Genomic DNA, 136144 nt, shown 5'->3' on the forward strand with positions numbered 1-136144 from the left:
GGCTCCCGATAGAACTTGTTTGTGACCTTTCTAGATTGCGACCGTTTGAAAAATTTAAATCTAGAGTGGTAACCATGGTAACAGGAAGAATTTTTTGTTTTTGCTACCTGTTCTCTATACACTCTAAGAAAATGGGGTGTGCTTTAACACCTTTAAAAGTAGTTTATATGGGTCCAAATTTGACACCGTTACAGGTGTTCATTTACACCCCTGAAAGGGTTTAATAACACTTATTTGAACAATTGGTGGCAAAGATAAGTATAAAATTTTTGCAACGGAGGTGCAGTTTAACACCTTTTTAGCTCTTATATCGCACAGAAAGTGAATTTTTACTCTCATATTAGTTTTGTGCAACTCCTTAAAGGGTGTGGCATTGCAACTTTCAGAGTGTCACTTCACACCTTTAAGAGTGTCGCTTCACACCTTTAAGAGTGTCGCTTAACACCTTTAAGAGTGTCGCTTAACACCTTTAAGAGTGTCGCTTAACACCTTTAAGAGTGTCGCTTAACACCTTTAAGAGTGTCGCGTAACACCATTAAGAGTGTCGCTTTACACCTTTAAGAGTTTCGCTTCACACCTTTAAGAGTGTCGCTTCACACCTTTAAGAGTGTCGCGTAACACTATTAAGAGTGTCACGTAACACTATTAAGAGTGTCGCGTAACACTATTAAGAGTGTCGCGTAACACTATTAAGAGTGTCGCGTAACACCATTAAGAGTGTCGCGTAACACCATTAAGAGTGTAGCGTAACACCATTAAGAGTGTAGCGTAACACCATTAAGAGTGTAGCGTAACACCATTAAGAGTGTAGCGTAACACCATTAAGAGTGTAGCGTAACACCATTAAGAGTGTCGCGTAACACCTTTAAGAGTGTCGCGTAACACCTTTAAGAGTGTCGCGTAACACCTTTAAGAGTGTCGCGTAACACCTTTAAGAGTGTCGCGTAACAACTTTAAGAGTAGGAGATTTTTTGGTAGGATAGTATTTGAAATTCTAGAACTTTTCCTAGACTTAGGAGCAGAACCGATGACGTAAAAAAACACTATAGTAGCTACATTTTGACCACTCATGAGGCATAACTCAAATATCGAGTATGGTTTTCCTGTTTAGTTAGATTTTGATTATCCACCATTCCGCAGTATTATTAGCAATTAATGCTATATTCAAAACAGGGTTCCATCTTGAAAGAACTTCATCACCTACAGGGAGGAAAGTTCTCACATGCAGAACTATACCTCTTTTAGCGAGAATTGTTGCATATAAAGTCATTTTTACGCGTTTATAAACTTCTGAAAAAGATAGAAAGTTTTTAATTTGTACAAATGCATAGGGTATTAAATTAGTTTTGGAGGCTATAATATTCAAGCAGTAGATATAGACGTTCTTGTTAAATTTAATAATCTCTTTTCACTGAGAGTTTTTCGAGCACCAGAAACGCGTTTAATCTAATTTGCACTACAGATTTTACAAAAAAAAAATCCATTTAGTACAATAATTTTTCTCAAAATAATGATAAAACATGTCACAAAAGCAAGTGCCCCACTTTGGCTTCTCAAGCTGGCCCTACTGTGAGGCCAGTACCTAACCTAGTCTCGTTTTTTAAGGGTATCGCTTAACACCTGTAAGAGTGTCGCCTGACACGTTTAGCATAGCTATATGAAGGTACAACGACAGCAGATGACCAATTTCTTTGTTAATTTTATTTAAAGAATAAAACTGTTTTCTTTCATGAATATCATCTTTAAAAAAGGTTTAGCAATTACGTTTTTCAATAATTTTTTACTATTAGTATTGACTTTAATATTAAAACATTAATGAAAATGAAAGACCTTATTTAAGAAACCCGCAGTATTATAATTTTCATGTTTAATTTCGAACGGTGTTTTAATAGTGTTATTTTACACCGAATTTACACTTTAAATTGGCCCCTAAAAACTCAAGGTAATAAAACTCTCTTTTGGGTTTTTTACGGTTTTTACACCGTTTTAACACGTTTTTTACACTTCCGTTTCTTAGAGTGTATGCTTACCAATAAATGCTGTATTTTATAAGACCCTTGAACAATAAATGTTATATTTATTAAGGTCCTTTTCTATTATATTGATTTTATTACAGATTAGCTTAACTTCGGTTAGGTTACAATAGAGACTTGCTAGTAAACTTGTGATTTGACCATCGCAGTGTCATTATTTATATTGGAAAGTGTATTGATAGACTTAAGCATTAGAACAAGGGTGTTTAATAAATCCAAAAGAAAAAATCCTTAATTCCGTTTGTATAAACGGCATTAAAATATATCGTTAAATAGCACTAAAAGTTTTAAGATCATAAATACACCACATTTTGGCTATATCCGGTTCAACGGGATTCGGTTGAATGAGACATACGGTCCAATGCGATTCGGCCAAATGGGCCTGGAGCTGCTTTTCCACCAATTAAACTTTACTGTGTAAACGCAATTTTAGTTAAAAACTGTATTTATCACATATTTCAGAAAAAAGTTGGATGAAAGTATCAGATGACCAATAAGAGACACAGCAAGAAAGTACTTTTAAAATTAGTTTTATCCCTTAATACTAACCTGTTTGTTTGGTAAAAGAAGACCAAAATAATTAAATGTCGCGCCCATCAAGTAAGAACAACATTTGAAAAATGGCAAATGGCTGGGAATCACCCCAAGGGTTTTCGAGTAATCTGCCCCTCTGCACGTTTACAAATATTAGAAAATTAGATCCGAAGATATACTCTGTCATGGGCCTGAACCCATCATTTTGACTTTGGAAAATAACTTTTTATAAAAAAATGCTATCAACTCTAGAAGCTTTAATCCTATTAAGTGTAATAAAACACGCGTCTCGTTAAAACATCAGGTCATTTCGATCAATAGGACCAAGGATCTGACAAAAAAATCTACGTCTTCCCTTAGAACTTAGCTTTTTTTTTATTTTTTCAAAAGTCTCGCTTATACTTGTGAATAGAATTCTTTAAACGGGCTTCTATAGCGCGAGCAGCTTGCGTCGTCGAGTGCGTGATCGAGTGGGCTATTGTCAAATCAAATACACTGAACAATACTTTTAATGAATTAAACTGGGCCCAGTGGCATTTATACTCTACCGTTTACAAAAATATCTCATTGAAAAGATGAACACACGAAAAAAAATAATGAATATCAAAGAATTCATTGCGGAATTGAGTGAATTCGTATGCATTCTTAAAGAATTCGAGCTCATTTTTCTGAATTCAAATGAATGCATGCTAATTTTCGGGAATACAATTGAATTCATTAAAAAATTTAGGAATACGCTGGAATTCATAACAATTCACCAAATTATTTCGGAGGATTCAGTAAATTTGCCAAAGATTTTTAAGAATTCATAAAGTTTGATCAGGAATTCCGCTTGAATTCATGAAATTTCTTGGGAATTCACTTGAATTCAAAGGGCTATTCTTGATTCATTGGAATTCACTTGAATACATGGAATACTTCGTGGAATTCAGAAGTTTGTTTTTGGAATTCACATTGAATTCAGCCAGTGATGTACACCGAATTCGCGAGTTAGAAGCCCCTCGGGCGCACGTGATCATTAATTCCACAAAACTTTCAATCCTGTGCTATTTAGCATCACTATAAGATCAAGCTCGCTTCCTGTAATAAAGATATGAATACGAATTCATATCTCTATTACATAAAGTGAACTTGAGCTTACAGACTTGTACAAGGCGTATTTTCGCTCTTTACTTAATCTGTCTCTTATCTACACGTGTTAAAGGCTTGTAATTTTAGTCTAGGTTTATTTCGGTCTTCCGTTGTTTGATTATGCAATGACACTTGTTTTTGCGAGTTTTTCGGACGACTATCATAACCATGGAGCCGTGTTTGCAGTGGCAGTGCCAGGGGTAGGCCACACAGGCTATAGCCTATTTTTCGTTTCTTTTTGGGGTCCATAAACGCTGTTAGAGGCACAATACGGCCCTGAAAGGGCCTGCTTATGTTAAATATTTTGGGCCCTTGCGCTAGACCGCTTACCTTCAGAAGGGAAATTATTAAAGCATATTGTTTCTACAGACAAAATGGATGTGAAAAATTACCCGTTAAAATAAATATGTCTAAGGGATCGTAAATTAACTACACGCTTAAAACTCATGGGTTCAATGAGTTGGGCTATTTGAATTTTAACTACAATTTGGTTAAAAAATAGCTCAGTAGTAGTTGAATAAACATTCCCTGGTAGTTTGGGATGGGGTTGTATCAAACCCAAAAATATGGTTATTGCAGTAACCCAAATTGGGTCATTTGCAATTTTAGGCAAACCAAGCACACAAATACACGATATTGTAAATTATTTGTTTAGAAAACTTTGCAATACCAGTTATTTAAGTAATATGTAAATTACTCTTTCTATATTAATTTTGAGTTGATAAACAAGATTAATAATCTGGGAATTTCAATTGATAAACTGTTTAATAGGAACTGAGATAATACATGTTTGTTACTCCGAGTCTAGGCGCGAACTGTCTTGTCACAGACAACTTCCTGGATCCAAGTATGGATGGGTAGCCTTGTTATTTTCCCAAGAATAGATATCGAGATCAGAATGACTAAGTGTTTTCATTTTGTAATTTTAGTTGTCGGGAAATTTAAATGCTGTAGTTAATCTCGGACATATTATAATTAGACATAACATTATTAATTAAACATAACATAAGAACATTATTAATTAATAAACATAACAAGTAGGGACACTGCGTCGTTGCAATGTAAGTGACATAGCTTGGTGGATATCTGCCTCAAATAAATCATAAGACTCCCAGCCCGCTATGGCACGGCTTTCCATTTCTCTAGAGAAGGTTTCAAGACTCGCCTCATCATCAAGCTTCGAAAAAAAATTAGGGTTGGAACCAGTGTTGGCCCGTGGTAAAGGGGGTGGAAAGTGGGTACCGATTAACTCCATGGTGATAAGATTGTGATCACTATCAATATTGAGGCGCCCTGAAACGTCAATTTTCAAACAAGATATACGCTCCACAAGAACGTCGCAGCATAACGCAAAATCAATCGTGGAAACTAAACACGGGCCTTGCCAAGTAGAAATTCCCTCACAGATGGGGAGACAGTTGCAAATGTGGAGTGCATTTCTTTCAACAAATTTGTTTAGGAGTTTCCCGTTAACATCCTCCGTTCCAAACTCGGCAATATGCCCGTTATAGTCACGCATTATACAAATGAAGTTTCCTTTCGCTTTTTCATCCAGGACATGTTCTTGGAGACAATCAAAGATACGCGAGTTCCACTCCTGAATAGATTTAGCTGTACCCGTTGCACAGTATACAACCGCGAAGCTTATACCAGGGTAATCCTAGCATTGCAACCACATATGCTCCTGACAGCATTTAGTTAGTACCACCGAACTCGTCTTGCGATAGATAACGCCCAGGCCGCCACCCATTTTTGCTTTCAGGACTCTATTCAAACCAATCCATTGAAACCCCTCAGGTAAAGAGGATTCCTCACCATTTCTTAGGTGAGTTTCAGCTACAACCAGAATCGTCTTCTGTGATCAACAATTTCCCAAGTTCCGCCCATTTCTGTTCGAACCGACCTCCCCGAATATTCAGGAAACCAAAACGAAAGGTTTTCTTGGTCCTTTGACTACGCCGTTTCCCCCTCTTGTTTGTCATTCGTTTTTGGCGCCTTTTGTGTACTTGGACGTGAGATACAGATATACCCTGACGTAAATCATCTGGTGCCGCAACCACAGCTCCAGAAACAGCTTCGACCAGAGGCCTGAATTGCACTGGTGTTAAGGGCGCACTTTGGGCCAAAGAGGGCAAAAAATCATGCAATACCACGGAATAAACTGGTTTATATTTATATACACTATTTACACTATATACACAGTCTAAAACAGCGCCTGCTGCCCTAGAAACAGGCATCATTGCGATTTTTTTAACTGGCCTTCCCCTGGCGGGTTAGCCACATTCTGGTCACCATTGCCCGGACGCTTACGCTGTGTAGCACCAACGTTGCGTGAGAGGTACCAAGACCGCATTCGCTCCTGGATAGACCTATCTGGCTTCAACACTATTTGACGGGTCAACTCGTCATCATTCTTCTTTAATAACTTTGCCTGCTTTAGTACATGGGTTTTCATTTGGGTGGAGGCACAGGTGATTTTAATTGGTCTCTTGCTGAGTTCTTTGTTTCGTCCAAAACGTTCAGAGCTGAGCACTTGCACAGGAGAGTCCTCTCCCAGCTCTAAATGTTTACGGAGCCAATCTTCCGCCCGTTTAGGACATTCCAATTCAGCAGTGCTGCAGCCAAAAGCGATAATATTGGTATTCGGAGGTCCGGCTGCACGAGGCATTGCCCCCTCAGCAGCTTCAACCTGGTCTTTCATAGACTGCATGTCAGTTTGTAAGGCAGCTAACGGTTCCTGAAGAGTCTCAGTGACACTTGCCTGGATGGCACTCGCCTCCCTCAGCTCCTCCAACTAAACTGAGACAAATTCCTCCCTAGCATCCAGGCGTTTGTTTAGACGCATTTCTAGTTTTTCAAATCCAGTATCCAGCTTAGAGTCTAACGCTTTATTATACATCACTAAGCTGTCTATTTTTGCCATCACGTTATCCTGGTAATCGCTCAATTTCAGCTCCAGGGAATTCAATAAAGAGTCTAAAGTGAAACCTTCCCTATTGTTGGCAGCAGACGAGCTTAAAACAATTTGGGGATTTCCAATATTGACGAAAGCCCCTTTCATGACAGTAGAGGGGGTGGCAGTAATACCACCCGTAACTTTTGACAGCGCTATGGCGTTATTACAGGTGCGAGCCATAGCACATGAGGGACACCTCCAAGCCGTTCGGGCTAAGCGTGCGACACTTGCAGGCCTGATATTAAGGCATTCTGCATGGAACCACTGAGAACAGTCATGACACTGGATCCAGGTATTCGCTTTGCCCGAGCAGAGTTCAATAGGGGTATCTTCGGCACCACACTTTCCGCATACATCAGCCGTAGTCAAACCAAAAGCTAATACAACGAACAATAAACCAAAAAGTCAGTTCATGGATTAACCACAAAGAACCCCGTAGCACTCGGTTGACCAGAGCCAACTCGATTATGGGCTTACGGCTGCAAGCAAGCTGGTGTCACTGGTGTGTGGAGTTCGCCATTTTGTCTTGGACTTCTCCACTGGACGCTGGTTTGTTCTATATTTTTTTCATTCTAATTGAGTTATTTTAATTTATTTTCAGAGTTTGTTACTAAAGAAACTAAAATACCTGAATTTCTTGACAATTCAGATTTCAGTGACTCTATGGATGGTCTACAAAAGGTAAACATTACAATGCCAAAACTTCTTGGACCCAGTGACAAGCTAGGTACCAAGAACAACAAGGATGGTCTAGCAAAGCTAACCACTCCGATAAAAAAATTGGACCCAGTGACAAGCTGGGTACCAAGAACAACAAGGATGGTTTAACAAAGCCAACCACTCCGATACAAAAAATTGAACCCAGTGACAAGCTGGGTACCTAAAACACCATGGATGGCCTAGCAAAGCTAACCACTACAGAAAACGTTGAGCCATCAGTCTCAAAAGCTCAAAGACCCATTGAGAAAAAGGGTATCTCTAATAATAACAAAACACTAGACATGGACGAAAGCTTGGGAGAAGCAAGTGATTCTGGATCTTCATCAGATGAATAAATATCAAACTCTCACTGTACCTCTAAGGCTATAACTAGAACTTTTGAGAAAGGTCATTTGCGTTGCAATACTACGAAGCGTTTACTTCATAATAATAATTTCAAATACAATGTCGAAAGAGAGAGAAAAATATCAGATGATCCGTATTGCAATTTAATTGAACTAGCAAACGGATCATTTCATGGAATGATATTGAAAATAGGTTACAGTACTTTTCGCGTAATTTTGACCATTCCAGAAATGTTAGAGCTCTCGCTTGTTAAGAGCATCAGCTGATGATCCAAACTTGGAACAGGTGATGTCCTATGACACAACTTTTGAAGTGGGAAATTTTTATGTTTCCTTTTTAGCAATGAAAAACACCGAAACTGTTGGAAACCCTTTAATTCCTGTCTTTGCTATGGTACATGATCGCAAATTCATGGCAACGCCAGTCATTTTTTCCAAATCTTTGTAGCTCCTTCATTGGAGCTAAATCAATATGGTCAAAATGTTCCTATTATTTGTGACAGAGAAGCTGGGTTGATACAAGCCATTTCAGGAAGTTGTGAAATTGGCCGAAAAAAACCTTCTCTTCTGCCATAACCATACAAAGAGAAATATTACCGATTGGCCGGCTAATACGAATGCCAGTGCTGAAGATAAAAAGGTGTACTCAGAGTTTCTAAATGGCTTGATAAATTGTGAGACAGTAGAAGAATTCGATGAATTATATGACACATATAAAGTAACTTGGAGTAAAGAATTTGAGAAATACGCCGACAAAGACATTAAAACAGCTTTGCGCAAAGGATGCATAAAAGCTGTAACAAAGAGATTTGCAGCTTTCTGGAATTGTGTTCCAACAAATAATGTCAGTGAAATCCTCAACGCAAACTTCAAAGCATATATTGATAATAAATAATTAAGTGTAAATGAGGTTGTAGTTGCCATAGTGAACTATCAATTATCAAAACTGAAAGAAATAAACCGAGCATATTCAAGTATAGGTTCGTATTTTTTAAAAACAAATCTAAGAAATCCAGAACTTGAAGGCAACCAAAACCCGGCTTTAAAAATATTGCCACAAAAAGTCACTGAACCGTCAAAGATGTAATTGATCAATTAAGATCCTGCTCAGATAATGATACTAAAGGCTCGTTTACACAAGCGCGAGAATATGAAGCTTAAAGATGAGAGATGAAGCTGACCCGTGTTTCTGTTTCTCGCGTGACCGTTCAAATGCCCGCGAGAATATCACTTGAACGAGCTTTTGCCTAGAGATGAAGCTGATTTTCCGAATAAGCTCGCGATCTGCCCTGGCAGATTTTCTCGCACGAGTTCAGCTTAATCGGAATATCATGTGACTTTTGCTATCCAATGACAAGCATTTGTTTAGTCGGCGCATGGTCGGTGGTTATTTTGTCTTTGTCTGCTAGTCATTCACGCTTGATTTTGAGAGTAAAATTTTACAGAATAGAAAGAACGATGTCTTTGAAGAAAAAACGAACATGAAAATATTTTAAAAGCCAAAAATAGAAAAAAGGACAAGAAAGAAAGTTACATTTAATAAATATAATTCGGGATTAGTAGGAGATTTGGGACAAGTCCAACATTAATTATCGAGACAGGGACTTGCAAAACTTAAAATCGGAAGCCATTGCCAGGGAAATTAAAATGACAGGCAATTAATATTATATTAAATGATAAGGTCGTTTCTAGTCCCGCCGCCATTTTGCATGTTTACGTTCTCGGCTTCTCGCAAAAGCACGCTAACTTGAAGCGCCTATGTGAACGATAGGCCTCGCGTAGAGAACAAGCTTACGCCGAAACCAATTTTTTGCGCGAGATACGACATCATACTTCGGAACCTACTTTCCGCTTCAGCTAGAGAACCTCGCACTTGTGTAAACGAGCCTTAAGAAAAGGAAATCATCTTAAACAACCAATATTGGAAATAAAGCTTTAGGATCCTTGTGCATAGAAAAACAGTTAATAACGTATGAACCAAAACCAATGTCACATTGTTGGAAACCCTAACGACAAGGTTTTTCACGCTGTCGAATTAACCAAAGATTCTTGCACTTGGGTTGTTTCCATACATTTGCAGTAAAGCGATTACTTGGAGAAGTGGGAAAACAAGCGATCAATTCTACGACGCTGTTAAAACCAAAAATTTCGAGTGGTCGCAAGAGGCCAAGAAGAGAAGATTATGACTATTCATTTAGTGCAGCTCCCGATTCTACTTATGTCGTGGAAAATACTGGTAATGACCTGGAAGGTTTGAAAACAATTGATTTTTCTATAACACACGCTGAAAAGGATCAATTGCTTCACGACGAAATGGAGCTAGATAGCCATGATGAACAGCTGATTAATGATGAATTTTTGAGCATTATTATATTATTAAAATAATATTAATCAAATAGTCACTTAAGTGAGCAGTTCAGTCGCCCAATTACCAAATGAAAGTTCAAACTTAACCGAAGCGAAGAGCATTATATATTTGTGTTGCGTAGAGTCCAAAAACGAAGCAAGCGAAATAACTGATGATAAAACGTATGAAACCTTTCCAGAAACTGAAGAAAATTTTCTACTTCAATTGGAATGTCATGCAACCATAGAGACTCCAAATGAAAGTTTAATAGAAATGCCTGTGTTAGAGCAACCGACGATTTTTGGGTCTGGAAATGTTTACCTTTATAACCTTATAGACAAGCTTAAGAAGTCTAATGTTCGAGAAGCTGACACACAAATCATATCAAACAGTTCCTCAGATTTGGCAAGTTCCGGCTGTTCCTCGAAATGCGAAAAATCCCCTGTACTTGAAAAACGAAAATGTTGAAAAGTTAGTAAAAGAAAAAGAGCCAATCATTGACCACGGGCAAGCTTTCCTTCATAACATTATTGACTCAGAAATCATATCAAGCATTTCCTCAGATTTGGTAAGTTCCGGCTCTTCCTTGAAATGCGCTAACTATGACGGTAGTGAAATACCTTTAGATTACGAAAATGCTGCCAAGTTCGTTAGATGTGAAGATTTTTATGAAAACGAGCAAAAAAACTCTGAAGCTGAACGAACCAGTTATTGGTTTCCCAATACATAATTGTATGGCTAATTTGGTGAAAGCCCATCATGCTGAAAATCAGGTATTGGTTATTGAAAGTGGAATGTTTGTAACTTTGCACAAAGCCCTACATGGCTTGGTGTCAAAAATTAGCACCAGTCAAGGTTACTATAAGTCAGCATTCCAATATTTAGAGCATAATGAAGCCGCCAATAAAGATGTTCTGGCTGTTCTGTTTCCCTTAGATGTTACAAATACGTCGGGAAGGCCCTGGTTTTTAGGGCTTATTAATTCACGAGAAAAGAAAATTTGTGTCTTAGATGGCCTGCACACAGATCCAAACGAGCTTATTAAACACATGAAAAGGCTATTAACCTTTGTTATTCTTACATTACACATGGCTAAATTAAGTTTCAATCGTGGGTTTTTAAATTAGCGTGGATGGTCCTACTCAACAGGCAAGTACCAACGACTATGGTGTCTACGTTTTGTATTATTTCTTTTCTTTTTTGAAAACTCAAAAAACTGAAGCGCCGTCATTCTCTTTGATTGGCAAAAAATGGGCCTTTCATGTTAACTCGTTAAAGTTTCATGATATTAAAGAAATTCCTAGAAATAAGGCGAAAGAGGGCATTTCAATTCCACAAACGACATCGACATGGCTACGGCTATGGAATAAATTAAAATGCAATCAAGCCAAAACCGAAAATGAAGTGAGTACGTGGCTTCTAAAGTACCATAAAAAGGGCGTCATCAAATGTGATGCCGATTTTTGTCCTGGGTTTGGTAAAACAAGTCATTACGTCATGTGCGTTAGTTGCAGAAGATGGCTATATGACCAAAGTGAAAATTTTTCAAGCTACAAAAATGAAACCTACTATCTCTGTTCCACATGCAAAGAATAGAAATATATGTTTATTTTCATATCTTCAAAGTTGACAGACGCAAATTTGTAAAAAAATTGTAAATCTTTTATTTCTTTTACAGACCAAAAAATAGACCTTAAATTTTAATTTTCATTTTTGGAATAACGTCCATTTATAGCAAATTTTGAGACCTTCGGCATAAGCATCCTCACTAATATTTCTACAAACAGATTTCACCTTCGCAGACACAGGAACCAATTAAAACTCGTCCAAGGCGAAATATTTGAACCAACTAGAGTTGCACCGATATATCGGCATATCTTTTTTCATATCGGTATCGGCCAATATCACCGATATTTTCGGGAAAAACTTTACAAGTTATATGGTCCTCAATGAATACTAATTGAAGTACATCACACAAATTTATTCCCACAATTTAACATTTCCCTTTAATAATTCCAGGTTTTCCACAATCTCAGTTTTATTCCGTTGTACACAACTATGAGAAAGTAATTTCCCTAGTTTCCAAAACTGCCACAAACAATCTAAGTCGACACTGACGCTCTCTAATGCGTTTGGTGTCACTAATGTACACTTTGAACTTTTCACTTGTGGTCCACAAGTTTTCTTATAACGCTACCTCTTGTTGAAAAAAGAAAGGAGCTGCATTTTTGCTAAAACCCAAGGAACTTAGACCACACCATTTTTTAAGAAAGGGGGTTAAGGCTAAAATATGTATCGGTACCACATTAAACGAAAGAGAATTGACACATGTCGCTAATAAAACTGAGTAAAAACGTAAATGGTCCTAGAAATGTTGATTCTATTCTTGATAACGATATTCAGGGAGAAATATTTTTGTATGGGCCGATAATATCGGCCGATATATCGGCTACGAATTTCCGATATATCGGCTGTACCCATATCGGTGCATCCCTAGAATCAACAGGCGGCAACTTTTACTAACCTACATGCCTATAAACCAAGTGTACCGACCGCAATTAAAACCAACCTTACCTGGAATGGAATATTCAAAGTTGCGTGTAACAAGCTGCCTTTTCTTTAAAAGGAACTTGTACATATATATCTACCTTGAGAGAAAAATACACGTGGACATTAATGATCATGTCCCAATAAATTTTGTCAAATAGTAACATAAAATGCCGAATAACAAATTTTTACCTCTCCGAGTGACGTATGTCACGGAGAGGTTCTGTAACGATCGTGTGTGTCTGTTGTTACACCCACGTGACCGCGTTCGCAGTTTCCGAACTGCTTTCACAGTCACGGATATGGCTCCTCTACGAGAGTTCTCACACCACCATCTTCTGGTCTTTGTCCATCCCACACGGACACCAGTCTGTTCTTTTCCTCATTGACTGATTTCCATGTGTCCAAGATTTATCCTTATTTGATGTAAAATGTCGTCTGCTTTACTGTATATTCGCAATGCTTGGAATACTGCTTCAATAATTCGTAAATTTTTACTTCAAAAAAGAGAAATAATTCCATATCTAGGGAAATAAGCTTGTAGTAGTAGACCTCTTGACTCGGAGAGGTAAAACTTTGGTTTTCCCAACTTGTTATATTTAGTACGAATTTTTAACACTTCACTCAGCCACACGGAACGCAAAAACCTTTAAAAAAATTTTAAAATCAATTTGGGGGGGGGGGAAATGGCATCATGGTTTTTAAGTGTACTTTAATATTGTAAAGTTTTTTAAAAAAAATCCGTTTTCATATTAATTTTTACACTAATCCGTGACTGGCTTTAAAATCTTATCTCATTAACTTGCGTCAATGACTTCATTATGCTAAGCAACTTTGTTGAAAAACGTGTAAAAGAGAAATAGCGTGAAAGTAAGCAGTACAATAGGGCTAAACTTTACTTTAGCTCGCGCATTCAAATTACAGAGTTTTTCCCAATAGGGCTAAACTTTACTTTAGCTCGCGCATTCAAATTACAGTTTTTTCAATAAATATCTTTTCTGGGAGGTTAATTATACGATAATTAGTTAAATTTAAGGTGCGGAAACTAACTTACATCAATATTTTCCATGTTTTTTGTAATTTATTCCCTCTTATTCCCTTCCATGAGCGGCTAATGTGCGCCTGTTTTTGTTATTGCCAACGCTTATCAACTGCATAAATATCACCTTTTCCAAAATATTACTAAATATTGTCAACTCCAAGAAATGTTAGGTTTGCGGAAACTATTATAATCAATATTAGGTTTGGTTAGGTTAGGTTAGGTTAGGTTAGGTTAGGTTAGGTTAGGTTAGGTTAGGTTAGGTTAGGTTTGGTTAGGTTTGGTTAGGTTTGGTTTGGTTAGGTTTGGTTAGGTTTGGTTTGGTTAGGTTAGGTTTGGTTAGGTTAGGTTCGTGAAAATATTGATTAAAATAGTTTCCGCGACTTAAATGTATTTAATTATCATATGATTAACCTCCAAGAAATGATATTTATTGGAAAAACTGTATTTTGAATGCGCGAGCTAAAGTAAAGTTTTTCCTAAAATAGAGCTATCGCGCTAAAACCCTATGAAGCATTCCTTCTTCAGGAGGACTGTTCCCATCTGGAACTCCCTTCCTACTGAAGTAGTTGCCCAGCCCACTCTTCCCCTATTTAAATTCAAACTACGTAAGTTTCTAAAAATTTAACTCGAATGGAGGGAAAGTAATCCACCAATCCCTGTCTATTACTTTATTATCAGCGTATATTTTTTATTAATTTATGTTCGTTAGATTGGAGCTGTAGGGCGTCATAGCCCTAGATCGTCAATTATCTTGAGAATGGGCTTCCTCGTACTGAATCTCAGCTGAACGTTTTTAGGGAAATTGAAGTGGTAGAAGTTTCATCAGCAAATAATCACAAAACTAGGTAAGTATTTTGATCTATTGAATTTAAATTGTTAGCGTTTCAAAATTTCAAGGACTTGGGAAAATAAGCATCAAACATTTTTTATAAACGATAATATATATTTTCCACAAATTTCACATTCATGCATGTTCTGTTTTCGCTATGAACACTGTAGTGTACATTTCTAAATTAGAAGAGACTACATTTATATGATTAATCCACCATACTCAAGTTCCAGGTTAAAAACCACATGCAATACATTTCTTTTAAGTTTCATCTGCAAAACGCAATTTCACATAATTTTTCCACTATTTTATATAAAAATGACACTATCGTGTTCAGAGAAATGTTGTATAGGATGGAACATGTTTTGTTCTTGGCTTTTCCCTGGTCCCATAAATACCGATATTATATCCCATGATTAATTGCTTATAATTATAATATTTTGGGCACATCTTCTACCAATGATGTATGTTGTGCATGCAACACAGAAACGAATGCATGCTCGTTGATCGGAAAAATCGCGATAAATTATAAAATTCCAAAACTCCGAAGACGTATTGAAAAATTGATCAAGAAAGCAAATCCTGTTGTTTCTCTCCAAGCGAATAGGTCAAAAATAATCAATGTTTTGTACGAAGACATGAACAAATACTGATTTAGGAAAGTTGTAAGTTTTTGCATGTGTCAAGTGAAAAAACTTTATGCGGAACTGTTACAGTACTAACGTTTTCCCAGAATGCAAAGCCATAAATGGTTTTATTAAATTTATATTTATGTATATCGAAGGTAACCTAGTCATGTCGATTATGTAAGAGTCAGCGAATCTCACGTGAAAACTAATCAATTCCTTTGCGATAAAGATAAAAAGGAGCGGGCTATGTAAAGTATAATTTTCTGCTTTAAAGTGTTAGTGACATAATTTTCGTCACCCACAAACTTAAAATGCTAAAAAAATCCTTGAAAAATCTATTTTATTATGATATGTTTACTTTTGTATTTGGTTTCGTAGAAATTTGTAAAATTGCAATCAAAGTTTAGTGTTTGGAAAAGGCCTAGTTAAAATTTTGTTTCGCTTGATGGCGTAGTAAGGAGAAATTTTCTCTCTAGATGTCACTCACGTGCCGCCTTTTAGTGTCTCCGCACCGCGTTAAGCCTATTTTATTCAGATTCGCGCGCATTAGTAGACTCTAGACTCGGGCGCGCGCGCGCTTGGCTTTTCCGCGAGATGCCGTGAGTGACGTAGCAAGGAGAAAACCCGCCAAAAATCTTCTTCGCAAATTTGCTTTTGCCCCCCCAAATTTCAAGTTTTCAAAGTGTTTTTTCTGTGTTTTCCTTCATATTTAAATATTAATCAAGCATATTTTTGGAATCAGAAGAGTTTAAACTCTCAAAAAAGTAAGGTTTTCTTTAGATTTGAGATCATTTTTAAATCACGTCGCTATTCCTTTAAGTAGGAGTAATTATGAACTTGTGCAGATGGTTAACGGTAATGAAGCCTTTGGCGAATATCACCAACACGCAGATCTTTTTATCCTTTTCCGAGTGAAATACTTACTCCTTGTTGGCGCAATTATGATAATTATTTATTACATGCATGGAAAGTCTGACATAGTCGTAAATGTGAAATTATGGCAAGCATATTTACTGTCTCACTCTCTGAATATGAATGTTTGAGCATGCGAAGAAATTTTTGTTACTACTTTTCCATTGCTTTGTAACGGTTTTCTCTTCAATCAGAAATATATGAGAGCTATTGCGTTGTAGAAAAATGTTTCACTAAAATAAGACCCATTCAACCGAATACCATTGGAACGAATCCCATTCGTCCGAAAATTTCTAGCCAGTATTTTAAAATCTAGCCCAATGGCGGTTTTCCATTAAACAGGGAATATTTTCCCATTCAACCGAATCCCATTGGAACGAATTCCCTTCAGCCGAAAGTTCCAAGCTAGTATATTAGTATATTAGTTTATTTGATGTCGAAGTGGTCTGCGTAGCACCAAGGTCTAGTAGTAAAGCGTCGGATCTTCACGCAGAAAATCTTCGTTCGAATCTCAATCAGGAAGGTGAGTTTACTAAAATCGAATTATAAGTATAATTCTGAATAATCGATAATAATCGAATTTAATTTCCTTGCAGGTGCTGAATTTAGAAGGCGAATTTATAATTCAGCAGTATTAAGGATTTCACAACGAGAAATATAGCTTTGTTAGGTTTAGAGCTCGGCATTTTCGATCAATTATCCACAAATTGGTGGATAACCGATTATTTATAAACAAATTTGTGGATTATAATACGATTTAACATGTAAGTTCTGTGGATAATTTTCGGGTATGGATAAAGATAAAATAAAGTGGATAATTGATCGAAAATGCCGAGCTCTAGTTAGGTTCAATTACATATTAGATGTTATAGCTGGGGTATTTCATTTTGGTTTTTTAGGTTAGGTTTGGTTAAGTTAGGTTAGTAATATTTTATGAATCATTTAACAATGTCAAGCCTTTTCCAAAATATTGATGTTAAGCTTCATTGACTTCTCAAATAATATTTTATAAATCATTTGACAATGTTACGCCTTTTCCAAAATATTTATTCATTGACTTCTCAAATAATATGTCTTTTCGAAATCATTACTGATAGGTTAGGTTAGGTTTCGTTAAGTTAGTTTAGTAATATTTTATAAATCATTTAACAATGTTACACCTTTTCCAAAATATTGATGTTTAGCATCATTGACTTATCAAATAATATGCCTTTTCCAAAACATTACTGTTGACCATTATTTTATTATAAGTCAAAGAAATTGTTTACTTGCAAAGAAGCAATCTTTGCGCTCCCGGGAATTAAATTCATTTTAGTTCCATCGGGTGTATGCATGCATTCTTGTCCCAATGGACCGAATCCGAAACCCGGAGAAGTGCGGGTTTTCGCTCCAATGGGACTGTCCTATTGGACCGAATCCGCCCAAAGTGCGGGTTTTTCGGTTGATTGGGACTGTTTTCGGCCGAATGCGATTCGGTCCAATGGGGCAGAGCCGGCATAAGCAGATCTTCCAAATTAATGAAATTATTAAGATCAATGGAAATTGTCTTATGTCAGATTTTTCCAATGATATTATGTCTTTTGCAATAACTAATTTTTCCCCCAATTTGAAGGCCTCATGGTTACAGGCATTGAAATGTAAATTTAAGAGAGAACGTCAGCCTTTGACAAACTATGAAAAGGTTATGGAAACCAAAAACAAATACGGACATGACATGAATAAACGACCAGCTGCTGTTGTCAAAAATAATAAAATATATTAACTAAAGAGGTATTTAATTACTTATTTCACACATTGTTTCTCAAAGGTGTGGCAGCCCAAGATCAATTTATTTATTGCAACATTCCTAGAGTTTTTCTGTAATGTTCTTCAATGGAACTGAATCGTACAGATTGTATAGCTACTCCGTAACGTTACTCAAGAAACTAGTTAAATTTGTTGTGTAGATGAAAAATGGCGTTACGGTCATAGCGACACGGCGCGACGGTATTCAAGCGGGAAACCGCATACCTACACGACCTTTCAACACGCGCTAATGTGTTGGCTTAAGTATTTTATGTGTAAGTTGCGAAACCTGCACGGCGGGTGTAGACCAACCATAACAAACATTTTAGAATTATAAATATTAACCTAGCTATTGCTAACTTTATGTAGCGCACAAAATCCCGAACATTTAATATACCCAACTTTTCAATTTGGTTTACGTTTTATGAGCTGCAACAGATAGAGTACAATTTTAATTTTTGCACGTCTCACACAATATGAAACTTTATATGTTTACTTTGTAAAAAACTTAACATTTTAGGCCATCAACGATGCGCAATGTGAAGAAGAAACAAGCGTAATTTCACATATTATAATTTTGAATACATGGACACAATCGACGAAAAAATTCAAAGAACAGTGCAATATCGACTGAAACAGGCCTTTTAATGCGTCAAGCTACTTTCATTTCTTGAAGACTTTCCAACATTAGGAAGAGGTAGCAATGGTGTTTATGTAAGCGAGTACTTGGAATGTACGATATTTATTTGGGAGATTTTATTTGAAACCGCACTTACTAACAACTTTCAAATCATTACTTAGCGCATTTTATTGTTTTGAATGACAATTCTAAATAATAAATTGCCCATATTTAGTAAGATTAAAATTCTAAAAACTTGAAGAAAACGTGTCTTTAAATGTCGTATCGCACTCTGCCTAAAGATATTGGGATCGGTTCAAGTATTGGCTTATGTGACCATGGTCTGTAAGTATCTTTACTGACCAGCATTGGTAATGATCAATCTGCTTCCTTTTATGATCAAACCGTCCTGAATCGTGATTTCATTTCTGAATGGGAAAGAATCCCTGAAATTGTCCGGAACTCGCTTCTTGTCTGGCCATTCGTGATCAAGATATCTCCGCAAAGTCTGAAAGGACTCGTCTTCATTTTGTGCCCGAAGAATTTCTGCTAGCTTTGCATCCGTGATCGGAAGGTTGCTCATTACCAATTGTATGTGAGCGGAGATCTCTTCTTGAAGTTCATTTTCGTCTGTCTCGTTTAGTGGTGCTCTTGACAGTGTGTCCGCTGGGATTAAGGATTTTCCTGGCGTGTAGATGTTTTTATAGGAATACCGCATCATTCGTAGGCGTAATCTCTGGAGTCTTGGCGACAGATCGTCAAGTTGTTTTGTCTATAATATGGCTACCAGAGGCTGATGATGAGTTTCCAACGTGAAAGTTATTCCTAGGTTAACGCGTAAGCTTCTTTTTCGATTTGCGCGTATCTCGTTTCAGTTGGTGATAAGGTCTTAGACCCATAGGCAATGATTTTCTGAGTTTCATCTGGTAATTCTTGTCGCAATAGCGCTCCAATTCCGTAGCTTGATGCGTCAGCAGACACTGTTGTCGGTCTCTTGGGGTCGTAGATCCCCAGAACTGGTTTGTTGGTTAACGTAGTTTTGACAGAGCACAAATATTGTGTTAAAACGTTTAATGAAAACAATGGGTTAGCGGTACATATAAAACAAAATGACGACCATCAAATTGACTGGGATTCAGTAGAAATTTTATGTCAGGAGACGAATTGGTATAAACGTTGTTTCAAGGAAGCGGTTTATATTAAGGATAGAGCCAATTTAAATTTAGACCAAGGATCAATAAATATAAATGGGTGGGGAGGTTTTCACTTACAAAAAAGAATATACAAAAAAAATTAAGAGTAAGACAATATGGGGTAGTATTGCTTAAAAAACATATGTAAAAAACTGTAAAAAACTGTTAAAAATTAGTTCTCATTCGGATAGTTTTATCACATTATTGTCAAAGTTGCAGCTGAAGAGGGACCGCGGTCCGAAAGCTCCTGCGTATATTTAAATTAATAAATAATTTTAAAATCTCCATGAAGTATCAGACTCATTTTATTTAAATTTTAAATAGTTTTGATAAATTCGAAAGCTTTATCCTGGCTACGTCCCCAGACCCACGCGTTATTCGTGCTTAAGAGAATGTTAAGCGGTTGTAGTTTCTCGGCCATTCGTGGAACGAACTTTCCCAGGTAGTTAATCATCCCAAGTAGACGTCGTAGTTCTGAAACATCCTTTGGCGCTTTCATGTCCGTGATTGCTCGAACTTTGTCCTCATCCGGTCTAATAACCGTACCTTCTATGATATTGTCTAGGAATTTTATACTGCTTACTCCAAATTGCACTTCCTTTTGTTGAGTGTAATTCCGTTTTTGGCAAGTATTTCAAGTACGGTCTTTAGATATTTGTCATGTACCGCGACGTCTTTTCCCCAGACTAGGATGTCGTCCTGGTGGCATACGGTGTTGGTGATTCCTTCAATGTACGATGCCATTTGGCTTTGATAATGTTCGGAAGCTGAAGTTAGTCCAAATGGGAGGCAGTTGCAACAGTATCGTCCAAATGGAGATCATTGATGTCACCCTTGCCACAGACAATATCAGTCTGTCGGTATCTAACTGGCATGTGTCTAATGAACCGTCTTTCTCAGACCATAGGCACATCTGCTTCTCGGTCGCGGTCAAGTCAAGTTCGGTAGACGGAACTGCGTAACCCCGGTCGGACCGATTGGTCCGGCTACAGGAAGGAACTTTGCCTTCTACTCAGAGGTAATGCTCCTTAGCTTACCTCGGTGTTGGAATTTGATTTGGCTGTTTATCTTATGCAACAAGCCATTATCAATTCCTACCACCATAACTGTACAGCGAAACCTGCCAGCCGGCCAACGCTCGTTCCTTGGTGGAATACGGAACTTGGCAAGCTTCGCATGCTCACTCGTAAACTCTTTAACAGAGCCAAGAAGACTGGAGACTGGACTATTTATAGACAGACCCTTAACAAGAACTATATGTAAAAATATGACTCAAAGTTGTTTTACATTACATGGTTATTACTTCTTTAATACGCTATGGGCACCTTTATCACTTTCGTTTTATTTTCAGCCTTTTGTTTCTTCATGGGCGTTTCTTCAATATCGATAACACCTTCTGGAATCTTTTTATCTTCATAGTCTGCGTACTTTCTTATCACCATAAAAATATGACTATAAGTGCTTTCACATTATATTTTATTACTTCATTAATAAACTTTGATAACCACTATCAAGGTTGGTTTTGTTTTCAGTGTTTTGTTTCTTCTTGTGTGTTTCTTTAATATCGTTAACGCTGTTCCAAGAAGATTCCGTTTTTTTTCGTTAATTTAAAATAGGGCTCTAAAATTAATCCTGTTTTACAGATAACATAGTTTGCTTAGTAACCTTTGTGTAGTGATTGCCACAACGTAAAGACCACCAAGTTTACTATGTTATGTTAAAAATGTCACTTAGATTACCACCGCGGGCAATGTGACCTTATAAGGTTCAGTCGAAGCGGCACAAATACGGAAGATACGAGTCATAGCGAAAATGAGAACTAAAGACATTGGGGGCAATTCTATAACTTTTTAAAGAAGTGGGAACTATCGTCTAAAGGGTTGGTGTCAACCTAGTACCATCTATGAGAGCGTGATATCTAAATAGGTGATTAGTCTTAGGTGTCATCAAACTTTGAACGAAAATCGGCGATGTCTTGCGAATTCCCCTCGTACTAATAAAAAACAAGTTGGTGAAGTTCAACTTTTACTTTTTTAATTTTCACGAGAGTGATAACTTATCGAAAGCGTTAAGCAGGTCGATAAGTTATCGCTGCTTTATAACTATAGACGGTAGAAGGTAAAGTTTTACCTTAACCACCTTGTTTTCTAGTTGCATGAGGGGAATTCGCGAGACATCCGCCGATTTTCGTTCAAGGTTGGATGACACCTATGCCTAATAGCCTATTTAGATATCGTGCACTCATAGAAAGCACAAGGTTGACATCAACCCTTTAGATGATTGCTATCACTCGCGATAACTAGCTTAAAAAGTTAAAGAATTGGCACCATTTTGTGTTTTTTCTTGCTGTTAATCTAATAGATAGATGGTGGGGAGAGCGTCTCGGTCATTTCTTGGTATATAAAAGGCAAAAAGTCGTTTCCAAATAGAAAGATAGTGCTGGAAAATGTAATAAAGACATCGTACCTATTTGCTCTAGAAGATTTATCAACATCAACAAGGGTAGAAGTTTCTACCGACGCGGACGGCTTTCCGATAGAAATGGGCATGTCTCCATCATGACCCTTACTACGGTTCTTGTCACCGAACACCTTTGCCAAAAGAAACGGGTTGATTTTCCTAGCATCCATTATAGGTGCTCTGACTACAAGAAAATTGAAGCAATAAATGATGAAAAACGTCTTTAGCGAAATCTTTTTACTCACAAATTTACATTCTGAAACCAAAGAGAACAAAGCGAACGCTTGGAAAGACGTCTATATACTAATAGGTAGGCATCGTAAAACAGGGTGTACACAAGAAAATGTTTATTATATATGTATGCATATAATAAGGATTGTGATCATTATTTTTATAAAATAAACTCGAAACAGGAAACAATGAAATTTGAAAAAGCAAGGCATATTTAATGCTTTCTAGAAACAATATGTACAAATTGAGAAATGAAACGTTTATCATTTTAGTTTGGTCAATTTACTTTCCAACTTCCGTAGTTCTTTTTACCTCTCCGAATGACGTATGTCACGGAGAGGTTCTAAAATCGACAGGCATGTCTGTGTGTGTGTGTGGGGGGGTGTGTGTGTGTGTGTCAGGCTGTTGTTATTGACTTACACCCCAGGGGACCGTGTTCGCAGTTTGCAAATCGGAGCAAACGTGTGCTCAATTTCCGGAAATTTCGAAAATTGTATTACACTTACAGGCTATTACTCCAATGCCTGTCTAACACCAGTCTGTACACACTGGATTCTAATCACCACCATCTTCTGGTCATTGTCCATCCCACATGGACACCAGTCTGTACATACTGGCTTCTAATCACCACCATCTTCTGGTCATTGTCCATCCCACATGGACACCAGTCTGTACATACTGGCTTCTAATCACCACCATCTTCTGGTCATTGTCCATCCCACATGGACACCAGTCTGTACATACTGGCTTCTAATCACCACCATCTTCTGGTCTTTGTTTACGTCCATCCCACATCGACACCAGTCTGTACACCTGGCTTCTACTCCATCGTCATCGTTTGGTTTAAGACATTCGCGGCGATCAGCTAGGGTTACGAGAAACGTCTAGCCTCCCTAGGGTAGGGTGTCTACCAAAGGTTTTCGCAATTGCGGTTGTTCTTGCTTATAACTGTATTTCGACATCCTTATACAGGGTGTTTCTGAAAAGTCCATCACAAATTAAGGGGCGTGTTTATGGGACCAAACTGAGCGGAAAGTACCAAAGAACATGGGGTGTACAACATTTTGTTACGGAGATATGGCCTTCCAAACATTCGCCCCTAAAACAAGGAAATATCCAAAAATGAGGAGTAACACTTAAGACCGACTAACCAGCTTGTTTAAAATTACTAGACAATTTCAATAGCCTTTAATCGAACAATTGATTTCTACCTTTACTAATCAGAAGCGTATAAATGAGTAGAAGTATGCCTACGGTGGTAATGTAAAATTAATCCCAAGTGACATGATGTTTCAAGATCTTCCCAGCACCAAGTAAAATGGTTCTGATTGAAGGGACTTTTATTAGCACAGCGTAAACAACGTTATTTTCAGGAATTAGTCCAAATGTCCACGGGCGGCATTACAAAAACGAGGCAGTCTTTCGAATGATACTTGGACATGTTGGAAGATCCCTGGCTTGTTCCTGTTATCTCAAACCGTAAAAAGCTACGCAAATCTTCATCATCACGGACAACACTCTTGTACGTTAGGTATGACCTTGAGAAAACCTAAAAGGACATCTCGAATGTATTTGAAAAACCCATCTCCAATTAAGGGGCGTGTTGTTTGTTTCCAACAGAGTAAACTCGCCCAGAGAACAATTACAATGCAGAGCCACGTTTCGGCGTTAATGGCCCACAAAGGTGGTCCCAAACAAAAGAACAAACTTTAATTTGTTTCGTTCAGTAAGTGTTTCATGTGTCATAGATAAAACGCCATGATTAATGCACAAAGAAAATGTTATTGACAAGTTTTCGGACCGCGATGCTGAAATGTGGTGGTGCACCATCGTGCATGAACCACATTCTGTTTATTAAATCTAAGGGTACGTCTTCGAGTAGTTCTGGTAAATCGTCCCGTAAGAACTACAAGTAAGCCACACCGTTTAACCTGGGCTCTAGGAAATATGGCCCAATTAAATTGTCACCCACAATACTACACCACACGTTTAAGCTGAATTGTACTTTGTGAATTCTAACGCAAGTTGCGTGTGGTTTTTTCTTAATCAGCAAACCAATTGGCGGCTGCTTGTTTTTGGATCGTCCTCGAAAATAGTGAGAACTTCGCCTATTCTTAAAAAACAGAGCACTAAAACAGAGCACTATGTTTTTTAAGAAAGGAATAAAAGAGGTTTCACGTACATGTGTTTGTTTTATTAAACTCATAATTCAACGAAGTCTGTTACAATGCCTTTCTTCACAAATGCCGAATATGCGGATATGCACCTAATGTATGGACTAGCCGAGGGGAATGCCGCTGCAGCTGTACGCGTATTATATTCTAATAGTCATCTTTAAATGTTAATACCGAGCTTGCCAGGACTCGAACCTGGAATCTTCTGCTCCGTAGGCAGACGCGTTATCCATTGCCCCACAAGACCGTTGGAGGTTAATCCAAATGCTATTGAAGCATTGCAATATTATAAATTTCACTTCCGTTACATTCCAATAATCATCTTTAAATGTTAATACCGAGCTTCCCAGAACTCGAACCTGGAATCTTCTGCTTCGAAGGCAGACGCGTTATCCATTACGCCACAAGCCCTTGCTTCGTTCTATCAAAAACTTTTCCAAACATTGTAGTTATGCATTTTTATAATGCATAAAAGATCCTTAATTAAAATAAACACCGAGCTTGCCAGGACTCGAACCTAGAATCTTTAGCTCCGTAGGCAGACGCGTTATCCATTGCGCCACAAGCCCGTTGGAGGTTTATCTAAATGCTATTGAAGCATTTTAATATTTTAAATTTCCCTTCCGTTATATTCTGATAGTCATCTTTAAATGTAAATACCGAGCTTGCCAGGACTCTAAACTGGAATCTTCTGCTCCGTAGGCAGACGCGTTATCCATTGCGCCACAAGCCCGTTGGAGGCTTATTTAAATGCTATTGAAGCATTGCAATATTATTAATTTTCCTTCCGTTATATTCTAAAAATCATCTTTAAATGTTAATACCGAGCTTCCCAGAACTCGAACCTGGAATCTTCTGCTTCGAAGGCAGACGCGTTATCCATTACGCCACAAGCCCTTGCTTCGTTCTATCAAAAACTTTTCGAAACATTGTATTTATGCATTTTTATGACGCATAAAAGATTTTTAAATAAAATAAACACCGAGCTTGCCATGACTCGAACCTAGAATCTTTTGCTCTATGGGCAGACGCGTTATCCATTGCGCCACAAGCCCGATGGAGTTTTATCTAAATGCTATTGAAGCATTGCAATATTTTAAATTTCCCTTCCGTTATATTCTAATACTCATCTTTAAATGTTAATACCGAGCTTGTCAGGACTCGAACCTGGAATCTTCTGCTCCGTAGGCAGACGCGTTATCCATTGCGCCACAAGCCCGTTGGAGGTTAATCTAAATGCTATTGAATCATTGCAATATTATAAATTTCCCTTCCGTTACATTCCAATAATCATCTTTAAATGTTAATACCGACCTTGCCAGGAATCGAACCTGGAATCTTCTGCTCCGTAGGCAGACGCGTTATCCATTGCGCCACAAGCCCGTTGGAGGTTTATCTAAATGCTATTGAAGCATTGCAATATTTTAAATTTCCCTTCCGTTATATTCTAATAATCATCTTTAAATGTTAATACCGAGCTTGCCTGGACTCAAACCTTAAATCTTCTGCTCCGTAGGCAGACGCGTTATCCATTGCGCCACAAGCCCGTTGGAGGTTAATCTAAATGCTATTGAATCATTGCAATATTATAAATTTCCCTTCCGTTACATTCCAATAATCATCTTTAAATGTTAGTACCGAGCTTGCCAGGACTCGAACCTGGAATCTTCTGCTCCGTAGGCAGACGCATTATCCATTGCGCCACAAGCCCGATGGAGTTTTATCTAAATGCTATTGAAGCATTGCAATATTTTAAATTTCCCTTCCGTTATATTCTAATACTCATCTTTAAATGTTAATACCGAGCTTGTCAGGACTCGAACCTGGAATCTTCTGCTCCGTAGGCAGACGCGTTATCCATTGCGCCACAAGCCCGTTGGAGGTTAATCTAAATGCTATTGAATCATTGCAATATTATAAATTTCCCTTCCGTTACATTCCAATAATCATCTTTAAATGTTAATACCGACCTTGCCAGGAATCGAACCTGGAATCTTCTGCTCCGTAGGCAGACGCGTTATCCATTGCGCCACAAGCCCGTTGGAGGTTTATCTAAATGCTATTGAAGCATTGCAATATTTTAAATTTCCCTTCCGTTATATTCTAATAATCATCTTTAAATGTTAATACCGAGCTTGCCTGGACTCAAACCTTAAATCTTCTGCTCCGTAGGCAGACGCGTTATCCATTGCGCCACAAGCCCGTTGGAGGTTAATCTAAATGCTATTGAATCATTGCAATATTATAAATTTCCCTTCCGTTACATTCCAATAATCATCTTTAAATGTTAGTACCGAGCTTGCCAGGACTCGAACCTGGAATCTTCTGCTCCGTAGGCAGACGCATTATCCATTTCGCCACAAGCCCGTTGGAAGTTAATCTAAGTGCTATTGAAGCATTGCAATATTATAAATTTCCCTTCCGTTATATTCTAATAATCATCTTTAAATGTTAATACCGAGCTTGCCAGGACTCGAACCTGGAATCTTCTGCTTCGAAGGCAGACGCGTTATCCATTACGCCACAAGCCCTTGCTTCGGTCTATAGAAAACTTTTCCAAACATTGTATTAATGCATTTTTATGACGCATAAAAGATCTTTAATTAAAATAAACACCGAGCTTGCCATGACTCGAACCTAGAATCTTTTGCTCTGTAGGCAGACGCGTTATCCATTGCACCACAAGCCCGTTGGACGTTTATTTAAATGCTATTGAAGCATTGCAATATTATAAATTTTCCTTCCGATAAGTCCTGTCCAGACTGACACATCTTGCGAGTTCGCATCTTCGCTTTGATGTTTGCAAGATCGCGCTACTGTCCACATTTTGTTTTCGCTACTTTGCGTCCTCACCTCGCGAAGATACAAATTTCTTGCGACTAGGCCAAGAATTTTGCGCCTTCGCGAGAAAAGCACCAATCACAGGCGAGAGGAAGGCTGGGGCGATTAGTTTCGTTTTTCTCTTTGGACAACGTCGATGGAGAGGGCAGATGGCGCAATGATTGCTCAAACTTTATTGGCTCTCAGAATGGGAATAGCAACATTTTTGCGTGTATCAGAACACAAGTGCAAATGTTTTTCGTGATCTGTTGCGAAGATGCGAATAGACGAAGGCGCGAACACGCGAGCGCGAGTTCAATGTGGACAAATCTTTATATTCTAAAAATCATCTTTAAATGTTAATACCGAGCTTGCCGGGACTCGAACCTGGAATCTTTTGCTTCGAAGGCAGACGCGTTATCCATTACGCCACAAGCCCTTGCTTCGTTCTATCAAAAACTTTTTCAAACATTGTATTTATGCATTTTTATGACGCATAAAAGATCTTTAATTAAAATAAACACCGAGCTTGCCATGACTCGAACCTAGAATCTTTTGCTCCGTAGGCAGACGCGTTATCCATTGCGCCACAAGCCCGTTGGAGGTTAATCTAAATGCTATTGAAGCATTGCAATATTATAAATTTCCCTTCAGTTACATTCCAATAATCATCTTTAAATGATAATACCGAGCCTGTCAGGACTCGAACCTTTAATCTTCTGCTCTGTAGGCAGACGCGTTATCAATTGCGCCACAAGCCCGTTGGAAGCTTATCTAAATGCTATTGAAGCATTGCAATATTTTAAATTTCCCTTCCGTTATATTCTAATGATCATCTTTAAATGTTAAAACCGAGCTTGCCAGGGCTCGAACCTGGAATCTTCTGCTTCGAAGGCAGACGCGTTATCCACTACGCCACAAGCCCTTGCTTCGGTCTATCAAAAACTTTTCCAAACATTGTATTTATGCATTTTTATGACGCATAAAAGATCTTTAATTAAAATAAACACCGAGCTTGCCAGGACTCGAACCTAGAATCTTTTGCTCCGTAGGCAGACGCGTTATCCATTGCACCACAAGCCCGTTGGAAGTTAATCTAAATGCTATTGAAGCATTGCAATATTATAAATTTCCCTTCTGTTATATTCTGATAATCATCTTTAAATGTTAATACCGAGCTTGCCATGACTCGAACCTGGAATCTTCTGATTCGAAGGCAGACGCGTTATCCATTACGCCACAAGCCCTTGCTTCGTTCTATCAAAAACTTTTCCAAACATTGTATTTATGCATTTTTATGACGCATAAAAGATCTTTAATTAAAATAAACACCGAGCTTGCCAGGACACGAACCTAGAATCTTTTGCTCCGTAGGCAGACGCGTTATCCATTGCGCCACAAGCCCGTTGGAGGTTTATTTAAATGCTATTGAAGCATTGCAATATTATAAATTTTCCTTCCGATAAGTCCTGTCCAGACTGACACATCTTGCGAGTTCGCATCTTCGCTTTGATGTTTGCAAGATCGCGCTACTGTCCACATTTTGTTTTCGCTACTTTGCGTCCTCACCTCGCGAAGATACAAATTTCTTGCGACTAGGCCAAGAATTTTGCGCCTTCGCGAGAAAAGCACCAATCACAGGCGAGAGGAAGGCTGGGGCGATTAGTTTCGTTTTTCTCTTTGGACAACGTCGATGGAGAGGGCAGATGGCGCAATGATTGCTCAAACTTTATTGGCTCTCAGAATGGGAATAGCAACATTTTTGCGTGTATCAGAACACAAGTGCAAATGTTTTTCGTGATCTGTTGCGAAGATGCGAATAGACGAAGGCGCGAACACGCGAGCGCGAGTTCAATGTGGACAAATCTTTATATTCTAAAAATCATCTTTAAATGTTAATACCGAGCTTGCCGGGACTCGAACCTGGAATCTTTTGCTTCGAAGGCAGACGCGTTATCCATTACGCCACAAGCCCTTGCTTCGTTCTATCAAAAACTTTTTCAAACATTGTATTTATGCATTTTTATGACGCATAAAAGATCTTTAATTAAAATAAACACCGAGCTTGCCAGGACTCGAACCTAGAATCTTTAGCTCCGTAGGCAGACGCGTTATCCATTGCGCCACAAGCCCGTTGGAGGTTTATCTAAATGCTATTGAAGCATTTTAATATTTTAAATTTCCCTTCCGTTATATTCTAATAGTCATCTTTAAATGTTAATACCGAGCTTGCCAGGACTCTAAACTGGAATCTTCTGCTCCGTAGGCAGACGCGTTATCCATTGCGCCACAAGCCCGTTGAAGGTTAATCCAAATGCTATTGAAGCATTGCAATATTATAAATTTCCCTTCCGTTACATTCCAATAATCATCTTTAAATGTTAATACCGAGCTTCCCAGAACTCGAACCTTAAATCTTCTGCTCCGTAGGCAGACGCGTTATCCATTGCGCCACAAGCCCGTTGCAGGTTAATCTAAATGCTATTGAAGCATTGCAATATTATAAATTTCCCTTCCGTTACATTCAAATAATCATCTTTAAATGTTAATACCGAGCTTGCCAGGGCTCGAACCTGGAATCTTCTGCTTCGAAGGCAGACGCGTTATCCATTACGCCACAAGCCCTTGCTTCGGTCTATCAAAAACTTTTCCAAACATTGTATTTATGCATTTTTATGACGCATAAAAGATCTTTAATTAAAATAAACACCGAGCTTGCCAGGACTCGAACCTAGAATCTTTTGCTCCGTAGGCAGACGCGTTATCCATTGCGCGACAAGCCCGTTGGAAGTTTATCTAAAGGCTATTGAAGCATTGCAATATTTTAAATTTCCCTTCCGTTATATTCTAATAATCATCTTTAATTGTTAATACCGAGCTTGGCAAGACTCGAACCTGGAATCTTCTGCTCCGTAGGCAGACGCGTTATCCATTGCGCCACAAGCCCGTTGGAGGTTAATCTAAATGCTATTGAATCATTGCAATATTATAAATTTCCCTTCCGTTACATTCCAAAAATCATCTTTAAATATTAATACCGACCTTGCCAGGAATCGAACCTGGAATCTTCTGCTCCGTAGGCAGACGTGTTATCCATTGCGCCACAAGCCCGTTGGAGGTTTATCTAAATGCTATTGAAGCATTGCAATATTTTAAATTTCCCTTCCGTTATATTCTAATGATCATCTTTAAATGTTAAAACCGAGCTTGCCAGGACTCGAACCTGGAATCTTCTGCTTCGAAGGCAGACGCGTTATCCATTACGCTACAAGCCCTAGCTTCGTTCTATCAAAAACTTTTCCAAACATTGTATTTATGCATTTTTATGACGCATAAAAGATCATTAATTTAAATAAACACCGAGCTTGCCAGGACTCGAACCTAGAGTCTTTTGCTCCGTAGGCAGACGCGTTATCCATTGCGCGACAAGCCCGTTGGAAGTTTATCTAAAGGCTATTGAAGCATTGCAATATTTTAAATTTCCCTTCCGTTATATTCTAATAATCATCTTTAATTGTTAATACCGAGCTTGGCAAGACTCGAACCTGGAATCTTCTGCTCCGTAGGCAGACGCGTTATCCATTGCGCCACAAGCCCGTTGGAGGTTAATCTAAATGCTATTGAATCATTGCAATATTATAAATTTCCCTTCCGTTACATTCCAAAAATCATCTTTAAATATTAATACCGACCTTGCCAGGAATCGAACCTGGAATCTTCTGCTCCGTAGGCAGACGTGTTATCCATTGCGCCACAAGCCCGTTGGAGGTTTATCTAAATGCTATTGAAGCATTGCAATATTTTAAATTTCCCTTCCGTTATATTCTAATGATCATCTTTAAATGTTAAAACCGAGCTTGCCAGGACTCGAACCTGGAATCTTCTGCTTCGAAGGCAGACGCGTTATCCATTACGCTACAAGCCCTAGCTTCGTTCTATCAAAAACTTTTCCAAACATTGTATTTATGCATTTTTATGACGCATAAAAGATCATTAATTTAAATAAACACCGAGCTTGCCAGGACTCGAACCTAGAATCTTTTGCTCCGTAGGCAGACGCGTTATCCATTGCGCCCAAGCCCGTTGGAAGTTTATCTAAAGGCTATTGAAGCATTGCAATATTTTAAATTTCCCTTCCGTTATATTCTAATAATCATCTTTAATTGTTAATACCGAACTTGGCAAGACTCGAACCTGGAATCTTCTGCTCCGTAGGCAGACGCGTTATCCATTGCGCCACAAGCCCGTTGGAGGTTAATCTAAATGCTATTGAATCATTGCAATATTATAAATTTCCCTTCCGTTACATTCCAAAAATCATCTTTAAATATTAATACCGACCTTGCCAGGAATCGAACCTGGAATCTTCTGCTCCGTAGGCAGACGTGTTATCCATTGCGCCACAAGCCCGTTGGAGGTTTATCTAAATGCTATTGAAGCATTGCAATATTTTAAATTTCCCTTCCGTTATATTCTAATAATCATCTTTAAATGTTAATACCGAGCTTGCCTGGACTCAAACCTTAAATCTTCTGCTCCGTAGGCAGACGCGTTATCCATTGCGCCACAAGCCCGTTGGAGGTTAATCTAAATGCTATTGAATCATTGCAATATTATAAATTTCCCTTCCGTTACATTCCAATAATCATCTTTAAATGTTAATACCGAGCTTGCCAGGGCTCGAACCTGGAATATTCTGCTTCGAAGGCAGACGCGTTATCCATTGCGCCACAAGCCCGTTGCAGGTTAATCTAAATGCTATTGAAGCATTGCAATATTATAAATTTCCCTTCTGTTATATTCTGATAATCATCTTTAAATGTTAATACCGAGCTTGCCATGACTCGAACCTGGAATCTTCTGATTCGAAGGCAGACGCGTTATCCATTACGCCACAAGCCCTTGCTTCGGTCTATAGAAAACTTTTCCAAACATTGTATTTATGCATTTTTATGACGCATAAAAGATCTTTAATTAAAATAAACACTGAGCTTGCCAGGACTCGAACCTAGAATCTTTTGCTCCGTAGGCAGACGAGTTATCCATTGCGCCACAAGCCCGTTGGAAGTTAATCTAAATGCTATTGAAGCATTGCAATATTATAAATTTCCCTTCCGTTATATTCTAATAATCATCTTTAAATGTTAATACCGAGCTTACCAGGACTCGAACCTGGAATCTTCTGCTCCGCAGGCAGACGCGTTATCCATTGCGCCACAAGCCCGTTGCAGGTTAATCTAAATGCTATTGAAGCATTGCAATATTAGAAATTTCCCTTCTGTTATATTCTGATAATCATCTTTAAATGTTAATACCGAGCTTGCCATGACTCGAACCTGGAATCTTCTGATTCGAAGGCAGACGCGTTATCCATTACGCCACGAGCCCTTGCTTCGTTCTATCAAAAACTTTTCCAAACATTGTATTTATGCATTTTTATGACGCATAAAAGATCTTTAATTAAATAAACACCGAGCTTGCCAGGACCCGAACCTAGAATCTTTTGCTCCGTAGGCAGACGCGTTATCCATTGCGCCACAAGCCCGTTGGAGGTTTATTTAAATGCTATTGAAGCATTGCAATATTATAAATTTTCCTTCCGATAAGTCCTGTCCAGACTGACACATCTTGCGAGTTCGCATCTTCGCTTTGATGTTTGCAAGATCGCGCTACTGTCCACATTTTGTTTTCGCTACTTTGCGTCCTCACCTCGCGAAGATACAAATTTCTTGCGACTAGGCCAAGAATTTTGCGCCTTCGCGAGAAAAGCACCAATCGCAGGCGAGAGGAAGGCTGGGGCGATTAGTTTCGTTTTTCTATTTGGACAACGTCGATGGAGAGGGCAGATGGCGCAATGATTGCTCAAACTTTATTGGCTCTCAGAATGGGAATAGCAACATTTTTGCGTGTATCAGAACACAAGTGCAAATGTTTTTCGTGATCTGTTGCGAAGATGCGAATAGACGAAGGCGCGAACACGCGAGCGCGAGTTCAATGTGGACAAATCTTTATATTCTAAAAATCATCTTTAAATGTTAATACCGAGCATGCCGGGACTCGAACCTGGAATCTTTTGCTTCGAAGGCAGACGCGTTATCCATTACGCCACAAGCCCTTGCTTCGTTCTATCAAAAACTTTTTCAAACATTGTATTTATGCATTTTTATGACGCATAAAAGATCTTTAATTAAAATAAACACCGAGCTTGCCATGACTCGAACCTAGAATCTTTTGCTCCGTAGGCAGACGCGTTATCCATTGCGCCACAAGCCCGTTGGAAGTTAATCTAAATGCTATTGAAGCATTGCAATATTATAAATTTCCCTTCCGTTATATTCTAATAATCATCTTTAAATGTTAATATCGAGCTTACCAGGACTCGAACCTGGAATCTTCTGCTCCGTAGGCAGACGCGTTATCCATTGCGCCACAAGCCCGTTGCAGGTTAACCTAAATGCTATTGAAGCATTGCAATATTATAAATTTCCCTTCCGTTACATTCAAATAATCATCTTTAAATGTTAATACCGAGCTTGCCAGGGCTCGAACCTGGAATCTTCTGCTTCGAAGGCAGACGCGTTATCCATTACGCCACAAGCCCTTGCTTCGGTCTATCAAAAACTTTTCCAAACATTGTATTTATGCATTTTTATGACGCATAAAAGATCTTTAATTAAAATAAACACCGAGCTTGCCAGGACTCGAACCTAGAATCTTTTGCTCCGTAGGCAGACGCGTTATCCATTGCACCACAAGCCCGTTGGAAGTTAATCTAAATGCTATTGAAGCATTGCAATATTATAAATTTCCCTTCTGTTATATTCTGATAATCATCTTTAAATGTTAATACCGAGCTTGCCATGACTCGAACCTGGAATCTTCTGATTCGAAGGCAGACGCGTTATCCATTACGCCACAAGCCCTTGCTTCGTTCTATCAAAAACTTTTCCAAACATTGTATTTATGCATTTTTATGACGCATAAAAGATCTTTAATTAAAATAAACACCGAGCTTGCCAGGACACGAACCTAGAATCTTTTGCTCCGTAGGCAGACGCGTTATCCATTGCGCCACAAGCCCGTTGGAGGTTTATTTAAATGCTATTGAAGCATTGCAATATTATAAATTTTCCTTCCGATAAGTCCTGTCCAGACTGACACATCTTGCGAGTTCGCATCTTCGCTTTGATGTTTGCAAGATCGCGCTACTGTCCACATTTTGTTTTCGCTACTTTGCGTCCTCACCTCGCGAAGATACAAATTTCTTGCGACTAGGCCAAGAATTTTGCGCCTTCGCGAGAAAAGCACCAATCACAGGCGAGAGAAAGGCTGGGGCGATCAGTTTCGTTTTTCTCTTTGGACAACGTCGATGGAGAGGGCAGATGGCGCAATGATTGCTCAAACTTTATTGGCTCTCAGAATGGGAATAGCAACATTTTTGCGTGTATCAGAACACAAGTGCAAATGTTTTTCGTGATCTGTTGCGAAGATGCGAATAGACGAAGGCGCGAACACGCGAGCGCGAGTTCAATGTGGACAAATCTTTATATTCTAAAAATCATCTTTAAATGTTAATACCGAGCTTGCCGGGACTCGAACCTGGAATCTTTTGCTTCGAAGGCAGACGCGTTATCCATTACGCCACAAGCCCTTGCTTCGTTCTATCAAAAACTTTTTCAAACATTGTATTTATGCATTTTTATGACGCATAAAAGATATTTAATTAAAATAAACACCGAGCTTGCCAGGACTCGAACCTAGAATCTTTAGCTCCGTAGGCAGACGCGTTATCCATTGCGCCACAAGCCCGTTGGAGGTTTATCTAAATGCTATTGAAGCATTTTAATATTTTAAATTTCCCTTCCGTTATATTCTAATAGTCATCTTTAAATGTTAATACCGAGCTTGCCAGGACTCTAAACTGGAATCTTCTGCTCCGTAGGCAGACGCGTTATCCATTGCGCCACAAGCCCGTTGAAGGTTAATCCAAATGCTATTGAAGCATTGCAATATTATAAATTTCCCTTCCGTTACATTCCAATAATCATCTTTAAATGTTAATACCGAGCTTCCCAGAACTCGAACCTTAAATCTTCTGCTCCGTAGGCAGACGCGTTATCCATTGCGCCACAAGCCCGTTGCAGGTTAATCTAAATGCTATTGAAGCATTGCAATATTATAAATTTCCCTTCCGTTACATTCAAATAATCATCTTTTAATGTTAATACCGAGCTTGCCAGGGCTCGAACCTGGAATCTTCTGCTTCGAAGGCAGACGCGTTATCCATTACGCCACAAGCCCTTGCTTCGGTCTATCAAAAACTTTTCCAAACATTGTATTTATGCATTTTTATGACGCATAAAATATCTTTAATTAAAATAAACACCGAGCTTGCCAGGACTCGAACCTAGAATCTTTTGCTCCGCAGGCAGACGCGTTATCCATTGCGCCACAAACCCGTTTGAGGTTAATCCAAATGCTATTTAAGCATTGCAATATTATAAATTTCCCGTCCGTTACATTCCAATAATCATCTTTAAATGTTAATACCGAGCTTGCCAGGACTCGAACCTAGAATCTTTTGCTCCGTAGGCAGACGCGTTATCCATTGCGCCACAAGCCCGTTGGAGGCTTATTTAAATGCTATTGAAGCATTGCAATATTATTAATTTTCCTTTCGTTATATTCTAAAAATCATCTTTAAATGTTAATACCGAGCTTGCCGGGACTCGAATCTGGAATCTTTTGCTTCGAAGGCAGACGCGTTATCCATTACGCCACAAGCCTTTGCTTCGTTCTATCAAAAACGTTTCCAAACATTGTATTTATGCATTTTTATGACGCATAAAAGATCTTTAATTAAAATAAACACCGAGCTTGCCATGACTCGAACCTAGAATCTTTTGCTCCGTAGGCAGACGCGTTATCCAATGCGCCACAAGCCCGTTGGAGGTTTATCTAAATGCTATTGAAGCATTTTAATATTTTAAATTTCCCTTCCGTTATATTCTAATAATCATCTTTAAATGTTAATTCCGAGCTTGCCAGGACTCGAACCTGGAATCTTCTGCTTCGAAGGCAGACGCGTTATCCATTGCGCCACAAGCCCGTTGCAGGTTAATCTAAATGCTATTAAAGCATTGCAATATTATAAATTTCCCTGCCGTTATATTCTAATAATCATCTTTGAATGTTGATACCGAGCTTTGCCAGGACTCTAACCTGGAACCTTCTGCTCCGTAGGCAGACGCGTTATCCATTGCGCCACAAGCCCGTTGGAGGTTAATCCAAATGCTATTTAAGCATTGCAATATTATAAATTTCCCTTCCGTTACATTCTAATAATCATCTTTAAATGTTAATACCGAGCTTGCCAGGACTCGAACCTTAAATCTTCTGCTCCGCAGGCAGACGCGTTATCCATTGCGCCACAAGCCCGTTGGAGGTTTATCTAAATGCTATTGAAGCATTTTAATATTTTAAATTTCCCTTCCGTTATATTCTAATAGTCATCTTTAAATGTTAATACCGAGCTTGCCAGGACTCTAAACTGGAATCTTCTGCTCCGTAGGCAGACGCGTTATCCATTGCGCCACAAGCCCGTTGGAGGTTAATCCAAATGGTATTGAAGCATTGCAATATTATAAATTTCCCTTCCGTTACATTCTAATAATCATCTTTAAATGTTAATACCGAGCTTCCCAGAACTCGAACCTTAAATATTCTGCTCCGTAGGCAGACGCGTTATCCATTGCGCCACAAGCCCGTTGGAGGTTAATCTAAATGCTATTGAAGCATTGCAATATTATAAATTTCCCTTCCGTTATATTCTAATAATCATCATTAAATGTTAATACCGAGCTTGCCAGGACTCGAACCTGGAATCTTCTGCTTCGAAGGCAGACGCGTTATCCATTGCGCCACAAGACCGTTGGAGGTTAATCTAAATGCTATTGAAGCATTGCAATATTATAAATTTCCCTTCCGTGATATTCTAATAGTCATCTTTAAATGTTAATACCGAGCTTGCCAGTACTCGAACCTTAAATCTTCTGCTCCGTAGGCAGACGCGTTATCCATTGCGCCACAAGACCGTTGGAGGTTAATCTAAATGCTATTGAAGCATTGCAATATTATAAATTTCCCTTCCGTTATATTCTAATAGTCATCTTTAAATGTTAATACCGAGCTTGCCAGGACTCTAAACTGGAATCTTCTGCTTCGAAGGCAGACGCGTTATGCATTACGCCACAAGCCCTTGCTTCGTTCTATCAAAAACTTTTCCAAACATTGTATTTATGCATTTTTATGACGCATAAAAGATCTTTAATTAAAATAAACACCGAGCTTGCCATGACTCGAACCTAGAATCTTTTGCTCCGTAGGCAGACGCGTTATCCATTGCGCCACCAGCCCGTTGGAGGTTTATCTAAATGCTATTGAAGCATTGCTATATTTTAAATTTCCCTTCCGTGATATTCTAATAGTCATCTTTAAATGTTAATACCGAGCTTGCCAGGACTTTAACCTTAAATCTTCTGCTCCGTAGGCAGACGCGTTATCCATTGCGCCACAAGACCGTTGGAGGTTAATCTAAATGCTATTGAAGCATTGCAATATTATAAATTTCCCTTCCGTTATATTCTAATAGTCATCTTTAAATGTAAATACCGAGCTTGCCAGGACTCTAAACTGGAATCTTCTGCTCCGTAGGCAGACGCGTTATCCATTGCGCCACAAGCCCGTTGGAGGTTAATCCAAATGGTATTGAAGCATTGCAATATTATAAATTTCCCTTCCGTTACATTCTAATAATCATCTTTAAATGTTAATACCGAGCTTCCCAGAACTCGAACCTTAAATATTCTGCTCCGTAGGCAGACGCGTTATCCATTGCGCCACAAGCCCGTTGGAGGTTAATCTAAATGCTATTGAAGCATTGCAATATTATAAATTTCCCTTCCGTTATATTCTAATAATCATCATTAAATGTTAATACCGAGCTTGCCAGGACTCGAACCTGGAATCTTCTGCTTCGAAGGCAGACGCGTTATCCATTGCGCCACAAGACCGTTGGAGGTTAATCTAAATGCTATTGAAGCATTGCAATATTATAAATTTCCCTTCCGTGATATTCTAATAGTCATCTTTAAATGTTAATACCGAGCTTGCCAGTACTCGAACCTTAAATCTTCTGCTCCGTAGGCAGACGCGTTATCCATTGCGCCACAAGACCGTTGGAGGTTAATCTAAATGCTATTGAAGCATTGCAATATTATAAATTTCCCTTCCGTTATATTCTAATAGTCATCTTTAAATGTTAATACCGAGCTTGCCAGGACTCTAAACTGGAATCTTCTGCTTCGAAGGCAGACGCGTTATGCATTACGCCACAAGCCCTTGCTTCGTTCTATCAAAAACTTTTCCAAACATTGTATTTATGCATTTTTATGACGCATAAAAGATCTTTAATTAAAATAAACCCCGAGCTTGCCATGACTCGAACCTAGAATCTTTTGCTCCGTAGGCAGACGCGTTATCCATTGCGCCACCAGCCCGTTGGAGGTTTATCTAAATGCTATTGAAGCATTGCTATATTTTAAATTTCCCTTCCGTGATATTCTAATAGTCATCTTTAAATGTTAATACCGAGCTTGCCAGGACTTTAACCTTAAATCTTCTGCTCCGTAGGCAGACGCGTTATCCATTGCGCCACAAGACCGTTGGAGGTTAATCTAAATGCTATTGAAGCATTGCAATATTATAAATTTCCCTTCCGTTATATTCTAATAGTCATCTTTAAATGTTAATACCGAGCTTGCCAGGACTCTAAACTGGAATCTTCTGCTCCGTAGGCAGACGCGTTATCCATTGCGCCACAAGCCCGTTGGAGGTTAATCCAAATGCTATTTAAGCATTGCAATATTATAAATTTCCCTTCCGTTACATTCCAATAATCATCTTTAAATGTAAATACCGAGCTTGCCATGACTCGAACCTAGAATCTTTTGCTCCGCAGGCAGACGCGTTATCCATTGCGCCACAAGCCCGTTGGAGGTTAATCTAAATGCTATTGAAGCATTGCAATATTATAAATTTCCCTTCTGTTATATTCTAATAATCATCTTTAAATGTTAATACCGAGCTTGCCAGGACTCGAACCTGGAATCTTTTGCTCCGTAGGCAGACGCGTTATCCATTGCGCCACAAGCCAGTAGGACGTTTATCTATATGCTATTGAAGCTTTGCAATATTATAAATTTCCCTTCCGTTATATTCTAATAATCATCTTTAAATGTTAATACCAAGCTTGCCAGGACTCGAACCTGGAATCTTCTGCTTCGAAGGCAGACGCGTTATCCATTACGCCACAAGCCCATGCTTCGTTGTATCAAAAACTTTTCCAAACATTGTATTTATGTATTTTTATGACGCATAAAAGATCTTTAATTAAAATAAACACCGAGCTTGCCATGACTCGAACCTAGAATCTTTTACTCTGTAGGCAGACGCGTTATCCATTGCACCACAAGCACGGTGGAGGTTTATCTAAATGCCTTTGAAGCATTGCAATATTATAAATTTCTCTTCCGTTATATTCTAATAATCATCTTTAAATGTTAATACCGAGCTTGCCAGGATCGAACCTGGAATCTTCTGCTCCGTAGGCAGACGCGTTATCCATTTCGCCACAAGCCCGTTGGAGTTTAATCTAAACGCTATTGAAGCATTGCAATATTATAAACCTCCCTTCCGTTTTATACTAATAATCATCTTTAAATGTTTATACCGAGCTTGGCAGGACTCGAACCTAGAATCTTCTGCTTCGAAGGCAGACGCGTTATCCATTACGCCACAACCCCTTGCTTCGTTTTATCAAAAACTTTTCCAAACATTGTATTTTTGCATTTTTATGACGCATAAAAGATCTTTAATTAAAATAAACACCGAGCTTGCCAGGACTCGAACCTAGAATCTTTTGCTCCGTAGGCAGACGCGTTATCCATTGCACCACAAGCCCGTTGGAAGTTAATCTAAATGCTATTGAAGCATTGCAATATTATAAATTTCCCTTCTGTTATATTCTGATAATCATCTTTAAATGTTAATACCGAGCTTGCCATGACTCGAACCTGGAATCTTCTGATTCGAAGGCAGACGCGTTATCCATTACGCCACAAGCCCTTGCTTCGTTCTATCAAAAACTTTTCCAAACATTGTATTTATGCATTTTTATGACGCATAAAAGATCTTTAATTAAAATAAACACCGAGCTTGCCAGGACTCGAACCTAGAATCTTTTGCTCCGTAGGCAGACGCGTTATCCATTGCGCCACAAGCCCGTTGGAGGTTTATTTAAATGCTATTGAAGCATTGCAATATTATAAATTTTCCTTCCGATAAGTCCTGTCCAGACTGACACATCTTGCGAGTTCGCATCTTCGCTTTGATGTTTGCAAGATCGCGCTACTGTCCACATTTTGTTTTCGCTACTTTGCGTCCTCACCTCGCGAAGATACAAATTTCTTGCGACTAGGCCAAGAATTTTGCGCCTTCGCGAGAAAAGCACCAATCACAGGCGAGAGGAAGGCTGGGGCGATTAGTTTCGTTTTTCTCTTTGGACAACGTCGATGGAGAGGGCAGATGGCGCAATGATTGCTCAAACTTTATTGGCTCTCAGAATGGGAATAGCAACATTTTTGCGTGTATCAGAACACAAGTGCAAATGTTTTTCGTGATCTGTTGCGAAGATGCGAATAGACGAAGGCGCGAACACGCGAGCGCGAGTTCAATGTGGACAAATCTTTATATTCTAAAAATCATCTTTAAATGTTAATACCGAGCTTGCCGGGACTCGAACCTGGAATCTTTTGCTTCGAAGGCAGACGCGTTATTCATTACGCCACAAGCCCTTGCTTCGTTCTATCAAAAACTTTTTCAAACATTGTATTTATGCATTTTTATGACGCATAAAAGATCTTTAATTAAAATAAACACCGAGCTTGCCAGGACCCGAACCTAGAATCTTTAGCTCCGTAGGCAGACGCGTTATCCATTGCGCCACAAGCCCGTTGGAGGTTTATCTAAATGCTATTGAAGCATTTTAATATTTTAAATTTCCCTTCCGTTATATTCTAATAGTCATCTTTAAATGTTAATACCGAGCTTGCCAGGACTCTAAACTGGAATCTTCTGCTCCGTAGGCAGACGCGTTATCCATTGCGCCACAAGCCCGTTGAAGGTTAATCCAAATGCTATTGAAGCATTGCAATATTATAAATTTCCCTTCCGTTACATTCCAATAATCATCTTTAAATGTTAATACCGAGCTTCCCAGAACTCGAACCTTAAATCTTCTGCTCCGTAGGCAGACGCGTTATCCATTGCGCCACAAGCACGTTGGAGGTTAATCTAAATGCTATTGAAGCATTGCAATATTATAAATTTCCCTTCCGTGATATTCTAATAGTCATCTTTAAATGTTTATACCGAGCTTGCCAGTACTCGAACCTTAAATCTTCTGCTCCGTAGGCAGACGCGTTATCCATTTCGCCACAAGCCCGTTGGAGTTTAATCTAAACGCTATTGAAGCATTGCAATATTATAAACCTCCCTTCCGTTTTATACTAATAATCATCTTTAAATGTTTATACCGAGCTTGGCAGGACTCGAACCTAGAATCTTCTGCTTCGAAGGCAGACGCGTTATCCATTACGCCACAATTCCTTGCTTCGTTTTATCAAAAACTTTTCCAAACATTGTATTTTTGCATTTTTATGACGCATAAAAGATCTTTAATTAAAATAAACACCGAGCTTGCCAGGACTCGAACCTAGAATCTTTTGCTCCGTAGGCAGACGCGTTATCCATTGCACCACAAGCCCGTTGGAAGTTAATCTAAATGCTATTGAAGCATTGCAATATTATAAATTTCCCTTCTGTTATATTCTGATAATCATCTTTAAATGTTAATACCGAGCTTGCCATGACTCGAACCTGGAATCTTCTGATTCGAAGGCAGACGCGTTATCCATTACGCCACAAGCCCTTGCTTCGTTCTATCAAAAACTTTTCCAAACATTGTATTTATGCATTTTTATGACGCATAAAAGATCTTTAATTAAAATAAACACCGAGCTTGCCAGGACTCGAACCTAGAATCTTTTGCTCCGTAGGCAGACGCGTTATCCATTGCGCCACAAGCCCGTTGGAGGTTTATTTAAATGCTATTGAAGCATTGCAATATTATAAATTTTCCTTCCGATAAGTCCTGTCCAGACTGACACATCTTGCGAGTTCGCATCTTCGCTTTGATGTTTGCAAGATCGCGCTACTGTCCACATTTTGTTTTCGCTACTTTGCGTCCTCACCTCGCGAAGATACAAATTTCTTGCGACTAGGCCAAGAATTTTGCGCCTTCGCGAGAAAAGCACCAATCACAGGCGAGAGGAAGGCTGGGGCGATTAGTTTCGTTTTTCTCTTTGGACAACGTCGATGGAGAGGGCAGATGGCGCAATGATTGCTCAAACTTTATTGGCTCTCAGAATGGGAATAGCAACATTTTTGCGTGTATCAGAACACAAGTGCAAATGTTTTTCGTGATCTGTTGCGAAGATGCGAATAGACGAAGGCGCGAACACGCGAGCGCGAGTTCAATGTGGACAAATCTTTATATTCTAAAAATCATCTTTAAATGTTAATACCGAGCTTGCCGGGACTCGAACCTGGAATCTTTTGCTTCGAAGGCAGACGCGTTATTCATTACGCCACAAGCCCTTGCTTCGTTCTATCAAAAACTTTTTCAAACATTGTATTTATGCATTTTTATGACGCATAAAAGATCTTTAATTAAAATAAACACCGAGCTTGCCAGGACCCGAACCTAGAATCTTTAGCTCCGTAGGCAGACGCGTTATCCATTGCGCCACAAGCCCGTTGGAGGTTTATCTAAATGCTATTGAAGCATTTTAATATTTTAAATTTCCCTTCCGTTATATTCTAATAGTCATCTTTAAATGTTAATACCGAGCTTGCCAGGACTCTAAACTGGAATCTTCTGCTCCGTAGGCAGACGCGTTATCCATTGCGCCACAAGCCCGTTGAAGGTTAATCCAAATGCTATTGAAGCATTGCAATATTATAAATTTCCCTTCCGTTACATTCCAATAATCATCTTTAAATGTTAATACCGAGCTTCCCAGAACTCGAACCTTAAATCTTCTGCTCCGTAGGCAGACGCGTTATCCATTGCGCCACAAGCACGTTGGAGGTTAATCTAAATGCTATTGAAGCATTGCAATATTATAAATTTCCCTTCCGTTATATTCTAATAATCATCTTTAAATGTTAATACCGAGCTTCCCAGAACTCGAACCTGGAATCTTCTGCTTCGAAGGCAGACGCGTTATCCATTACGCCACAAGCCCTTGCTTCGTTCTATCAAAAACTTTTCCAAACATTGTATTTATGCAGTTTTATGACGCATAAAAGATCTTTAATTAAAATAAACACCGAGCTTGCCATGACTCGAACCTAGAATCTTTTGCTCCGCAGGCAGACGCGTTATCTATTGCGCCACAAACCCGTTTGAGGTTAATCCAAATGCTATTTAAGCATTGCAATATTATAAATTTCCCTTCCGTTACATTCCAATAATCATCTTTAAATGTTAATACCGAGCTTGCCAGGACTCGAACCTAGAATCTTTTGCTCCGTAGGCAGACGCGTTATCCATTGCGCTACAAGCCCGTTGGAGGCTTATTTAAATGCTATTGAAGCATTGCAATATTATTAATTTTCCTTCCGTTATATTCTAAAAATCATCTTTAAATGTTAATACCGAGCTTGCCGGGACTCGAATCTGGAATCTTTTGCTTCGAAGGCAGACGCGTTATCCATTACGCCACAAGCCCTTGCTTCGTTCTATCTAAAACGTTTCCAAACATTGTATTTATGCATTTTTATGACGCATAAAAGATCTTTAATTAAAATAAACACCGAGCTTGCCATGACTCGAACCTAGAATCTTTTGCTCCGTAGGCAGACGCGTTATCCAATGCGCCACAAGCCCGTTGTAGGTTTATCTAAATGCTATTGAAGCATTTTAATATTTTAAATTTCCCTTCCGTTATATTCTAATTGTCATCTTTAAATGTTAATTCCGAGCTTGCCAGGACTCGAACCTGGAATCTTCTGCTCCGTAGGCAGACGCGTTATCCATTGCGCCAGAAGCCCGTTTGAGGTTAATCTAAATGCTATTGAAGCATTGCAATATTATAAATTTCCCTACCGTTACATTCCAATAATCATCTTTAAATGTTAATACCGAGCTTGCCAGGACTCGAACCTAGAATCTTTTGCTCCGTAGGCAGACGCGTTATCCATTGCGCCACAAGCCCGTTGGAGGCTTATTTAAATGCTATTGAAGCATTGCAATATTATTAATTTTCCTTCCGTTATATTCTAAAAATCATCTTTAAATGTTAATACCGAGCTTGCCGGGACTCGAATCTGGAATCTTTTGCTTCGAAGGCAGACGCGTTATCCATTACGCCACAAGCCCTTGCTTCGTTCTATCTAAAACGTTTCCAAACATTGTATTTATGCATTTTTATGACGCATAAAAGATCTTTAATTAAAATAAACACCGAGCTTGCCATGACTCGAACCTAGAATCTTTTGCTCCGTAGGCAGACGCGTTATCCAATGCGCCACAAGCCCGTTGTAGGTTTATCTAAATGCTATTGAAGCATTTTAATATTTTAAATTTCCCTTCCGTTATATTCTAATTGTCATCTTTAAATGTTAATTCCGAGCTTGCCAGGACTCGAACCTGGAATCTTCTGCTCCGTAGGCAGACGCGTTATCCATTGCGCCAGAAGCCCGTTTGAGGTTAATCTAAATGCTATTGAAGCATTGCAATATTATAAATTTCCCTACCGTTACATTCCAATAATCATCTTTAAATGTTAATACCGAGCTTGCCAGGACTCGAACCTAGAATCTTTTGCTCCGTAGGCAGACGCGTTATCCATTGCGCCACAAGCCCGTTGGAGGCTTATTTAAATGCTATTGAAGCATTGCAATATTATTAATTTTCCTTCCGTTATATTCTAAAAATCATCTTTAAATGTTAATACCGAGCTTGCCGGGACTCGAATCTGGAATCTTTTGCTTCGAAGGCAGACGCGTTATCCATTACGCCACAAGCCCTTGCTTCGTTCTATCAAAAACTTTTCCAAACATTGTATTTATGCATTTTTATGACGCATAAAAGATCGTTAATTAAAATAAACACCGAGCTTGCCATGACTCGAACCTAGAATCTTTTGCTCCGCAGGCAGACGCGTTATCCATTGCGCCACAAACCCGTTTGAGGTTAATCCAAATGCTATTTAAGCATTGCAATATTATAAATTTCCCTTCCGTTACATTCCAATAATCATCTTTAAATGTTAATACCGAGCTTGCCAGGACTCGAACCTAGAATCTTTTGCTCCGTAGGCAGACGCGTTATCCATTGCGCCACAAGCCCGTTGGAGGCTTATTTAAATGCTATTGAATTATTGCAATATTATAAATTTCCCTTCCGTTATATTCTAATAATCATCTTTAAATGTTAATACCGAGCTTCCCAGAACTCGAACCTGGAATCTTCTGCTTCGAAGGCAGACGCGTTATCCATTACGCCACAAGCCCTTGCTTCGTTCTATCAAAAACTTTTCCAAACATTGTATTTATGCAGTTTTATGACGCATAAAAGATCTTTAATTAAAATAAACACCGAGCTTGCCATGACTCGAACCTAGAATCTTTTGCTCCGCAGGCAGACGCGTTATCCATTGCGCCACAAACCCGTTTGAGGTTAATCCAAATGCTATTTAAGCATTGCAATATTATAAATTTCCCTTCCGTTACATTCCAATAATCATCTTTAAATGTTAATACCGAGCTTGCCAGGACTCGAACCTAGAATCTTTTGCTCCGTAGGCAGACGCGTTATCCATTGCGCCACAAGCCCGTTGGAGGCTTATTTAAATGCTATTGAAGCATTGCAATATTATTAATTTTCCTTCCGTTATATTCTAAAAATCATCTTTAAATGTTAATACCGAGCTTGCCGGGACTCGAATCTGGAATCTTTTGCTTCGAAGGCAGACGCGTTATCCATTACGCCACAAGCCCTTGCTTCGTTCTATCAAAAACGTTTCCAAACATTGTATTTATGCATTTTTATGACGCATAAAAGATCTTTAATTAAAATAAACACCGAGCTTGCCATGACTCGATCCTAGAATCTTTTGCTCCGTAGGCAGACGCGTTATCCATTGCGCCACAAACCCGTTTGAGGTTAATCCAAATGCTATTTAAGCATTGCAATATTATAAATTTCCCTTCCGTTACATTCCAATAATCATCTTTAAATGTTAATACCGAGCTTGCCAGGACTCGAACCTAGAATCTTTTGCTCCGTAGGCAGACGCGTTATCCATTGCGCCACAAGCCCGTTGGAGGCTTATTTAAATGCTATTGAAGCATTGCAATATTATTAATTTTCCTTCCGTTATATTCTAAAAATCATCTTTAAATGTTAATACCGAGCTTGCCGGGACTCGAATCTGGAATCTTTTGCTTCGAAGGCAGACGCGTTATCCATTACGCCACAAGCCCTTGCTTCGTTCTATCAAAAACGTTTCCAAACATTGTATTTATGCATTTTTATGACGCATAAAAGATCTTTAATTAAAATAAACACCGAGCTTGCCATGACTCGAACCTAGAATCTTTTGCTCCATAGGCAGACGCGTTATCCATTGCGCCACAAGCCCGTTGGAGGCTTATTTAAATGCTATTGAAGCATTGCAATATTATTAATTTTCCTTCCGTTATATTCTAAAAATCATCTTTAAATGTTAATACCGAGCTTGCCGGGACTCGAATCTGGAATCTTTTGCTTCGAAGGCAGACGCGTTATCCATTACGCCACAAGCCCTTGCTTCGTTCTATCAAAAACGTTTCCAAACATTGTATTTATGCATTTTTATGACGCATAAAAGATCTTTAATTAAAATAAACACCGAGCTTGCCATGACTCGAACCTAGAATCTTTTGCTCCGCAGGCAGACGCGTTATCCATTGCGCCACAAACCCGTTTGAGGTTAATCCAAATGCTATTTAAGCATTGCAATATTATAAATTTCCCTTCCGTTACATTCCAATAATCATCTTTAAATGTTAATACCGAGCTTGCCAGGACTCGAACCTAGAATCTTTTGCTCCGTAGGCAGACGCGTTATCCATTGCGCCACAAGCCCGTTGGAGGCTTATTTAAATGCTATTAAAGCATTGCAATATTATAAATTTCCCTTCCGTTATATTCTAATAATCATCTTTAAATGTTAATACCGAGCTTCCCAGAACTCGAACCTGGAATCTTCTGCTTCGAAGGCAGACGCGTTATCCATTACGCCACAAGCCCTTGCTTCGTTCTATCAAAAACGTTTCCAAACATTGTATTTATGCATTTTTATGACGCATAAAAGATCTTTAATTAAAATAAACACCGAGCTTGCCATGACTCGAACCTAGAATCTTTTGCTCCATAGGCAGACGCGTTATCCATTGCGCCACAAGCCCGTTGGAGGCTTATTTAAATGCTATTGAAGCATTGCAATATTATTAATTTTCCTTCCGTTATATTCTAAAAATCATCTTTAAATGTTAATACCGAGCTTGCCGGGACTCGAATCTGGAATCTTTTGCTTCGAAGGCAGACGCGTTATCCATTACGCCACAAGCCCTTGCTTCGTTCTATCAAAAACGTTTCCAAACATTGTATTTATGCATTTTTATGACGCATAAAAGATCTTTAATTAAAATAAACACCGAGCTTGCCATGACTCGAACCTAGAATCTTTTGCTCCGCAGGCAGACGCGTTATCCATTGCGCCACAAACCCGTTTGAGGTTAATCCAAATGCTATTTAAGCATTGCAATATTATAAATTTCCCTTCCGTTACATTCCAATAATCATCTTTAAATGTTAATACCGAGCTTGCCAGGACTCGAACCTAGAATCTTTTGCTCCGTAGGCAGACGCGTTATCCATTGCGCCACAAGCCCGTTGGAGGCTTATTTAAATGCTATTAAAGCATTGCAATATTATAAATTTCCCTTCCGTTATATTCTAATAATCATCTTTAAATGTTAATACCGAGCTTCCCAGAACTCGAACCTGGAATCTTCTGCTTCGAAGGCAGACGCGTTATCCATTACGCCACAAGCCCTTGCTTCGTTCTATCAAAAACGTTTCCAAACATTGTATTTATGCATTTTTATGACGCATAAAAGATCTTTAATTAAAATAAACACCGAGCTTGCCATGACTCGATCCTAGAATCTTTTGCTCCGTAGGCAGACGCGTTATCCATTGCGCCACAAGCCCGTTGGAGGCTTATTTAAATGCTATTGAAGCATTGCAATATTATTAATTTTCCTTCCGTTATATTCTAAAAATCATCTTTAAATGTTAATACCGAGCTTGCCGGGACTCGAATCTGGAATCTTTTGCTTCGAAGGCAGACGCGTTATCCATTACGCCACAAGCCCTTGCTTCGTTCTATCAAAAACGTTTCCAAACATTGTATTTATGCATTTTTATGACGCATAAAAGATCTTTAATTAAAATAAACACCGAGCTTGCCATGACTCGAACCTAGAATCTTTTGCTCCATAGGCAGACGCGTTATCCATTGCGCCACAAGCCCGTTGGAGGCTTATTTAAATGCTATTGAAGCATTGCAATATTATTAATTTTCCTTCCGTTATATTCTAAAAATCATCTTTAAATGTTAATACCGAGCTTGCCGGGACTCGAATCTGGAATCTTTTGCTTCGAAGGCAGACGCGTTATCCATTACGCCACAAGCCCTTGCTTCGTTCTATCAAAAACGTTTCCAAACATTGTATTTATGCATTTTTATGACGCATAAAAGATCTTTAATTAAAATAAACACCGAGCTTGCCATGACTCGAACCTAGAATCTTTTGCTCCGCAGGCAGACGCGTTATCCATTGCGCCACAAACCCGTTTGAGGTTAATCCAAATGCTATTTAAGCATTGCAATATTATAAATTTCCCTTCCGTTACATTCCAATAATCATCTTTAAATGTTAATACCGAGCTTGCCAGGACTCGAACCTAGAATCTTTTGCTCCGTAGGCAGACGCGTTATCCATTGCGCCACAAGCCCGTTGGAGGCTTATTTAAATGCTATTAAAGCATTGCAATATTATAAATTTCCCTTCCGTTATATTCTAATAATCATCTTTAAATGTTAATACCGAGCTTCCCAGAACTCGAACCTGGAATCTTCTGCTTCGAAGGCAGACGCGTTATCCATTACGCCACAAGCCCTTGCTTCGTTCTATCAAAAACGTTTCCAAACATTGTATTTATGCATTTTTATGACGCATAAAAGATCTTTAATTAAAATAAACACCGAGCTTGCCATGACTCGATCCTAGAATCTTTTGCTCCGTAGGCAGACGCGTTATCCATTGCGCCACAAACCCGTTTGAGGTTAATCCAAATGCTATTTAAGCATTGCAATATTATAAATTTCCCTTCCGTTACATTCCAATAATCATCTTTAAATGTTAATACCGAGCTTGCCAGGACTCGAACCTAGAATCTTTTGCTCCGTAGGCAGACGCGTTATCCATTGCGCCACAAGCCCGTTGGAGGCTTATTTAAATGCTATTGAAGCATTGCAATATTATTAATTTTCCTTCCGTTATATTCTAAAAATCATCTTTAAATGTTAATACCGAGCTTGCCGGGACTCGAATCTGGAATCTTTTGCTTCGAAGGCAGACGCGTTATCCATTACGCCACAAGCCCTTGCTTCGTTCTATCAAAAACGTTTCCAAACATTGTATTTATGCATTTTTATGACGCATAAAAGATCTTTAATTAAAATAAACACCGAGCTTGCCATGACTCGAACCTAGAATCTTTTGCTCCATAGGCAGACGCGTTATCCATTGCGCCACAAGCCCGTTGGAGGCTTATTTAAATGCTATTGAAGCATTGCAATATTATTAATTTTCCTTCCGTTATATTCTAAAAATCATCTTTAAATGTTAATACCGAGCTTGCCGGGACTCGAATCTGGAATCTTTTGCTTCGAAGGCAGACGCGTTATCCATTACGCCACAAGCCCTTGCTTCGTTCTATCAAAAACGTTTCCAAACATTGTATTTATGCATTTTTATGACGCATAAAAGATCTTTAATTAAAATAAACACCGAGCTTGCCATGACTCGAACCTAGAATCTTTTGCTCCGCAGGCAGACGCGTTATCCATTGCGCCACAAACCCGTTTGAGGTTAATCCAAATGCTATTTAAGCATTGCAATATTATAAATTTCCCTTCCGTTACATTCCAATAATCATCTTTAAATGTTAATACCGAGCTTGCCAGGACTCGAACCTAGAATCTTTTGCTCCGTAGGCAGACGCGTTATCCATTGCGCCACAAGCCCGTTGGAGGCTTATTTAAATGCTATTAAAGCATTGCAATATTATAAATTTCCCTTCCGTTATATTCTAATAATCATCTTTAAATGTTAATACCGAGCTTCCCAGAACTCGAACCTGGAATCTTCTGCTTCGAAGGCAGACGCGTTATCCATTACGCCACAAGCCCTTGCTTCGTTCTATCAAAAACGTTTCCAAACATTGTATTTATGCATTTTTATGACGCATAAAAGATCTTTAATTAAAATAAACACCGAGCTTGCCATGACTCGATCCTAGAATCTTTTGCTCCGTAGGCAGACGCGTTATCCATTGCGCCACAAACCCGTTTGAGGTTAATCCAAATGCTATTTAAGCATTGCAATATTATAAATTTCCCTTCCGTTACATTCCAATAATCATCTTTAAATGTTAATACCGAGCTTGCCAGGACTCGAACCTAGAATCTTTTGCTCCGTAGGCAGACGCGTTATCCATTGCGCCACAAGCCCGTTGGAGGCTTATTTAAATGCTATTGAAGCATTGCAATATTATTAATTTTCCTTCCGTTATATTCTAAAAATCATCTTTAAATGTTAATACCGAGCTTGCCGGGACTCGAATCTGGAATCTTTTGCTTCGAAGGCAGACGCGTTATCCATTACGCCACAAGCCCTTGCTTCGTTCTATCAAAAACGTTTCCAAACATTGTATTTATGCATTTTTATGACGCATAAAAGATCTTTAATTAAAATAAACACCGAGCTTGCCATGACTCGAACCTAGAATCTTTTGCTCCATAGGCAGACGCGTTATCCATTGCGCCACAAGCCCGTTGGAGGCTTATTTAAATGCTATTGAAGCATTGCAATATTATTAATTTTCCTTCCGTTATATTCTAAAAATCATCTTTAAATGTTAATACCGAGCTTGCCGGGACTCGAATCTGGAATCTTTTGCTTCGAAGGCAGACGCGTTATCCATTACGCCACAAGCCCTTGCTTCGTTCTATCAAAAACGTTTCCAAACATTGTATTTATGCATTTTTATGACGCATAAAAGATCTTTAATTAAAATAAACACCGAGCTTGCCATGACTCGAACCTAGAATCTTTTGCTCCGCAGGCAGACGCGTTATCCATTGCGCCACAAACCCGTTTGAGGTTAATCCAAATGCTATTTAAGCATTGCAATATTATAAATTTCCCTTCCGTTACATTCCAATAATCATCTTTAAATGTTAATACCGAGCTTGCCAGGACTCGAACCTAGAATCTTTTGCTCCGTAGGCAGACGCGTTATCCATTGCGCCACAAGCCCGTTGGAGGCTTATTTAAATGCTATTAAAGCATTGCAATATTATAAATTTCCCTTCCGTTATATTCTAATAATCATCTTTAAATGTTAATACCGAGCTTCCCAGAACTCGAACCTGGAATCTTCTGCTTCGAAGGCAGACGCGTTATCCATTACGCCACAAGCCCTTGCTTCGTTCTATCAAAAACTTTTCCAAACATTGTATTTATGCAGTTTTATGACGCATAAAAGATCTTTAATTAAAATAAACACCGGGCTTGCCATGACTCGAACCTAGAATCTTTTGCTCCGCAGGCAGACGCGTTATCCATTGCGCCACAAACCCGTTTGAGGTTAATCCAAATGCTATTTAAGCATTGCAATATTATAAATTTCCCTTCCGTTACATTCCAATAATCATCTTTAAATGTTAATACCGAGCTTGCCAGGACTCGAACCTAGAATCTTTTGCTCCGTAGGCAGACGCGTTATCCATTGCGCCACAAGCCCGTTGGAGGCTTATTTAAATGCTATTGAAGCATTGCAATATTATTAATTTTCCTTCCGTTATATTCTAAAAATCATCTTTAAATGTTAATACCGAGCTTGCCGGGACTCGAATCTGGAATCTTTTGCTTCGAAGGCAGACGCGTTATCCATTACGCCACAAGCCCTTGCTTCGTTCTATCAAAAACGTTTCCAAACATTGTATTTATGCATTTTTATGACGCATAAAAGATCTTTAATTAAAATAAACACCGAGCTTGCCATGACTCGATCCTAGAATCTTTTGCTCCGTAGGCAGACGCGTTATCCAATGCGCCACAAGCCCGTTGGAGGTTTATCTAAATGCTATTGAAGCATTTTAATATTTTAAATTTCCCTTCCGTTATATTCTAATTGTCATCTTTAAATGTTAATTCCGAGCTTGCCAGGACTCGAACCTGGAATCTTCTGCTCCGTAGGCAGACGCGTTATCCATTGTGCCACAAGCCCGTTTGAGGTTAATCTAAATGCTATTGAAGCATTGCAATATTATAAATTTCCCTACCGTTACATTCCAATAATCATCTTTAAATGTTAATACCTAGCTTGCCAGGACTCGAACCTAGAATCTTTTGCTCCGTAGGCAGACGCGTTATCCATTGCGCCACAAGCCCGTTGGAGGCTTATTTAAATGCTATTGAAGCATTGCAATATTATTAATTTTCCTTCCGTTATATTCTAAAAATCATCTTTAAATGTTAATACCGAGCTTGCCGGGACTCGAATCTGGAATCTTTTGCTTCGAAGGCAGACGCGTTATCCATTACGCCACAAGCCCTTGCTTCGTTCTATCAAAAACTTTTCCAAACATTGTATTTATGCATTTTTATGACGCATAAAAGATCTTTAATTAAAATAAACACCGAGCTTGCCATGACTCGAACCTTGAATCTTTTGCTCCGCAGGCAGACGCGTTATCCATTGCGCCACAAACCCGTTTGAGGTTAATCCAAATGCTATTTAAGCATTGCAATATTATAAATTTCCCTTCCGTTACATTCCAATAATCATCTTTAAATGTTAATACCGAGCTTGCCAGGACTCGAACCTAGAATCTTTTGCTCCGTAGGCAGACGCGTTATCCATTGCGCCACAAGCCCGTTGGAGGCTTATTTAAATGCTATTGAAGCATTGCAATATTATTAATTTTCCTTCCGTTATATTCTAAAAATCATCTTTAAATGTTAATACCGAGCTTGCCGGGACTCGAATCTGGAATCTTTTGCTTCGAAGGCAGACGCGTTATCCATTACGCCAAAAGCCCTTGCTTCGTTCTATCAAAAACGTTTCCAAACATTGTATTTATGCATTTTTATGACGCATAAAAGATCTTTAATTAAAATAAACACCGAGCTTGCCATGACTCGATCCTAGAATCTTTTGCTCCGTAGGCAGACGCGTTATCCAATGCGCCACAAGCCCGTTGGAGGTTTATCTAAATGCTATTGAAGCATTTTAATATTTTAAATTTCCCTTCCGTTATATTCTAATTGTCATCTTTAAATGTTAATTCCGAGCTTGCCAGGACTCGAACCTGGAATCTTCTGCTCCGTAGGCAGACGCGTTATCCATTGCGCCACAAGCCCGTTTGAGGTTAATCTAAATGCTATTGAAGCATTGCAATATTATAAATTTCCCTACCGTTACATTCCAATAATCATCTTTAAATGTTAATACCGAGCTTGCCAGGACTCGAACCTAGAATCTTTTGCTCCGTAGGCAGACGCGTTATCCATTGCGCCACAAGCCCGTTGGAGGCTTATTTAAATGCTATTGAAGCATTGCAATATTATTAATTTTCCTTCCGTTATATTCTAAAAATCATCTTTAAATGTTAATACCGAGCTTGCCGGGACTCGAATCTGGAATCTTTTGCTTCGAAGGCAGACGCGTTATCCATTACGCCACAAGCCCTTGCTTCGTTCTATCAAAAACTTTTCCAAACATTGTATTTATGCATTTTTATGACGCATAAAAGATCTTTAATTAAAATAAACACCGAGCTTGCCATGACTCGAACCTTGAATCTTTTGCTCCGCAGGCAGACGCGTTATCCATTGCGCCACAAACCCGTTTGAGGTTAATCCAAATGCTATTTAAGCATTGCAATATTATAAATTTCCCTTCCGTTACATTCCAATAATCATCTTTAAATGTTAATACCGAGCTTGCCAGGACTCGAACCTAGAATCTTTTGCTCCGTAGGCAGACGCGTTATCCATTGCGCCACAAGCCCGTTGGAGGCTTATTTAAATGCTATTGAAGCATTGCAATATTATTAATTTTCCTTCCGTTATATTCTAAAAATCATCTTTAAATGTTAATACCGAGCTTGCCGGGACTCGAATCTGGAATCTTTTGCTTCGAAGGCAGACGCGTTATCCATTACGCCAAAAGCCCTTGCTTCGTTCTATCAAAAACGTTTCCAAACATTGTATTTATGCATTTTTATGACGCATAAAAGATCTTTAATTAAAATAAACACCGAGCTTGCCATGACTCGAACCTAGAATCTTTTGCTCCATAGGCAGACGCGTTATCCATTGCGCCACAAGCCCGTTGGAGGCTTATTTAAATGCTATTGAAGCATTGCAATATTATTAATTTTCCTTCCGTTATATTCTAAAAATCATCTTTAAATGTTAATACCGAGCTTGCCGGGACTCGAATCTGGAATCTTTTGCTTCGAAGGCAGACGCGTTATCCATTACGCCACAAGCCCTTGCTTCGTTCTATCAAAAACGTTTCCAAACATTGTATTTATGCATTTTTATGACGCATAAAAGATCTTTAATTAAAATAAACACCGAGCTTGCCAGGACTCGAACCTGGAATCTTCTGCTCCGTAGGCAGACGCGTTATCCATTGCGCCACAAGCCCGTTTGAGGTTAATCTAAATGCTATTGAAGCATTGCAATATTATAAATTTCCCTACCGTTACATTCCAATAATCATCTTTAAATGTTAATACCGAGCTTGCCAGGACTCGAACCTAGAATCTTTTGCTCCGTAGGCAGACGCGTTATCCATTGCGCCACAAGCCCGTTGGAGGCTTATTTAAATGCTATTGAAGCATTGCAATATTATTAATTTTCCTTCCGTTATATTCTAAAAATCATCTTTAAATGTTAATACCGAGCTTGCCGGGACTCGAATCTGGAATCTTTTGCTTCGAAGGCAGACGCGTTATCCATTACGCCAAAAGCCCTTGCTTCGTTCTATCAAAAACGTTTCCAAACATTGTATTTATGCATTTTTATGACGCATAAAAGATCTTTAATTAAAATAAACACCGAGCTTGCCATGACTCGAACCTAGAATCTTTTGCTCCATAGGCAGACGCGTTATCCATTGCGCCACAAGCCCGTTGGAGGCTTATTTAAATGCTATTGAAGCATTGCAATATTATTAATTTTCCTTCCGTTATATTCTAAAAATCATCTTTAAATGTTAATACCGAGCTTGCCGGGACTCGAATCTGGAATCTTTTGCTTCGAAGGCAGACGCGTTATCCATTACGCCACAAGCCCTTGCTTCGTTCTATCAAAAACGTTTCCAAACATTGTATTTATGCATTTTTATGACGCATAAAAGATCTTTAATTAAAATAAACACCGAGCTTGCCAGGACTCGAACCTGGAATCTTCTGCTCCGTAGGCAGACGCGTTATCCATTGCGCCACAAGCCCGTTTGAGGTTAATCTAAATGCTATTGAAGCATTGCAATATTATAAATTTCCCTACCGTTACATTCCAATAATCATCTTTAAATGTTAATACCGAGCTTGCCAGGACTCGAACCTAGAATCTTTTGCTCCGTAGGCAGACGCGTTATCCATTGCGCCACAAGCCCGTTGGAGGCTTATTTAAATGCTATTGAAGCATTGCAATATTATTAATTTTCCTTCCGTTATATTCTAAAAATCATCTTTAAATGTTAATACCGAGCTTGCCGGGACTCGAATCTGGAATCTTTTGCTTCGAAGGCAGACGCGTTATCCATTACGCCACAAGCCCTTGCTTCGTTCTATCAAAAACTTTTCCAAACATTGTATTTATGCATTTTTATGACGCATAAAAGATCTTTAATTAAAATAAACACCGAGCTTGCCATGACTCGAACCTAGAATCTTTTGCTCCGCAGGCAGACGCGTTATCCATTGCGCCACAAACCCGTTTGAGGTTAATCCAAATGCTATTTAAGCATTGCAATATTATAAATTTCCCTTCCGTTACATTCCAATAATCATCTTTAAATGTTAATACCGAGCTTGCCAGGACTCGAACCTAGAATCTTTTGCTCCGTAGGCAGACGCGTTATCCATTGCGCCACAAGCCCGTTGGAGGCTTATTTAAATGCTATTGAAGCATTGCAATATTATTAATTTTCCTTCCGTTATATTCTAAAAATCATCTTTAAATGTTAATACCGAGCTTGCCGGGACTCGGATCTGGAATCTTTTGCTTCGAAGGCAGACGCGTTATCCATTACGCCACAAGCCCTTGCTTCGTTCTATCAAAAACGTTTCCAAACATTGTATTTATGCATTTTTATGACGCATAAAAGATCTTTAATTAAAATAAACACCGAGCTTGCCATGACTCGAACCTAGAATCTTTTGCTCCATAGGCAGACGCGTTATCCAATGCGCCACAAGCCCGTTGGAGGTTTATCTAAATGCTATTGAAGTATTTTAATATTTTAAATTTCCCTTCCGTTATATCCTAATAATCATCTTTGAATGTTGATACCGAGCTTTGCCAGGACTCGAACCTGGAACCTTCTGCTTCGAAGGCAGACGCGTTATCCATTGCGCCACAAGCCCGTTGGAGGCTTATTTAAATGCTATTGAAGGATTGCAATATTATTAATTTTCCTTCCGTTATATTCTAAAAATCATCTTTAAATGTTAATACCGAGCTTGCCGGGACTCGGATCTGGAATCTTTTGCTTCGAAGGCAGACGCGTTATCCATTACGCCACAAGCCCTTGCTTCGTTCTATCAAAAACGTTTCCAAACATTGTATTTATGCATTTTTATGACGCATAAAAGATCTTTAATTAAAATAAACACCGAGCTTGCCATGACTCGAACCTAGAATCTTTTGCTCCATAGGCAGACGCGTTATCCAATGCGCCACAAGCCCGTTGGAGGTTTATCTAAATGCTATTGAAGTATTTTAATATTTTAAATTTCCCTTCCGTTATATCCTAATAATCATCTTTGAATGTTGATACCGAGCTTTGCCAGGACTCGAACCTGGAACCTTCTGCTTCGAAGGCAGACGCGTTATCCATTGCGCCACAAGCCCGTTGGAGGCTTATTTAAATGCTATTGAAGGATTGCAATATTATTAATTTTCCTTCCGTTATATTCTAAAAATCATCTTTAAATGTTAATACCGAGCTTGCCGGGACTCGAATCTGGAATCTTTTGCTTCGAAGGCAGACGCGTTATCCATTACGCCACAAGCCCTTGCTTCGTTCTATCAAAAACGTTTCCAAACATTGTATTTATGCATTTTTATGACGCATAAAAGATCTTTAATTAAAATAAACACCGAGCTTGCCATGACTCGAACCTAGAATCTTTTGCTCCGTAGGCAGACGCGTTATCCAATGCGCCACAAGCCCGTTGGAGGTTTATCTAAATGCTATTGAAGCATTTTAATATTTTAAATTTCCCTTCCGTTATATTCTAATAATCATCTTTAAATGTTAATTCCGAGCTTGCCAGGACTCGAACCTGGAATCTTCTGCTTCGAAGGCAGACGCGTTATCCATTGCGCCACAAGCCCGTTGCAGGTTAATCTAAATGCTATTGAAGCATTGCAATATTATAAATTTCCCTACCGTTACATTCCAATAATCATCTTTAAATGTTAATACCGAGCTTGCCAGGACTCGAACCTAGAATCTTTTGCTCCGTAGGCAGACGCGTTATCCATTGCGCCACAAGCCCGTTGGAGGCTTATTTAAATGCTATTGAAGCATTGCAATATTATTAATTTTCCTTCCGTTATATTCTAAAAATCATCTTTAAATGTTAATACCGAGCTTGCCGGGACTCGAATCTGGAATCTTTTGCTTCGAAGGCAGACGCGTTATCCATTACGCCACAAGCCCTTGCTTCGTTCTATCAAAAAATTTTCCAAACATTGTATTTATGCATTTTTATGACGCATAAAAGATCTTTAATTAAAATAAACACCGAGCTTGCCATGACTCGAACCTAGAATCTTTTGCTCCGCAGGCAGACGCGTTATCCATTGCGCCACAAACCCGTTTGAGGTTAATCCAAATGCTATTTAAGCATTGCAATATTATAAATTTCCCTTCCGTTACATTCCAATAATCATCTTTAAATGTTAATACCGAGCTTGCCAGGACTCGAACCTAGAATCTTTTGCTCCGTAGGCAGACGCGTTATCCATTGCGCCACAAGCCCGTTGGAGGCTTATTTAAATGCTATTGAAGCATTGCAATATTATTAATTTTCCTTCCGTTATATTCTAAAAATCATCTTTAAATGTTAATACCGAGCTTGCCGGGACTCGGATCTGGAATCTTTTGCTTCGAAGGCAGACGCGTTATCCATTACGCCACAAGCCCTTGCTTCGTTCTATCAAAAACGTTTCCAAACATTGTATTTATGCATTTTTATGACGCATAAAAGATCTTTAATTAAAATAAACACCGAGCTTGCCATGACTCGAACCTAGAATCTTTTGCTCCATAGGCAGACGCGTTATCCAATGCGCCACAAGCCCGTTGGAGGTTTATCTAAATGCTATTGAAGTATTTTAATATTTTAAATTTCCCTTCCGTTATATCCTAATAATCATCTTTGAATGTTGATACCGAGCTTTGCCAGGACTCGAACCTGGAACCTTCTGCTTCGAAGGCAGACGCGTTATCCATTGCGCCACAAGCCCGTTGGAGGCTTATTTAAATGCTATTGAAGGATTGCAATATTATTAATTTTCCTTCCGTTATATTCTAAAAATCATCTTTAAATGTTAATACCGAGCTTGCCGGGACTCGAATCTGGAATCTTTTGCTTCGAAGGCAGACGCGTTATCCATTACGCCACAAGCCCTTGCTTCGTTCTATCAAAAACGTTTCCAAACATTGTATTTATGCATTTTTATGACGCATAAAAGATCTTTAATTAAAATAAACACCGAGCTTGCCATGACTCGAACCTAGAATCTTTTGCTCCGTAGGCAGACGCGTTATCCAATGCGCCACAAGCCCGTTGGAGGTTTATCTAAATGCTATTGAAGCATTTTAATATTTTAAATTTCCCTTCCGTTATATTCTAATAATCATCTTTAAATGTTAATTCCGAGCTTGCCAGGACTCGAACCTGGAATCTTCTGCTTCGAAGGCAGACGCGTTATCCATTGCGCCACAAGCCCGTTGCAGGTTAATCTAAATGCTATTGAAGCATTGCAATATTATAAATTTCCCTACCGTTACATTCCAATAATCATCTTTAAATGTTAATACCGAGCTTGCCAGGACTCGAACCTAGAATCTTTTGCTCCGTAGGCAGACGCGTTATCCATTGCGCCACAAGCCCGTTGGAGGCTTATTTAAATGCTATTGAAGCATTGCAATATTATTAATTTTCCTTCCGTTATATTCTAAAAATCATCTTTAAATGTTAATACCGAGCTTGCCGGGACTCGAATCTGGAATCTTTTGCTTCGAAGGCAGACGCGTTATCCATTACGCCACAAGCCCTTGCTTCGTTCTATCAAAAACTTTTCCAAACATTGTATTTATGCATTTTTATGACGCATAAAAGATCTTTAATTAAAATAAACACCGAGCTTGCCATGACTCGAACCTAGAATCTTTTGCTCCGCAGGCAGACGCGTTATCCATTGCGCCACAAACCCGTTTGAGGTTAATCCAAATGCTATTTAAGCATTGCAATATTATAAATTTCCCTTCCGTTACATTCCAATAATCATCTTTAAATGTTAATACCGAGCTTGCCAGGACTCGAACCTAGAATCTTTTGCTCCGTAGGCAGACGCGTTATCCATTGCGCCACAAGCCCGTTGGAGGCTTATTTAAATGCTATTGAAGCATTGCAATATTATTAATTTTCCTTCCGTTATATTCTAAAAATCATCTTTAAATGTTAATACCGAGCTTGCCGGGACTCGGATCTGGAATCTTTTGCTTCGAAGGCAGACGCGTTATCCATTACGCCACAAGCCCTTGCTTCGTTCTATCAAAAACGTTTCCAAACATTGTATTTATGCATTTTTATGACGCATAAAAGATCTTTAATTAAAATAAACACCGAGCTTGCCATGACTCGAACCTAGAATCTTTTGCTCCATAGGCAGACGCGTTATCCAATGCGCCACAAGCCCGTTGGAGGTTTATCTAAATGCTATTGAAGTATTTTAATATTTTAAATTTCCCTTCCGTTATATCCTAATAATCATCTTTGAATGTTGATACCGAGCTTTGCCAGGACTCGAACCTGGAACCTTCTGCTTCGAAGGCAGACGCGTTATCCATTGCGCCACAAGCCCGTTGGAGGCTTATTTAAATGCTATTGAAGGATTGCAATATTATTAATTTTCCTTCCGTTATATTCTAAAAATCATCTTTAAATGTTAATACCGAGCTTGCCGGGACTCGAATCTGGAATCTTTTGCTTCGAAGGCAGACGCGTTATCCATTACGCCACAAGCCCTTGCTTCGTTCTATCAAAAACGTTTCCAAACATTGTATTTATGCATTTTTATGACGCATAAAAGATCTTTAATTAAATAAACACCGAGCTTGCCAGGACCCGAACCTAGAATCTTTTGCTCCGTAGGCAGACGCGTTATCCATTGCGCCACAAGCCCGTTGGAGGTTTATTTAAATGCTATTGAAGCATTGCAATATTATAAATTTTCCTTCCGATAAGTCCTGTCCAGACTGACACATCTTGCGAGTTCGCATCTTCGCTTTGATGTTTGCAAGATCGCGCTACTGTCCACATTTTGTTTTCGCTACTTTGCGTCCTCACCTCGCGAAGATACAAATTTCTTGCGACTAGGCCAAGAATTTTGCGCCTTCGCGAGAAAAGCACCAATCGCAGGCGAGAGGAAGGCTGGGGCGATTAGTTTCGTTTTTCTATTTGGACAACGTCGATGGAGAGGGCAGATGGCGCAATGATTGCTCAAACTTTATTGGCTCTCAGAATGGGAATAGCAACATTTTTGCGTGTATCAGAACACAAGTGCAAATGTTTTTCGTGATCTGTTGCGAAGATGCGAATAGACGAAGGCGCGAACACGCGAGCGCGAGTTCAATGTGGACAAATCTTTATATTCTAAAAATCATCTTTAAATGTTAATACCGAGCATGCCGGGACTCGAACCTGGAATCTTTTGCTTCGAAGGCAGACGCGTTATCCATTACGCCACAAGCCCTTGCTTCGTTCTATCAAAAACTTTTTCAAACATTGTATTTATGCATTTTTATGACGCATAAAAGATCTTTAATTAAAATAAACACCGAGCTTGCCATGACTCGAACCTAGAATCTTTTGCTCCGTAGGCAGACGCGTTATCCATTGCGCCACAAGCCCGTTGGAAGTTAATCTAAATGCTATTGAAGCATTGCAATATTATAAATTTCCCTTCCGTTATATTCTAATAATCATCTTTAAATGTTAATATCGAGCTTACCAGGACTCGAACCTGGAATCTTCTGCTCCGTAGGCAGACGCGTTATCCATTGCGCCACAAGCCCGTTGCAGGTTAATCTAAATGCTATTGAAGCATTGCAATATTATAAATTTCCCTTCCGTTACATTCAAATAATCATCTTTAAATGTTAATACCGAGCTTGCCAGGGCTCGAACCTGGAATCTTCTGCTTCGAAGGCAGACGCGTTATCCATTACGCCACAAGCCCTTGCTTCGGTCTATCAAAAACTTTTCCAAACATTGTATTTATGCATTTTTATGACGCATAAAAGATCTTTAATTAAAATAAACACCGAGCTTGCCAGGACTCGAACCTAGAATCTTTTGCTCCGTAGGCAGACGCGTTATCCATTGCACCACAAGCCCGTTGGAAGTTAATCTAAATGCTATTGAAGCATTGCAATATTATAAATTTCCCTTCTGTTATATTCTGATAATCATCTTTAAATGTTAATACCGAGCTTGCCATGACTCGAACCTGGAATCTTCTGATTCGAAGGCAGACGCGTTATCCATTACGCCACAAGCCCTTGCTTCGTTCTATCAAAAACTTTTCCAAACATTGTATTTATGCATTTTTATGACGCATAAAAGATCTTTAATTAAAATAAACACCGAGCTTGCCAGGACACGAACCTAGAATCTTTTGCTCCGTAGGCAGACGCGTTATCCATTGCGCCACAAGCCCGTTGGAGGTTTATTTAAATGCTATTGAAGCATTGCAATATTATAAATTTTCCTTCCGATAAGTCCTGTCCAGACTGACACATCTTGCGAGTTCGCATCTTCGCTTTGATGTTTGCAAGATCGCGCTACTGTCCACATTTTGTTTTCGCTACTTTGCGTCCTCACCTCGCGAAGATACAAATTTCTTGCGACTAGGCCAAGAATTTTGCGCCTTCGCGAGAAAAGCACCAATCACAGGCGAGAGAAAGGCTGGGGCGATCAGTTTCGTTTTTCTCTTTGGACAACGTCGATGGAGAGGGCAGATGGCGCAATGATTGCTCAAACTTTATTGGCTCTCAGAATGGGAATAGCAACATTTTTGCGTGTATCAGAACACAAGTGCAAATGTTTTTCGTGATCTGTTGCGAAGATGCGAATAGACGAAGGCGCGAACACGCGAGCGCGAGTTCAATGTGGACAAATCTTTATATTCTAAAAATCATCTTTAAATGTTAATACCGAGCTTGCCGGGACTCGAACCTGGAATCTTTTGCTTCGAAGGCAGACGCGTTATCCATTACGCCACAAGCCCTTGCTTCGTTCTATCAAAAACTTTTCCAAACATTGTATTTATGCATTTTTATGACGCATAAAAGATCTTTAATTAAAATAAACACCGAGCTTGCCATGACTCGAACCTAGAATCTTTTGCTCCGCAGGCAGACGCGTTATCCATTGCGCCACAAACCCGTTTGAGGTTAATCCAAATGCTATTTAAGCATTGCAATATTATAAATTTCCCTTCCGTTACATTCCAATAATCATCTTTAAATGTTAATACCGAGCTTGCCAGGACTCGAACCTAGAATCTTTTGCTCCGCAGGCAGACGCGTTATCCATTGCGCCACAAACCCGTTTGAGGTTAATCCAAATGCTATTTAAGCATTGCAATATTATAAATTTCCCTTCCGTTACATTCCAATAATCATCTTTAAATGTTAATACCGAGCTTGCCAGGACTCGAACCTAGAATCTTTTGCTCCGTAGGCAGACGCGTTATCCATTGCGCCACAAGCCCGTTGGAGGCTTATTTAAATGCTATTGAAGCATTGCAATATTATTAATTTTCCTTCCGTTATATTCTAAAAATCATCTTTAAATGTTAATACCGAGCTTGCCGGGACTCGAATCTGGAATCTTTTGCTTCGAAGGCAGACGCGTTATCCATTACGCCAAAAGCCCTTGCTTCGTTCTATCAAAAACGTTTCCAAACATTGTATTTATGCATTTTTATGACGCATAAAAGATCTTTAATTAAAATAAACACCGAGCTTGCCATGACTCGAACCTAGAATCTTTTGCTCCATAGGCAGACGCGTTATCCATTGCGCCACAAGCCCGTTGGAGGCTTATTTAAATGCTATTGAAGCATTGCAATATTATTAATTTTCCTTCCGTTATATTCTAAAAATCATCTTTAAATGTTAATACCGAGCTTGCCGGGACTCGAATCTGGAATCTTTTGCTTCGAAGGCAGACGCGTTATCCATTACGCCACAAGCCCTTGCTTCGTTCTATCAAAAACGTTTCCAAACATTGTATTTATGCATTTTTATGACGCATAAAAGATCTTTAATTAAAATAAACACCGAGCTTGCCAGGACTCGAACCTGGAATCTTCTGCTCCGTAGGCAGACGCGTTATCCATTGCGCCACAAGCCCGTTTGAGGTTAATCTAAATGCTATTGAAGCATTGCAATATTATAAATTTCCCTACCGTTACATTCCAATAATCATCTTTAAATGTTAATACCGAGCTTGCCAGGACTCGAACCTAGAATCTTTTGCTCCGTAGGCAGACGCGTTATCCATTGCGCCACAAGCCCGTTGGAGGCTTATTTAAATGCTATTGAAGCATTGCAATATTATTAATTTTCCTTCCGTTATATTCTAAAAATCATCTTTAAATGTTAATACCGAGCTTGCCGGGACTCGAATCTGGAATCTTTTGCTTCGAAGGCAGACGCGTTATCCATTACGCCAAAAGCCCTTGCTTCGTTCTATCAAAAACGTTTCCAAACATTGTATTTATGCATTTTTATGACGCATAAAAGATCTTTAATTAAAATAAACACCGAGCTTGCCATGACTCGAACCTAGAATCTTTTGCTCCGTAGGCAGACGCGTTATCCAATGCGCCACAAGCCCGTTGGAGGTTTATCTAAATGCTATTGAAGCATTTTAATATTTTAAATTTCCCTTCCGTTATATTCTAATAATCATCTTTAAATGTTAATTCCGAGCTTGCCAGGACTCGAACCTGGAATCTTCTGCTTCGAAGGCAGACGCGTTATCCATTGCGCCACAAGCCCGTTGCAGGTTAATCTAAATGCTATTGAAGCATTGCAATATTATAAATTTCCCTACCGTTACATTCCAATAATCATCTTTAAATGTTAATACCGAGCTTGCCAGGACTCGAACCTAGAATCTTTTGCTCCGTAGGCAGACGCGTTATCCATTGCGCCACAAGCCCGTTGGAGGCTTATTTAAATGCTATTGAAGCATTGCAATATTATTAATTTTCCTTCCGTTATATTCTAAAAATCATCTTTAAATGTTAATACCGAGCTTGCCGGGACTCGAATCTGGAATCTTTTGCTTCGAAGGCAGACGCGTTATCCATTACGCCACAAGCCCTTGCTTCGTTCTATCAAAAACTTTTCCAAACTTTGTATTTATGCATTTTTATGACGCATAAAAGATCTTTAATTAAAATAAACACCGAGCTTGCCATGACTCGAACCTAGAATCTTTTGCTCCGCAGGCAGACGCGTTATCCATTGCGCCACAAACCCGTTTGAGGTTAATCCAAATGCTATTTAAGCATTGCAATATTATAAATTTCCCTTCCGTTACATTCCAATAATCATCTTTAAATGTTAATACCGAGCTTGCCAGGACTCGAACCTAGAATCTTTTGCTCCGTAGGCAGACGCGTTATCCATTGCGCCACAAGCCCGTTGGAGGCTTATTTAAATGCTATTGAAGCATTGCAATATTATTAATTTTCCTTCCGTTATATTCTAAAAATCATCTTTAAATGTTAATACCGAGCTTGCCGGGACTCGAATCTGGAATCTTTTGCTTCGAAGGCAGACGCGTTATCCATTACGCCACAAGCCCTTGCTTCGTTCTATCAAAAACTTTTCCAAACATTGTATTTATGCATTTTTATGACGCATAAAAGATCTTTAATTAAAATAAACACCGAGCTTGCCATGACTCGAACCTAGAATCTTTTGCTCCGCAGGCAGACGCGTTATCCATTGCGCCACAAACCCGTTTGAGGTTAATCCAAATGCTATTTAAGCATTGCAATATTATAAATTTCCCTTCCGTTACATTCCAATAATCATCTTTAAATGTTAATACCGAGCTTGCCAGGACTCGAACCTAGAATCTTTTGCTCCGTAGGCAGACGCGTTATCCATTGCGCCACAAGCCCGTTGGAGGCTTATTTAAATGCTATTGAAGCATTGCAATATTATTAATTTTCCTTCCGTTATATTCTAAAAATCATCTTTAAATGTTAATACCGAGCTTGCCGGGACTCGAATCTGGAATCTTTTGCTTCGAAGGCAGACGCGTTATCCATTACGCCACAAGCCCTTGCTTCGTTCTATCAAAAACGTTTCCAAACATTGTATTTATGCATTTTTATGACGCATAAAAGATCTTTAATTAAAATAAACACCGAGCTTGCCATGACTCGAACCTAGAATCTTTTGCTCCATAGGCAGACGCGTTATCCAATGCGCCACAAGCCCGTTGGAGGTTTATCTAAATGCTATTGAAGCATTTTAATATTTTAAATTTCCCTTCCGTTATATTCTAATAATCATCTTTGAATGTTGATACCGAGCTTTGCCAGGACTCGAACCTGGAACCTTCTGCTTCGAAGGCAGACGCGTTATCCATTGCGCCACAAGCCCGTTGGAGGCTTATTTAAATGCTATTGAAGCATTGCAATATTATTAATTTTCCTTCCGTTATATTCTAAAAATCATCTTTAAATGTTAATACTGAGCTTGCCGGGACTCGAATCTGGAATCTTTTGCTTCGAAGGCGGACGCGTTATCCATTACGCCACAAGCCCTTGCTTCGTTCTATCAAAAACGTTTCCAAACATTGTATTTATGCATTTTTATGACGCATAAAAGATCTTTAATTAAAATAAACACCGAGCTTGCCATGACTCGAACCTAGAATCTTTTGCTCCGTAGGCAGACGCGTTATCCAATGCGCCACAAGCCCGTTGGAGGTTTATCTAAATGCTATTGAAGCATTTTAATATTTTAAATTTCCCTTCCGTTATATTCTAATAATCATCTTTAAATGTTAATTCCGAGCTTGCCAGGACTCGAACCTGGAATCTTCTGCTTCGAAGGCAGACGCGTTATCCATTGCGCCACAAGCCCGTTGCAGGTTAATCTAAATGCTATTGAAGCATTGCAATATTATAAATTTCCCTGCCGTTATATTCTAATAATCATCTTTGAATGTTGATACCGAGCTTTGCCAGGACTCGAACCTGGAACCTTCTGCTCCGTAGGCAGACGCGTTATCCATTGCGCCACAAGCCCGTTGGAGGGTAACCCAAATGCTATTTAAGCATTGCAATATTATAAATTTCCCTTCCGTTACATTCTAATAATCATCTTTAAATGTTAATACCGAGCTTGCCAGGACTCGAACCTTAAATCTTCTGCTCCGTAGGCAGACGCGTTATCCATTGCGCCACAAGCCCGTTGGAGGTTAATCTAAATGCTATTGAATCATTGCAATATTAAAAATTTCCCTTCCGCAACATTCCAATAATCATCTTTAAATGTTAATACCGAGCTTGCCAGGACTCGAACCTTAAATCTTCTGCTCCGTAGGCAGACGCGTTATCCATTGCGCCACAAGCCCGTTGGAGGTTTATCTAAATGCTATTGAAGCATTGTAATATTATAAACCTCCCTTCTGTTATATTCTAATAATCATCTTTAAATGTTAATGCTGAGCTTGTACGGACTCGAACCTGGAATCTTCCGCTCCGTAGGCAGACGCGTTATCCAGTGCGCCACAAGCCCGTTGGAGGTTAATCTAAATGCTATTGAAGCATTGCAATATTATAAATTTCCCTTCTGTTATATTCTGATAATCATCTTTAAATGTTAATACCGAGCTTGCCATGACTCGAACCTGGAATCTTCTGATTCGAAGGCAAACGCGTTATCCATTGCGCCACAAGCCCGTTGGAGGTTAATCTAAATGCTATTGAAGCATTGCAATATTATAAACCTTTCTTCTGTTATATTCTAATAATCATCTTTAAATGTTAATACTGAGCTTGTACGGAATCGAACCTGGAATCTTCCGCTCCGTAGGCAAACGCGTTATCCATTGCGCCACAAGCCCGTTGGAGGTTAACCTAAATGCTGTTGAAGCATTGCAATATTATAAATTTCCCTTCTGTTATATTCTGATAATCATCTTTAAATGTTAATACTGAGCTTGTACGGACTCGAACCTGGAATCTTCCGCTCCGTAGGCAGACGCGTTATCCAGTGCGCCACAAGCCCGTTGGAGGTTAATCTAAATGCTATTGAAGCATTGCAATATTATAAACCTTTCTTCTGTTATATTCTAATAATCATCTTTAAATGTTAATACTGAGCTTGTACGGACTCGAACCTGGAATCTTCTGCTCCGTAGGCAAACGCGTTATCCATTGCGCCACAAGCCCGTTGGAGGTTAATCTAAATGCTATTGAAGCATTGTAATATTATAAACCTCCCTTCTGTTATATTCTAATAATCATCTTTAAATGTTAATACTGAGCTTGTACGGACTCGAACCTGGAATCTTCCGCTCCGTAGGCAGACGCGTTATCCAGTGCGCCACAAGCCCGTTGGAGGTTAATCTAAATGCTATTGAAGCATTGCAATATTATAAATTTCCCTTCTGTTATATTCTAATAATCATCTTTAAATGTTAATACTGAGCTTGTACGGAATCGAACCTGGAATCTTCCGCTCCGTAGGCAAACGCGTTATCCATTGCGCCACAAGCCCGTTGGAGGTTAACCTAAATGCTGTTGAAGCATTGCAATATTATAAATTTCCCTTCTGTTATATTCTGATAATCATCTTTAAATGTTAATACCGAGCTTGCCAGGACTCGAACCTGGAATCTTCTGATTCGAAGGCAAACGCGTTATCCATTGCGCCACAAGCCCGTTGGAGGTTATTCTCAAGCGCTGTTGGCATAGGCATACAGTGTCCGCATAGGCAGAACTGTTGCCCCGGCGCGGGGGGTGAGGAAGGAGGAGGACATTCCTTCAATCTATCGCTTCTTTGTGGTGCGTCTCCGAGGCCAGGGTGGTCGTTTTCACGCAAAACTATTTCATTAAAACATTGAATATTATCAACCATTCATATTTTAGGCTTTGCAACTAAAATTGCATGAAAAACATAGAAGTTTGAAACTGATTTTAGTAGAAATGTGTGCGTGTTACTTAGGGTTGGTCAAAGAGCGTTTACCCTTGGTTCGGGAACCTTATTCAAAGCAAGGAGGGTATAACGAAGAGGTGTAGAAGGCTGAGGTTGAGAGTTCTCGCTTTGTGCATTTTTCAGCATGCGGGCCTATCTTTCACTGCCCTCACATTGGTTGAATTATAGTTACCGGGGAATTTTAAACTCTCTCCTCAAACTTCTGTTCATTCAGCGCGCCATCGCTTTCGCATCTCTCTTTCTCTTCAAATCGGCCACTGTCTTCCCCTCTTAAATTTACCTTTAGCTTCTCTCTCTCCAAATCGTGCGCGCGTCCAGGAAAGGCCAGACGCTTGGACCTTCTCTTAAATTTGACCGTAATTATAATTCCATAATTCCGTGTAAAATTAAAAACGAAAAGCGAGAACTCTAAAAATGCTTTGTCAAAGCCGTTAGCTTCTACTTCTCTTCTTTCTATCCTCTTCGTTTAAAGTATAGGCTCCTTGCCTGTGACGTCATTTCATTCCCCCTTTCTTGTCCCCTTGCTGTTTACAGGAGTATGTCCTTTCGACGCCATATTCACTAACCCTTTAACCGGCTTTTAACCCCTACTTCTTATCCCATTTTTTTCACGCAAAGACCGTATACATAGTCGTGTTCAGTCAGAATGTTATATAGCATAGAAAGTAGGACTACTGAAGTCCAACTGAACACAGCTATAAATGTCTATGGAAAGAGACTTGGAAAGTCTCGGTTATTAGACAATTAGAAAATGTCTTACTTTCACCTAAAATGGCTTCCGTTTCCGGAATCATCCTGGCCAATCTTCGGAGAAGTCTATCTTTAGTGGTGATATCTAGACCGTCGATAACTTCCTACAAAAATGTCGTTTACCTTTGAATTTAATTCAAAAAATATATATATATATATATATACACGTACATCAACGGCTCTAGATATATTTTCACTAATAGACGGCCCTGCCTCGGCAGGCACTACCAATATCGAAAATGCCCCCCTCATCGCCGGGTCTTGCGCTTGTCGCACCCTTTTTTGAGCCGGTTGGCGTCTTACCTGGGCACCGCGACTCCTACGTTTTTAGGAGCAGGGGTGGGCTATAGAATTTATATTTTGTCCTTTACATCATATGAAAACTAAAAAAATCGGGTTGTCATTCAAATCATGCGTGCATGCAATATTTATCCTCCGATTCTTTATAAACTTATGTTAAAATGGTCTTTAAAGAAATCTGGCCAATTAACCAAGAATGACTTAGGCTAATTTCACGCTATGCCGCGCTTGATGCGGCGATCGCAACACTGATGTCCCTGACCGTCAAACTGGCCTTATTTTATATTAATTTTAAAAAGTCAAAACCTAATCTCCAGCTCGGGAAGTTCTTCTGAGGAAGTATCTTCCTTGGGATCCTCATCTTGAGAATTCGAAACCTCGCTTCCTCTTTCCAATTTTTCGATGATGTCCCGATATGGCTCCCCTGCTCTTCCCACAATTATTTGGGGGTCTGGGGCGCGGGAGGTGCAAGGAATTTGCTGGTTTGTGCAAACTAGCACCTTTTTGCCCACAAACCCGCAGCTACATCGATCGGTGCTTTCGACACCGTTTGCCCTACATGGGCACTCTAGGCGCCCATGGGCTCGAGTACACAATGACCGACACGAACAACAATTAGAAAAGGGGTCGGCTGAACCCGATTTCATTGCAATTGGGAAGTCTTCCATTTTTTTAACCTTTGTAACGTTGCCCGGATATGTACGTTACAAGTCTCTCTACGAGCGCTATTTTAAGTAGCGAATGTAGATGTTAAAAAGTGACTCTTCGTTTTGAGGGTTGAAATTGAACTGATATTTTATTATTCGGAACAACAGAATCCCCCAAGTCAACCCTGTCATAAAACCATTCGGAGAGAGTTTCTTAACATCTCTCCGCCAAATCATCAAGTCATAAATTTAGGTAGATTATTGGAAACTCCAATTAGTGCCTAATGGCATCCTAGTCCGGGAGGTCAGGGTCACGAGGACCACCCCAGCTAAGATGACAATAGGACACCCTAAAGGCATAGAGGGTTGGAGAGTATGGAGACGCGCAGCTTTTAGCGCCTATACGGCGAGTGAAGTAGCCGGCCGTTACACCTTCTACTCTCAAGAACACAATTTTTAAAATGAAATAAAATGGTAGAGTGTTGGTTATGCCTGATTCGGCCAACGGAAAAAGTGAAGCGAGCAATTTTAGCATGTTGGCGTTAAAATCAAAGGGGGCGATCACTATTGCTTTCGTGCCTAATAACCAATGGATAAGGAAAAAGTAATCGTTGTAGACGCTGTACCTTTTACTACAATATAAGGATTGTGCTTAACCTTTAAAGGGAGGGTGAAGTAGAAAATGAAGTGATTTTTTATCGATTCTTCTACTAATTAAAAGACCAGTCTGTATGGTGTAACATTCGGAAAATACTCCCGAGTGATTTTAAAATTAAAATTAGTTTCAGATTTTAATAATAATTTTAAATAAGGACGTCCGACCAATCGCGTAACGCCCTACCTTTTTGTTAAGCAAATTCTCGTGTCACACGCCATGTCTCGCGCCACGATTGTCACGTCGCGCGCAAATTTTATCAAATCTCGTGATAAATTTCAATCGACACGGAACGTGTCACGAGAATTTTGTTAACAGAAAGGCAGGGCGTTACGCGATTGGACGGACGTCCTTATTTAAAATTATCCTTAAAATCTGAACCTAATTTTAATTTTAAAATTTTTCCTGTGTATTTCCTAAATGTTTCACTATGCAGACTGGTCTTATAATTTGTACAAGAATCAATAAAAAAATCACTTGATTTTCTACTTCACCCTCCCTTTTTAAGTGGAGTGCACTTGATAGCGCTAACATCCTTACATATAATACCTTTGAAAACGAAATCTGATAGCGATTAGCCCCTCGATATAATTATAGTCAAGCTTATCAGCTCCTCTTGTTGGTTGCCCCAAGTTTTTATTGTTGTGCTAAAAGCATTCACTTAGTTATTTTGTATACGAGAAGCTATGGGAAACTTTTACTTTTAGAAGGACAGGATGGTTGCAATTTAGGAGGGGGGAGGACCAATAAACTTATTGACTCAAGGGACAGACAAGGACATTGGTTAAAGAATTTTTAGCTTTCCGATGCTTTTGAAATGAAAGCAATGTCTTTTTACTGTTTTCCTACTACAAATTTGTCATAGCGTTGGTGTTGGGTAAAAAACTGAAGTACAGTCAAAACAAAACTGGAGACTTCAGTTACGGTTTTAATATCCATTAAAAGCACTCAAAACCTTTTAAAACCCATGATTATTAAAATTATATTAAACATCTAATGATATTAATAACTTCGAAGACATAACACTGAAAAGAAAATCCTACAACGAAAGCTTAGATTTATTGTAGTGTGTGTAGAGTGTAGAAAGAAATTCAGGTGTGCAATTATTTTGGGAGTGTCCATCACCTTGTTATTTGTCTCTGAACGAGTGCTTATGTGGTTGACAAATGCACGCGATTACATGGTTATTGCAATCGTAAAGGGGACTGGTAAAAGAGACCGTTTTGATAGTTCAAAAATCGTGGCACGAGGACGGTTTTGAAGTTAAATATAAAGCTCGGGTTCTAAAAGTAGTTGCGAAACGTATCTTTTACTAGTTTGCACAAGTGTACAATGATTTTTAAACTCGTCTTAGAAATGAATAATTTCGCATTTTTTGATAGTCCCGCATATGAGTATATATTGTCCCTGACTTCCACTAGAAGCAGTTTTTGTATGCATATACATGTATAGAAAGCCTTCTATCACTGAGGGGTGATTCGATACGGTGGGGTTCCTTTCTAAATTACATAGACATCAGGTACACGTTCAATAGTCCCGTAAGTTGATGGATTTAGTTTTTTTTTGGCGAAGAAAAACTGAAATTGGTTACTGCGAGGGTTTATTTCTGATTGTGTTGATTTTCTACGATTTACGAAAAGAGAAAAACTGTAAGCTAAACTAGAAATGGCACCTTATAGTGTCGTGGTCACTGTATTTTGCGTGTATTGAATGGGGCATGGATTTCTCAAGTTTATGTGGTACTCTTCGTAACTGTATAGTGTATGCGAGCCAATGTATAGAGTAGAGAGAGGATTAGACGGTGTATCCTCCCTCTAGGCGCGCTTTTGTAAGAGGGGATACAGTACGTGCCTGGTAGGGCGATGATACTGAGCTACGAGATAGAAGGGTATGACGTTTGCATACGTAGAACTGACATTACTCTATGAGTAATGGCACTAAGTATGCAAACGTCACACCCTTTTATCTCTTAGCTCAGTGTAATCCCCCTACTGGGCGCGCAAAGTAGTCCCTCATACTAGAGCGCGACCAGAGGGAGGGACACACCGTCTACACCCCCTCTACTGCTAGTCCGTTACTAGTCTATAGCCTTAGATCGTTGTTGGGTGATGTACAATCTTAGCACATTGGAAAGCACACGGACTAATGCAAAATGATTTTTGCCTTGTTTGAGAATGATAAAATAAAGGGGCTAGATAAAATTCATCCCCTCTCACCTTTAGAGAAAACGATGTATAGACATGGAGACCGGGGAGTTCTCGCTAGCGAGCATATATCATTATTATTAAATTGGGCATGAAATTGTTTTTCACCATCAGCTATCAGCTTCATTTTTTGAAGCCAGCTGTTGATGTTTTCTGGGAGAGGACGCAAAAAGAAACTTTCGAAGAATTGTCGGGAAAAGAACTTGTAGTAGCTGGAGATGGAAGGATGGACAGTCCAGGGCATTCCGCCATGTTTTGCACTTACTTTTTGGCAGATACTGAATCAAAGAAAATCATAGCTATATCCAACAAAGACGTTCGACACGCTGTAGGGAAAAGCCCGAACATGGAGCTCATGGCTTTTAAAGGTGCTTCCAAAGAGGTTCTGGAGCTTGGCGGCCAACACAATGTTAAAGTGCTGGAAGTCGTCACAGATGCTCATTCGGAAATTTCAGCTGAGCTAAGTTAGTTTCAAGCACGACATTAACGTTTGGCGATTTTAGAATGCATGGTATATTAATGAAAAAAAATTTATTTGCGACTATTCGTAGGGAAGGAGGATTCTTGTTTGTCAGGTGTAAAACACTCGTGGGACACGTGGCATGGTGGCAAAATAATTTTTAAGAGATTGAACGAAGTAAATATGTTTCCATTTTTAAATCTCTTGTCTCACCCTTTATCAAGTGAATGAAACAGAACGTGTTTCATGTAGATTGCACTGAAATCTAAAGAACATAGAGATTTATGTCACTGGGCTCCTCTACTACATAATCATTTCTGGTGGTGCTCCAAAAATTGTCAAGGACAGGTCTTCACTTTGAAGGTATTGTGCTATGATTATCTTGAATTAATCTTGAAGAACAGGTGGTCAATTGAAATCCAAATATTTATAGAGTTTGTGGTTGACTTGTCTCCACCATGTTATCAACGAGCATGAGTGGCACTTGGAGATAGGCATGTTCAATCATTGCGACCATGAACCTTTAACTGAAGAGCAGCTGGAAAAACACCCCTGGTTACAAGCCAACTCTCCCACTTTCTTAAAATTAAGAAGCGAAGTTATGAGGAAGTACCTCTTGAAAAATATGGGATACTTCACAAACTTTAGGTATGCGTGAGTACCTAGAGATGAACTGTACCACCATTCATCACGCGCAAATCTTGTTTGTTACAGGCACACAGGATTTCTCGAAAGTTACCACAGTCTAATTCTAATGTATGCCCCAAAAAGAATCGCTTTTGGGTATGTCTAACTTTGTTTCCATCGTTTACCATGTTAACATAGTAATTTTTGTCTGTGATGTAGCTACTGGGGCTACCAAATAAGGATTAAATTAGCCGCCATAGACCACAACAAGCACTGTGGAAGGCCTCGGGCTTGTAGACAAGATGGACAGCCAAAGTAAAATTTCATTAATATACTTATTATAGCCTATGTGTTTCTGAAATAAGCATAACGGTCATAAATGTGTGGATTCCAGAGATACACGTGCCTACAGTAAACGAACGAAGGCGTGGTACATTGTGCCAATATATGAGAAGAAAAAATATTCTTATATTCCGGAATTAATGCGGATCATTTTTGGACAGAGGGAAAACTTCAAGGTAAAAATAAAATCTGTTCTTTTTCAGCTATAAATTTATTATGATTTCTAGGGGTCATTGAAACAAAAAGTACCACTGGATGCTGATCACCCGTTAAGGATTGCCAAAACCAGAGGAATGGTAGAAGCCCCTTCAAAGGAGGAATTAAGAGAGAAACAGATATCTCGATTTTAAATAATAACTAAATTTCTTGGGAAATGACCGCAAAGCGACCCCCCACCACCCTAATCACTAGTAAGTCATAGGAAGGGAAATTTGCGGTCATCGTGCACTGTCAGTCCTTGAAGGGAAATGAAATCACTTTTCTAATGTTAAAAATAAACTTCAGCAATCCACGAAATAAGAGGTTTCGACAGTTGGAATGCTGAGGAATCGACGCTTATTTGGCTTGGGATCCTAGACATAAGAGACCCAACAAAGGCTTGGGATCCTAGACATAAGAGACCCAACAACGGCTTGGGATCCTAGACATAAGAGACCCAAGAAAGGCTTGGGATCCTACACATAAGACACCTGACAAATCCATCACCACCCTCTTCTTTGGACCAACGATAGTCGTCCCCATCACCAACGGATAGGTAAGATGGTGCCTACATGACAGAATCACTGCTATTTAGTATCAGCTCTGGCTTGATATTGATGGCCTGAAACTGACGAAACAGTTTGTTGATGGTCCTTGCAGGTCTTGAGCTAGGGACCTTGTAATGGATGCAGCGAGATGGTGTCATTTGGCATTGGTGACCTTTCATCCCGCATATACCCGCTTAGTCGGTAAACGTTAGGGGCGGCATGGTTTGGGCTGACTTGGCGGTATACCGGTGTCTCCTTGGTCACTTAGATGGACAACACATCCCCATACGATAAAGGACTTCAACCGTTGAAATAAAAGAGAACCAAAGCACGTAACGTATTATTACTTATTAGACTCTAAACTTGGCCTTAATACATCAGTTCATATTTCTTGTTTTATAACCCTCATACTTTATGACATCGGAGGAGAGGTTCCTCAGTATCACCACCATGAAGGGGCCGGATACCTTCCCGCAATTGGAAGCGCCTGAGGAGTTACCCACATCGGAGGCATCAGCGCGGAAGGACCTGCATACCAATGTACCGTTACCATATCTAGATGAGGAATGTACCGAACGCCCTGGAAGCGGAGTCAACGAAGGAAACATGATGCGCCAGTGTCGAACGAGAAGCCTAAATTCCTGTGCCACAAGCAACCAAGAAAGAACCCGAGTCGTTTTGTATCTCAAGCGATACAGGCTCGAGAAGAGACGCTGTAAAGGAGTTTTCCTCCGCGGTCTAAGCCGGTTTCTCCTTTCCATTAGTTAGTATGCTGTGGCATAGGGGCTAGCCACCACCCCTCTATGCAATGTAAAGGGACCCACCTGTAAACTAGCCACAGGCTTAATGTAGAAATCCCTTCATAGACAAAGCCTAGTTATTATTATTAGTCCATCTATATCTATAGAAATCAAAGTCCTGACTGACTGACAGACTGATAATCAACGCCCAGCCCAAACCGCTTGCCCTAGAAAGCTGAAACTTTGCAGGAACGTTACTTAAAAGTAGAAGGCGCGTACTAAGAAAGATTTTTTCCAATTCGCCGCCATCTTAAAAAATGGCGCCCACAAATGTAAACTCTTCTCCATGCAACAAAGCCCGCGCGTTTCAACCGATTTCACAAATATTTAGTACACTGGCAACCTATAGACGGGCTGAATGGTCTTTTGGGTTCGATTTGTTGCCATCTTTTTAAATGGCGGCCAAAAACTTAAAAACCCTTCTTTATGGAATAATGACCGCGTGAATAGTAATAAAAAATGTCCCGACGGGCTAGCGGGCAACGCTGAGTGCCTTTGCTCCTACGGTGTTACAAAAATATTATTTATCTGTTAAATCTAACCATTCTTTGTATCATTTTGATGGAAGTTCTTATTACACGCGAGCGACGCCGCGGTCAACAGCTAGTCAGAACATATATATCAACCAATTTTTAAATTTAAATTAAATACAAAATTTTACTTCCTAATTTTTACCTACTACTATTTTGTTTAATAATTATATATTTGTTATGCCTAATAGGATTATCGATTGTAACATTTTATATTTCTGTATAATTATCATATTTGAATGTGTTTGGGGAACAAGTAACGGACGCCGCCACGAGGCGTCGTTTTCCGTTTGTGACCTTTGATCCCGAATATACGCGCTTAGTCACTTTTCATTTAGGTGCGGCATGGTTTGGGCTTGTTGGCGGTATACGGGTGTCTCTCACTTAGATGGAAAACTGTTGGAATAAAAGAACTAAATGACGTAACGTATTATTTATTTATTAATTAATGGACTCTATAGTAGTAAGATGTTTTCTCTGGCCCGCTAACTAGCTTTAATGTACGGATTGTACGATTTGGTCTGTTACAGCCTTACTGGGCTCAGCAGATGGGATATTAGGCTTAATAGACACCTGCATTAGATACTGATTCTTTCTCTCCTCTTTGCTGCAGCTACAGTGAGGGTGCACAATATGCATTTGGCATCAGTGGTGGGACGTGACTCCTCCCACAATTATAATGACTATAATTAAATGGTTACACATCCACAAGTCGCTTGGTACGGATGAAATGACACTACCTAGCTTAAACTGCACTAGGTGAAAGTAGCGCCATTGTCGCGGAGCAAGATTTTTCCAGTGGAAAGTATATGAAAAGGAATTGCTGACCGACTTCAAAATATATTTCCATTGCATATTTTGAGTTTCTATTTTAGAATCAGATACCGCGGTGAACTTCTTGCAAGGTTTTACAATAATAATAATAATATTGGCTTTTTATTGGAACAATCATTAAGGTGGAGTCCTAATTTACAATGATGTCCAGAGTTAATTTAATAAATAAAAGTAATGGATAATAACTTAGATTAAAAGTATAGAGCCTGTATACAGATAATCCCAGCCTCATTGCCTTAATTTCTGTGCCACGTGATTGCTCATGGCATCTTTAAAAAGCATTATTGATGTTATTATTTTGTGGTGATTTTCTAGTTCATTCCAACATTTTATGCCTTGAAATTTTACATTCTTGTCTCTAACGCGCGAGTTACAACTTTCAGGGTAGAAGTTATATTTGTCTCCACGTGTTCTTATATTATTATTTCCCTTTGGGAACCAGTTTATTACATATTCTGGGAAGAGACCATTTCTCACTTTAAACATGAAAAACAGGTCAAAGTAGTAGTTGTAGTCCGTGGTATTTATATTTGCGACTTCCGTCGCGGAGGAGTATTTTCGAGTATTGGATATAAATGTATGTATATTTTTGAAAGTAATTGGTTTATTTGTTCACTTTGTTTATATATTGCAGGGCTCCCACCAGGTCCCTAAAAGTCCCTAAAGTCCCTATTTTCCTACATGGTCCTTAATCTACCCTAAAATTGGTATTCGGTCCTTAAATCACCCTATTTTTATAAAACTCAGAAAAAGTATAAGGGTGACCTGAAAATGCCTTGTCTGTGATTTGACCAGAGCCCCAAATTTGCGGCGCTCGCTTCGCTCGCTCCGGTTATTTATGATTTACTTAATGTTAAATTTGAACGAATTAATTGGCTAATTTTTATAACAATAACAACTTGTGCAAAAATTATTCGACTGAATTTAGACTGGTTTTCATATATGTTCGCCATGTACGTTATTGCAAACGGTCAGAGAAATTTGTTCAAGTTAGTCAGGGAAAACCTGGAAAAGTCAGGGAATTTCATTCCAAACATTTTGTACGAACCCTGTAAAGGCCCAAATTCTCGTTCAGTGGATTTTTTAAAAAACATTAAACATGATACATGAAATAGTTACTTCTAGTCAAAAAAAACCTTTCCTTATACATTAGAGCCAGTATCAAGTCTTACCTACCGCTCCCTTAGAATAAGAATATAAACAAAAAAGTCAGAAATAATATCCTATTTTGTCGAAAAAATAGGAAAGAGTAATAGGTTCCTAACTGTTTGTGATATGTTCATAGAATAGATATCATTTTGTTTTACCAGTGGTCCCTTTTTGGTTCCTACTTTTAGAATTTAGGTCCCTATTTTACCCTATTTTTATCGTGAAAAGTCCCTTTTTCCCCTGTTTATTTTTGAGATTTTTGTGGGAGCCCTGATATTGGAAACAGTAAGTTGTCCCTTTGATTACGTGTGGCAGAATTGGGCTCAAACATGTTTATTTGCTATTACAATTATGAAACTAAATTAGTCAAACGCAAAGGTGAATCTATTTCTTTTCAACGTCAATAAAGGATCAATGTATTGTACTTGTGGTTTATCATTATAATAAGCACACAGTAAGACCAAGTGTAAGTCACTGAACTAAATTAAATACTTACTAAAATAGGTCGAATGCATTTCAATATCGTGGCTATGTAGGATCACATCCGCAAACCAAAATTTTGGAATAAAAAGAGTATAAAACAACGTTCAATATAAAACTATTTTATTTTTTTCCCGAGTGACCGAACATTCTCAAATATAATAAGTAAATCTTACACCTTCATTTCAGTTTAGACCATCTAAATAATCAAAAACAAACCACCCTTTCACAGCATGAAGTTAGAATAATAAACAGCCCGCGCCTTCAAACCGTCGTCTGCTCTAAGTCTAAACTGTTAAATGGCAACTTATGTCCAGCACTGGTAGAAAAAAAAGGTCTGATCATAAACCAACCTTAAAAATTAAAGGTGGCAGCACATTCTTGGATTTTTTTGAAGCTGTGCGGACAAGTACAACTCTAGGGGCGAATCGTGAGCAGATTTCCGCTTTAAGGCCATCCAGTCGTGAATATTATAAGTGCAAATGAAGCTAAAAAGCTACTAAAATTTATGAAGTAATGGTACAATAGAAACTACGTTTTTATTTTGGTTTGGGTAAGCAAAGCACTTTCTTTCAACGATACTCAAGGGGTATGATTTGACTTGCTTGGAAGTTTTACCTGCATACAACCCTAACATGGAGGAGCGTAGAGGATATTCAAAGCTATCCTCAACAAATTTGTATAAACTGCCAGCCACCATTATTTCATTATCCATTCTCCGGTAAATGTGTTTAATTTTTATAACGTCCCCTGTAGTTAATTTAACGCAGCCATCAGCTGGGGATGTTGTCAAGCTATAAGCGCCCGACTGAACCTTTTTGAAAGATTTAACACCAGTAGGAATTTGGGAGCTATTGTCTTTGAAAGGCTTTTTGAGAAGTATACCACCGTATTTTGGTTTATGTTTTAAAATATGTTTGCCTTCATTGACTCTTTTAAACAATTGTTGAAGAGGTTTGTTAGGAGATCGTAACATTTTTTTAAAATATTGGAGATGATTCTCAAATGGAAAGGCACTATATCTATCTAAAGGGCCAAACCTCTCAACGTCAGCTTTTAGATGGGTCAAAGCATGCACATTTAATGACACAAATTCTTTTCCATATAATTCTGGGCATGAAGAAACAAACATTTCCAATAAATCTCCCGCATAGTTTAAGTAAGTCTTACAAAGATCAGGCGATGCAAGAATGTAGATTGCAGAGTGCAAAAGTCTAAACTGCCCTAATACATCGGGGGATAGAATGTCCTGGGACAAAACTGGTCCAGAATACAACAGGAATTGTCGGAGTTCTGTGGCCTTCCACCGATCAATATGTTTAAGAGACCTTGGCTTTCGCGCAAACTCCGAAGGAACAAATTTTGGGCATCTTTTAAGGTTAGACGATAGCTCGTTAATCTGTTGGTGGCTAAGACGAACAACATACTTTCCCCTCTTAACCCACGATTTTACCATTCTTTTAACAACTCCAAGGCAAACCAAATTCATATAATCAAGGGGAAATTGGGTTACTATATCTATATCTAATCTTTCTAACGGAGAAGGTTCTCCAACTAAGTGGTGCTCTTCATTTTCCTGATTTCTAAATGAACTATTTGTACGTAGTGTAACAATTTCATCAGAAACCTCATCGAGCAAAAACACTGTGCGATTTTTATAACGTGAACCCCTTATTGTGCATTTGTCACAGGAATAATACCCAGTGTGACCTTTCGAATTTTTAACAAATGACCTCGCTGGTGTGTCGAGAATAAAAGGGCCATTTAGTTTGCACCTATAGGTTCTCCCACCATATTCAAAACCATTTTTCTTAAATCCAAAAGATCATCAACGAATGAGCCTAAATAATCACTGAGAGATTCTGGCTTTGACTCACCACAAAAGACAGCAACGGGAAAAATATTACCAATAAGCCCTCCCCAGTAGCACAAGCCTTCCGCATAACAGTCGGTTAAAGGTCGAATAGTCGGTTTACGGTCCAGTCAGCTGTACCATGCTTATTCCGACACTTTTCTGACTCATGAAGCTGACTACTTCTTTTAGTTGGCAATGCCGACATCTATCTGACAGTTGGAACAGAGATGGTTTAAAGTAGGCTTGCCTACCGTCTAGAAAATTCCAACTTATTTTTTGCCAATTGATTACCGACTCTCTCGCGCTAGTCGGTATTGTGACGTTTAAGAAGAGTAAAATTAAAAGCAAAGTTGTTCTTAGGCCGTTTAGTAACCGACATTTATCCGACAGTTGGAACTGAGATGGTTTAAAGTAGGCTTGCCTACTGTCTAGAAAAATCTAACACATTTTTTGCCAATTGATTACCAACTCCCTCGCGCTAGTCGTTATTGTGACGGTTAAGAAGAGTAAAATTAAAAGCAAAGTTATTTTTAGGCCGTTTAGTAACCGACATTTATCCGACAGTTGGAACTGTGGTGGTTTTGAAGTAGGCTTGCCTACCGTCCTAAACATGTAACCCATTTTTGCCAATTGATTTCCAACTCCTTCCCGCTAGTTGGTATTGTCACGTTTAAAAAGAGTAAAATGAAAAACGAAGTTGTTGTATAGGCCTTCTTTTTCCGTGGGACGGTTAGTTTGACTTTTACTATTCCGCATATGCCACCAAATTTTTTTTCTTATATATTTAACTTATACTATATCTCGACCCACAAGCAGAAGTTGATAATACTATATTTTTGGCAACACTAGAAACTTAACGTTACAAAAAAAACTGCAAAGCAAGAAAACACATCTGATTTTCTAGTTTGAATTTTCCCTCCTGTAATTTCTCGGGTCTGGTGACACGCCTCTGTTCTATTGGCGTAACTAAGGTAACGCCATGCACGTCATTATCAAAGAGGGCGCTGCTAGTGCGAAAGCAAGTCATCCTTTCCAGTATCTCTGACGCGGCTGGGTCGTTAGAATGTTTAAACGAGATTTTTGTGGTCGAAAATTATTAGTTCTAGGCTTGCTAACTTTTAATTTCATCGCCAAGGTTCTTTGTCACACTATATAAACTATAAACGCCTTCGTTTGTCACGTAAGGTTTTAATTTTGTTATTGAATTATCAATTTATCTACCTCTTAGAGCCAGTTTTATGCATAAGCCTTTGCTTTTTACCTAGCTTCTCATCTGCTGGGAACCACACCCCTATAAAGTGAAACCAAAACTTAAACGTTTATGTATACCTTCAGTTTCTTTGTTTCAATATAACAGAAGTAAGTGTTTTGGGGCGCTTGGAGTTCAAAAACCTTATATATTAAGTATTTTAAAGATTTTTGGTTGTGAAAATAATACTGAATTTGTATGCGGTTTCAAACATTTTAAGAGAAAAATGTGTCAAGTAATACCCTTTAGAATTGTATGTTTTTCTTTTTCTTTAAAAAATCTGTAAGTGCATATTTTTCATTAAGATTTTTGTAATTTAAGAGATAGCAACTGGCCACATCGAAGATATTAACAATGAATAATAATAAATACTTTAATTGATGTAAATATTATACTAGCCCTGAAAAATTTTACTTTTTGTTAAAACCAATTAGCAAGGCAGCTAATATTTCCATTCGACTAGTCGTGTAATATCGAATACATTGTTTACTATTTGAAATTGTTATAATTGATGCTCAACCTGTATGTTACTTGGAATATTCAAAGTACAAATTCTAAAGCGATTTTCATTGAAAATGTAATAAAGAAATTACAATACTAGGTATCAGTATCCTTTATTATAAAGGAATGAAGCCTCGAGTTAAGGCTTGATCGTCGCAAAACCGTCGGGCCTCGAGTTAAGGTTTGGTCATCGCAAAAGCGTCGGACCTCTTGCTGACAGGCGGTTAAGTCGACTCTCAAACGTGTTGGATGAGAGTCGTATTTCATTCGTGTCGTGTAAACCAGTGGGCCGTCGTCCCACCGGGCGGACATTTCGATTCTCAAACCCTTACTCTACCTGCCCTTTACCGACGATTTACCGTTCCTATACTAAAAAGCCGCGAAATCGTCGGATTGAGCGCGGCTTTAGGTAGGCATAATGACGCCGACATATAGTCGGCCAACAGTCGTTTTATAGTAGCCTCAAAACAGTAGGAAAACCGGCGGGCCGTCGTCCCTCCAGGCGGACATTTCGACTTTCAAACCATTACTCTCCCGACTTATTAGTGACTTTTTACCAACTCGTCGGTAACACACAAAGCCAACCATGTAGGCCCTACGTCGGCAGTGCTACTAGGGAAATGGCAAGAGACTATTTGGAAAGGTTCGTCAGTTCCTGCGGAAAGGATTTTTTCCAAGGGTGCAAATCTAGTCTCACCAAAGGGCGGGTCACTGAAACCGGAAACCATTTCCGCCGTTATGAGCCAGAAATCGTGGTGGGCGTCAGATTTAGATGTCTTTTGTAAATAAAATTGTATTCGGAAAAACGTAATCTGTACGTTGGGTTGTTTATTGTATTAACGTCAGGCTGATTTACATATTGTTGATGTGGCACCGATATCTTTCAGTAAACCTAAGTGTGTTAAAATGATTGCCACTTTCTCAAAGCGGAGTTACTACCCACCGCGTTTGTAACGTTCGTCATACACAAACATCCGTTGACACTCTTTTAATCTCTCGGGTCGACAAGTTCTAAAGATCTGTCCAGACACACTTTTTGTGAGTTCGCATCTTCGCTTTGATTGTTTGCAAGATCGCGCTACTGTCCACATTGGGTTTTCGCTACTTTGCGTCCTCACCTCGCGAAGATACAAATTTCTTGCAACTAAGCCAAGAATTTCGCGCCTTCGCGAGAAAAGCACCAATCACAGGCGAGAGCAAGACTAGGGCGATTAGTTTCGTTTTTCTCTTTGGACAACGTCGATGAAGAAGGGCAGATGGTGCAATGATTGCTCAAACTTTATTAGCTCTCAGAATGGGAAAAGCAAAATTCTACCGTGTATCAGAACCGAAGTGCAAATATTTTTCTGGTGCAAAGATGCGACAAGACGAAGGCGCGAACACGCGAGCGCGAGTTCAATGTGGACAAAGCTTAAGACTGAACTTGCAAGGGCGTGCCAACAACGGGGGCAGCGGGGGCAAAGGCCCGCGCTCAAATTTTTAACTCTATGGGACTTTAACATTAGGCAGCCATTTTGCCCCCGCTCCAGTAGAAAATTTTGACTTATGTTGGCACGCCCCGTCACTGAAGGTTTAAAATGTTATTGAGAGGCTGTCTCGTTCAAATCATTTTTTAAAACCATTCAAAAACATTATTTTATTTATGTCTTGGTGTCGTTTAACATTGAACCACCAGGGAATCAAAGAGTAATGAAAGCCGTAAAATGATGACACCTTCGTAGTTAAACCATGGTTTCGTCGGAAAGAGCTATAACGACTAATTCGAGTTCATCCTGAAGCATTCTTTTAAATATTAAACAAAGCCAGATACTATTTAGTCACGGAATTAAATATAAACGTCTTATAGATATACGTTAGTAACGGCGACGTTGCTTTACATTGTGCGAGAGACACCACTTTTAGAAATAAAGCTTGCATCGATGGTTATGGACAAGAGCCAATATTAACAAATATGTTATCCTTTTCGCTTGCCAATATTAAACGCGAATAGAAATAGCTAGAGCTAATGTTATATACTAAAAATGTCAAATGAATTTCCAACAAGGACTTGTATATAGATACGTTATTCTTTGTAAATAACGTAATCAATATCACTATTCGTTCCGCTATATCTATTAGTAATATACAGGGTGTTTCTGAAAAGTCCATCACAAATTAAGGGGCGTGTTTATGGGACCAAACTGAGCGGAAAGTACCAAAGAACATGGGGTGTACAACATTTTGTTACGGAGATATGGCCTTCCAAACATTCGCCCCTAAAACAAGGAAATATCCAAAAATGAGGAGTAACACTTAAGACCGACTAACCAGCTTGTTTAAAATTACTAGACAATTTCAATAGCCTTTAATCGAACAATTGATTTCTACCTTTACTAATCAGAAGCGTATAAATGAGTAGAAGTATGCCTACGGTGGTAATGTAAAATTAATCCCAAGTGACATGATGTTTCAAGATCTTCCCAGCACCAAGTAAAATGGTTCTGATTGAAGGGACTTTTATTAGCACAGCGTAAACAACGTTATTTTCAGGAATTAGTCCAAATGTCCACGGGCGGCATTACAAAAACGAGGCAGTCTTTCGAATGATACTTGGACATGTTGGAAGATCCCTGGCTTGTTCCTGTTATCTCAAACCGTAAAAAGCTACGCAAATCTTCATCATCACGGACAACACTCTTGTACGTTAGGTATGACCTTGAGAAAACCTAAAAGGACATCTCGAATGTATTTGAAAAACCCATCTCCAATTAAGGGGCGTGTTGTTTGTTTCCTACAGAGTAAACTCGCCCAGAGAACAATTACAATGCAGAGCCACGTTTCGGCGTTAATGGCCCACAAAGGTGGTCCCAAAAACAAGAACAAACTTTAATTTGTTTCGTTCAGTAAGTGTTTCATGTGTCATAGATAAAACGCCATGATTAATGCACGAAGAAAATGAATTTATTGACAAGTTTTAACATTTAATTGCAACTAGTTACAAAAATTGTTCAAAGTGTTCACCACCCGCGTTAAGGCACACATTAGCACGTCTTACAAATGATTCCCTTACACGTTGAAAAATGCCTGGAGTTTCGCGAATTGTTTGACAGCCGTGAATTATTCGTCGACGTAGCTCTTCAACATCGGGCACTTCAGTCTGATAAACTAAGTCTTTCAGGTGGCCCCAAAGAAAGAAATCACAAGGGTTCAGATCGGGTGATCGAGCAGGCCACTCCACAGGTCCACCTCGACCTAACCACCGCAAAAGTAAGGTCGCGTTAAGATAATTTCGGACCGCGATGCTGAAATGTGGTGGTGCACCATCGTGCATGAACCACATTCTGTTTACCAAACCTAAGGGTACGTCTTCGAGTAGTTCCGGTAAATCGTCCCGTAAGAACTGCAAGTAAGCCACACCGTTTAACCTGGGCTCTAGGAAATATGGCCCAATTAAATTGTCACCCACAATACCACACCACACGTTTAAACTGAATTGTACTTGGTGACTTCTAACGCAAGTTGCGTGGGGGTTTAGCTGGGACCATTGATGTTTATTATGTAAGTTAATAATACCATCCCGTGAAAAGTTAGCTTCGTCAGTAACCAACAAATCCCGTGGGAAATCGATATCGTTTACTTTAGCCAGAAACCACTGACAAAACGCCGTGCGTCGTGGGTAGTCCGCTGGATTCAAACCTTGAACTTTTTGAACATGGAAAGGATGAAACCGGTGGCTTCTGAGGATTTTCCACACGAGCGTGTGGTTTACGCCTAATCGGCGACCAACTTGGCGGGTACTTGATTCAGGCTCGTCCTCGAAAATGGTGAGAACTTCGTCTTCTACGGCCTCTGGGATGGCTCTCGCTCTAGGTTGAGGTCCAGCCGGTTGGATTCGTCCATCTTGCCTCAAACGTCTGTCCACAGCCTCGAACGTCAGTCGATTTGGTAGTCGCCTCTGCGGAAATCTTTCCTGATACAAGCGTACAGCTGCAGCGGCATTCCCCTCGGCTAGTCCATACATTAGGTGCATATCCGCATATTCGGCATTTGTGAAGAAAGGCATTGTAACAGACTTCGTTGAATTATGAGTTTAATAAAACAAACACATGTACGTGAAACCTCTTTTATTCCTTTCTTAAAAAACATAGTGCTCTGTTTTAGTGCTCTGTTTTTTAAGAATAGGCGAAGTTCTCACTATTTTCGAGGACGATCCAAAAACAAGCAGCCGCCAATTGGTTTGCTGATTAAGAAAAAACCACACGCAACTTGCGTTAGAATTCACAAAGTACAATTCAGCTTAAACGTGTGGTGTAGTATTGTGGGTGACAATTTAATTGGGCCGTATTTCCTAGAGCCCAGGTTAAACGGTGTGGCTTACTTGTAGTTCTTACGGGACGATTTACCAGAACTACCCGAAGACGTACCCTTAGGTTTAATAAACAGAATGTGGTTCATGCACGATGGTGCACCACCACATTTCAGCATCGCGGTCCGAAAACTTGTCAATAACATTTTCTTCGTGCATTAATCATGGCGTTTTATCTATGACACATGAAACACTTACTGAACGAAACAAATTAAAGTTTGTTCTTTTGTTTGGGACCACCTTTGTGGGCCATTAACGCCGAAACGTGGCTCTGCATTGTAATTGTTCTCTGGGCGAGTTTACTCTGTTGGAAACAAACAACACGCCCCTTAATTGGAGATGGGTTTTTCAAATACATTCGAGATGTCCTTTTAGGTTTTCTCAAGGTCATACCTAACGTACAAGAGTGTTGTCCGTGATGATGAAGATTTGCGTAGCTTTTTACGGTTTGAGATAACAGGAACAAGCCAGGGATCTTCCAACATGTCCAAGTATCATTCGAAAGACTGCCTCGTTTTTGTAATGCCGCCCGTGGACATTTGGACTAATTCCTGAAAATAACGTTGTTTACGCTGTGCTAATAAAAGTCCCTTCAATCAGAACCATTTTACTTGGTGCTGGGAAGATCTTGAAACATCATGTCACTTGGGATTAATTTTACATTACCACCGTAGGCATACTTCTACTCATTTATACGCTTCTGATTAGTAAAGGTAGAAATCAATTGTTCGATTAAAGGCTATTGAAATTGTCTAGTAATTTTAAACAAGCTGGTTAGTCGGTCTTAAGTGTTACTCCTCATTTTTGGATATTTCCTTGTTTTAGGGGCGAATGTTTGGAAGGCCATATCTCCGTAACAAAATGTTGTACACCCCATGTTCTTTGGTACTTTCCGCTCAGTTTGGTCCCATAAACACGCCCCTTAATTTGTGATGGACTTTTCAGAAACACCCTGTATAGATACTAGCTGTTACCCGCGGCGTCGCTCGCGTGTAATAAGAACTTCTATCAAAAGGATATATAGAATGGGTATATTATACTGATGACTAATATTTTTGTAACACCCTAGGAGCGAAGGCACTCGGCGTTGCCCGTCAGCCCGTCTGGACATTTTTTATAACTTTTCATGCGGACATTGTTCTATAAAGAAGGGTTTTTAAGTTTTCGGCCGCCATTTTTAAAGATGGCAAGAAATCGAAACCAAAAGACCATTCAGCCCATCTATAGGTTAAAAGAAACCAGTGTACTAAATATTTTTGAAATCGGTTGCATAGGGAAGATTTTTTACATTTCTGGGCGCCATTTTTTAAGATGTCGGCAGATTGGAAAATCATTCTTAGTACGCGCCTACTACTTATGAGTAACGTTCCTGCAAATTTTCTGCGTTCTAGGGCAAGCGGTTTGGGCTCGGCGTTGATTATCAGTCCGTCAGGACTTTGATTTATATAGATATAGATTATTAACATAGTAGTCAAAAGATTAAGCGTAGTTAACGCTTAAAAATGTCCATGACAGGAAAAAAAACATTTTTGAGTTTTTCTTTTTCACAAGACATGACAATAAACGAAACACAAATGTCATCTCTTTATAGTATTAACAAAATACTAGAAAGCAATATAACTGCAATTCCAAGATAACATTATAATCACAAAAACGGATGAAATACCATTAGTGCACAGAGTTTCTCTTCATTTGGGATTGTTTCATTGGGGAAATAGTTCATTCTCAATTTCCATTTTCCAAACATTCCTACTACTCTCACACCAGGTAATACTTAACTAAAGAGATTTATTTGAGCCTCTTTATCTTAAAAATCTTTAAAAAACAAACGCAACATGAAAACAAAAAGGCGTGCTATATTTTTTCAAAGTGAATAGTTCTTTTAGCTTGTCTAGAATTTGGTCCTTGGATTTTTTATATATTGGTATGAGAACTGATGCTGCGTTTAAATCTCCCACTATTGTCAGTCCAGCTCCAATGAAGCCAGATGTCACGGTTAAGCGTTCGGAATATTTATAAGAGACCTCACCACCTAGGCTACCACCGACTGCTAGTTGATAATTACATCCTTTTAGAAAATAATCGGTAATGGTTGTAGTGAGTTGTCATCGAGTGTGCTGGTGCTCTTGTGGAAAAAACTTCCAAATAGTAGCAGTTATTTGACGCTGGAAATCTGAGGTACTCCGGTTATCCTGGAAGAATTCCATTACATCTTCCACATTATTTTCATTTGCATAATTTATTGACATACTTAGATATCAGATCCCCATTTAATAAATTTTCTAGACCATCCATGGGTCGTTTTAGTATAAATTTTATTTCAAATGGATACAATTGAACTCCTGGGATATTTTTAGGAAAAACAGCGCGGATAAGGTGGGTTTATTATAGGATTCATAAGGCTTGATTTTGTTCACGAGTGTTCCAAAAACACCGTATGAAGAAGTACAAAGTGCGGAACATTTGTTTGGGTAAATTTTCTAATATTCATCTTACTGAAACCACAAAAATTAATCGCAAATCTTGGTTTTTCCGAAGAGTAATTAATTATTCGATAAATTACCATCATTAACACTTTGCTTTCTTCTTGATCACATGCTACAAGTGAAGGTCAAACCCACATTTGGCTCGAAAAAACTATTTTTTTAGAGCAATATCTACAAGTCGTACAAACACAGTCGGAAATTTGCAAACAAAGTCTGTCTCTTCTGGATCTACCTTTATAATTTTATCAATCGTCTATAGTCTTAAGGTGGGTTTTCAAACGCGCTTGAAAAACAAAAAGATTGAGCTTGAGCATTTCAAAATCCACGCGTCTCAAGCGCTACTATAACTAGTGCCATCTTGCGCCGAAGCATAAGTATGAGCACAAGCGTTACCTGTTTCCAAAGAATCAAAAAATAGCTGCTTAGGTGGCGTTGCGTAGTTCAAAAAATTCTGAAATCAAAATGGCGATTATCAACTTGCGAAAACGACGTTTGCTCATTAAACGGAATTTGTTGTTAATTCAACTTCATTATCAACTTCTCGGGTCCAAAAAAGAACGTACGGCCATAGACGTTGTTGGATTCATCCAATCTGGCGAAAAAGAAAGTCAGAAGGATATTATGCGACACTTGTAAGCATTGCAAAGCCTTGGCTATATTTGTACCATTGGACGACATAAAACTAAATATACATTTTCTTTGTTTAACTTAATGAAGTTGAAATGCATGAGGACAAATGACCATAAGAAATTCAGGAATTTTACGAGAATGAATCCAAATCTGTTCGATAAACTTTTAAAAATGATTGAGGACAAATTGAAGAAGTATCCCCCAAGTCGCTCTCCCATTTCACCAGGAGAACGATTAGCGTTGACATTAAGGTAAAGTTTTCACGTATTTCAATAAATAGTTTCATTTCTAGAGAAACGAAATGTTCATATTCTCTTCAAGTTTTCAAGCATCTGGTGCCAGCCTCGTAAATATGACATACGCTTTTCGTCTTGGCAAAACAACAGCTCATAGAATAATCAAAGAGACTTTTGCCGCAATTTGGGAATGTTTGCTATCAGTTTATTTACCTGTTAAGGAAACCTCAGAAATCGTTTTTGAACATAATTTTATTGATATCATCTTATCGATAAAAGGTACCCGATGAAAAAATGTGGATCAGAATAGCAAAGGAATATGAAATGTTATGGGATTATCCAATGTGTTGCGGTGCCGTAGACGGAAAACATGTGATGATACAGCAACCAGGGAAAAGTGGAACAATTATAAAGTATGCATAAATATAGTTGTGTAAAATTACTCAGTTTATTCCTATTTAATTGTAGGGCTATAATTCTATAGTGCTCATGGCTGTTGTTGATGCCAAGTACCGATTTGTTGTCGTTGACATAGGTGGTTATGGATCGCATTCTGATGGGGGATGTTCAAATCGTCTCCGTTTGGTCAAGCTGTACAAAATCAGAAAGATGGATTTCCACTACCAAGGGCAGCCCCAAATAGCGACATAGTTGTTCCCCATGTTCTTCTTGGTGACGAAGCTTTTCAGCTTTTGCCTAATTTTATGCGACCATACCCAGGGAATGAGTTGGATTCTGCAAAAAGAATTTTTAACTACCGTTTAAGCCGTGCAAGGTACTTATTTTAGTTAATAGAGTTTGGGTTGTTTCACTATCTAGGAAGTTAAGTAATCTTAACCATTCTTTCAGAAGATGTAGCGAGAACGCTTTTGGGATTTTGGCTGCCAGATGGAGAATCTTCCGAGGTCCTATTCTTTCAAAACCATCAAATGTGGATATGGTAGTGAAAACGTGTGTAATATTACACAATTGTCTTTAATTGAGGAAGAGAAGGAGAAATTCAAAATATATTGTCCAGCTGGTTTTGCTGATAGTAATGACTCTTTAAAAAATGTCGAGCGTGGGAAGTGGAGGGAAATCCTCGGCTGTATGCCAGCAAGACGATTGACCACTTTTGAACCAACAAACGCAAGCAATTTTAGTTTGGTAGCTAGTGACGTTCGAAAAGCTTTCACTAGATATTTTTCAAGTGACAATGGAGAAGTTCCATGGCAATGGGGCTTGCCAGGGGTTCAACGATAAAAATAATTAGCAAAAGAAGACTCATATTGTTCAAAACGTTTAATTTTTAATAAAAATTTTAAGATGAATCAGTATTGGCATATTTGTACATAATTTGGATGACTTCCATTTTACACTTTAACCATAGATTATCTGGAACAGCTTCGTGTAACCTACCATTATATCCCCCAAAGATCTCAGATGATGATACTTCTTTTGTTAATGCTCTTAATTTATTAAAATGCAATATAATTGGATAGAGGAATAAATAATTTCCATTATGACGAATTTACTTGTTTGTTGCCTCAATCGCATCCAATATTAAGGATTCCCTATTGTCAGGTTTAGTTTTCTTATTTTTTGCGTTCCAAATTTTATTCGATTCTTTTCTTTTGGTTGTAGTTTGAGGCTCACTATTTGTTGACTTTATGTTTTCAACCTCACTTTCCACATTACCATCAACCTCTTCTAAGATTTTCTCGGCGAATGAAAATGATTGGCCACTGAATACATAATCTTTTTTCTTGGATGTTGATGCTTCACTACTAGATTCATTACTTTCGTCAAATGAAGCCCCAACACTGCTTTCAGATTCCTGCACAGAAGGAAAGTTGGAACTAGTTCTAGAAAAGGAAAATAATGATAAACGGACTATCTAGTTGAAAATAAGGACACTGTCTATCATACTCTCGTCTAGTAAAAACATCTTTTAAAAATAGCAGCTGTTTGAAGAATGTCCACTGTATAGAATCAAAAATGCTATCGTCGAATTCTTGACCGCTTTTCGAGTAAGTAACTGCATTGTAATGGGTGCGGAAAGCATCAACCAAACTTTTCCATAGTGATTTGCACTTTTCTTCTAATATTCCAAAGGTAATTAATAACCGAGATTTTCCTAACATTAAGATAATACCTACTCGTCTAACCCATTTCGGTTGAAATGTCTCCCCAAAGGCATTCCACTACATCTTTCTTCCTGTGGTCTTCCAACCTTCTGTCCCAAATAGCAGGATTTTCCTGTACTTTATTTATGAGCTTTTCTTTGATAGCTATCGACTCTTTTCTTTTGTCTTCGGCTTGTTTTTTCATTAAGTCTTTTAATTCTTTATGGGTGGGCATTTCTTCTTTTATTAAAAACAGTTTGGTATAAAATTGGTAAAACCGACCGCCATATATTCGACAAGCCAATGTTCTGATTAGCTAAAAAATATCCCCAAAGCAACGCCATCTATTGCGTCATCAAGCTTAAACTATATTCATCAGCTGATATCTACACACGACAGATACAAGCTTGACGCGATTTTCAAGCGCAAGTGGGCTACTTTTCAATCGCAAGCTACTTAAAAAGCGAGTTTGGAAATGGTACCGATCTCGAGCTTAAGCTTAAACTTGAAATTTTCAAGCTTGAGCTCAATCTTTTAGCTGTTCAAGCGCGTTTGGAAACCCACCTTAAGGGTTTTAAGGGATATTCCCATTTAGGATGTAAAGGAGAAGTAGGGGGGATTATAAGGGCTTTGACAATGCCCAGGGGAACAATCACTATGAGCGGACCCCCAATTTGCAGGGCAAGATGACCCAGCCTTTGTTATCGTCTTAGATTTAGGGGGAAATTTGTTTTTCTCTCTTTTCTCAGCATTCCTTTTCCTTACTTGGATGTCCTTTTCAATTGTCCTACAGGAATTTCGTAATTGTTCCATAGTAGTAAATTGTAAAAAGAGAAGAGGAGTTCTAAGTTTGTCCTTTAAATTACTTTTAATTATGGGAACTAACTCCTTTTCGGAAAGAGGATGAGTCATCCCTAAGTTTAATTTCATAACATCCCCGAAAAAATCCTCAACTGATTCCTTTCCCTCTGACTTCTTTGGGAAATTTCTATTTTAAGCTTCGAGTCAGCTTCAGAATCTCTAATTTGAGCCTTAAAATGTCTTTTAAAGATTTTCCAAGCTAAGTGTGGATGATTAGGGTTTGAGCTAAAAATAGCATCATACCAAAAGTAGATAGGGGGGAAAGTAAAGCACTTGGAAGATCCCCCACGCCATGAAAACCTAGAAACCCCCTTTCCTCTCTCTCACAGTTCCTACCCCCTCGCGTAGGAGAGGCATTGCACATTGCTAGTGCCTATTTGCAACTGAAAAATAGTTCTGTAAACAGTTTTAAAAGGACTCCTACTAGCTAAGGCTTAACAAGATTGCATACGGATATAGGGTAAAGCAACATCTGTGAGTGGAAACATTAAAATTAGTAAATGACGATCTTTTTACCACGGACGATACTGGAAGTAGAATTGGAATATTTAACTGTATGAAAGGTAATGGATCCATGAATGAACTGTTATATGATATGATTTGTGATCTTCTTAAGTCAAAACATGAAGAAGATAGTGGTGGTTATTCTTTATTTCTTTTTGCATGGACTATTAAAGGATAAAAATCAGCGCCCCGAATTTTTAAACGATGTAACACTTGGTCGATTTGAATTTTCCTTTAGAGCAGACAATTTCACCGGCTACTGTCCCGGGGCGCTGCCGTCGCTATGAACTACCTCTCAAAAAAATCGATAAGGGGTTGGGCTGCTTTCTCAAACGTCATTGGCTAACTCGCATAGGGGTAAGGGAGAGGAGAGAGAGCTTCTAAACTTAGAGGAAATCCACAGTCAAAGGTAGGGGACCATCCTCGAGCTTTACTTTCCCCCTATCTACTTTTGATCAAACTGACGGAATAAATCCCTGTACCAGTATAGAGCATGTCCTCGTAAAAGAAGAGGCAATGCTGCTAACCTATCTTCATTCGAAAGCTTGTGAAATTTAGCATATTCTTCAAAAGCAGCTAATAATTCTGAGGCATTATCACTAGAGGAACCCGTAAATGCTAATCTTACTGGAGGTTCAATAGGGACTTTTCCCGTTTGAACTACTTGAGGATTTGTACTTCTATTCATTAACGCAGGTAAATCCCTGACTTATTTGTCCAAACTAGCAGCTATTGCAGTATTTATTGCTTTATTTTGAGATACGGTATTAGCCTGAGTGGTAGAATTATCTGCCAAAGTTTGAAGTAAAGGCAGCATAAAGGATCTTAATTCCTCATCCATAGTATCTGGTCCAATTTGAAAGGGTTGTTTATTGGAACCAGTATCTCTAGTGGGACGAGACGGAGACATATGAGTTCCGGTAGTTCTTACTCTGGGATAAAGGTCTGTAAATGCGCAAAAAAATTGCACTATTAGGTTGGCTCGTACAGACCCCAAAAATCTCGGTTTTTCGGAGCTAGGCGCGAGAGGTAGAAATATCTCAAACATACGAAACAAGGCGACGCGTACCGCTTGCGATGAAAGTGGGGAGAGAGAAATCTTTCGCTTAACGGTTAACGGTTCCTGGCCGATACTTTTGGGCGCGAAACGGCAAATATCCTCCGGGAGATCTAGAGTCCGAGGCTCCGACAACATACTTCGGGAGTCGGGTGAGTGAGTCACGGCCCTGGTCGGTAAAAGTTGATCCGGGTAAATATACACGAGAATCTCAAGTAAATAATATAATAGTTATTTAAGACTACCATTAATATTATTTTTGGCTTTGAAGCTAACGGCCAGCGATTTTGTTTTGACTATAATTTGTCACGTATTAAAATATCCGGTAAGCCTCGGATTCGGCTTGGGCACAGGTCGATTCAGCTTGTCATGTTTCACGAGATAGAATAATTATAATATTAATAATAATCAATTATAATTATTATAATCAATAGTTTGCACTAATATGCTAGAATAGTTATTGTTATTTTGTACCATGTGCAGGCACCTGAAATAAAACTTGTCTGTGAAATAAATGGATTTTATGAAATTTACTGTGCCTATATTTATATTTATTTTTACTCTTATAAACACATTAACCGATCAACTAAAATTCATAATTAAAAATGCTCGAACAAAAATTATTTGTACAACATTTACACTATAACGCTGTTTCTGAAAAGACTGGATGGCTGACAGGCATACGTAAGATATTTTATAAGCCTCTCCGTGCTAGCTTTGTAAACCAACGCGGTTGTCTGGAAAATCGAAAACTCGACGCGCGAAAAGCGCGTATGGGCCCCCCTTGCTCTGGGATTAGGTAAAGTGTTTGCAAAACTAACTTTTGACCTGACGCTTTTTGAATCTTGTTTGGGAGGATAAAGGGTATCAAACCCAGTTTGAGGAGGGAAATTTGAGGGAGTCAAACTTCCCTGGAGAGCGGGAATGCTCATATGAGGGAATAATTGATAGGGAGAAAATCCCGAAGCTAAAGAGGCTGCAGTCCTCTTTTTCTTCTCAGCATCTTCTTCGTCCTTATCTTCTTCAAGGCGAATTAAAAGGTTAAAGTTCTCCAAAGGATCATCGATGTCGCCGTCATCCTTTGTAGAGGCAAAAATCGACTGGGCTATGTTTCGAAATGCCATAAGTCCACAAGGCAGCGCGCAACTAAACCAAACCGAAACTAAAACGCAGGCTCCTCCCTCGCGCTAAAGGTCATCGCTATAGCGCGAGCAGCGCAGCGTCCGTGAACGCGAATCGAGTGGACTATGGTTATTTTTACATACTCCATGGTATAGTAATCGGTTTTCTCGCTGAACGCAGCCAGTCAAGAAAGATACAAGCCTTACTCTTGATTTCAAAACTGTCATTGATTTCAAAATTTCCATCTGTCAAGTTAACTTAGTTAAGCCATTTCATTTTGATTTCATGGTTAATTATTGTTGTGTTTTCTGTCTCGGAAGGATATTAAAATTGCCAACTGTCAAGTTAACTTAGTTGAGCCATTTCATTTGGATTTCATGGTTATAATTCTTGTTGTGTTTTCTGTCTCGGAAGGATATTATTATGGAAGCCTCAAATAGGTATGCGATTTACCTGGTATATATTATAGACATGTTAATCTATAAAAAACGTTTTAGAGTTTCAACTGTTGACATCATCATTAATGAAACAAAATGTGCTGCAATTATATCACCTGAAAACCGATATTCATTTATTTCAACTGATTTTTGGAAAAACCTAAACTTGAGGCCAGTGATGCGTTCTTCACACAATCAAGGAAATGATATTTTGGGGACTACTTCAGTCTATTTTCGCTTGGATATTCGGGATAAAGAAGTCAAAGAAGAAGTATTTGTAACATTGGCTCCAAAATACCCTCTGGTTTTGGGATTTGAAGTTTTGCAAAAACTGCATGTCAGCTTAACTTTTATTGATGGGCGAATGAAACTACAAAAAAGTCGCGAGGCAGAGGAAGAAAGTTTAAAGAAAACTACCAGTATGCAGTCCGACAACGGAAGATCACAAATGTTTCAACAACAACAACAAAAAAAAAAAAGAAAGTGGCAGTAAATTTACCAGAATGAATTTGGATTCCAATAGAGGAAGATTTGCCCAAAGGATACAACAACCAAAATAAATTACATTTAGAAATATAATTGTTTTTTTTTTAATTTTAGTGATGTAAGAAGATATGCAGGAAGGATAGAGCCCAAATCAAGGCATATACCAAGACCAAATATTAAAAAGAAAGTTTTCTTGTAACATTCTTTTAATTTTTGGCCTAGAAGTGAAAAACGTCACAATCAAAGCTCACGTAGACGTGGACAAACGAATGATTTTAAGGAAGGAAGATATTCACAAAGGTATAAGAATTAGACATTGGTAGGATGAAGAATGCATGTAGAATGGTGTGAAATATTACATTATGTATAGAGGAATTATTTGAAATTTTAGAAATTGCTTTAATTTTATAATTTCAGGAATGTGGGAAATCCAAATCATAACAAAACTTCAACCAAAAATAAATCTCAAACAAGCACCAAACCTTTATTCCGAAATGGATCTCAAACAAGCGCAAAAATTTCAAATCAAGATTATGACCCCAGTCGTACTAAAGCTTTAAAAGTTCTTAAGGAACAATTAGAATTCAGTAATGAATTATCTAAATTAGCCAAGTCTCATCAAAAGAAATACTATGACCCCCGCCATGATCCTCTAGAATTTGAGGTAGGAACATTAGTATGGATGGAAACCCATCCTTTTTCAAGTACGAAAGGCCAAATTATGAGAAAACTCAGTCCTAAAAGGGCAGGTCCCTTTAAAATAATCGCCAAACATTCTCCTGTAGTCTATGAGTTAGAAGATTCTAACTCAGGACAGAATGTAGGACAAGTTAACTTAGAGCATCTGAAACTCCACTGGACAAATGTAGCTGTCTTCGACAATACCGGAAATGCCCCCACTTCACAGTCCGAAGTTGCAGATGATCCTGTGCCAAGTACTTCAACGGAAGGTGGTACCGCGGACCACACTCCTACGGAGACTTCCTCAAAAACTTCATCTGATACCTCGACAGCAACTACTCTCCACGATCGAGCTGCAGATCAACAGCTCATTCCTGCTGTTCCAGGAGTCACTCGTCAACCAACTGACTCGGATAGTGAAACGGGCATGGCCCCTTTTGAAGACCCTCCTCTCCTACTCCATACCAACCACGATATGCGAGCTTTCCAGCTCTCTCATCCATCTAATGACAGTCCGCCTTCTGCGGCAGGGGAGGTTTCCCCGTCTGATCATGAAAATCAGTCGCGGAACCTGAGCTACATAAATCAAATTCTAGATTAACGGAAGAGATTTTAACCCCTGAACAGCTTTCTCAATCGCAATCGCAATCGCTGCGTGCGTCTTAAAGTTCATCGACCACGTTATCGGAGTCCATGAGAACTCCTCGATTAAATAGGGCTACCTTATCCGATGCTTATTTAGAGCCATTTTGATTGGGATGGCGAAAAGAGGTGTGCAAAAGAGCAACGGTTACGCCAGGAGGCAATGAAGTCGATATTTACTATCGCCCTCCAGACAATAAAAGATTAAGGTCTCCTTACGAGGTCCAAGTTTACCTCCAGAATAATAACATAAAAAATCTAACCAGGAAGCAATTCTCTTTTGCCAGAGAGCCAATCTCTGTTTACCCTTGGAAATTTATCTCCCAAGCTAGTAAGAGACATTATTAATAAGGTATACTTTCAGATGGCGAAACAACTAGATGCCTTGCCATGGTCCTTTGAAGTACCAAAGGGAGTAAAACAAAAGGCTTATATGTCGAAAAAATTGATGAGCAAGACTGAATTATCTTTCCAAGTACTAGAGCAGGGGTGCGATTCATCTGCACAGTGATAAATTTTTTTTATCACGCGTTATGATTTTTACCTCTCCGAGTGACGTATGTCACGGAGAGGTTCTAATTTCGACGTGTCTGTGTGTGTGTGTGTGTCTGTCTGTTGTTATTGACTTACACCCCAGGGGACCGTGTTCGCAGTTTCCGAATTGAAGCAAATGTGTTCGCTATTTCCGGACCGTATTCACAGTTCCCGGAAATTTCAAAACTTGAATCTATCCACAAATCAACTGGCCACTATTACTTCATCTGACTAGTCAATTGTCTATTCTACATGAATACCAATCTGTACTTATTGGCTTCAAACACCACCATTTTGTGGTCTTTGTCCATTCCACATAGACACCAGTCTGTACTTACTGGCTTCTATCACCATCATTTTCTGGTCTTTGTTTTTGTCCATCCCACATGGACACCAGTTTGTACACCTGGCATCTAACACCACCATCTTCTGGTCTTTGTTTTTGTCCATCCCACATGGACACCAGTCTGTACACCTGGCTTCTAACACCACCATCTTCTGGTCTTTGTTTTTGTCCATCCCACATGGACACCAGTCTGTACACCTGGCTTCTAACACCACCATCTTCTGGTCTTTGTTTTTGTCCATCCCACATGGACACCAGTCTGTACACCTGGCTTCTAACACCACCATCTTCTGGTCTCTGTTTTTGTCCATCCCACATGGACACCAGTCTGTACACCTGGCTTCTACTCCTTAAGGTTAAGACATACGCGGCGATCGGCCAGGGTTACGAGAAACGTCCGGCCTCCCAATGGTGGGGCTTCCACCAAAGGTTCACGCAATTGCGCTGTTCTTATCCATAGCTGCGATTCGACACCATTATATACTACCTATTTGATGAAGGCGAAGCAACCGGCGTATGCTTCATTTCAAACGCCAATATTAGTCAAGTCTCTCAAGAATGTTTAATTGTTCTTTTTCAAAACGATGTAACGCTCAATAAGGCGAACAACTATCGAAGAAAATATTTAATATTAATTATATTTATTTTAATATTTAAGATAATCATGTCTCTCAACTCAAAATTAATACGGAAAGGGTAAAACAGCAGTCTATGTGTTTGTCTATATGTGTCCGTCCGTTGTAACACTAGTGCGCTGCGTTAGAAGTTCGTTTTGTTTTGATGTGTAAAGAAATCCTTCAGAACCTTAATATTCCCGTTTTCCATAATATAAAATGAATATGTGGAAATATTTTTCGTAATTATGATGCATTTAGTACTTTTGTAGCTTTAAAGCTCCGTTTCATTTTGATATTCCAAAGATTTTGTTTAATATTATTATTTAAAATGGATGTTTATATATTACTTAAGCTATACTACATCTGTTTATAGCATAATCCTTTCTAAAGACACAGTGAATAGAAGCACAACGCTGCTATGTTGGTCAAATGAACTTTTATTTGTCAATAGGCCTAGTGAACCAAAAAGTAAACGTTTGGGTTTGGTTTTCGTTTCTGTATGCAGAGACATTAACGGTTCAGAGTGAGCCGAAAGTTAAATACACTTTTAAATAATTAGGCTTAGATTTTATAATCATGGTGGAAATCTGGGCCGCGTTCAGCAGAGCCCAGCGCTGCTAGCAGTGTCCTACATAACGGGATTTTGCTTTTGAATTTTGACGTCACGGTGCTTAGCGCTGAGCTAGCGCGGTCTTCAAAGAAAATAGTCGGCTTTTTGGATAACGTGACGTAAAACACGTAGTTCTCAGCTTGGCGAAAAAACCATGGAGGAATTAATACAAATAACTTTATGGGACTATAGCTATTTAATTGGCGTGAAACCAGTTGATCACCCGAGAATTTTAAGAGATATGTTATTTTCTAATTTTAATTATAAAAGTTGTTATCTATCTCTATAAATATGTTATCCTACAATTTTTGTTAAGCCTTGGTACCTTGCACGCTTTATTGCGCTAGCGTCATTTATAAAACGCCGATGACCGGAGAAAAGCTATGACGACAGAGCTCACCGGTAAACATTTCCAAAATCCGCCGTCTTTTTTGGTGAGCTCTGCTGAACTCAGCCCAGACCAGTGAAAGGTCTGATCGTAATCGGATAATAGCTTCGTGTTTTCATGCTTTTTATGGTACGCATTTACTTTCAGTGTGTGTAGCCACAAATAAGCTTTGGTGTTATGTAACGTTAACAGTCATGTTGTTAAACTAAGAAAATCGTTGAGGTGAAACGAGAGGATAGTGTTTACATGCCAACCCTGTTGTGAATATGGCTTTGAACATAGAGGGCATACAGTTGAGGAGTAGAAAATTGGGCCTTTACAAACACGTAAAGGTAATATCCCTCCAAAGTTTTATCTCTTTTTTTCCCGTTTTTCCTCCATCGGATGATTTTAATGTGTACAAGTATATCATTATTGGATGTAAAATGTCGTCTGATTTACAGTAAATTTGCTATGCTTTGTATACTGCTTTAATATTTCATAAATTTTAACTTAAGAAACATTTCCATATCTGGCTAAATAAGTTTGTAAGTAGTCGTCTTGACTCGGAGAGGTAATATTTTGGTTTTCCCAACTTGTTCAGCGTTACACTCGTAACGCAAATCTCAGAACGCAAATTTTAAATAACACTCCGAAATGCGATTCAACGACATTTGCGCTATCTAGCGGGGATAACTTAAAGCGTTAACAAAGAAAATAATTTTTGTCGCCAAAAATTTGAATTTTGTCGTCTGCTCGCAAAAATTTCAACAATATTGAGGGAAAAACAACATTAAAAATGCCAACAATACCTAGAAAATGTGGAAAAAAGGTTTATGAAGAGCAACTGAATATGTTGCTAAGTTTTAGGGAAGAAAATAAAGACGTAATAATATGAACTTTTAAATTCTTGAAAATTAATTATGATTAAAGATGGAATCAGCTAGTTGCAACGAGAGTGGCTAAAAGTGCGCCTCTTTTTAGTGTAAAAAGGAACTAAAATAGCAATATTGTGGAAAGTGTTGTAATAAATGGGCTAATTAGCATTTGGAAAAGGTAGCGGCATTAAAGGGTAAAAACTTATCCAATTTAGTAATACTGCAACGGATCTGCAGACCTCGTTGCAGACGACGCTTGCCTTAGAGGTATAAACTTTCATATGTCCAGCCCCGGCACTTCTCCCACCCCCTCCCCTTTTTGTTTATCCGAGGCGACAAGAAACGCCATTTAAATACGATAAGTCAGTTGCTTTTGTTTTCGACAGTGAACGGTAATCACTTCACCGGCTGAAGGATAGAACCAGGCTCGGGTTCGTCGTACCGCATTTCAATTACGCGTAAATTATTGTCGCGCTATCCTATCGGAATTATTCAAGTTTCCTTTTGTCGCGATATTTATTGAATAAAGAGTTTTCATCGACATGCACAGAAGGTATGTGTTTTCTTGCTTTTAAAATTTTCGCTCGGAAAATAGGCCTATTTCTATTTTTCCGCGGCTTGTAACGATGTCCCTTTCACGACCGGCCACATTATTTCACCGGGGCAATCTGTTGCAAATGGTGCCGATGCCCATGATATTCGAACCCTTGGCTTATTGCTTTTCCCGTTTCACCGTCGCCATTTTTTTCGACGGGGCGGTCGGGCCCGCTTCGGCTTCGTTCTCGTTTTAGTTCAAGTTTAGGCATGAAGGCCGCCATTTTGATTTTGCGCCCATGTTTCTAGAATATTCTCCGACTTTCGGATTTTTTTATTATTTATTGACTCCGCAATCCTTACAAATGCCTATTGCTTTTAGAATGGAATAAATTAATTAGGCTTAAATAATTATTTGGACACATAGTTTTTGACTAATGATTTTAGGCTATTTTTCGGGGAATATATTTTTGGCATAAATGAAATTTTGCTTTAATCTTTCTATTTTGAATGAGCGAATCCGAACCGTGCCCAAGCTTTAATAATCAATTGTATCGTGAACGCAAACAATCGGACTCGTCCTCGGCTTCTTCCAAACCTTCGGAATCATCGGGATCCCCGCTTCATTCCGCTAAGCCTAATCTCGTGGTCGGAAGCCTTTTACGCCCCCCTCGGTTAACCACAACAAAGATGGCTTATGCAAACGACTCAAATGAGGAACCCCTGTGGGATGAGAACCCCGACTTAGATCCTGATAGAACAACACAGTCTGAACAGGAAAATATATCATCTCAGACCCGCGCTCTAGTTGAGGCAGAAAGACGTAGGCGCGAATCAAATTTAGCCCTTTTTAATCAAAGAAGCCAAAGTCCGGTCCCTAGCGGAAATCTAACAAGGAGAAACAGATTCGGGAGCATATCAGATCTCCCTACAGTACAAGTAACTCCTAGAAGTAGCCCAATTAGACCAACAACCGAATTAAGCGCTTACGCAGGGGCCAAACAGTTTATGCAGAATTGGACTTCTTCCACGCGAATAAATCCCACGATTACGTCGACAGCCCCAATGCCTTTAGCTACCCAGACGACCACTTCCAATCATGGAACCATTCCAAGGAGAAGTTCAGTTAGTTACACGAGTGCCCCGATACGATTAGCTAGAGCAAATCCAGTAGGACAATCACAGCGGACAATTAGTCAACCCTCAGTTGCCCCTCAAGCAAATCCCCCGCCTCCTCCTTCTGGCTCTCAGCCCCAAGGAACACAGGGTACGGGTCAGGCCCAAGGGACACCCAATCCCCAGCCACAAGGAAATCCTACTACCGGAGGCGCCCAACAGGCTGCTTTTCTAGCGTCAATTTTACAGTCGTTTTCAACCAAGGAAATGTAAAGGGTTTAGAGCCCCCTGAGAGGCTAGCATTCTATGGTAAAAGGAGTGAGAGCGTCCCTGAGTTCATTAGGAAATTTGAGGAGTACATCTTGGGCGCCCCTATTTTGCTGGCGCCCGGGGGCAGGTGCCCCCTCTGCCCCCCCTTAATCCGGCCCTGATCGTTTATCAAAGAAGGCTCTACCCCTCTTCCTATTTGGTTATAGGCAATATCATCCTCTGCGCTAGAACTGGGTAAAAGTTCAACTTCCCAAATCGATTCGTCATCGCTTGGTTCAATCTCGTTGTTTTCATTTAGTTCCTCTTCTATCGCGTCTCCTTCTGATTTGTTGTTATTTTCTTCGAGATATTTCAATATATCCCTATCATCAGGATTGGCCAAATTACTAATTGGAAATTACAAATTACAAATTACAATTACATTTTTATGAAGTTAATTGTAATTTAATAAATATTGTAATTTGTAATTGATAATTTGTAATTGACATTTTTAAAACGTTGTAAAAGTAATTCAATTACATTTGTCAATTACAATGGCAAAATATACTAACAAATGTTGAGGTAGTATGAATCAGTTTTTCTCACCGAAATGTATCATCTTAAGTTGCTATGAATTTTGTACAGCATAAGGCTAGGTTGAATAGCTTCTTTGCAGTGTAAGCTACATTTGACTTCAATAAACAGTAAAAAAAGTTTCTCACGGTAGCTCTTGGCGTTCGAGGTGAGGGTAAGTTGCCCTTAAAAAACCTCGGTTTTTTTAATTTCCTTCGTTATTTTTATTTCTGTGATGTGATTGATTTCGTAATTTAATCACGATTATCTTGTTTATGGTACGGATTTGAGGATTTCGTGTTTTTTATTTGATCCATGATTTCGGATGAGTTTGTAGTTGACTTGTTTCCAGTTGTGAAAAATGTAATTTCCCGAGAAGCGTATGGCATATCGCTGAATGACCGACCTCTCGAGCCCGGTACTTTCCACTCCCGGTGAATTTCCATTGCATTCGCATTCCTCACTGAGTCGCTGTTCACTGCTGAACTAATATTTCCTCCATAGCTTATATTTTATTTTTCGACTTCGACGACTTCAATTGTCGCCCAGACCAATTCAGAAATTTTTCCACAATGTCAAATCCAGAACCAGAAGAAAGTGACAATCCAGATCCACAGCAAAAGGACCCGTTCATACTAGAGGGTAAATATTATAAGATTACATCCCGACCCTGTGTTGGCAACAGTATTTCTGCCAAATGTCAACATTGTTCATCAGAACTCAAAGGTTCCATGCTTGCAACATCAAACTTTGAGACCCACTTGAAGGTATCAAGAAATGTTTTTTTTGGTATAATTCTTTGCAAATGGCAAATTAAAATTACACCTGGCAGCGGAGTCATCCAAAAGCATTTGAGAAGTATGAAAAGGACAAGATTGAGGACATGAGAAAAAAGAAACTGGATCCTTCATTGTCCAAAAGAAGGAAAACTAATCCGAAACAACCTACAATCACACAAAAATTTTCAATTGACAAGAAGAAGTCGTTAACAACAATTGAAGTGGAAACTGTAAATTTCGTAGTAGGAGGAATGCACGCATATTCAATTGTGGAAGAGGTTGGATTTATAAATTATTCCAAAGGTAAGGTTTCAATACCAATAATTTTGTCTCATTATTTTAAAAACCATTCCAGTTCAGTTATTGCAATTTGTGTTACTGTTACATCTCTGTCTAAGGACCCAAATTTAAAACTGATGTCGCGGCAAACCCTCACAAGACAGATTTAAGAACGTTTTATGGATATGAAACTCAGCATTACGACAAAATTGGAAAATGTACAGTTACTTTGCATGACAGCTGATGCGTGGACCTGTGATGGCATGAGCCGAAGCTTTCTTGGCTGTACTGCACATTGGGTAAAGCTAATAAAATTAAAATGTTTATTAGCATTCAGGGCCGGATTAAGGGGGGGGCAGAGGGGGCACCTGCCCCCGGGCGCCAGCAAAATAGGGGCGCCCAAGATGTCTGGTGATACCCAAATCTGAGCGATTGTTTTATTAAATTTTCGAAACACTCAAAAACATGACGTTAGTTTTGAATGATTACGGGACTGTTTTTCGTTTCTAAATAGGTATATTAGCTATCGAGACCAATTTATTACACCAAATTAGTTGGGAGGAGACGATAAATAGATTTTCCGAGTCTAAATCTAGAAAAGCCTATTCAAAGACATAGGCAGGGCTGATACTAAGTCACTTTTTCAAATTCGGTTACTAAAAGTCACTTTTCCAAAAATTAGTTACTAAAAGTCACTTTTTTTGGATTTTTGAGTCTTTCGGTGTTATTTATCTTCTCGACCACAAGGTTAAACGTAATATATTTGACTGTATGACGGTTTAAACGCAAAAACAGCGAGATTACAGTTGATCAAACCCAAAAAATTGTGGAGCTCGCTTCGCTCGCTCATCAAATATTTAACTTAATATTTATAATCAATCCAATTCAAATGAATGTTTTAGTTTTGATTTAAAACGACATCAATTACTTTGCATTCTGAGCTGTGCTCCAAAATGGTTTAATTCAATTTCGCCGTAGAAATTTTATGATTGGACCTTTCCTTTGACTGGAAATATCTAAGCCCATAGATTGGGCTTAATTACGGCACCGACCTTTAAAATATCTTTAACTACTGAAAATAATTATGAAAATCGATCATGTCTGAAAACGTTTCATTTAAAGTGCCCTTATTTTATAGCTTAATTTGCCCTTATTTAGTCACTTTTTGCTTACTATTTTTAAATTTATTAGTCACTTATTCAACTAAAATTGGGCGTATGAGTGAGTATCGGCCATGCATAGGTATACTTTTCACTTAACAAAATTACTATAGGGAGCTAACAGCTGGCTAGGGGGAAGAGATAGTCTGACGTCACGCAGCCGCTCTCTGGTTGGCATTTTCCAACCGTTAGGGAGATGAAACTCCAGTAAGAGATAGAAGGGTGTGACGTTTCAGGGTCAGAACTGTTAGCTCCCTATATTTCTAATAAAAACAAAATTGTTAAAATTTCTAGCTGGTTTTTATAAATTATGGGGCCAAGGGAGGGGGCACCCATCGAGCCACTGCCCCCGGGCGAAAATCTTCTTAATCCGGCCCTGTTAGCATTTTCAAAACATTTTCCAGATGTTACCTCTGTAGATTGATGAAGATCTCAAACGTCGCTCTGTTGCCTTGTCGTGTGGACGATTCAGAGGAACACACTCATTTGACAAAATAGCAGAACTACTTTTAAACATTTTTGGAGAATACAAGATTCCGGTTCACAAAATTGTGAGATGCGTCACTGACAGTGGCTCAAACTTTCTGAAAGCTTTTCGAGAGTTCTCAATTGGAGATGATGAAGTTACTGAGGTAGTAGACCAAGATGAGTTGCCAGATGTTGAGATGGATTGCACGGAATTTATTGATGTATCTGAGACCCTTAACCGAAACTTTGAAGACGACGAACAGCCTGCGTTTGTCTTCCCACCTCACCATCGATGTGCAAGTCACCTACTGAGCCTTATTCCATCAGCTGATATACTCAAGTCAAAAAAAGCGTCAAGATTACAACATTCTTCTTTCGCAAAATGCCAGGGTATATGGAATAAGCAGTCAAGATCTGCAAAACAAGCAGAATCTCTCAAGGATATATGCGGAGTATCGTTGGTTACACCAGTACCTACTAGGTGGAATTCGTTCTATTATTCCTTGAAGTCGCTGTTGGCATTTGAAAGTAAGCTGTCCGATATTTGTAAAGCTACTGGAATTCAAGAATTCAAGAACACGGAAGTGGAATTTTTGAAACAGTATATGGCATGCATTAAACCAATTTCGATAGGGTTGGATAGACTACAAGGAGAGAACAGTACGTTTTATGGAGAACTAATTCCAACCCTCCTCACAATTGAAAAACAATTGGTGAAATTGAAGGACTCTAAACCTTCTCATTGTGAATATCTGCCGTCGCTGCTTGTAAAAAGCCTGAGGGACAGATTTGGGGATTACTTGGAATTGTCCACGAACCATACAGATGCAATATTGGCATCAGTATGCCATCCTTATTTTAAATTGCGCTGAGTCCCAAAAGATAAAATTGAATATGTCAAAGGGTTATTCCTGGACAAATTGTGTTCGGAATTAACATTGTCCGTAGCTGTGACTACTCAAGATGCCAAAGAACCCAACCTTCTTGTTTCACGAAAGACGACGAAACTTCACCAAACGACGATTTTTTTGAATTTGGTACGTTTGAAGAAGCATTATCTGACGGTGAGACCCTCGAAAAATTGATAAGGGATGAGATTCATGCATTTCTACGATCTGACTCCACTGAAATCACTATGCTACATAATTTTCCCCATGTTAAGAAATCATTTGTAAAGTATAACACTCCACTACCATCGTCCGCACCGGTGGAACGGCTTTTTAATTATGCAAAAATGGTCCTTAATCCATAGCGAAGAAGACTTACCGATAGACATTTTGAAATGAATACATTGTTGAAAGTCAACCGGTTCTAGTTTTTATTTTTGATAATTTGCGAGTTTACTCACAAATTAAATGTAACTTCCTAATTTGTAATTTCAATTTGAAATGTAATTCAATTAATAATTTGTAATTGAGTTTATTAAAAATATGTAATTGTAATTTATAATTTGTAATTGAATGATTCAGAATTTCTAATTGTAATTAATAATTTGTAATTTAAGACACTTTTGATTTGTAACTGTAATTCGTAATTTGTAATTTAAGGTTCGTGTAATTTGGCCAACCCTGCCTATCATACTGAGAATTCTTAAAGTCTTCTTCGAGTGTTAAATTTTCATTTAATTCTAAACGTCTTTCTTCTATACTGTGTTCGTATAAAGATCTAAATGATTGCGGTATAAAACTATGTAAAGTCTCTAGTTCTTCGGCTTAAGTTTAACGGCGCTCATAAATCGAATTATTTCTACGAACGCTTCTAGAACTCCGAAACTCGCGTTCTTAAGAAATGTTGGTATTTCTAATGGAAAACTCTTTAAAGGATCGACGTATAGAAAATGACATAGGAAAAAATAAAATCTATATATTTTTTCGATAGGCCCAGGCCTACAACATGCTTATTCCTCCAATTCCCAAATCAAACCTTCCGCGTCCATTATTTCGGAAGGTTTAGGTCGATAGGTGCGTGTTTCTCAAGACGTATTCTGGAAAACTATTACGTACAACTAGAGTTCGTCTCGGTATTTATATTCTTTTAAGCTACCCTATTACTTGCATTGTAACTTTACCTCCTCACCCCCCTCCTCAGCGTCTTTTATCTTTTTTATTGTTTGACATGTTAAAGCTGACAATATTATTTAGGTGATATATTCTTTGTTGTTCTCTCAATAATAAAATAGTAAATAAGTTCTTTTATACCGAAAAAAGAAAGACTTTAAATACCTTTAGTATAATAATCGGGTTTTCCTATTATTCATACCTATATTATAAAAATACTCCTCTATGTGTCAAGAAAAGGAAATAAAAGAGGACCCCTAATTATTGGTTGTCAACAAGGTGAAATGCAAAGGTATTTACTATCGTTTAAAAGGTCATAATTCACTTAATCTCCGCGATCCCCTCAACATAAAATATTAAATAGGTTCTTATACAGAAAAAAGAAAGACTTTAATACCTTTAGTATAATAATCGGGTTTTCCTATTTTTGATACCTTTTATAAAAAATACTCCTCTATGAGTCAAGAAAAGGAAATTTCTAATAAAAGAGGACCCGCAATTATTGGTTGTCAAAAAGGTGAAATGAAAAGGTATTTACCAACGTTTAAAAGATCATAATTCACTTAATCTCTAGGAGAAAATACGAAAGATACGAATAATAGAAAATCTTTGTGAGGTGTTTTACGGGACCAGGTGTTATATTGTTACTACTCCCACTATTTTCAAATAAAAGCAGGCTGATAATTATTAGTTGTCATTCACCTGCCAACATGGACACAAGTCGTTATGAAAGGAAAATATCATCGTCAAAACCAAATACTATTGTTATTTCTTTGTGTTTTATTATAATTCTGGGCATTTTGGAATTTGTAAATTTATGGTTTCAGAACTTTGACATTAAGATAAATTTAAGATCTAACAAAGAGACTAAAGACTATCCATCTTATTTATATTTACAACAATACCCTAATAGTACCAACGCTTATTTTCGAGTATAAATAGGACCCCTACTTTACCATACTACCCACACTTTCTCGACGAACACCGACCAAGAAACATGGAAAACGGAGACTCTAACAGTAAATATCGATTTTTTAGCCCTTTAACTCTCTCTCTCTTAATATTTAAAGAAACTCTCTCTTTATTTAAGTCTCTTTCTACGACCCGAATACCGGCGTCAAACGAAAAATCTCTATTTCTCCGATTAAGAAAATCAATACCCGTTTTCATTTAAGCGATAAATTATGCTTAACTTTAGGCTTTTAGAATTTACACCTAGACATAGAACTCCGTATTAACAACAAAAACTCTTTCGAAACCTTCGCTTTAACCGACGACGAGTTTCACAATCTGCTCTTAAAGATTGGTCCTCTAGCCGGTTGGACATCGGGGAATGAACCCCGTCAATTCGAAGCGCTCCTTTCTAACAACGGCAATAGAAAAGTAGTCGCTCTCGCGTCTAAAGATAGTTTAAAATTTTATTCCGAAATCAATGATAAAAAATTGTCCCAAATAACTCTTAACTCCTTTGAAGCTTACGAATTAAATAGAAGCTCAGAAACCATTAACACTCATTTACTTAGACTAAGATCTCATAAGGTCGTAATCAGAACCATGATTGAAGTTATAAATGATTATCTTTCAAGTATTTACGACATGCTTTTCGACACTAAAATACTGCCTCTCAGTTATACATGATTGAAGAACACGAAAAATTTGATCGCTTTTACAGTTATTTTACAAATTACATCTCCGCTTTTAAAATTATATAAGAATTTGAAGAGAAATTGGAAAATCAAGAAATTGAAAACGAATTTAACAGTTACAATATCTTTAGTATATTAGCTGGACAACTTTATATTTTAAAGGATTGCATTAATTTTTAAAAAAAGTCTTATTAAAAGACTTTTTTATGTTTTGTATTGTTTTCATTAGAATATATGTAACATTTTATATTATTTCTGATGTATTGTCAATTTTCTTATAACTTTAGTTATGAATTTGTGGTAATAAAGTTTTTAAACTTTATACACGTTTGTTATTTTTTGAAAACATATATTATGGTCTTGGTCATCTTGTTTTCCTACTAAAACGTACCCTTTTAAATAAAATTCGAAAAGAACAAATCTGAGCTTAAAGAGGACCCCTCTCGACTCGAAGAAATTCCTTTTTTCCCTCAAACAAGGTTAACCATACCGACAGCTAGCGGTGAAAAAAAATATCTTTCCCTATAAACCCAAAAAAGAGTTTCGCCTCTCTAAAATATATATTTTCCCTGTAATACCAAATGTAGGGAGAGGTGGATGAAAATGTGGTCGGCCAGGTTCCCTATAAACCCGAAAAAGATTTTCCCTATAATACCAAATGGGGGTTAGCAAGGGGGTCGCAGAAATAGAGTACAAAATGGGGGGAGGGGGAGTTTTCCCTATAATACAAATGGGGGTCGCGGGGGAGATTCTTTCCCTATACTGCCGTACTATTCTCTTGCTTAGATTGTCCGTTTGACACTATTAGTAGATCTACCTCTCTAGTACTACGAACTTTTCTCTCGCTAACGTAACGCGGGAAATATTCCTTTTCGTATGCAAATATATTTATAGACAAATTATTAGCTTCCACGAACCGTTTAAGTCTAAACGTGTTAAGTTCAAATGGAAATGTAATTCCACACATATTCTGTTCATTTTCATAGGGTCTATAGTGTGTAATGCGTTGTTGGTTGCTCATAGCTGGGTGGAGTTTGGCTAATATCGACCATAGAAAACACTTATTGTCCTGTTGGTCTTCAGGATTAACGTTAATGGTAGCTTTCTTATTTTCAATTACGGGTGGTAATGGGAAATATGTACCACCTACTAGCGGTAAGTATTGTAAAATCTTAATATGAACATAAAGAATGCGATCCAGTAACCAGCCACTCACCATTGCCTCGAAATTGTTCATAATTTCACTAATCTTGTCCCGACTAGTGTTGATTTTTCGCGGAATAACTTCCGGTGCCAAGGTGGCGTGAGTATAACCCCGAATGTACGATGTAGTTTCAGTTTCGTTGCCTGAATTACGTGTGTATCTCGCGTGCACAACAAGGTACCATTTAATGCCTTTATTCTCACTCAATTTGTTTCTGAGATACGACTCGAGTTTCTTACGGTGTTTATTTATAAACAAAATGGGATCCGTTACACCTTCAGGCGCGGTGATTCGAGCCGAGAAAATCGCGTTACCGAGCTTGTTAATCTCCTCAATGTCTGGTGGTGGTGGACTTCCGGGTGGGTCGAACGCGTTCTCTTGAGCTTCCCAGTTTTTCCATAAAGCCGCTTATACCCGCATCATCTTGCGAGAGCAAAACGTCACCATCTTCATTTTCCCTACCCCTCCCATCTAGATTTTGTCTATCCTCCAACGTCTTTATAAACGCATCAAGCCCTTCGATATCTTGGGTAGATAACGTCTCATCAGTCATTGGCAGGGCCGGATTAAGAAGATTTTCGCCCGGGGGCAGTGGCTCGATGGGTGCCCCCTCCCTTGGCCCCATAATTTATAAAAACCAGCTAGAAATTTTAACAATTTGGTTTTTATTAGAAATATAGGGAGCTAACAGTTCTGACCCTGAAACGTCACACCCTTCTATCTCTTACTGGAGTTTCATCCCCCTAACGGTTGGAAAATGCCAACCAGAGAGCGGCTGCGTGACGTCAGACTATCTCTTCCCCCTAGCCAGCTGTTAGCTCCCTATAGTAATTTTGTTAAGTGAAAAGTATACCTATGCATGGCTGATACTCACTCATACGCTCAATTTTAGTTGAATAAGTAACTAATAAATTTAAAAATAGTAAGCAAAAAGTGACTAAATAAGGGCAAATTAAGCTATAAAATAAGGGCACTTTAAATGAAACGTTTTCAGACATGATCGATTTTCATAATTATTTTCAGTAGTTAAAGATATTTTAAAGGTCGGTGCCGTAATTAAGCCCAATCTATGGGCTTAGATATTTCCAGTCAAAGGAAAGGTCCAATCATAAAATTTCTACGGCGAAATTGAATTAAACCGCGACGTGGTTTTCCACAACATTACTTTCCGCGGGGTGACCGCGATGTATTTGCCGTTGATGGCCAGATAAACTATCTTTACGCGAAAATGGTTTATCGCAAACTGGACACGCAAAAGAAATATTACCGTGTTTAGTGCGTAAAGGACGGCTGAGGTTCCGCTGGTTGGTGAAGACATCGGCACAAGTAGAACAGGAGTACATCTAGAAATCGAATGTGACCATAGCACCCATTTCCCTTCACTTTTATACAATTTTTAGGCTTACGTATATATTGTTTCACGCTTTCCCAAACTTCCCATTGGACAAAAATATTGTCAGCCTTAAACAGTGTCTTTTTCCTCGGATTTTCCGGGTTTCAGATTTTTCCCCATCAACGTACAGAACTCCAATTGCACCTGATTTTAATATGGTGTAATATGGAAGACCCAAAAAGAACCTTCTAGAAACAAGAAGAATATTCTAGATGGTTCGAGGTGATCGATTGTAGGTAGTGTAAAGTCAACATGAAACTTTGATGTGTAGACTCCCTCAGTCTAAAAAATACACACATCTGATAAAAATCCAAACTTTATCTTGAACTGTACTAGCAGGTACACAATGTTCATCGATGGGGTTGTCACCCGAGTTTCGAATATGATATAGAGTTTGACCACCCAGAATAGAGACTGGATATCACCTCGGTCGAGACGTCAAGTTGACATGTTAGGTTAAGACGCACGTGTCTTCTAGATGGTTCGAAACGAGGAGTCGGATATATGTTATTTTATACACTATATCTTTTGAGTTATCATTGTAATTCGAACAAGTGGATGACCACCAAGTAATAGGACTTGATTTCTTCGCGCTTTTTGGGGTTTTTTTGGGGAATCCCGAATGAAACCAGTGATTCATAGATGTATGGTTTTTAACCCTACAATTCATAATAACTGTTTGAAGTTCTATTGTGATTTGGTGAAAATCCGTGGAAGGGTTAGAGGTTTTCATACTACACGTTGGACCCAGGGACATGGGCCAATTTCAATATTCTACTCACAACGTTCTTTCTACCTCAACGAGGCACCGGGCGCATACCCACAGAATTGAATGTATGGCTGAGTGAGGAGGAGAATCAAAACCTCCCGATATTTGTTGTAAGGAGGATGACATTATAGACGAGGGGGAAGTTATCAACTATATTGTTGAAAATGAAGATAGGAGTGATGACTCCATGCTCACATTTTCCATCTTAAATCCTGGTGACCTGTAATTTTTTTTACCCTTATTACTATTGTTTAATATCAATAAATAATTTTGTTTTTATGTAACTAGCGCTGATTTAGGCGAATTTGAAAGTTTTAACTAGGAAATCGTTCTTAATATTAATTGTGATGGATACAGGTAAATACCTCAATATTAATGAAACCCACCATAAATTGTGCTAATTGATATCGTTTAGGGTGTTAGACACCGTAAGAACGCTGCTCTTGCCCAGTATGGGCTCGGAAGATTTGCGGGAGCTTCTAACCGCGTTAGAATATTTAATTGCGGGGTGTATTCGTCCCAGGTGTGTATTGAAGATATAGATAATATTTTGATTTATTATTAATTATTACTAGTATTTCATTTATTTATTAATATATTTTTCTACCCCTCCGCTTAGTCCGACAAGGGACGAAAACGGGGTTTTTCCCACCCCGGACCGGGGATCACCATCCCTAACTGTGATGGATATGGGTATGATTCTTAAACACTTTTAATCCTACTTACGTTATATACAATGTTCATAGTTTCACTAAAAATGTTGTTTGTCTTATTTATTAACAGCGTACAAAACGCATTATTCACATTGTTTGTGAGGAGGCGGGATAGCCGCAACATGGCCGTGGAAGAACGTGCGTTGATCTCGCAGTTGGAACGAGCGCTTATATAGCATGTTGGCGCTGTTATAAATTCTAGCGTGTTGGAAAATTATGAAATCGCATTTCAAATATAAAAATAAAAAAAAATAAATAAAATAAAAGCTAAATAAATATATATCACTTAATTTGAATTTATTTTTTATTCGTCTCCTAAATGATTATTTACAATTTCGTGGTGGTTATAAATCCACTCGGAAAATAATATAAATTTTGAGAGTGCACACAAATATTTCTTGTTATCATAAGATTTACCTGGAGTTTGAATGGAAAACCAAAATAAATATAAAAACAAAACTTGAAGAAGCATCCAAACTTTACTCGGATAAATTTGGAAGCTGGTTAAAAAAATGTAGGCCCTCTGAAAGCCGACATTTTGGAAGAAATTAAACAAATTAAAAACCCAACGGATATGCTTGGTAAGAAAATAAATTTTGCGGTGACGAATTTATGAGAATGAATCTATTTTCATTCCTGGCTTTCCCCACTTACAATTAAGTTGATAGGAATATTCTTATTAATTTGTAGATGCGAAGAGATACCTTTCTGTATTACTGATACCACAACGTTTTGACGAAAACTACCCAAAAAGCGAAGATTCATCTAGATACCCTAAGGTTCCAAACATCATACATAGTGGAGCCAAAATATTATTCAATCAAGATTTTGAAGTTTATGTTGACGGACTAAAAGTAACCAGTGTTAAGGGATTTAAAAATGCAATTACCACAATCATTGCCCTTTACTGGATCTTAGATGTGGAATACTTGACGGTTCTATATAAAACATTAAGTTTTATTGAATCGTGCTATTTTGGTTTGAAATATACGAAATGCGTTTCCACGGTTAAAAGGTTTGAAAAATTTTGCAGAAAGTAATTTTCATAGCTCATGTTGTATTTCTTAAAAAAAGTAATAAGAAAAAGAAATTAAAAATAAAACAAAAAATATGAAAAATGAAAAAGTAAGAAATTGAAAATAAATAAACTATTTGGAATGCTAAACGTTTTATGGAATAGTAGAATACCACATAGGGTTTATAATTTTACAATTATTGGTAAAATATTAGAACTTCTTGGTTAAAGAAAATGTTGTTATAACAACGCATACAGACGCAATATACTACCAATAAGGGTTTAAACAGCGTTGTTATATAACCTAAAAATGGTTTAGTATAGCGCAATACATGGTTTAGGAAAGGTTGATAAGCTAACCACTAATGGAACAGTAAAATACCACATGGGGTTCGTAAGGTTTCTAGTATTAGTACAGTATTCGACCGTATTGGGTTCAGAAAAGGTTGTTATAACAACGCATAATGGCGCAATATACTACCCACAAGGGTTTAAACAGTGTTGCTATATAATCTAAAACTGGTTTAGAATAGCGCTATACATTTCTTTAGGAAAGGTTGAGAAACTAACCACTAATGGAACAGTAAAATTGGATATTGGGAAACCTTATGAGGTAGCCTATCCGAAGCAAAAACCCCCAAGAATCTCGGGAGTTTTTGATAGAGAGTAATTTAAATCTACGGTTTTTGTTGCTGACATTAATAATCGACAATCATGTTTCTATTTTTATCAACTTGAATCAGCTTTGAAACTCGGCGTAAACGATGCAAACAACGGCTTCGGGTAAGGCGGTCGCAAAAACAAGATCTAATCGTAATTGCCCTTGTACAATATTCCTGAAGTTGGATACACTAGTCGAAATATCAGGGGTCAAATCGAAGGCATATAAGGTGTACCCGTTAGCGTAATCAAAGGGGGATATATCGTTACCGTCGTCCTTATAATGAATATTACGCCCTGAAAACAAGGTGTGGTACTCTCTCATAAACAAGTTTTTAGTAAAATTCGGTGTTAAGGCTTTAGAAGGTATCTGATCGTTATCCACATCCAAAGCTAAATGATTCAAATTGTAATTTTCAAAGTTAAAGGGGTTATGGTTGAAGCTACCCTTGAACGCCTTGTTGGAAACTAGACCGATTATGACGCGAGTAGGGAGGGCACCTAGGTATATATTGTCGAAACTCTGATTTTGCGTGTATGCTGACAAAGTTTTCGTTTTTATTTCCGTACGCGTAAAGTTATACTGGGCAGCACCTCTAGCGAGAGCAGCTTCATGCGCTAATAATATTTTAGACGCCAGTTTAAACCTGCGTACATTTATCCAATCTTCTTTAAGCAATATTTTGCAATCCTCAGCACAAATTCGTCTTTGTTTCTCGAGAAGCTCATTTTAACGTCCACAGAATTCACCAGATATTCGATTAAACATTCGCAAAAAATGGGGCAGTAAAATTCGATATCTACAGATTTTTCGACGGCTTTCATTCTGACGAGAAAACCACTAGATCGTCCATCTTACCCGCCTCGTCTTTAACCCATCCAGCACAGGACAAATGAGTGCTTTTAGCGGCTGGGCCATAGTTTAGGAGTGATTCGATGTAGGCACGCTATGAGAAGTTGTTTGCCGCTGGTGTTACGAGGGTGGAGCCAAAATAGATTTCAGTGAGCTGCGTAATTTTCGAGAGCTACCACAGCGTCGTCCGGTAGAATCCCACTATCATCTTTGGTCACACTTAGTCTAATATAATGCATCGTTTGCGCTAAATCCATGTAATGATCCCCTTCACGGGGATGTGGTATTCGACGGTAGAGCTGTCATTGAGTGCCGATAGGGGTTTATACCAGGTCCGTTGTCCGTGTTCTATACTTGTCTGGGTAGGAGTTGGAGCAAAAATATCGAGTTCAGTATTCAGGGCTTGAACGGAGAGCATTTTATCGTAAGAAAATGTCGCATGGTTTCTTCTTTGCTCCCTTGAGAGTAACTGATAGTCTTTTCAGCTTCAGCCTCTTTATAACGCCCGACCCTTTCTGAGGGTTGACGATAGTGTCCATAGTCTCGTTAAATCGACGCTTGGCAGCCGATTTTATATTCTGTCCTTTGGATACATCACCTAATATTTTTTACCCAGTCGTAGCGGCTTTAACGACTAGATATTTAGCGCTCTTAACTAGTAAGGGTCTAGCCCATCTAAACAAGCCCTTGAGCAAGCCCCCTACCCCATGACCTTTTTGGTGTGGTCTACCAGAAAAAACGCTTGAAACCCCTGCACCCACCTGGTCAAGGTAATACGACCGGTACTCGCAACGATGACCTAAGACGTCTGGTTTGGGCACGGTCTAAAATGTAGTTTACAGGTTGTCTGTCCGAACTCGAATGCCGTCGGTTGACCTAAACTCTTTTTTATATCTATTTTTAACGTCTCGAAATAACGTTTAGCAACTTTAAAATAGTGAGGTGAATCGAACGTTTTAGTGACTATAGAGCCATGGAGTTTATCTTCAACACCGACAATACGAAGTAATGGCGCTATCGTATCGCCTACCAGTTCACTGCTTACTATATCGGAATAGACAAATAGCTGCTCCGGTATGAAATAATTTAATCTGGCGGGTACGTCGCTTCTTAAATTTATCTCGGATTGATCGGGAGGGCAACTAAGGGGCAGAAAATCCTCGTCTTAGCCGAGGAGTTTAGATAGGACCAGGGAAAAGGTTATCGACGCGTTTCGTCTTGCAAATACAACCACGTGATTGGTGAGGGGGTCGCTGATAAAATAAAAACGAGATGCGTATTCCCACGACTCGAGGCTGCGGTACAGCTGTTTCAATAGCACGGGTAAACTGATATAATAACCGCTGGGTATGGTGAATATATCCCCTATGGGGGTGGGTTTTTCTACGGCATCAACATAATTTACTACACCATGATTCTTAAAAACAGCTCTGGAACTAGGATCGGTAGCTTGAGGATGAACCGTCGGTTCTTTAGGAGATATTTCAGTAACCGCTAACTCCATGTAACCTTCGCCTTCCTTAACATTATGAAAGGATACTAGATATATTATCTCAACTAGAGCAACCTCCCAATGTCCCCCCTCCATTTGTATACATTTTGATAGTTTGGTAGAGTAGCAGGCTGTGGTATTTTCGTAAATTTGCATACTAGCGTTGCTAGGAAGCGTTAGGTAGAAGGGAGACTGCATCTTGAGCGTAAATCCAACTTGACATAGACTCAGGGTAGCCCAACCACTTTACAAAAATCTCCTTTTGTTTGTTTCGAGTACGTCTACGAAAAACCTTCTCGATCCTGTACATTACGGCTTTATCTATCGACTGGAGCTCCCTAGCATAAAACACGCCTTTTATAGGATGTTAATCCAAATCTTCCAATCTGAATACAGGTGGGAATCTATCTATCTTTTCCGTAATCTTAAAAACTTCCATGGTAAAGTTATGTTCATACCCTTTCTCGAAAACCATCTTGTTATGAGAAATTCTAACATAGTCCCCGACTTTCAAATCTATCGTATTATTACGTGCGACTATCTGTTTAAAGTATTTTCCGTAGATAGTGTCAAAAACTTGATGTGCTTTAGTTTCCGTGACCTCGGAGGGGGCAATTATTATGGTTGAGTGGAAGGAATTATTATATGCCTGAACCAAAAACGATATTACATCCAAATATCTCTTGGTATTATTATGGGTAAAGTACCTGTACATACGCCCCTTTAAAATTTGATTAAAGCGTTCTACTATACAAGCCTTTATATCGTCGTTGTCGGTAGTGAAAAAATGCCACCCCTTTCTCCTTTAAATAGGCCTGAAAAAGCTTATTCTTAAACTCTGTCCCTTTATCCGTCTGTAACTTTGATGCTAGTGTATCCTTAAATATTGACTCGAATGCGGATACCATCTCTACCCCAGTTTTTGTTTTCATGGGTATTGCCCACGCCTTTCTACTGAAACAATCAATCACTGTTAAAATATAATTATAACCATCGTTATATTTAGCTAAGGCTCGCATATCATTTAAATCCGCCTGGTATTGCTCGTCTATATGGTGAACCATAACCTTGTTACGTTTAAACTTTCTAAAAACCTTTTTGTGTAAAGTATAAGAATCCCTACCCTTTAACCAATCTAACACTTGTTGTCTGGAGACCCCCGAGGGTTTCGCTGCCAAGTATAACTTTTCCACCCCTCCATAACTGGCTTCGTGAGATGGGATTAAAATAAATTCCTTCTAGGATTTCGGAGACATTTTGTAGGGGAGCCATGGGACTCCTATCAGTCCAACCTTTTCAATCTTTTTCACCGTAGTCTTTTTCTTAGTGGGGGATTTGGAGATAGCAGATAACGGGTTAATTGCAAGAGGTAGCCGAGTTTTTTTACCGATGATGTTCGATTATGCGGTTGGAACCACTGTGGAGCATGTTGAGCTAGGAAGTTCGTTACGGCGTAAAATCCTCTCGGTTTGGTGTTTGAGTGCGATGTAGGTCTGACAAATTCTAAAACAATATCCCTAATATCCGATCCTGGCACTATAGAATTTTTAACAACTACCCCCAGTAGCACAAGCCTTCCGCATAACAGTCGGTTAAAGGTCGAATAGTCGGTTTACGGTCCAGTCAGCTGTACCATGCTTATTCCGACACTTTTCCGACTCATGAAGCCGACTACTTCTTTTAGTTAGCAATGCCGACATCTATCTGACAGCTGGAACTGTGGTGGTTTGAAGTAGGCTCGCCTACCGTCCAAAACATGTAACCCATTTTTGCCAATTGATTACCAACTCCTTCCCGCTAGTCGGTATGGTCACGTTTTAAAAGAGTAAAATGAAACCATGCACGTCATCATCGAAGAGGGCGCTGCTAGTGCGAAAGCAAGTTAGCCTTTCCAGTATCTCTGATGCGGCTGGGTCGTTAGAATGTTTAAACAAGATTTTTGTGGTCGAAAATGATTAGTTATAGGCTTGCTAACTTTTAATTTAATCGCTAAGGTTCTTTGTCACACTTCATAAACTAGAAACGTCTTCGTTTGTCACGTAAGGTTTGAATTTTGTTATTGAATTATCAATTTATCTACCTCTTAGAGCCAGTTTTATGCATAAGCCTTTGCTTTTTTACCTAGCTTCTCATCTGCTGGGAACCACACCCATAGAAAGTGAAACCAAAACTTAAACGTTTATGTATAGTTTCAGTTTCTATGTTTGAATATAAAAGAAGCAAGTGTTTTGGGGCGCTTGGAGTTCAAAAACCTTATATATTAAGTATTTTAGAGAATTTTGGTTGTGAAAATAATGCTGAATTCCAAAATAGATCTCAATTTGTTTTAATTTGAGAATTTTTATGCGGTTTCAAACATTTTAAGAGAAAAATGTGTCAAGTAATACCCTTTAGAATTGTATGTTTTTATTTTACCTTAAAAAATCTCTAAGTGTATATTTTTCATTAAGATTTTTGTAATTTAAGAGATAGTAACTGGCCACATCGAAGATATTAACAATGAATATTAATAAATGCTTTAATTGATGTAAATATTATACTCGCCCAGAAAAATTTTACTTTTTGTTAAAACCTATTAGCTAGGCAGCTACTAGTCGTGTCATATCGAATACATTGTTTAATATTTGAAATTGTTATAATTGACCAGCATGTTACTTGAAATATTCAAAGTACAAATTCTTAAGTGTTGTTCATTGAAAATGTATTAAAGAAATTTCAATACTAGGTATCAGTATCCTTTACTATAAGCGAATGAAGCCTCGAGTTAAGGCTTGATCGTGGCAAAAGCGTCGGACCTCTTGCTGACAGGCGGTTAAGTCGACTCTCAAACGTGCTGGATGAGGGTCGTATTTCATTCGTGTCGTAACAGTCGGTAAACCAGTGGGCCGTCGTCCCACCGGGCGGGCACTTCGACTTTCAAACCCTTACTCTACCAGCCCTTTACCGACGATTTACCGTTCCTATAATAAAAAGCCGCGAAATCGTCGGATTGAGCGCGGCTTTAGGTAGGCATAATGACGCCGACATATAGTCGGCCAACAGTCGTTTTATAGTAGCCTCAAAACAGTAGGAAAACCGGAGGGCCGTCGTCCCGCCGGGCGGACATTTCGACTCTCAAACCCTTACTCTACCAGCCCTTTACCGACGATTTACCGTTCCTATACTAAAAAGCCGCGAAATCGTCGGATTGAGCGCGGCTTTAGGTAGGCATAATGACGCCGACATATAGTCGGCCAACAGTCGTTTTATAGTAGCCTCAAAACAGTAGGAAAACCAGCGGGCCGTCGTCCCTCCAGGCGGACATTTCGACTTTCAAACTATTACTCTCCCGACTTATTAGTGACTTTTTACCAACTCGTCGGTAACACACAAAGCCGACCATGTAGGCCCTACGTCGGCAGTGCTACTAGGGACTTCTCCGTTAGCTAACCACCTAAGCTGACCAGGGATATTTTCAATATGATCAACTAACTTCTGAACACGGGCTATATACTTAAGAGGAATATCATCCATCCACGCTACGTTTAAATTCGATCTAGGGTTGTTCTCTAACAATATCTGCTTCGGTTGCTTGGCTATAGTATGTAGATTAGTGTACCGTTGTAGAGTCTGCTCGCACAGACGCCATTTTGAACTATCATCCAAATCCTTTCGAACTAGAATAGAATTCATCTCACCGTCTAAACCTGTTACCACCTGTTTTTGGGGGTGAGGGAAGGGATCATCTTTGAGGGTCTCGCTAGGGACGAGTAACATTTTCTGGGCGTACTGCATAATTATGAATTATTTCCGGCTATCGCGCTGATAATCGTAGAAACGAGGGGGAAGAGGAACGAGAAAAATCCACACCCGTCTTGAACTAGAATGGCGCGTTTACGTTTCCAGGATTGTTTTTTACTGGCAATCTTCCTTAGTTTCCCCGAATGTTTGGCTAACCGAGCTTTTTGAGACTCGTTTAATTTTACTTCTCCTTGTAATGTATTATGTATACACTCTGATATGGCGTCGATTAATGATTTCTTTGCACTTTTCAGTAAAATTCGCCTCTGACCACGTTTCGATTTAGCTAAGACAGAGAGCAAACCCTTTTGCGAGTGAACAGCGTCAGTCATTCTTGTAGAATGCCGCATCGTTGGAGAGGCTTTCTAATTTATACCCTGGGGACGTACGCGACACCCGACTCGTGAGGAAATACTCTGGTTCTAAATCGGTGGTTCTCCGGACATCGCTGATTCATATCAAGTAGTAGATAACCGAAGGGGCTACTCGTTGCGTCTCGATAGGCGTCGACAACGAAACGCCAGTTTTCAGGGAACATCTGTCTGGCAATTGTACTCAATTGTTGTTTATCACGAGGCGACTTCATGAGTATGATATAGTGCGCATTCAAAGAAATATCTCGAGAGTCTTTAGATTGGTGAAATAAGTTTTGAGTGATGAAAATTACGCTCAGATTTCTATGATGACTAACTTTAGTAAATAGGGAACCGATTTGTCCTTTGTTTTCTGTCATTAGATCATCGATTATCAGGAGACAGGGTTTACTATCGTTATATTCAGTTAAATTTGGTAATCCCTCCTTGAAAATAACTTTGCCTTTCAATTTATCAAAAAACGGCTGCCATTCTCCGTAATACCAATGAATCTCACTAAATTTAGGTGAGAACACTACATTCCGATACTCAATTAGTTGGAGAACCAGTTGTGTCTTACCGGATTGGGATGGACCAGCCAAGATGGCGTTAAATGTATGGTAGAATGGATACATGACCGAATCTCCCTACCGTCAGCGAATAAATGGCCGAAGTCAAACGGGTATTCGCTTATACAAACCCCTTCGGTACAGGAATTTCTAAACGTTCAATTTTATGACGGTTTAGGTTATTATAAACCATCGTTTTTAAGTAGAGAGTTTAATTTCATCTCCATAGAAGCGTTCATCTAGTTTTGAAAAACTCTATCGAAATCGATCATTTGTGAAATGAATTTCCCATAGGATTAACCCTATTTTGCGAAGATGTTGTCACCTAAAATCGAACGTTTTGGTTTTGAAAACTTGAATATAAACGGTCGTTTAGAAAAACTTCTAATCGAACTGTTTCGTGATAGAAAAATTCGCCGCAAACGATCGGATTTGAGGAAATATTTGCAAAACTTCATAAACCTGTAGTACCCTTATTTTATAAAGTGTGACAATTATTTATTATCGTGTGATATCTTCTGATTTTTTTAATAGTAATATTTTTTCGATTTACAAGCAATATTACAAAGCATATATTCGCAGAATTGTTCATCCAGAAACGTATTCGCGGTAAAGTCTTTTGTAATCTCGGAATAACTCATTTTACTCATAGCTAATGTAAAATTCATTTCCACACGTGTATTCCAGTCACACATTATGCATTCTTGTTTTATTTGAGAGGGATTATCCCACTCACATCCATCACAAGTTTTAGAAATTGTTTCCCTTAACTGGTCTAGCACACGTTTCTGAATTTTCTCGTGAAGCCGTTTAGCCTCATCTAGAAACGTTGTAACTTCGTCGTATTTATCCAATAATGCTAGCCAAGGTGGTTTTGAAACGGTGAAACCGACTTTCGTAGGGAAGTATTTCCCGTAATTCACACCACTACCTAGACTCATTTCTCGAACACTAACGATCCTAATGCCTTGAAATATGGATAAGTCAACCCGTTTTGTTTGAGATCCCTCGAAAAACCAAGATGACGGGGCAACCGACTCGTTGTCCAAGAAGGACGTGATTTCTCTACGCTCTCGGTATAGCTCCTGGAATTCGTCCTCAGTCAAAGTAATTAGTGAACTCCCATCCAAAGAGCCTAGCTGAATTTCACAGTCCGGTGTTATACTGATTCCTTTGCCGATTGAAATAGGTAATACTTTGGCGGTGAACCTTAATATAAATATCATTAAAACATATCCCAATATCGCTAAATAGCTCGCCTACACTTACATCTTGAATCGTTCAATATCGTTGGTACAATGAATACGACTTGAAACTCACCCCTTTTATACCAGCGTTTTTGTTCACTTAAGAAATTAAGTGTAAGCTTAATCTTTCGAGGGGATAATATACCCTGTTTTGTAACCCATGACGATGAAATCTTTACTTTCCAAAATGAAAATGAGGTATAGAAAATCTCGGAGAAACTGTGCGATCGAGATGAACTGAATAACCGTATTCTCTCTCGTCAATAGCAATGAGAAAGCTGGGTATAAAGGAAAATAAGCCTGAACACGACAAGTTAATGTATAGAATACCTCAAAATTGAATCGCCCGTCGAGTGTAGCCGCGTTAAAGAGAAACACCTCCCGTCCTATTTCTTAACTAAACGAGCCATCGACGGCACGGTCCATCTAATGAATGCCTATACCTCGCACGTTAATCTATAGAACCTCAAAATTGAATCGTCCGTCGAGTGTAGCCGCGATAAAGTGAAACCTCTCCCGTCCTACCTTAAGCATAACCCCTTTGACGGGAAGAACTAAACGGCTTCTTCTGGCCAATGACGAACAATCAACGGCATAGGTTATCCGGTAAAAACCGTCGAGGTGAAAACCCCATAGGATTAACATGGGATTTTTTTCACCCTGTTATGTAGAAGCCCCACTTTACCATTACTCATAGAGGATTTCCTTTTGATGGCGGCGGAACAAGATTTGAAAATATTCATTCCGAAATTACACTACTTAATTCACTATCCACGTCTAATACTAGAATTTGGTCCGCTGATTAAATATTGGTTTATGAGATATGAAGCAAAGCACCAGTGTTTTAAAGAAATAATCAAGCGGTGCTGAAACTTCATTAATGTTTCCAAGACGGCTGCAAAACGCCACTAGTATCTTCAATGTTATCAGCTAAGTGGTGCTAACGGTTTAATATCAGATAGCGTTGATGAAGGAAGATCAGTTTTAATTAAATGGTCATTGCTACCTATCAATTTAATAGAAAAAATAAAACTTTACATGCAAAATCAATATCCATCAAAAGTAGTTGATGAACTATACGAATCACCTATACTCAAGCTTCATGGAGTTAAGTACCAAAAAAACACAGTTATCGTGATTGATCTACTGCACAACGAAGATATACCACTATTTCTCAAAATTACTAATATCATACAATGCTGAAAAATGTGGCTACTTTGTGGTAGGGTTTTTGTGTCCAGCCGGTTTAATAGCCACTATAACTCGTTTAATGTATACGACGCCATGGACTGGGAAATCTTAGAACCTGGGTCTGAAATAAATGGTTTCTACGCTCTTGAATTATATGAAAAAGATAAGAAACATTATATTCCATTACGACACAGTTTAAGCAAATGGTCTAAAGTTTAAAATAATTCCATTTTGGCTGTTTTTTTCCTTCGAATATTTGGAACTCATTTCCCTTTAATATTAAGTGTACAGTTTTTATTTGAAGGGACAATTTCAATTAAAGATGCAGTTACCTGTAACCTAACCTACTAACTACCCCAAAATTTTAAATTAAATGAACCGTCTACTTAGAACTTGAATATTCGGGATGAGTGGAAGAAAATATTTCTTTTTATTCCCTTTGACGAACCTGACATATATAATTTGTTTTAACATAACTAGGCCTACTGTCATTATTCTAAAATTAGAAATGTCTATTATAGACTGTGGATAAACATTATTATCACTTTCACCTATTCAAAATACTTCATTGTAAATAGTTTCCTTTATTAGGATACGGACTGTTCAAAAATTAGTAAAAATAGATGAAAATGATAACTATTAAGAGTTTTTAATGAAAGTTTTGGACACATTCAAAATTGGTAACACGAGTGAAAGCTTAGTGTTACAAGTGTTTGAAACTAAATTGGACATGGAAAATGAATTACCCGATGATGGGTCACGAACTAAAATCACTGTTATAGAATCTAAAGACATGTCAACGGTTAACACTAACACAGGTCAACACGATATCCATGAAAGAGCAGTTGAGGAATCTCTTAATGAATTATTTGGGTGATTTAATTTTACGAAGTTCTTTCCCTAAGTTATGATAAATGTGTTTAGGCTGGAAGCAAATAATATTTTATTTTATTCAGTTCAAATTCCAGACCAGCTTTTCCTGTCATTTACACCGTACCAAGATTTTGTCACGATATAGAAAATATGATTCTGAAAAAGGATTTATCCTGTTATGGAAAGTAAGTTTAATGCTTAATTAGTTAGCATTATTAAGTTAAGGTAAGTTCTATGTAAGGTTGTTAAGTGTAGAAAAACTATATTGGTTTACAACCAATTAACTCATTAATTATAGATACCCCTCTCACGATCAATATGTTGAAACTGCGAAAAGGTTGATTCAAAAGCACAATTTCCTGAGTGATCGGGATGACCATGGAAATCCACTTCAACTACTAAAGCATATGCACGTGACCTACATTTAACTAACAACCACGAACTTTAAACAGACTACTTGGTGGCAAGCCCTGCGTAATAAATTCAAGCATGAAAGATTCCCCCTCACTTCAGATGCTGAAATTGCTAAAGCAAAACTAAGCCACGTGTCTTTAGCCCAGAAAAGGAAAAGAAATCATTCAAATCTAGAAAAGGCATTGGACGATCCTAGTAGTGCAGATGCTATTAATAGTCAGCCCCAGAAGAAACGACGTTGGGTAATATTTCAATGGCCAGACAACCATTTTTATCGGTTTAGGAATGTTGGGGTTTGACTAGGCCGCGAATGAATTACTACCAGGTCGTCGGTACGCACTGTTATAAAAATTCCTACCCCTTTCGCTCCCATAATACTACCCAAGAAACTTGTCAACAATTAATTTCTTGCTGAGCAAGGTCCATTTTATATGTTTCAAGTCAAAAATTGCTTTTTACAAACAATGCAAGCGGCAATAATATTAGAACCCCACTAATTTCTCAATTCTCTCCAGTGTATTATCATTTTGCTAAGTAGCGGTGAAGAGAGCACTTGACGACGCCAATGTAAAAGAGCCGGAGATATTCACGAAAAAGAGAGACGCCGTTTGGGAGCGGAACGAATCGCGCCCCAGTACCGGCTGTCTGGACATATTACCGAGCTCGAGTTATGTTGGTTAAACCTAGCATCTCTTGCACGTCGGCGGCCGGGGCGTTTCTCTCAATTCTTTTTAAGTTGGGGTTGGGAGGTTTCGGCTGTTTGACGCGGCGAGTCTCGCGTTTCCGCGGTAGCGCGCGTATACATGCCGAAAATTGAGAGGTAAACTGACAAGCATTGCCTCTAGCGGACTGAATTGAAATCTCTTGGCAGGCAATTTGCGAATGGTAGATTGGCAGCCTTGCTAAAATTCTACACTGGTCGTGACAGTTTAGACGTATTCGAAGATATATTTGGAATCACAGAGCCAGATCTAAAAAACGTATCACTCTATGGTTCACATGGATATGACCGAAAAAATCTCAGGGACAGCATATATCTTCATGGACGTCCAATGGCTTTGCCATTTCGTGATCAGCCGGCTACGAGTTGGATTACTAGAACAGGACCTTGCGTATTGCTTTAATGTTTGTACTTCAACTGTTTCTAACATATGCTTCACTTGGTTCGACTTGTTAGAAAAGCGTCTGACAAATTACCGAATTTGGCCCTCTCGAGCAACAATAGACAAATACATACCAAACGATTTTAAGGAAAAATTTCCTAAAACTCGTGTAATTATTGATGCAGCAAAGCTATTTATTCAAAAACCAACTGAATATACAATCCAGAGTGACCCATGGTCCTCATATAAGACCCATAACACCGCTAAAGCTCTTATCGGAGAGACCCCCAATGGATTTATAAGTTTTGTATCAAATCTGGCCCCTGGTTGAATGTCTGATGTCGAGTTAACCAAGGACAGTGGTATCATTAAACTGTTAGAAAAAGGTGATTCAGTAATGGCGGACAGAGGATTTTTGATTAGCGATTTGTTAAAAGAAAAAGGTGTTACTCTTAATATCCCACCCTTTTTGAATGGCAAAGCGCAGCTAAGTGAGGAGGAGGAAGTATTTACAAGATCTATCAGGAGCGTACGAATACATGTAGAACGTGTATTAAGGAGTGTTAAAGACATCACATTGTTATCACTTTAAATGTTTTGTAAATTTGATATCACATTGAAATTTGAGATCATGTATCTTATTTGGTTTTAAATATAGTCGTTTGTATTGAATACCTTGGTCAATATAGAACGTCAGAACAGTTTGAACAATAGTTTTGTGTAAAAATGAGTGATCAAATTGTACACGTTCACAGAAGGGTTCATTATCCCCACCACTTTAGATTAGTTATACCCATTTTCTCTTGAATTTGGTAATAATGAGCATGGTTGCGGACTAAAAATATCTTTTCATTTTCGTCTTTTTTTAAAATTTACTATACGGTTCTTTACAGTTAATGGCTTCGATGATACTGATACCTCTCTCTTTGCATTTAGCTAAGGCTTTGATCTCTAACAACCCGTAACCTATATCTCTTTGATGAATGAATGAATATTTATTTAATTCTCTGTACAAGAGTCCCTTTAGTAACAGGGAGGAACCTATTAAATAGGTCCGCAAGTATATTATCACATATTTAAAATGAAATTAAATGGTATTTACATAAATGTATCTGTAAAACTATTAAGACACATGTCTATATACAAAAATTAATAATAATAAAAAAAAGAAAAGTTCAAAATCCAAAAATTGTCCACCGATCGTCGTTCCTTCACTAGAAAGCGTTCCTTATGACCGGATCAAACGTAAATTTGCCCAGGAATGTAGTATTTCTTTCGCGAGATGGATGGCTTCCCAGTTATTCGGTCGGTCCCCTACCGCTAACATCTCCCGTAAGCACAGCTCACGCGTCATTCCCAGCCAACGGTTTGGGCCCCTAATGTCCTCCAATATGGGACAGTCAAGGAGGACATGTTCGATGGTTTCCCGCTCATCATCTTCACATATGGGGCATTGTGGATTGTCCCCAAAAATCTGGAACATCCTCCAGGCCGTGGGCAAGGCCCCGGTTCTCGCTTGGAAGTAAAGCGAACTGGCTCTGTCGTTGTTATAAAATGTCTCGAGCGATGGGTATGGCTTTTCTTGGTATAGCTCCAGTGTTGGGTGTTTTGCAAGATCTTCCCTCCACAGTCTCTGCGACGCTTCCAGTACCGATTCGCCGATCACGTTCTGCCATGACCGCAGTGTGGTCACCCCTTGGCGCGATAAATTTGAGCCAAATTTCCCGTCCAGATGTTCCGTACGGCGAACCCATTTTGTATTGAGACCCATGGCTCGGATGTACAGGTACACTTTTTTCGCTATTCGCTCGTCTTCCATGTACCGCAACCGACCCAGGTACCTCAGTTTACTCTTCGCTTCCCGTTCTAGAAATGTTGACCAGCCCATTTCCCTTTAATCGCACTATACGCCGTAAGGAAGTTTCCTCCTACCGCCAGCTTTCCGACCGCATTCTGAGCCCGTTCGAGGGACTTTTGAGTCGTGTCCTTTACGCATAATACCTCGTTACCGTAAGTAAGGCTTGGTACTCCAACTGCCTTCCAGAGTGTGCGTGTGACTTTATATTTGTCGAAGGAGTAAGCTCCTATATGTTTGACAGCCCCCGCTAAACGTTTTGCCTTTGTACTTAACGCCACTTCATATAGCTCCAGATAATTGCAGTCAGTACACATTTTTACACCCAAATACTCGTATTCCATTGCACTTTGTAATTCCTGGCCTTGAATATTGCAGACAGGGTTGGGTAAATGGACTGGATTATTGAAGATAAGTATATTGCACTTCGCAACTCCAAAGGACAGACCGTGGTTATCGGCAAACTCGCCACATACGTTCAATAGCCCCTGCAGCTCAACTGGATACCCCGCCGAGATGAAAATGTCGTCCGCAAATAGTAAACCAGGGATTCGACTATTTATGTGCTCGTACGAAGGATGTTTAATTTCAAAGCCCAGTCCAGAACACTCCAGAAGTACCTCTTATGGTCGCAGAAACAATGCAAAGAGTAATGGTGATAGGGGGCATCCTTGTTTTAAACCCACTAGGCTGATTAGTGGCTCCGTTTGTATCCCCCCGAACCTGTAGCGGTACGTCAGATTACTGTATAGTGCCTTCAGAAGGACAAGTGAAGCACCCAACATAGGCAGGCTTGGATTGACACAAAGCCCAGGGGTAAATGTTTCCGTACCAGGGCGAACAGCTTTATATTTTAGATTAGCCAAGGTTTAATTTCTCAAACCTTCTTGCACGTATTTATTTTTGGATAAGTCACTTCCTTCGAAAATAGTTTTGAGAAATGATTCGTTGGGTTCTTTACGACGCTTGCTTATGGAGCCAAATTTCACTGCTCCAAAGTGAACAGTTGGATTGTTCACATGTGTCCACTTCAAGTTTAATAGCGGTAGCTAGCGTAATTTCAAAGAATTAGGGGTTATAGTAAGGACCCGTGTGACTAGTGGAGCTAAACTAGCTTCTATATCAATCATTCCTACTGGTAAAGCAATACTGGCAGCTAAGACTCTTGGGAAATCAAATTTGGATCTTCGTCAATGTTAGTCATGGCAGAACAATTTTCAGCGGGAATAAAGTCGTTTTCGACTTGAATTTCACAAAGAATTGAGCGCCTATTTCGAAGTTTCAGTTTTTCGCATGCTGTTCGTATTCTGAATTTAATATTCTGCGAGTCTTGTTCAGTTCCAAAATTTTTTAAAGCTGAATAACTTCGTTGTTGCTCTTGCTTATGTTGCAGTTTTTCACTCGACTTTCCCGGCATGTGATTGATAAAATCTAGCCCAGAAAACAGTGTAGTTGAAAGTTTCTTGCTGGTGTTTGGAAGACCCCAAGCTCTTGGTTTGGATGTACATGCTAGACCATCTGCTATGTAAGCTCTCCCATCTTTGAATTTAGCAAATACCATAACGATGCACCCACATGCTTACAAACGCCCCCTTCACCAGCTTTGCAGCTGCACCAAGAACACTCTACTCGACCCGTTTCTCCATTCAATTTTATAGCTACATCATATTGTAATTGTAGAGTGAAAGAGGCTCTGACTTTAGTCTTGATATATACATATCATGTTGATGAGGCAACATTTTCATTTACCGAAACAGTTTGTAAAGGTTCTTTGGAGGAACCAGCGCTTAGAAAACCTCGGCCACTTTATTTGCTTTAATCATCCTATAACCCTGAGGAAGGTGTTTATTCGCTTTTAAATTTTTTTGTGTAGTTTAAGGATCGCACTTTCATCAACTCTACTTGGTAATAATTTAAGCAGTTTAGTCCAGTTACCTTTCTGTAGTATTACTTTTTTGTTAATTAATTTCCCTTTTCTTCGGTTTCCTTGCATTTGATCTAGTAATTAATATTATAAAAATATATGACTTCTTCATCTAATTAATCAATATTTAAAATAACTTACTCGTTCTCCTGTGTCCTTTAATTCCTGGGAAGTCAAATCACCGTCGAAGCGGTTAATGAAGAGGGCCTTTTTCGTAACCCGTTGCCTTCGCGGAGCCACCTTAATTCGGCTGTTTAAGGAAGAACCGGAGATAACTGCCTTACGCTCTGCCAATCGGCGTGGCTGTCGATCGGAAGCGGCAGTAGATCCATTCTGCTGTAGTTTCTTGGCAAAAGTATCAGGAGAGATGACCGGAACCGTCAGGTCTCGATTAACTAGTGGGGGAAAAGTGGGTGGAGCACGAAATCCCGCAAAGGCAGTGGGCGGATAAATCTCTGGCTGCCGTGTAGAAATTTGTAGTTTCAAGCTGGCATTTTCTCTCTCAAGGGAGTCAACACGTTTTTCCAACTTGTCAATGTTGGTTTGCAAATTAACGACCAATGACTGAGTGTTGTCAAATTTATGTAATATAACACCCAGGATAGAGTCGGGCTCTCGGGTTAAACTGTCAGAATGCAGAAGATGGTTGAGATCGTCATGGACCTCGTTTATTGTTAAGGCCTTTTCCCCGGTATTAGCCGGGTCAATGGAAACTTCCCCAGAGTCGATGTATTGGACGAACTACTCATACAGGCAGCTTTCTTAGACGCTTTACCTTCCTTGCATGTAAAGAAAGTCGCGCAGCAAGTCGACGCAGAGCACTGCTAACGCTACTGCTTCGCAAAAAGAGCCTGGCCACAACAGACGCATGGATCCTTAGGCGGAGGCATTTAAAGACTTCAAAAAGAGGCACAAAAACTATACTATAACTATAATTACGTGTATTTATTTGAAAAATGATTCTTAATCGTTGCTTCTCTGAAAACACTTTTTCAGGTTTGGACCCGGTTGCTTTGCGTCATGGGAGTCTTAACGGTGATTGATATCATTCACAAGCGAGTGAAGAGAAATCCAGGATCAATGATGTCCTTCGCTTGTCAGAAACTCTTCCTTTATTTCGGAGCCATTTTGGGAAAAGGTAGAGTCCACTCACTTTGCGGAAACTAGAGTGGGCATGAATTTTCTTTTCATATTGACGATAGAATAAGACGCTCGGTTTAATGTTTCTCAGAGAAGCAAAAGCACCGAACCCGAATATCAAACGTGCTACATCATGGGCGCCCGATAGCCTTATTGCTATTTTAAACTCAGTTTATAATCCATTTTAAAGAAGAAACAAAATGTGCGCAGTTCTGGTCAAATCTACATGGGACTTAAAATTTCATGTTTGGACACCAAAATGTTAGCCCTCTGAGCCGAGTGGACTATCACTCTCGACCTGAACTCGCGACTGCTATTTATCGATAAGCAACTGCAGGCGTTATAATTAAAATGCTGAATTATTCAAGCGAGATAATAAGTTTTATTCATTGCTCGCTTGCCGTGTAAACACTACTTTCTCAATATACCTCAGCAGTATTTTTAATTTTCAAACGTTTGCGCATACCAATTTTCAAACGTTTGCGCATACCAAAGACACAAGTGGTTCGTATTACACTTCGCTGGATTTCTGTGCATCAGCATGGAAGGGAAAACGGTATTGTAATGTTAGTAAAAGAATCAATCCCTAATATTTTTATCCAAACATTTTATACCTCTCCGTGACGCCATCGTCACTCGGAGACTAACAGAACCGTCCTCATACATTAAAGCCATTATTAAACGCTGAATATCTCTCAGTGTAGTGAAAGCCATTTTTTGCAAATTTCCGTCAACTATGAATGCGGTCCAGAAATTTCAAACACGTTTGCTTCGATTTGCACACTGCGAACGTGCTCCCCTTGGGTGTAACAATGCACACAGACACACCCACACGTCCAGTACAATTAATTGTTTTAGTAAAGGTAAATGAACAGTGCATTCAACCACTCAATTTTTCTATTGGTGTGGTTTCCTGCAGGCTTCGACATTCCTTCGTCACTGGCGATTCGCTTCAGCGTTGGAGTTTATCTCTTGATAATACTTGTTTTCTTCAATTTGTTTAACGGAGTCTTAAAAGCCAATTTCTTGTCTCAGAAGAAAGAGAACATTAACAGTACAAGGGATTTATTGACAGTACCCGACGTCAAAGTTTTCTTTCCTTCGACTATAAAATTCAGTGTTTAACAATCGGTGGGGATTTTTAAATGCTTTAATCTCATTTCCCAGGAGTCTATTAATAAAATTTCAATCCTAACAGACGATGAAATGAAAGCTCTCTGGAATCAGCGAGCAAAAAAGACAAAGCATACAGCGAGAGACTTACTGTCAGGAAAGCAAATATGGTTTGGAGATTTAACTACTTTACAGTCGTGCATGCTACTATATTTGGATGAGCCAAAGCTGAAACTATTGCATTTTTATCTTGGTTTGGCCAAGTACTTGCAACAAGCGCTAGTGTTCCGAACCAATAATGAAACAATGAATCCGAAAGCTCTGAAGTACATCAACCAAAGGTTCGTTAACTTTTTTAATGCAAGAATAGTCTGCGTTTTCGCGTTTCTCATTTGCACATTGGCGGTGTTCTTTAACATCAAACGAAGCTACTACTTTAATATTGGTGTTACATGCATTGACTAATAACGCTGGACACTTGCTATCCTGATTATTTCCAGACACACATTTAGCGCGTTTGCATCTGCAAGATCACGCTACTGCCGATCCACAGTAGGTTTTAGCTAATTCGCGTCGTCATCTCGCAAAGATACTAATTTCTCACGACTAGGCCAAGAACTTCGCGCCTTTGCGAGAAAAGCACCAATCACTAATAGTAATTGAAAAATGTTGACGGAGAGTCGGAGAGTAAAAAGTCAAATAATTTGGATAATGCAAATGTAAAGGGGACTGGTGAAAGTGTCAGCTTTGATAGTTCCAAAGTCGTGGAACGAGGAGAGTTTTGAAGGAAAGTATAAAGGCGGGGTTCTAAAAGGAATTGTCTAACGTGCCTTATAAGGGCGAGGGTTTGTAGAAGTGGAGAACCATTTTTAACCTCGTCCTGAAAATGAAGAATTTCGCATTGTTTGCTAGTCCCGTAAGATTATG

At 38.9% G+C, this 136144-nt stretch overlaps 2 protein-coding genes and 92 non-coding genes across 94 annotated transcripts; 1 reads left to right on the forward strand and 93 right to left on the reverse strand.

Moving 5' to 3' along the window:
- Positions 1-24824: 24824 nt before the first annotated feature.
- Positions 24825-24897, reverse strand: TRNAR-UCG (transfer RNA arginine (anticodon UCG)). The gene has a single exon. It is a non-coding gene; the product is annotated as a tRNA-Arg (tRNA).
- A 413-nt stretch (positions 24898-25310) lies between these two features.
- On the reverse strand, positions 25311-25383 carry TRNAR-UCG (transfer RNA arginine (anticodon UCG)). The gene has a single exon. It is a non-coding gene; the product is annotated as a tRNA-Arg (tRNA).
- A 249-nt stretch (positions 25384-25632) lies between these two features.
- On the reverse strand, positions 25633-25705 carry TRNAR-ACG (transfer RNA arginine (anticodon ACG)). The gene has a single exon. It is a non-coding gene; the product is annotated as a tRNA-Arg (tRNA).
- Positions 25706-25796: 91 nt separating this feature from the next.
- Positions 25797-25869, reverse strand: TRNAR-ACG (transfer RNA arginine (anticodon ACG)). The gene has a single exon. It is a non-coding gene; the product is annotated as a tRNA-Arg (tRNA).
- A 255-nt stretch (positions 25870-26124) lies between these two features.
- Positions 26125-26197, reverse strand: TRNAR-ACG (transfer RNA arginine (anticodon ACG)). The gene has a single exon. It is a non-coding gene; the product is annotated as a tRNA-Arg (tRNA).
- A 91-nt stretch (positions 26198-26288) lies between these two features.
- TRNAR-ACG (transfer RNA arginine (anticodon ACG)) lies at positions 26289-26361 on the reverse strand. Its single transcript has one exon. It is a non-coding gene; the product is annotated as a tRNA-Arg (tRNA).
- Positions 26362-26452: 91 nt separating this feature from the next.
- On the reverse strand, positions 26453-26525 carry TRNAR-ACG (transfer RNA arginine (anticodon ACG)). Its single transcript has one exon. It is a non-coding gene; the product is annotated as a tRNA-Arg (tRNA).
- A 255-nt stretch (positions 26526-26780) lies between these two features.
- TRNAR-ACG (transfer RNA arginine (anticodon ACG)) lies at positions 26781-26853 on the reverse strand. The gene has a single exon. It is a non-coding gene; the product is annotated as a tRNA-Arg (tRNA).
- A 91-nt stretch (positions 26854-26944) lies between these two features.
- TRNAR-UCG (transfer RNA arginine (anticodon UCG)) lies at positions 26945-27017 on the reverse strand. Its single transcript has one exon. It is a non-coding gene; the product is annotated as a tRNA-Arg (tRNA).
- Positions 27018-27672: 655 nt separating this feature from the next.
- On the reverse strand, positions 27673-27745 carry TRNAR-UCG (transfer RNA arginine (anticodon UCG)). Its single transcript has one exon. It is a non-coding gene; the product is annotated as a tRNA-Arg (tRNA).
- Positions 27746-28158: 413 nt separating this feature from the next.
- Positions 28159-28231, reverse strand: TRNAR-UCG (transfer RNA arginine (anticodon UCG)). Its single transcript has one exon. It is a non-coding gene; the product is annotated as a tRNA-Arg (tRNA).
- A 977-nt stretch (positions 28232-29208) lies between these two features.
- Positions 29209-29281, reverse strand: TRNAR-UCG (transfer RNA arginine (anticodon UCG)). Its single transcript has one exon. It is a non-coding gene; the product is annotated as a tRNA-Arg (tRNA).
- A 577-nt stretch (positions 29282-29858) lies between these two features.
- TRNAR-UCG (transfer RNA arginine (anticodon UCG)) lies at positions 29859-29931 on the reverse strand. Its single transcript has one exon. It is a non-coding gene; the product is annotated as a tRNA-Arg (tRNA).
- A 413-nt stretch (positions 29932-30344) lies between these two features.
- Positions 30345-30417, reverse strand: TRNAR-ACG (transfer RNA arginine (anticodon ACG)). The gene has a single exon. It is a non-coding gene; the product is annotated as a tRNA-Arg (tRNA).
- A 91-nt stretch (positions 30418-30508) lies between these two features.
- TRNAR-UCG (transfer RNA arginine (anticodon UCG)) lies at positions 30509-30581 on the reverse strand. Its single transcript has one exon. It is a non-coding gene; the product is annotated as a tRNA-Arg (tRNA).
- A 413-nt stretch (positions 30582-30994) lies between these two features.
- On the reverse strand, positions 30995-31067 carry TRNAR-ACG (transfer RNA arginine (anticodon ACG)). Its single transcript has one exon. It is a non-coding gene; the product is annotated as a tRNA-Arg (tRNA).
- A 91-nt stretch (positions 31068-31158) lies between these two features.
- On the reverse strand, positions 31159-31231 carry TRNAR-UCG (transfer RNA arginine (anticodon UCG)). The gene has a single exon. It is a non-coding gene; the product is annotated as a tRNA-Arg (tRNA).
- Positions 31232-31643: 412 nt separating this feature from the next.
- Positions 31644-31716, reverse strand: TRNAR-ACG (transfer RNA arginine (anticodon ACG)). Its single transcript has one exon. It is a non-coding gene; the product is annotated as a tRNA-Arg (tRNA).
- Positions 31717-31971: 255 nt separating this feature from the next.
- On the reverse strand, positions 31972-32044 carry TRNAR-UCG (transfer RNA arginine (anticodon UCG)). The gene has a single exon. It is a non-coding gene; the product is annotated as a tRNA-Arg (tRNA).
- A 413-nt stretch (positions 32045-32457) lies between these two features.
- On the reverse strand, positions 32458-32530 carry TRNAR-GCG (transfer RNA arginine (anticodon GCG)). Its single transcript has one exon. It is a non-coding gene; the product is annotated as a tRNA-Arg (tRNA).
- Positions 32531-33670: 1140 nt separating this feature from the next.
- On the reverse strand, positions 33671-33743 carry TRNAR-ACG (transfer RNA arginine (anticodon ACG)). The gene has a single exon. It is a non-coding gene; the product is annotated as a tRNA-Arg (tRNA).
- A 91-nt stretch (positions 33744-33834) lies between these two features.
- Positions 33835-33907, reverse strand: TRNAR-UCG (transfer RNA arginine (anticodon UCG)). The gene has a single exon. It is a non-coding gene; the product is annotated as a tRNA-Arg (tRNA).
- Positions 33908-34884: 977 nt separating this feature from the next.
- TRNAR-UCG (transfer RNA arginine (anticodon UCG)) lies at positions 34885-34957 on the reverse strand. Its single transcript has one exon. It is a non-coding gene; the product is annotated as a tRNA-Arg (tRNA).
- A 577-nt stretch (positions 34958-35534) lies between these two features.
- TRNAR-UCG (transfer RNA arginine (anticodon UCG)) lies at positions 35535-35607 on the reverse strand. The gene has a single exon. It is a non-coding gene; the product is annotated as a tRNA-Arg (tRNA).
- An 85-nt stretch (positions 35608-35692) lies between these two features.
- On the reverse strand, positions 35693-35765 carry TRNAR-GCG (transfer RNA arginine (anticodon GCG)). The gene has a single exon. It is a non-coding gene; the product is annotated as a tRNA-Arg (tRNA).
- Positions 35766-35856: 91 nt separating this feature from the next.
- On the reverse strand, positions 35857-35929 carry TRNAR-ACG (transfer RNA arginine (anticodon ACG)). The gene has a single exon. It is a non-coding gene; the product is annotated as a tRNA-Arg (tRNA).
- Positions 35930-36342: 413 nt separating this feature from the next.
- Positions 36343-36415, reverse strand: TRNAR-UCG (transfer RNA arginine (anticodon UCG)). Its single transcript has one exon. It is a non-coding gene; the product is annotated as a tRNA-Arg (tRNA).
- A 91-nt stretch (positions 36416-36506) lies between these two features.
- On the reverse strand, positions 36507-36580 carry TRNAR-ACG (transfer RNA arginine (anticodon ACG)). The gene has a single exon. It is a non-coding gene; the product is annotated as a tRNA-Arg (tRNA).
- Positions 36581-36671: 91 nt separating this feature from the next.
- On the reverse strand, positions 36672-36744 carry TRNAR-GCG (transfer RNA arginine (anticodon GCG)). Its single transcript has one exon. It is a non-coding gene; the product is annotated as a tRNA-Arg (tRNA).
- Positions 36745-37163: 419 nt separating this feature from the next.
- On the reverse strand, positions 37164-37236 carry TRNAR-UCG (transfer RNA arginine (anticodon UCG)). The gene has a single exon. It is a non-coding gene; the product is annotated as a tRNA-Arg (tRNA).
- A 1069-nt stretch (positions 37237-38305) lies between these two features.
- On the reverse strand, positions 38306-38378 carry TRNAR-UCG (transfer RNA arginine (anticodon UCG)). The gene has a single exon. It is a non-coding gene; the product is annotated as a tRNA-Arg (tRNA).
- A 1233-nt stretch (positions 38379-39611) lies between these two features.
- On the reverse strand, positions 39612-39684 carry TRNAR-UCG (transfer RNA arginine (anticodon UCG)). The gene has a single exon. It is a non-coding gene; the product is annotated as a tRNA-Arg (tRNA).
- Positions 39685-40576: 892 nt separating this feature from the next.
- On the reverse strand, positions 40577-40649 carry TRNAR-ACG (transfer RNA arginine (anticodon ACG)). Its single transcript has one exon. It is a non-coding gene; the product is annotated as a tRNA-Arg (tRNA).
- Positions 40650-42440: 1791 nt separating this feature from the next.
- On the reverse strand, positions 42441-42513 carry TRNAR-ACG (transfer RNA arginine (anticodon ACG)). Its single transcript has one exon. It is a non-coding gene; the product is annotated as a tRNA-Arg (tRNA).
- Positions 42514-43660: 1147 nt separating this feature from the next.
- On the reverse strand, positions 43661-43733 carry TRNAR-UCG (transfer RNA arginine (anticodon UCG)). Its single transcript has one exon. It is a non-coding gene; the product is annotated as a tRNA-Arg (tRNA).
- Positions 43734-43982: 249 nt separating this feature from the next.
- TRNAR-ACG (transfer RNA arginine (anticodon ACG)) lies at positions 43983-44055 on the reverse strand. The gene has a single exon. It is a non-coding gene; the product is annotated as a tRNA-Arg (tRNA).
- Positions 44056-44468: 413 nt separating this feature from the next.
- Positions 44469-44541, reverse strand: TRNAR-ACG (transfer RNA arginine (anticodon ACG)). Its single transcript has one exon. It is a non-coding gene; the product is annotated as a tRNA-Arg (tRNA).
- Positions 44542-44632: 91 nt separating this feature from the next.
- TRNAR-ACG (transfer RNA arginine (anticodon ACG)) lies at positions 44633-44705 on the reverse strand. The gene has a single exon. It is a non-coding gene; the product is annotated as a tRNA-Arg (tRNA).
- A 413-nt stretch (positions 44706-45118) lies between these two features.
- On the reverse strand, positions 45119-45191 carry TRNAR-ACG (transfer RNA arginine (anticodon ACG)). Its single transcript has one exon. It is a non-coding gene; the product is annotated as a tRNA-Arg (tRNA).
- Positions 45192-45282: 91 nt separating this feature from the next.
- On the reverse strand, positions 45283-45355 carry TRNAR-ACG (transfer RNA arginine (anticodon ACG)). Its single transcript has one exon. It is a non-coding gene; the product is annotated as a tRNA-Arg (tRNA).
- Positions 45356-45768: 413 nt separating this feature from the next.
- Positions 45769-45841, reverse strand: TRNAR-ACG (transfer RNA arginine (anticodon ACG)). The gene has a single exon. It is a non-coding gene; the product is annotated as a tRNA-Arg (tRNA).
- Positions 45842-45932: 91 nt separating this feature from the next.
- TRNAR-UCG (transfer RNA arginine (anticodon UCG)) lies at positions 45933-46005 on the reverse strand. Its single transcript has one exon. It is a non-coding gene; the product is annotated as a tRNA-Arg (tRNA).
- Positions 46006-46254: 249 nt separating this feature from the next.
- On the reverse strand, positions 46255-46327 carry TRNAR-ACG (transfer RNA arginine (anticodon ACG)). Its single transcript has one exon. It is a non-coding gene; the product is annotated as a tRNA-Arg (tRNA).
- A 413-nt stretch (positions 46328-46740) lies between these two features.
- TRNAR-ACG (transfer RNA arginine (anticodon ACG)) lies at positions 46741-46813 on the reverse strand. Its single transcript has one exon. It is a non-coding gene; the product is annotated as a tRNA-Arg (tRNA).
- Positions 46814-47548: 735 nt separating this feature from the next.
- TRNAR-ACG (transfer RNA arginine (anticodon ACG)) lies at positions 47549-47621 on the reverse strand. Its single transcript has one exon. It is a non-coding gene; the product is annotated as a tRNA-Arg (tRNA).
- A 91-nt stretch (positions 47622-47712) lies between these two features.
- On the reverse strand, positions 47713-47785 carry TRNAR-UCG (transfer RNA arginine (anticodon UCG)). Its single transcript has one exon. It is a non-coding gene; the product is annotated as a tRNA-Arg (tRNA).
- A 571-nt stretch (positions 47786-48356) lies between these two features.
- TRNAR-ACG (transfer RNA arginine (anticodon ACG)) lies at positions 48357-48429 on the reverse strand. The gene has a single exon. It is a non-coding gene; the product is annotated as a tRNA-Arg (tRNA).
- A 91-nt stretch (positions 48430-48520) lies between these two features.
- TRNAR-UCG (transfer RNA arginine (anticodon UCG)) lies at positions 48521-48593 on the reverse strand. The gene has a single exon. It is a non-coding gene; the product is annotated as a tRNA-Arg (tRNA).
- Positions 48594-49486: 893 nt separating this feature from the next.
- On the reverse strand, positions 49487-49559 carry TRNAR-ACG (transfer RNA arginine (anticodon ACG)). The gene has a single exon. It is a non-coding gene; the product is annotated as a tRNA-Arg (tRNA).
- A 91-nt stretch (positions 49560-49650) lies between these two features.
- On the reverse strand, positions 49651-49723 carry TRNAR-UCG (transfer RNA arginine (anticodon UCG)). Its single transcript has one exon. It is a non-coding gene; the product is annotated as a tRNA-Arg (tRNA).
- A 249-nt stretch (positions 49724-49972) lies between these two features.
- On the reverse strand, positions 49973-50045 carry TRNAR-ACG (transfer RNA arginine (anticodon ACG)). The gene has a single exon. It is a non-coding gene; the product is annotated as a tRNA-Arg (tRNA).
- Positions 50046-50780: 735 nt separating this feature from the next.
- Positions 50781-50853, reverse strand: TRNAR-ACG (transfer RNA arginine (anticodon ACG)). Its single transcript has one exon. It is a non-coding gene; the product is annotated as a tRNA-Arg (tRNA).
- A 91-nt stretch (positions 50854-50944) lies between these two features.
- Positions 50945-51017, reverse strand: TRNAR-UCG (transfer RNA arginine (anticodon UCG)). The gene has a single exon. It is a non-coding gene; the product is annotated as a tRNA-Arg (tRNA).
- Positions 51018-51266: 249 nt separating this feature from the next.
- Positions 51267-51339, reverse strand: TRNAR-ACG (transfer RNA arginine (anticodon ACG)). The gene has a single exon. It is a non-coding gene; the product is annotated as a tRNA-Arg (tRNA).
- A 735-nt stretch (positions 51340-52074) lies between these two features.
- TRNAR-ACG (transfer RNA arginine (anticodon ACG)) lies at positions 52075-52147 on the reverse strand. The gene has a single exon. It is a non-coding gene; the product is annotated as a tRNA-Arg (tRNA).
- Positions 52148-52238: 91 nt separating this feature from the next.
- On the reverse strand, positions 52239-52311 carry TRNAR-UCG (transfer RNA arginine (anticodon UCG)). Its single transcript has one exon. It is a non-coding gene; the product is annotated as a tRNA-Arg (tRNA).
- A 249-nt stretch (positions 52312-52560) lies between these two features.
- TRNAR-ACG (transfer RNA arginine (anticodon ACG)) lies at positions 52561-52633 on the reverse strand. Its single transcript has one exon. It is a non-coding gene; the product is annotated as a tRNA-Arg (tRNA).
- Positions 52634-53046: 413 nt separating this feature from the next.
- On the reverse strand, positions 53047-53119 carry TRNAR-ACG (transfer RNA arginine (anticodon ACG)). The gene has a single exon. It is a non-coding gene; the product is annotated as a tRNA-Arg (tRNA).
- Positions 53120-53696: 577 nt separating this feature from the next.
- Positions 53697-53769, reverse strand: TRNAR-ACG (transfer RNA arginine (anticodon ACG)). Its single transcript has one exon. It is a non-coding gene; the product is annotated as a tRNA-Arg (tRNA).
- A 413-nt stretch (positions 53770-54182) lies between these two features.
- TRNAR-ACG (transfer RNA arginine (anticodon ACG)) lies at positions 54183-54255 on the reverse strand. Its single transcript has one exon. It is a non-coding gene; the product is annotated as a tRNA-Arg (tRNA).
- A 91-nt stretch (positions 54256-54346) lies between these two features.
- TRNAR-ACG (transfer RNA arginine (anticodon ACG)) lies at positions 54347-54419 on the reverse strand. Its single transcript has one exon. It is a non-coding gene; the product is annotated as a tRNA-Arg (tRNA).
- Positions 54420-54832: 413 nt separating this feature from the next.
- Positions 54833-54905, reverse strand: TRNAR-ACG (transfer RNA arginine (anticodon ACG)). The gene has a single exon. It is a non-coding gene; the product is annotated as a tRNA-Arg (tRNA).
- A 571-nt stretch (positions 54906-55476) lies between these two features.
- Positions 55477-55549, reverse strand: TRNAR-ACG (transfer RNA arginine (anticodon ACG)). The gene has a single exon. It is a non-coding gene; the product is annotated as a tRNA-Arg (tRNA).
- Positions 55550-55640: 91 nt separating this feature from the next.
- Positions 55641-55713, reverse strand: TRNAR-ACG (transfer RNA arginine (anticodon ACG)). Its single transcript has one exon. It is a non-coding gene; the product is annotated as a tRNA-Arg (tRNA).
- Positions 55714-56284: 571 nt separating this feature from the next.
- Positions 56285-56357, reverse strand: TRNAR-ACG (transfer RNA arginine (anticodon ACG)). Its single transcript has one exon. It is a non-coding gene; the product is annotated as a tRNA-Arg (tRNA).
- Positions 56358-56448: 91 nt separating this feature from the next.
- TRNAR-ACG (transfer RNA arginine (anticodon ACG)) lies at positions 56449-56521 on the reverse strand. The gene has a single exon. It is a non-coding gene; the product is annotated as a tRNA-Arg (tRNA).
- Positions 56522-56934: 413 nt separating this feature from the next.
- Positions 56935-57007, reverse strand: TRNAR-ACG (transfer RNA arginine (anticodon ACG)). The gene has a single exon. It is a non-coding gene; the product is annotated as a tRNA-Arg (tRNA).
- A 413-nt stretch (positions 57008-57420) lies between these two features.
- On the reverse strand, positions 57421-57494 carry TRNAR-UCG (transfer RNA arginine (anticodon UCG)). Its single transcript has one exon. It is a non-coding gene; the product is annotated as a tRNA-Arg (tRNA).
- A 413-nt stretch (positions 57495-57907) lies between these two features.
- Positions 57908-57981, reverse strand: TRNAR-UCG (transfer RNA arginine (anticodon UCG)). Its single transcript has one exon. It is a non-coding gene; the product is annotated as a tRNA-Arg (tRNA).
- Positions 57982-58394: 413 nt separating this feature from the next.
- Positions 58395-58467, reverse strand: TRNAR-UCG (transfer RNA arginine (anticodon UCG)). Its single transcript has one exon. It is a non-coding gene; the product is annotated as a tRNA-Arg (tRNA).
- Positions 58468-58558: 91 nt separating this feature from the next.
- Positions 58559-58631, reverse strand: TRNAR-ACG (transfer RNA arginine (anticodon ACG)). The gene has a single exon. It is a non-coding gene; the product is annotated as a tRNA-Arg (tRNA).
- A 413-nt stretch (positions 58632-59044) lies between these two features.
- TRNAR-ACG (transfer RNA arginine (anticodon ACG)) lies at positions 59045-59117 on the reverse strand. The gene has a single exon. It is a non-coding gene; the product is annotated as a tRNA-Arg (tRNA).
- A 413-nt stretch (positions 59118-59530) lies between these two features.
- On the reverse strand, positions 59531-59604 carry TRNAR-UCG (transfer RNA arginine (anticodon UCG)). Its single transcript has one exon. It is a non-coding gene; the product is annotated as a tRNA-Arg (tRNA).
- A 413-nt stretch (positions 59605-60017) lies between these two features.
- TRNAR-UCG (transfer RNA arginine (anticodon UCG)) lies at positions 60018-60090 on the reverse strand. Its single transcript has one exon. It is a non-coding gene; the product is annotated as a tRNA-Arg (tRNA).
- Positions 60091-60181: 91 nt separating this feature from the next.
- TRNAR-ACG (transfer RNA arginine (anticodon ACG)) lies at positions 60182-60254 on the reverse strand. Its single transcript has one exon. It is a non-coding gene; the product is annotated as a tRNA-Arg (tRNA).
- Positions 60255-60667: 413 nt separating this feature from the next.
- TRNAR-ACG (transfer RNA arginine (anticodon ACG)) lies at positions 60668-60740 on the reverse strand. Its single transcript has one exon. It is a non-coding gene; the product is annotated as a tRNA-Arg (tRNA).
- A 413-nt stretch (positions 60741-61153) lies between these two features.
- On the reverse strand, positions 61154-61227 carry TRNAR-UCG (transfer RNA arginine (anticodon UCG)). Its single transcript has one exon. It is a non-coding gene; the product is annotated as a tRNA-Arg (tRNA).
- A 1140-nt stretch (positions 61228-62367) lies between these two features.
- TRNAR-ACG (transfer RNA arginine (anticodon ACG)) lies at positions 62368-62440 on the reverse strand. The gene has a single exon. It is a non-coding gene; the product is annotated as a tRNA-Arg (tRNA).
- A 91-nt stretch (positions 62441-62531) lies between these two features.
- TRNAR-UCG (transfer RNA arginine (anticodon UCG)) lies at positions 62532-62604 on the reverse strand. Its single transcript has one exon. It is a non-coding gene; the product is annotated as a tRNA-Arg (tRNA).
- A 977-nt stretch (positions 62605-63581) lies between these two features.
- TRNAR-UCG (transfer RNA arginine (anticodon UCG)) lies at positions 63582-63654 on the reverse strand. Its single transcript has one exon. It is a non-coding gene; the product is annotated as a tRNA-Arg (tRNA).
- A 249-nt stretch (positions 63655-63903) lies between these two features.
- TRNAR-GCG (transfer RNA arginine (anticodon GCG)) lies at positions 63904-63976 on the reverse strand. Its single transcript has one exon. It is a non-coding gene; the product is annotated as a tRNA-Arg (tRNA).
- A 91-nt stretch (positions 63977-64067) lies between these two features.
- On the reverse strand, positions 64068-64140 carry TRNAR-ACG (transfer RNA arginine (anticodon ACG)). Its single transcript has one exon. It is a non-coding gene; the product is annotated as a tRNA-Arg (tRNA).
- Positions 64141-64711: 571 nt separating this feature from the next.
- TRNAR-ACG (transfer RNA arginine (anticodon ACG)) lies at positions 64712-64784 on the reverse strand. Its single transcript has one exon. It is a non-coding gene; the product is annotated as a tRNA-Arg (tRNA).
- Positions 64785-64875: 91 nt separating this feature from the next.
- TRNAR-ACG (transfer RNA arginine (anticodon ACG)) lies at positions 64876-64948 on the reverse strand. Its single transcript has one exon. It is a non-coding gene; the product is annotated as a tRNA-Arg (tRNA).
- A 413-nt stretch (positions 64949-65361) lies between these two features.
- On the reverse strand, positions 65362-65434 carry TRNAR-UCG (transfer RNA arginine (anticodon UCG)). Its single transcript has one exon. It is a non-coding gene; the product is annotated as a tRNA-Arg (tRNA).
- Positions 65435-65525: 91 nt separating this feature from the next.
- On the reverse strand, positions 65526-65598 carry TRNAR-ACG (transfer RNA arginine (anticodon ACG)). The gene has a single exon. It is a non-coding gene; the product is annotated as a tRNA-Arg (tRNA).
- A 413-nt stretch (positions 65599-66011) lies between these two features.
- Positions 66012-66084, reverse strand: TRNAR-ACG (transfer RNA arginine (anticodon ACG)). The gene has a single exon. It is a non-coding gene; the product is annotated as a tRNA-Arg (tRNA).
- A 413-nt stretch (positions 66085-66497) lies between these two features.
- On the reverse strand, positions 66498-66570 carry TRNAR-ACG (transfer RNA arginine (anticodon ACG)). Its single transcript has one exon. It is a non-coding gene; the product is annotated as a tRNA-Arg (tRNA).
- A 413-nt stretch (positions 66571-66983) lies between these two features.
- Positions 66984-67057, reverse strand: TRNAR-UCG (transfer RNA arginine (anticodon UCG)). Its single transcript has one exon. It is a non-coding gene; the product is annotated as a tRNA-Arg (tRNA).
- Positions 67058-67470: 413 nt separating this feature from the next.
- TRNAR-UCG (transfer RNA arginine (anticodon UCG)) lies at positions 67471-67543 on the reverse strand. Its single transcript has one exon. It is a non-coding gene; the product is annotated as a tRNA-Arg (tRNA).
- Positions 67544-67634: 91 nt separating this feature from the next.
- Positions 67635-67708, reverse strand: TRNAR-ACG (transfer RNA arginine (anticodon ACG)). Its single transcript has one exon. It is a non-coding gene; the product is annotated as a tRNA-Arg (tRNA).
- A 1567-nt stretch (positions 67709-69275) lies between these two features.
- TRNAR-UCG (transfer RNA arginine (anticodon UCG)) lies at positions 69276-69348 on the reverse strand. The gene has a single exon. It is a non-coding gene; the product is annotated as a tRNA-Arg (tRNA).
- A 6020-nt stretch (positions 69349-75368) lies between these two features.
- LOC149621867 (uncharacterized) lies at positions 75369-76360 on the forward strand. Its single transcript, XM_089853606.1, has 5 exons — positions 75369-75421; positions 75485-75580; positions 75660-75783; positions 75835-76017; positions 76112-76360. Exons 1-4 carry the CDS (start codon positions 75393-75395, stop codon positions 75955-75957), a joined length of 372 nt encoding a protein of 123 aa, XP_089709732.1. The 5' UTR covers positions 75369-75392; the 3' UTR covers positions 75958-76017; positions 76112-76360.
- A 9112-nt stretch (positions 76361-85472) lies between these two features.
- Positions 85473-88991, reverse strand: LOC149621868 (uncharacterized). The gene is made up of 3 exons (XM_089853630.1): positions 88490-88991; positions 87156-88400; positions 85473-85533 (listed from the first exon to the last, which is right to left on the reverse strand). The coding sequence occupies exons 2-3, from the start codon at positions 87791-87793 to the stop codon at positions 85473-85475; spliced, it is 699 nt and encodes a 232-aa protein (XP_089709756.1). The 5' UTR covers positions 87794-88400; positions 88490-88991.
- Between the last annotated feature and the right edge of the window lie 47153 nt (positions 88992-136144).

This window comes from Phalangium opilio, unplaced genomic scaffold (genome assembly GCF_054372755.1).
Source record: "Phalangium opilio isolate 3A_F unplaced genomic scaffold, DU_Popi_V2 ptg000200l_1, whole genome shotgun sequence".
NCBI lineage: Eukaryota > Metazoa > Arthropoda > Arachnida > Opiliones > Phalangiidae > Phalangium > Phalangium opilio.

Coding starts and splice junctions, on each gene's coding strand:
- LOC149621867 (XM_089853606.1), top strand. CDS start 75,393: ATGTATGCCCCAAAAAGAATCGCTTTTGG. Junction 75,422..75,484: donor CCAAAAAGAATCGCTTTTGG/GTATGTCTAACT, acceptor TCTGTGATGTAG/CTACTGGGGCTACCAAATAA. Junction 75,581..75,659: donor AGACAAGATGGACAGCCAAA/GTAAAATTTCAT, acceptor TGTGGATTCCAG/AGATACACGTGCCTACAGTA.
- LOC149621868 (XM_089853630.1), bottom strand. CDS start 87,793: ATGCCTTTCTTCACAAATGCCGAATATGCGGATATGCACCTAATGTAT. Junction 85,534..87,155: donor CCATATTTCCTAGAGCCCAG/GTTAAACGGTGT, acceptor AATATTTAAAAG/AATGCTTCAGGATGAACTCG.